Source organism: Schistocerca piceifrons, chromosome 3 (assembly GCF_021461385.2).
Source record: "Schistocerca piceifrons isolate TAMUIC-IGC-003096 chromosome 3, iqSchPice1.1, whole genome shotgun sequence".
Lineage (NCBI taxonomy): Eukaryota > Metazoa > Arthropoda > Insecta > Orthoptera > Acrididae > Schistocerca > Schistocerca piceifrons.
The window spans coordinates 948837658-948981836 of NC_060140.1; the positions used below are offsets into that span (position 1 = coordinate 948837658).

Below are 144179 nucleotides of genomic sequence, written 5' to 3' on the forward strand. Positions count from 1 at the left end.
GATGTAAAATTTAAACGTGTTTTCCGTGTTGATTATAGCAAAACTCATGTGGGTATCGTGATGTGACGAGTAGTATTTGTACGTCGATTGTAAACTTAACCTGTTCTTTTCAGGAACGTGATATATTGTGTAGTACTATATCGCCCACTGTAACTTCAGCTGTTCTCTTCATACACTTTGGCCACAGTATCCTCGTTCACAATTAACAGTTTCCAAATTCCATCACATATTTACGTGAAAAAGACATATTTTTGAGAAGTTCTGGGATGCTTGCAAAGATTTTCCTAATTTACGAGTGTGCTGCTTAACCTGTTCCATAATGAATCGGTGTCTGTGATTTAGAGTTACTGCAAATAAGTAACAAATGGTCTCACATTGTTCTCTATTTTAATAGGAGTGTATATTGCCCGCATTTATCGTACATTGCTGCCGTATTATCTCAGCGGCCATAACGCAAAAAACGTTGAAGAGAAACAATAAAACTTGTACCAATTTTTCAGTTGTTGAATAGAAACAATAAAACTTGTACCATTTCAGTTGTGGAAGATATCTCGTTTTTGGCTATAAATCACTTTAGTTCCAAAACGCCACTGGGAAAACTTGTAGCATATCAGACGCACAAATTAAAAGAGAATCGGCAATCCTAGCATAAAGTTATTTGTTTATTATTCTGCAAAACACTGCACCAGGCATAAGTTATTTGTTTACTGTTCCTTAAGATATTGCAGCAGGTATAATACAGCCTCACTGTGTTTGCTGAGTTGACGGCTGGAAATCGCCCTCACTAACTGCCAGGTGTTCACAGGCTACTTTGGATGGGTGTGTTGGGAGGGCTGCCAAGAGTTGTGTATCAGAAACACCAAAGGTATCTGAAGTACCTCTGCTGTGCATATTGTCTCTCCTGGTGTAAATACAGCACGCATCACTAAGCGGCTCTGCGAATTGAGTCTTATGATATACTTATAAGCAGTTGGTAGTCCTTAAACAATTCGGAATTTCTCTCCCACTCTTCACCCAGTTTGATGTTTTATCCATTGCGTCTTCAATTACTTGACTCTGTTACTTGCTTAGATTAGGAACGTTTTAGGTCAGAGGTCCTCCACCTCGCTTAAGGTTGTGACAAGAGAGGCGGCCCTGTACTCCAAAAATATAAAAGAATTTCTTTTCAGAAAAGAGGTCAGCCACTTCTCACGAAACTCTAAGTTGTTTATATATTGCTGACTTCTTGGAGTACGAGGTTTTGGCCCAAAACAAACCTCCTGTGAAGCCTGCTTGAACCCGATACCATGATACCTCTTCTTGTAAGAATTACTACGCTCTCCAAGCGATCTTTCCGACACGAACTTCAAGCCGGATGCCTGCTTGTTCAACTGGGATTGTTTCAAGTAATCTTGTACTGGGTCTATTATCCATAAGCCGTTCAAGTAGCTTGTAGGTCACACTTAGCAGGGCCATTCTTCGATAACTCTTAGGGTTATCAGCTGATTTGCCAGGTTTTAGGTACTATTGAGGTTATCTTCGAGCATTTAGATTCTTGCGGTATGTTATAAAATCAAAGCATAGAAAGCAAAAGACCACAGAGCAGTAAGTTGATGCAGTCTTTCTCCAGTATAGTTAGTGAAGCACCTATCGCTTATGTGTGGGTTTATGTTTTTATTGTACTGTAATGCTCGTTACTACGCTTTTGTTCATGTTTTTGCAGCCCACTTAAAATCAGTTCACATCATATCTTTGTGTACTCTAAGGCTGGCAGATTTACTGCATATTGTTCGTCAAGTTATACGCCATCAGCGCATACTACCACTTGCGGCGTGGCGGGGTCGGTCGTCTGCGTTTTTGTTAACGCTATCGCTCAGTCCAGCTACCTCGATAGGATTCTCGCCGATGTCCCTTCACTTCTAACATTCTGCGTGGTGTCTGTTTGTTTTATATCGTGTCTCCCTACCACTTTCGCGCAACGACGCTCTGAGCGTGTTTTTTAGGGAATTGACTAGTTTGAACCTGGGACCTGTTGCTGGTAGGGAGACGCCAGACCACACATGACATGTAGAATTCAGAAGAGTTCAGTGAGACTAGCGATGATATAACCAAATACTTAATGATTTCAGCGTCAGCTCCACTGCACTCCCTGTAAAAGAATCTTAATACTAACTAAATGTAGTGGAAGGGGTTCAAGGTTATTTTTAGTTAGCTGGTAAAATAACGTCGAAAAAGCAGTTAAGTTTACCATTGGAAATTTTATTCTACTCACAAAACATTGTTTATAAATTGCACTATTGATAAAAGGAAATGTTTTAATACAGGATGGTAAAAACCAACTGCGTTCAACAAAAATGTGAACGAATATTCCCTGAATGGGTTTCCAAGTTCTACAATGGATCGAAGGATGACCTATGCCATATCACATCTATAATCTAGGTTTAAATTAAGTTTCACAAAAGAGAAAACTATCAAAATGGTCTACAGTGACCCTCAATTATCTTTAATTACTTATCTAACTTGTCGTAAATTACAGTGGCTGATGTGGCTTCTCAATAACTATATAACAGAAAAATCATCGCGTTTCAGATTTTTACTTCAAGTGGCAAATGTTAACACCATGAGCTTTAATTGACGATCGACACTAGTATTACGCAAAAAGGGGGGGGTGTAGCAGATGAGACTTCTGCAGTTCTGAGTGAAGCTTTATGCGCTGTTATGCGGCATCGCATGCGTTCATTACCTTGTCGGTGTTCGTCAGGGGGCGGTGGGCAGCACAGCTCCGCTCAGCTCGCCGTCTCGGAAGCAACTCTCCCCTAACTTCTCCTTACTACAATTTACCGAAATTGGTTTAAAAAAACTACCTGGCTGTGTTTTCATCTGACCAATCAGGGTCTCAATGTTAACCTTAAACTCCGCCTACAAAAATTCTGTCTATCCAATGAGAAATGTTATACTTTTCCTGGTGGAGCAATGTTTTCAAAGTTTGCAACATAACAGAGACGCGAAAAAGTCTCACGCTAAAACTTGCAGCGGGTGTGGTCCTCTAGTGTTATCGTAAGATCTATACTGTTCTTCTGGAGGGCTCTATCTTTTAACATGGGCTGGGGGGTGGTCCTAGTGTAACAGAGACGCGAAAAAGTCTCACACTAGAACTTGCGGCTGGGGGGTGGCCCTTTTTGTGTTATCGTAAGATCTATACTGTTCTTCTGGAGGGCTCTATCTTTTAACATGGGCTGGGGGGTGGTCCTGACGTAACAAAGACGCGAAAAAGTCTCACGCCAAAACTTGCAGCTGGGGTGGTCCTAGTGGTTAGCTGGCGACGTGGGTGTCCAGTTTGTCCCTTATCGTAGGGCCTTCTAGCTTAACACGGTTCTGCTCTCGGCTTCTGCTCTCGTTTCTCCCCTCGGAACTGTGTCTGTCTCACGGTGGGAATGTATGACATGCATTTAGGCATCTTGTGTTAGTCTGTGGTATTCCATTTGCTCACTCGTAACTCGTATTACTTTGGTTAATTTAATGACACGATTTATTCGGAGCTATGTGACATACTACTGGATTTGCTTATCATGTCAGGGTTTTCATGGAAGGTGTTGGATTCGCCTGGCATCTTACACAATCTGTGGTAGCAGACGCGTGCTAGGCAGTGTAAAGCAGCCATGATGAAACCACCACCTAATACGTACCACACAGAGGCCTCGTAACTCTAGCTGAAAGTCAGTTCCTGAAAGGCCATGATTAAAAAATCGGACGTTCGGGATCTTCAGTCTACTTGCAGAAAAGCGTTTAAAATTAGATTAGCTCTGCTTTTTATTCATATTGAAACACATGAAATGGCTATCAAGTCCATATTTAATATGGTAAAACGTTATCATTCAAAGTTCACTGTCTTTATAACAAATATTCACTCGGAAAACAGCCAGAATTTAGTAAGTCCCACCCGACTAATTATCAGGTTCTATCAGTCACAGACCCACCACTATCGCGAGTTAAACATTCGGTCGTTTCAGTGCTCTTCTTCGTAAGAGGCGTTCGCTAAAATATTCCGTACAGAGTACGAAACACGCCACGCGAAGTTGTTACTACGACCAGAAAGTTCACACGCTCATATCTCTCAAAGTATTTGATTTAGAAACACCAAACCTTCATCATATTGTTCGTAGTTCCAGTCGTGTCGATCACGATATGTTTGAACCGAAATTAGATCACTATTTCCTCATATTACAGAGTATTTTTATGGAGCGATCTGACATCGTGTTATCCATAGACCGTCTAGCAAGCGACTCACTCTCGAGGTACTCTCCTCTCTGCACACTCCTCTTTTCGCGTGGGAACGGCGTGATTCTGATCGGTTGTTGATCTAAATAACCAATCAGAACGTTCCTTCCAGATCATTATCGTGTCAAATCTTGCCTTATCCCATCACTAATTCGATAGTAATTAATGTCAGCAAAACTTCAAATTCTTGTATTTTGTTTAATCAAAATAAACGAAGTGCGAAATATTCTTCAAATTGATAAATAAACTTATTAGGCCTCTAACTTAACAAATCTGTATTTGCAATTCGAGTGTTAGCAGACATAGGCGACATAACAATTAAAAAGCTTGCATACTTTGCCTACTTTCATTCCATAATGTCATATGGTATAATATTTTGGGGTAACTCTTCAAGTCTAACAAAAGTTTTCAGAGTCCAAAAGCGTGTAATACGTATTATTTGTGGAGTAAATTCACGGACGTCCTGTAGAAACCTCTTCAAAGAACTGTGTATACCAACTACTGCCTCTCAGTATATTTACTCCTTAATGAAATTTGTCCTAAATAACATATCTCTTTTTGCAACAAACAGCTCAGTTCATACATACAATACCAGGAACAAAAATGATCTGCACAAGGACTTAAAAGCACTCACTTTAATTCAAAAAGGGTTCCACTACTCAGGAACACTCATCTTCAATAATTTACCAGCAAACATAAAAAATTTAGTTACAAATAAAGATCAGTTTAAAAGGAGCGTGAAAGACTTACTAGTGACCAACTCCTTCTACTCCATTGACGAATTTTTTAATAGAAATGATGTACTCATAATATTAGTATCGTTATTTCAGCTTAAAAATGATGTATATACTCATACTATTTGTATTGTTATTTCAGCTTAAAAAAAAATTGACTTGTTCCACATCCACGAGGATCTCCTCAGCACGGATCTACGGAACGAAAAACTAATCTAATCTAATCTGGCTACTTCTATACAAAAGCAAGCACACACCGACATACACCACCTGAATCGTGGTTGCAACATAACTTTCCCACGGTTCGTTATTACAAGGTTTTATGTAAAATGAAATATTAAATTTTAATGCATGTCCCACATACACTCTCTCAATCATTCTCACGCATTCACACGGCAAAATATAATCAAATAATAAGTTTGACCGATTTTTATATTACGTAATGCACAGTGACTAAAGTTTTTTTTTAAAAAAATCCTAATTAATTGATTTTTATGCACTGCTAACTTTGGAATGGCTTCAAATGATAATGAAAGTCAATCTGTTATTGTTCCTAACTTGGTTTTAAAAAATAAGTGTAGGTTTTAGGACTCTTAGGTAATTCTCTTTTTCTTCAGAACTATAATAAATAAAAATCTGAAATTTTGACAGCATCATTCTATTAACAAAAGGCTGTGTACTAAATTCGAACAACTTCGGATAGTAACTAATATGGATTATTTAGATTCGTAGAGGGTATGAATCTTCATATCGACTGAATGTTACGCTATGCAGTTCCTACGTCAGGCGGCGTCAGCTGTACTGTGAGCAAAGAAAAAAAAAAGGAACCATAGCCATCCTGCAGCTACCGTACTACACGACTGCGTGCTTTACTGCAACGAACGTCATCTCGTAGAAACTTGCTGAGTTACGCACTACCGCATTCTTTGGAGCTGTCATTATCGACGGTGACTGTACATTGTCCGCCAGACACCCACGGAAGTTAACGTATGTACTTTCACTTAAGGGGTCAGCAGGTTCCTTGAACAAAATATACATTGGTAAATGCTCGAGCTATTCAAACTCAATATTGGCCTCCAAATTCCTGTTCACATACAACGTAGCACAATCGCTACACTTGTAACCACTTTCGTGTTGTCAACACATGTCTCCTTCCAAGGCTGGTTGATTTAGCACTATTAACCAAAAAGAATCGCTAAAATGCTCACTTAAAGAAGAAGCAGCAGAGGAAAATAATAGTTCCACACTAAGCCAGGTACAGACACATTAAATTGTGAACTGTCTCTGCGTCGTGAGTCTACGAACATGTGGAACAATGCGTATGTGTACGACTGGAAGCTCAAACTGGGGAAAGTTGGATCAAGGCAGACAATGATGACGGAGCCCGCTGTTAATGGTTGCTGTGTATCTGAGGAAGGGATGGACAGTTCGCTATTCGAAACGGAAAACGCTCTACGTTAAACATCGTGAGATCACTGATCTGAGTAATAGGCCCAGTTGTAAAGTTCCTTAACCCAAATGTTGTGTGCCCTTGTGCGTTGATCTTAGTAAAATGAGTTCTCTCTTTGAGACGCTATTGCAGCAATACGTTTTATAAACCAGTATCATGTGGGAAGACAGGCATTGCCCAAAACGACAGCTGTTTCAGCAAATAAAGCTATTGATTCTTCAGCTATCGACGACCTCAAAAAAATTACATTATTCCAGTGAAAAAAATCCATAGTTACTTGCATATCGTGGTATGTAAGAAAGATTGGAATATTAAAAACATGGAAACATACTGCCCTCTTTGCATGTTATCATTTTCTAACATCTAGTTTTGATGGTTCAAATCGTTTACGAAATACGATGGATGTTACGAACATTTTATTCTGTCTTTATCATTTGCTTGTGTAATCAGTTCTCACTGTGCTACCTATAAACCATTTTCTGAAGACTGTAAATAGATATAGCTCCTTTTCCAAATTTAAAGAATTATTCAATATCTTAGCTACATTTTGCAAGGAGCGGTGTATGATCACTGTGCACCAAAACCAAACTCATAGCGAGCAGCTCAATTTTATAGGCAATTCATCACGAAGCACCATGGAGCCATCACCAGCTTGCACAGTGTCTTATTCACAACTCGGTTCATGGCTTCTTGTGGTCTGTGGCACTCTCGAAACCTACCACCTCAAATCTGGACTCATCTGACCAGACCATGGTTTTCCAGTCGTCCAGGGTCCAAACGATATTTCGCCGCACTGTACTAACAGGTACGTTCGCCGTACGTACCACATTCACTTCTGCGGTACTTTCACGGAATGTTCGTTGCCTGTTAGCACTGACAATGCTACGCAAACGCCACTGCTCTGGGTCTTTAAGTTAAGGCCGCCGGCCACTGCATTGTACGTGGTGAGAGGTAATCCACAGATATACAGAAAACAGGGGAAACGCAGTGCAAATGTGGAATATGTGGGTGGAGGCGACTAGATGCAGTCGAGTACAGTGCTCTACTACGCGTCCCGATCCCAAATATGGTGGATTTGCGCTAGGTGTTGGCAGCTGTACTACGAGGATCACTCCAAAAGATGCACACTATTTTTTTTAAATCCATCTTTTATTCTACATGTTTGAAAGTTTTACAGTGTGTAGATACATCCTTTAGGAACCATATTTTCATTTCTCCACATAATTTCCATCCCTCTCAACTGCCTTACGCCATCTTGGAACCAGCGCCTGTATACCCGCACGGTAATATTCTGGAGCAACCTGTTGGAGCCACTGTTTGGCAGCGTGCACAAGGGAGTCATCATCTTCAAACCTCGTTCCACGAAGAGAGTCTTTCAGTTTCTGGAAGAGATGATAGTCGGATGGAGCCAGGTCAGGACTGTAAGGCGGGTGTTTCAGTGTTGTCCATCCGAGTTTTGTGATCGCTTCCATGGTTTTTTGACTGATATGTGGCCGTGCATTGTCGTGCAACAGCAAAACATCCTGCTTTTGCCGATGTGGTCGAACACGACTCAGTCGAGCTTGATGATTCTTCAGTGTCGTCACATATGCATAAGAATTTATGGTGGTTCCACTTGGCATGATGTCCACAAGCAAGAGTCCTTCGGAATCGAAAAACACCGTAGCCCTAACTTTTACAGCAGAAGTTGCGGTTTTGAATTTTTTTTTTTTTCCTTGGGTGAATTTGCATGATGCCACTCCATTGATTGCCTCTCCGTCTCTGGTAAAAAATGATGGAGCCATGTTTCGTCACCCCTCACAATTCGTCCAAGAAATTCGTCTCCACCATTCTCGTACTGTTCCAAAAGTTCGCTGCATACCATTTTTCTTGTTTCTTTGTGAGCTACTGTCAACATCCTGGGAATTCACCTGGCACAAACCTTTCTTAACGCCAACACTTTCAGTATTCTGCAAACACTTCCTTCCCCTATCCCAACGTAGCGTGACAATTCGTTCACTGTGATGCGTCTGTCAGCAGTCACCAATTCGTTAACTCTCTGTGTGCAGTACGAGGCCTGCCGCTGTGAGGACAATTCCCAACATTGCCGTGGCGGCTTTCATCACGTAACCTGCTTGCCCACCGACTAACTGTACTACGATCGACAGCAGCATCTCCATACACCTTTTTTAACCTCTTGTGGATGTTTCCCACTGTCTCGTTTTCACACTACAGGAATTCTATGACAGCACGTTGTTTCTGACGAACGTCAAGTGTAGCAGCCATCTTTAAGACATGCTGTGACGGCGCCACTCACGGGAACAGGTTGAACTAAGTTTGAAAACATGCGGGAAGGATGTGTCTACACACTGTAAAACTTTCACACATGCGGAATGAAAACTGTATTTTTACAAAAATAGTGTGCATTTACAAGCAGCTTTAGAACACGGAACGAGAAGTTATGTCATGAGAGCGTGGGTAGATGTGACATAAAAAAATCGATAGAATTGCGAAAAATGATGGAAAATACGTATAAATTGAGGGAAAATAAGCTGAAATGCGGGGAAATAGAGAAAGTAATTGCGTGTCTGCTAGTTGACGCAGAACAATTCTTGTTAAAGGGGACAAGTATGCGACAACAATAGGAATCCGAGAAAACGTCGATATGGAAGCGAAAGGAACCAGGGAAACAGTTACTTTTTTCCACCGAGGCAGCATTCTACTGTATGTCTATTGAGGTAACAGTGATACACGCGAGTTGCTTCTGTATTTGACGCTTTTAAGGAAAACAGAAACCGTTTGCCTCTAAACTGACATACATCTTCGTTAAAGGATAACAGAGAGTGGACGGGGTGATCGATAGAGATGGAGCTGTAACGAGGTACGATTTAATGGGAGACTGATGGTGCATTGTAGAGGGAGAGGGATATGTTGGCGCAGGCCATTTGGCCATTTATTCCCCAGTTCTGTCAGGATGTATCAGTCGCGTGGCACAGCCTGCATTCGAATCGAATACAACCACGTGTTCTATATTTGACTTAGGGCAACGTCTACTTGCGATCGTTAACAGCAAACCTCTCCGTCATCAGTGGGCTTCCATCTCATGTGTGATGAAACGTGACCATCCTGTTTCGACACATTCCTCTAAACGAACGAAGATTTATGCGATGTACTCCATTCCCTTGTCGCATCTTGGGTATAAAATCGGGACTTTAGTTTTACAACTAAGATGATTCTAAGTTAGCGATAGGTGTTCGTGAGACACTGCAATCCGCATGTAGACATCTGCTTGACAGATGTCCTGTTTACAGAGTTAGTGGAGGCATGATGCGTAATTTCACATGTCGGGCGCCGCTGCTATGCGTTTATCTATTTCCTTGTAAGAGGTATTCTCCATTACTAACATCATTTTATATAGGACTGATGCGAGCATAGTATAATTTCTGAACATTGATCGGATATGAACAGTGGACGCTATACATCTCTGGAGAGCTACATTTTGCATGTATCACACCCAGCCACTGTTTTAAGGAAGTAGTTTTTTCGTTTTACAGTTTGTTACCATAGTTTATCTTAGAGGAACCTGCAAGAAGGATGTATGTCATGCGCTTGAGATATATTTCTTACACTGGAATATTAACAGCGCTATACAGTACATGTTTGTGTTGCGTCATGTGCAAAGGAAATGACTATGTCCAGTCGCAAGGAAGGTATGGATTTCACATGGAATACTGTGATAGCAAAGGGGAGAGTATGTCAAGTCATTGGACCTGTACAGATATTTCTATTTCCAGAGCCACAGCCATCAGCAGGGAATATTTCCGATACTTCACTCATTGTTGAATGTCATACAACTGAGGTGACAATAGCAACATTCAATTGTAAGTACAGCGATCAAATATATAAGCGACCAATTTCCTAGGACGATGATTCTGCCTATGCATGCTTAGCGTGCAGCGCCGGTGGCATGTGGTGGTAATGATTAATGTTTCCCATTAACAGCAGGAGCTGCCGAAATAGAAAGGCCTATTGGGATGCAGGAACGTAGTTGAATGAACCGATTCGTCCTCTAGACGACCAAATAGCGAACTAATACTTACTATGTGTTGGGCAACTTTCGTAATTGCATGGCAATTTTAGAAGATTCGATATGGACATGTGTTTGCGATGGACCATTATTCTCTCCCATGTAAATTGTCTGAGTGACTGCTTCTTCACATTTCCCATCTTTATTTGGTTGAGAGAAGATCGATTGTGTTGTGTGTTGAGTGCATCTAGCAGGAGAAAGACGGGTGGAGGACACGTTTGCTGGTTCTCTAGACATGAGAAACACCTTAGTTGATTTTGTAAATTACAGTGATGATTTGGAATCTGTTAAATCACCGACATCGGTATTCACGAGTGAAAATATCAGTTTCGTCATTTGGTTCCGAGTTTTCACGTAAAGGTCTTAACAGACGGGATAAGTTTCTAGTTACTCAATGGCTCACAATGATTTCTTACTCAGGGGAAAATTGTGTGACCTGGGTGGTGGAAGCTATGCATGGAATGCACTGACACAAACCCCGACTTGGCAGTTTGAATATATAAAAGGTGCCATTGTGTGTTGGCTGGATTTACAAGTATCGAAAGTACAAAAAGTTTTCGTGTAAGTGGTGAAATCGATAAACTGAAAAGACTCTAGGGCTTTTTAAAATTATAATTACATCCTTTACTCATCGACAAGTATGTGATGGCAGGAAGCTTTTTGCAGTGTGAAAACGACACCCAGCTGGTGCAAGTGTGGACGTATCATTATTTTTCTATACACCTATAACTGATAATCAAAAATGTTATGCTGCTGCTTGAACATAAAGAGAGTGTGGCTTATGTTCCAACATATCACCAGATGTTTGTGGGACGTAATCAAACTACTATCTATGTAAAAGAAAATTTTGTATGTCTAGTCGTAAGGGAAGGACGCATTCAACATGGTGAATTGTGATTTCAATGCACTGAGGAGTACATCCGAACGTAAGTGGTGATAGATTCATTCCGTAAACAGCTGCACAATATAGCAATGCAAGTGTTCAACTGGATCTGCTATAGTGTACAAACAGGACACGTAATATGGTTGTGACAATACATCCCCTCATCTGCATCCTTAAGCATACCCTCGCATTTTCATCGTTGTTCTATCGATAGTGATGTTGAATTCAGTACACCAACCCACAATGGTGGTGTCTTTCCAAGCATTACGCCTGCAGGTGCGGTATTCATTACCGCATAGTGCCGGATGTCTGTCCTTCATAACAGTTGTTTGAGAGAATCTTGGCAGGATGCAGCTGCTTCCAGAAGCACTGATTCAAAGACTTTGTCACATACTTTCCTAGGACTGACGGGAATAGAGACATATAGCCGGTGTGAGTGTAGGCATACCATAACTTTTTCGGGTGCTGTACAGATATAAATGGTAACTGCACTGTTTGTGTATAATGTGTACATATTGCAGTGTAATGTTCTGTGGCTTATGTTGGACATGACCAGAGAAAATAAGTGGTGTCCTATCATGAGGGACCATAGATTCAGCACATCCATAGCTGCAAGGTTATGAGAGATTTTTATGTGGAAAATTATGTGCCCTATAGATACTCAGATTCGTTCCAGTACCACAGCCATCAAGAGGAGACATTGCCGGTACATCTATCGGTGTCAGACTGTAGCAGCAATCGTAATATTTAATTGTAGTTACACTGGTAAATATGTTCCTGGTTCCCAATATTCTTGTGAGTCTTGTATGTATTTGATGATCTGTAGACAACTTTTGTGACGTTTAACTGTCAGTGCAATATGGCGATGTGTACAAAATAGTTTTTTGACACTGAAAGTCTTGTCTGCAGGAAACAATGGTGGGCAGTGCTCCCACACTGGCAGGAGCAGCGGTTTGATGGATAAATTCAGCGATAGATGGGCTGTCCCATAAGGATTGCAAGGAAAAATACACCCTGTGCTATTCTGAGAAGCACTGCAACATCTCTCTCGACACTGAACCCGCACCGCAGCTATGTGTCATCACGGCGGCAATGGTGCCTAGGTGAACACGTATTTTGACAGGTATTTCTCGGGTGTCATGCATGAAAGAGATGCGGCCTTCTCGTGCTTGAGGGACCCGAATGGACACCTGTGCGTGGCTTGGCAGCTGATTGCTGTATCGTCACTTCGTGGGGGCTGCTGGTGCACCCTGACCTTGGCGTCGCCGTCGGGCTGTGGGGTGTGTTTTTTATTAGAGATCTTTTCTTTAAACTATATTCCATCGATTTCACAGACTAATAGGATGCCACGAATTAAAAAAACTACCCCATACATGTGAAGAATATCGATTTAATTAATTTGCATAAATTTTTATATCAACGTAGTATTAGCAGTACAATAGTGAAGGGGAGGATGTGTGTGAGTGGGCGACATGGAGCAGAACAGCAGGTTAAGTGCAGAACACTACATTAATTTGAATAAGTTTTATGTAAAATGCAGTACAATAGTTTAAGGGGGTTGGTGACAAAGAAGAATGCGCCATAAATGGGGTTCAAAACCATCTGAAATTCGAAAAGTGTATCAGAAAATGGTGGGAGGACATGAATAATTACTTAATTTGGTATCAAGGGCGGTACAAGAGTTTAAGGAAATGAGGGTGATATGGAAAACCACTAAACATAACAATAGGTTAAGTGCTGACAAAGGTTAAGGCACCTAGAGTACAGTGCTGAACATTAGGTTATGCAACATGTTTGCCCCATGTAATTGCTTCTTACAAGACCTACATGTTACCAAACACAAGAGAATGATGAGCAAGAGAAATCCATCCCCCACAAACTGAATGCTTTGTAAATAAATAATATATCCTTTAATTTCCTGTTATGAGATACTTCCTCTCCACCAATTTCCATATATTCCATACACAGCAATCTATTTCTGGACAAATTCTTTAACTAAATAAATTAACTACATTCCATACACTGCCATAAATAATTAAATAATATTCTATACATTTTCTAAAGTGTTTAAACAATATTCCACACACTGCAACACATTCCCTCAAAATGACCGATCAACTTAGTCTCTTTTCCTGCCGATTTCTGGGAGAGATGTTGGGAGGGGAGGGAGCTTACCAGAGGGGGAGAAGTTAATTAATAGATTAGTTTAATTAAGTAGTCAGTCAAATTGATAAGAGTGAGAGGCGCTATCCAATAACTCAGACCTGAAAGTGTACCTGTAGCAGCGAGGGTGAGGTTTCCTGAGGAGGGACGGGAGTTAGAGGGGGCAGGGAAGCAATAGGTTAAGTTCCTGTCAATCAAAATGAATGATCCTTTAAGTAGAACAATAGGTTAAGTACCTGTCACTCAAAGGAGAACGATAGGTTTGCCCCTGAGTGCATAACTGCCTCTCAGGTAGGCAACCCGCGCTAACAAAATGTGCTGATGGCTGCTTTGCTCTACTACTCAAATGTACTGTTCACTAATGAGGTTTCACTTCAACATGCTATAAGTTACTACAGCATTAGGAGACTATTGTAAATGGTGAAGGAGAATTTATTATTGATGACTGAAGTCTCTGTTATATGTATCTGTTGTGTTCATTAAAGTTACAGAAAAATGCTATGAACTTATGCATCAACCTAATAGCTGCTTGCATGAGGGCCAGAGGTGGACCAACGTGATATTGAAGCATCCAGTTTCTCATGACCTGTTTGCTTGCAGTCAGCACATGTACACCATACCTATTAATTTCCATCCCATTGGGTTATTTCTCCGTGGTGCATCATTTCTTCATTTTCTTTTCTTTTTTTCGTCCTAGAGTGTATTGCTGCACAGTCGTTGTTATTCTCGAAATAGTAACGACATAACACTGAACTCACAGAGCATATACGCTACTGGATGTACTAGTAATATCTCAAACACCCAATACCGACACAAGTTAATCACATGCACATAGGAATTGAATTCAACAAACAAAGAAACCACGAATTGTAAGAGAAAACAGCAATAAAATGGACTGAGCGATTATACACAAAAACAAAAAACTTAAATAAATAAACTGATTGAAATATTTCGGAATAAATTAGGGTCAATGAGACTGGTAACTTTTGCTGCTGTGGTAATTGGAACCAGGACCAGATAGCTCTACAGACACAAAAAACTATTGCCCACATGCTCTACCAGCAGACTATGGCACTCGCTGCCTGATGCTGCAGGTAAATAAGTTTTGTAGGCACAAACAAAAAACAAATGTCTGCCTGTCTTGCTGGGGACTCATTACCGTTCCCTGTCAGTGAGGTTGATAGTAACACCGCTGCTTCGTTATTCATTTTCAGGAGAAGGCTGGAATCCCAGAATGCAATTCAAAAACAAAGGCTTCTCCAGCATTCGAGGAGGTCCTGGACGCCATTGGGTCCCGGGGGAAGTTCCAGACGAGGCTGAACATCGTCTTCGTTTGCTTTGCCTCATGCTTCGACCTGATGAGCGTCAACATGTTCTACCTGGCTATGCAGACTCCTGATCACTGGTGCTACGTCCCTGGCAGGGAGCTTTCCAACCTTTCAGTTGAGCAGTGGAAGAACCTCACCATACCGAGGTTTGTAGTGGTAAATATTTTAGCTTTCATCGATCGAATGTTACGTCGGTTCTTGTTAGAATCTTTAATACTTTATGGATGAAAACACACGCGATACTTGTGTAATATTATATAGTATTTATTATTTATTTCACAAATCGTTTTTTGCCTTTTATGAAATCATCAGGTACAAAGGTATGTGGTGCAGTGAAGTTTTATTGGACATTTTAAACTAGAATATCTGCAGAGTATCTCAATTTCCAGAGATGAAAAATGTTAACGTTAAGTTTAAGAGTAAAACAAGAGGGACGGTTTCAGTGTAAATGCGGTATAAGATTATTTAACTGAGATAAAATAAAGGAAGGAAGACGAACATTTTTCAAGTAAATTAAATTAATGAACATATGTCCATCACACCAAGCTTAGTACTGAATGACCAGGTGCAGCTCCCTTACTCGCCACTACTAACTGCAGATGTTCCTCATAACCCCATCCAGGCCACGTGGTAAATTCCTCCCCTTACTCACGCACCCCATTTTCCTCTATTCCAGTTACTATAATTTCTTATGTTGTGTGAAAAAATACATTGTGTAATCACACATGACTGGCTCACCTGCTTAATTTCTCTAATACAACATATCTGTTTGTAATGTAGGAGCTATAAAGACAAAATTATTTTTTTCAGCCACATCTTTGGAATATGTAAACAAATTTTACTCTTGAATTTATTTTCTTCTATGAACAACTGTTGTAATTTGTATATAGCTAATGTGTAACATGTTTTACCTTGGTTAAATGGTCGTACATAGCATTTACACTGAAATAATCCCTGATGTTTTATTCCTAAACCTAACTTCGGATACGGAGATAATCTGTAGATGCACCAGTTTAAAGTATTTGATGCAACAAAATTTCACTGTATCACATACTTTAACTTTGTACCTGATGCTCACGTAACAGCCAAAAACCGGTTTGAGAAATAAGTAATGAATGTTGTAGGAGTTACGGTTGAATGACACACTGTAAAAGGAAGGTTTGGATACAGATCTTTCGCCTAGTTCTTCACACAACAGTGTAGTGTGTAAAATGAAAACAGCAGACAGAAAGTGGGAACATTAATCTCCAAATTTAAAAATAAGTTCAGCCGTAAGGATACTTCTAATGTAACATTGTCTGACCATCGTACGCACAAAAATAAGCACTACCAGTACTGAAAAGGAGTTTAGGCCATTCATTACGAAGACTGCTCCAGAAAAATTTCTATTACAAACAACTTTATGCGGAGGGTAACTATAGCTCAGACTCGTTGTATAATAACAATACTCAACACTCAATAACAATTCAAATTATCACAAAAATTATAACAATTAAGAAGTCAAGAATGGTGGGGTATTTCCAAAAACCACAGATCTGTATCAAGGTGATTTATTCTTACCCTTTCAAAATTTCGCTCAGTGATTTGTATTCTTCCCAGATGAACTTGAAATGCGTCTACACTGACGTGAAACCGGTAGCTGCGAATAAAGCACTTTTCATACTGCTATGCGGCTTCTGGAAACACCTCATCGTTCTTGACTTTTTAATTGTTATAATTTTTTTGATACCTAATTCGAATGGTTATTGAATGTTGACTGTTGTTATTGTTATTCACAAATTCCTATTAGCTTTTATACCGAATACGCTGTGCAAAGTGCTCCTTTTTAAACCTTATCTTTACCAAGAATCTCTCAGTTAGAAAACAGCTGCGCAGAATCTATATCTCCATTCATACTCTGCAAACCACTGTGAAGCGCACGGTTGTACAACATGTTAAGATGTTTTCGTTTTCCCCTCACGGGAAAGTGATTGCCTAGTTGTCTCTCTGCTCGCTGTAACTAGTCTTCTTTTGTCTTCGAAGTACAACATATATAGGAGGTATGGTACATTCCTTGGTTTGTCGGTTAATAATAGTTCTTGAAACATAGTAAATAGGATGTAGAGGTATAGTTGGGTTTTATCTTGAAGCATTTTGTAAGCAGCCTGTGACGGGGTTCGGGGATGGGTTGCGTGCGAGGGTTGGTGGAGTTAAACAAACACAGACAATCCTCATACGACTATACACCACGTTACGTAGCACATGCACATGGCCACAATATTCTATGACTGAGCGCCTAGACCTCACGTACCTATCTCCTGTCTGCGCTTGTTCTCTTTTTGTTCCAACCACCAGCTAAAGATTAATCTGAATTGTTTATTTACTAATTAGCTGCAGGTTGGGGGAGCATACACGCGGCTAGAACCACAAACATCTGGTAAAGACTCACATTTGTTCCACCAGTGCAACGTGGGCTGCACTGATCACACAAATGGTGCAAATAAGTGCGTGCATGACACCTGGCATTTTTCAGAGAGTAATTTCTAGGGTTCTGTTGGTCACAGAGACAAGGGGTCAAGTGTTCTGGATAACCTTAGGCCTAGAGACCATTTGCATACTTTCGGAATAACGGGCATGCTGTCACTTCTTGTTTTTATTTCCGGTTTGGCCATTTGAGGACAACGTTAATTCGCGTCAGTTTCTTTTCTTCTGGGCTTTCTCATTGTCCAATACTCTTTCATTCTCGTGCTTTGAAACCTTCTTCGCTCTTCTGACTTTGCTGTGGGTCTAGTTCCGTCTTCGAAACCTGCGGAAGCCTAGATTTTTTATTTAAAAATTACTCTTTTGTATTACCTGTTTCCTGTATTCCTATTTCTTCTAGACGCCTTTGCACCTCTTGGACCCAGTGTACTTCGGTTGTCTTGCCCACCAGAAACAGTATTATTTGCTGTGTTAACCTCCCATCGTCCATTCTGAGGATGTGTCCAAAGATCAGACTCCTCCTTTCGCTGCTGATGTCCGAGATTCTCTCTACCTTGGTGTATAGTTCTTGGTTCTCTCGTCTTCTAAATTGACTACCTTGTGTTCTTCGAGGTCGCACTGTCCTCCTGAGAATTTTTCGTTCCACGCGTTCTAGTCTCTTACGTACTCCTGTTCTTACTAGGTTAAGAATTTCTGCTGCATGTAAGACTATTCTACAGTACAGAGTCAAAATTTAAACAATACACATTTCCTCCAGCCCAGGAAAACTGAACATATCGGTTGGTTCTTATGCATTAGGTGTGGTCTAGGGTGGACCTTAAGAGGCTTAGAAAGCACCATTTGTTCATGGGCAGTTCCTGAGAAAATCTAAAAGAAAAAAAATATCATTTTTGGGTGTCAAAAGCACCAATTGTGGCGATATCGACTTCCATAATTTCTATTAACGGCAAATAGTCGAATTTTTATCATATGTTTTTAAGATGATGTTATTCAGGAACCTTGCAGTTTTCTTCAGTATCACAACCATTAGCAAGATCCAGAGATTCAAAGTTACCGTACTTGCGCTTGTAAAATATGGAGGTAATGTCTCTTGTGAGGCATAAATGTAGCTTTAACTCACGTAGTTAACACATGGAAAAAAACTCTAGGATCACCACAAGGGTTCTGAGGTCACAAAACAATGTTTTTAGCCAGCATTTTTCCGCCAACAAAACTTTGTGACGCCTTGTCTCAGGGAAAACAACACTTCACGCCTGTACAAATACGCCCAAAGTGTTACTGCAATGACAAAAATTGGCTGAAAAGAAAACCCCGAAACATTGCAAGTAAAATATTTCTAATAACATTTTTTCTATTTTAAGATACCATGAGCCAGACATTTCGGTGATCTGCTATAAATGCGCAAAGAATCCAAGAAAAATGTCAAACTATTTTGTGTTAAACTTATATCATGCTTTCTCATTGTCTATATGTGTCAAAGTATCTAAATTTGTCGAATTACACACATCAAAAAAAGTTTTCATCACCTCGGTTCCCAGAGTTCCACAATCTGTACAGAAAATTGGAATAGAGGTCAACATAAACATCATGTCCGCCCTTTTTATTGCTCATTGAAACCACACATTGCATGTTGTACTGCCATACAGCGAGACCTTCAGAGGTGGTTGTCCAGATTGCTGTACACACAGATACCTCTAATACCCGGTATTGAACATGGTGGCATTGCTCTCAGGGTTCCCCCGAGCCATAATTCGTAGGTAGTGGTCATCGACTGCTGTAGTAGCCCTTGGGCGGCCTGAGCGAGGCATGTCATCGACAGTTCCTGCCTCTCTGTATCTCCCCCATGACCGAACAACATCGCTTTGGTTCACTCCGAGATGCCTGGACACTTCCATTGTTAAGAGCCCTCCCTGGCACAAAGTAACAATGCGGACGCGATCGAATCGCCTTATTGACCGTCTAGCCATGGTTGAACTATATGCAACACGAGCCCGGTACCTCCTTCCTGGTGGAATGTCTGGAACTGATCGGCTGTTGGACCCCCTGCGCCTAATAGGCGCTGCTGATGCGTGCTTGTTTACATCTTTGGACGGGTTTAGTGGAATCTCTGAACAGTCAAAGGGACTGTGTCTGTGATACAATCTCCACAGTCAACGTCTATCTTCAGGAGTTCTGGGAACCAGGGTGACGCAAAGCTTTTTGTTGTGTGTATATCAATGAACTGTCAAAGGTTCACTGACCTCTGGAACTGGTTTTATATAACCAGCATACCTTGCTCTCACAGGGAATAGAAGGGTGCTAGAGGAGAAATACTCCTGTCGGAGCACAAACGAGGCGGCTATGTTCCTCTTTAAAAGACTTTGACAGAAGATGTGCGATACCAGTCATCTCAAACGTCATTCCGCCATCAAAAATTTTGGCATGCTGACATATTCGCGCTTTTTTCTGCTGAAACAGAGTATCAGGCAAACAGTGACGGTGGGAGAGAGACGAGGCAGTGTCGGTGAGAGAGAAAGAGAGAGGAGCCAGTGACGGTGGGAAAGAGAAAGTGATAGTGTAAGAGAAAGAGAGGTGGACGAAGACAATAACAGTGGCATCAAAAGAGAGAGGAGAGAGGCAGTGTCAGTAAAAACAGAGAGCGATTGGATAGAGATAGAAGCAGTGGGAGAAGAAGAGAAAGAAGACACTGGAAATGAAAAATACAGATGAGCGGAGACCATACATAGGCGTGGGGATGTGAACACTTTCAGACCAGCGGACTTTTAACACGCATGTACGGGCGACGGCGCATTTTGGACCGAAATTTTAAACACGTTAGTATAGGGTTTCGTTAGACCCCTGAAATTATTGAGCTGTCGGAGTATGGCGGGGACAGTTGCAGGGAGAAAGAAAGAAAAATGGATACAGTCTAACTGATGATGATGATGATGATGATGAAGATGATGATGATTTTTGGTTTGTGGAGCGCTCAACTGTGCGGTTATCAGCGCCTGTACAAATTCCCAATCTTTACTCAGTCCAATCTCGCCACTTGTATGAATGATGATGAAATGATGAGGACTACGCAAACACCCAGTCCCTGGGCGGAGAAAATCCCCAACTCTTCCGGGAATCTAACCTGGGACCCCGTGATCTAGCAGTGCTAGCCACTAGACCATGGGCTGCGTATAGTGTAACTGAGCGAGGAGACAGTGGCAGCAGGGTATACTGTAAACCAATGGCTGAAAAGGGAGACAATGTGAGAGACGTATGTAGACTGTGGCAGTGAGAGGGAGATGCTAAGTATGAAGGCTTAACTTTAAAGACAGACTGTGTAAGACGATTTAGAACGCTCTGTGTTAAAAGAGCGCGAAAACGTCCACATGCGTGGAAAACGGAATGAGGATTGAGGTAACTGGTTTCCCACATTTCTGTCAGAGTGTTTTAAAGAGGATCGTATTCGTCTTTTCTTGTGCTCCGACAGGAGCGTTTACATAATTAATATTTCTGCCACACGGTGTACTTGCAGTACAGTATACCCTATAGTTGTACTGCACAGCCTCTCTATTCGACTACTAGTTCCGTAAACAAGCAAAATCGCTGTCGACACATTTCTCGCCATTAATGTTAATTCATCCAAAGTGTTCAGCTAATGTTTTTTACGAGTTCACACACAACCGTTTCGCGGCGTGGCTGGCTGTTGATCTATCGATGCGATATGCGAACGAAAGTGTCCACTCGTAAACTTCAGTTACACAGATGACAAGTTCCCCTCAATCGGAATAATCATCGAATCATGATCAAGTGCATGCTTGCTGATTCCGTAACAGTGGCGACGCGGCTGGCTGTTACCTTGACGATGTGGCACAGGACTGTGCAACTCGCGCCTTTCATAATACTTCGCTGGTACTGTTGAAAAAACTGTAAAACACACGGCCTTTACGGTGAAAGCCTTGACCATATCTCACCAAAGTGCTGGAATTTCCGTTTTCGCACGCCACGACTCCGGCACTATGTGTAGCGTCCGCCGTTAAGGCACTAACTAGAGCACTGTATAGTATAAACTAAACAATCCACCATTTTGAATACCACGTTGAAGGTACTCGTTTAAAACTCTAATCTTAAATTCATCAAATGTACATTCCTTGCGCAGATAATATTACAGCGTAGTAAATGTATTCGCTCAGATTTGACTTTAAGAGGCAAGCAAATTAAAGTAGGTGATTAGACGAGTATTTCGAGATATGATACGTTCACTTACGTTCCACGCAAATCATACTACATATTTACCAAATACTGTTGAAATACGTCTCCAGTATCGTATTTTCTGGTTTATATGTGGTATATCCACGTAAGTTTACGCTAAGTAAGAGTTGCATTCGTAAACAGTTACGGAATAACGTTAAAATGGAACACAACAGTCATAAAAACTGCGGATAAATTCTAGTGTCTGATTCCACTCGTCAGCTATGAGCAATGACGTCATACCAGAGGCAAGGATGCTAGACAAAGGCAATATTTGAAAGCAGCGGATGATATTCCTAAACAAAGGAGTGTAGCATACGATGAAATTAGTCACAGTTCACGCTGTCATTTAGTTATTCGCGAATTACATTGAAACGAACTGGAGATAATAGAGGTAAATAAGAGCAAAACCAAAGAGAAATATTTATGCTTGAAATAAATTACCGTCGTAATTTATGCGAGAAAGAAAAACACAGAGAACCTTTAAATAAAATTCATTAAGCATAGCGCGTGATGAAGTCGTAAAATTATAAAATGGCGTTAATTTATAACAATAATTATTGAATCAAAGGGGACTACCACTGGCAAGTGGGGGTTTTGGGCGGGGAGAAAGTAAAATGTAATACGGCTACGGGAAAATGAAGTAAATAATAACATCTGTGAAACAGTAGCACACTGGCACACTGGCACAATAATCCTAAAACAAAAGACAGTACACAAATAACAAAATTCACAAAACGTAAGAAGTATTGGAATCGATAACTAGAACTGACCCATATACATTAATTCTAGTTTCCAATTCCAATATTAGTTACTTTTTCGCAGGAGTTCAGAGAGCAATTACAAATACAGAGATACTATTACATTTCAGTACACACACCCGCTGCAAAAACGATCTAAATAATCAACAGTGCAATAGCTGGAATCAGTAACTGGAACTGAGCTCTTATATAGTATAATTATAGTCACCGATTCCAGTATTTGTCAGTTTTCCCAGTAGTTTAGAGAGCAATTACAAACATAGAAATCCTATTACATTTCAGTGTACGCACCTGCTGGAAAAACGATCTAAATAACGAACCATGGAAATATTGGAATCGATAACTAGAATTGACCTATACAGGAGGTCAGTTCTTGTTACCGATTCCAACCATTCGATGGTTCATAATTTTGGGCACGTTTGCAGTAAGTGCGTGAACTCGGTTTTGTAGGATTTGTAGAGAGCTCTTATTGATCTCTGGACTGCGGTGAAAAAGTAAAAAATAGTGAAGAGAGTAGTACCGAATGTAAGGAACATGTAGCACTGTAATACAAACACTTGTTGCAAAAATGGCCTAAATAACAAACCGTGGATTCTTTGGAATCGGGAACTAGAAATGAGCGATATAGCTTAATTCTAGTTACCGGTTCCAACATTTGTTACTTTTTTAAGTTTCCATTACTTGTGTACTGGCGTTTCTTTTAGGATTTCTGTGTCGGTTTCTCCACATTTCAGGCTCCTGTTCTTTTTTTTATTTTTCATATACGTTATTATTTATTTCATGTTTCCCGTTGTTGTGTTACATTTTAATGTCTTCCAACCCCTAAACCCCCACTTTCCCGCAGTAGTCTTGTTAATTCCATAATTATTTGATAATAAATTAACGCTATTTCGCAATATCACGACTTCAGAAAGTGATATACTGTAATGGATTTACAGGTTCTCTGTACTTTACTTTTCTCACTCACATAAATTACAATAATAATTTATTTCAGACAAGTGTGCTCCTCTTGTTCTATTCTTATTCGCTTTCATTACCTTCACAGCTTTTCGACATAATTCATGGCTGAGTAATTAGTCATGTCAACTGTGATTGTAATTTTATCGTATGCTACATTCGTTTGTTTACGAATATGATAGTTGCTTTCAAAGATTGCCCCCGTGTAGAGTCTTTGTCTTAGGCATGACGTCATTGCTCAAGGCCGACGGGTGACATCAGACATTAGAATTAATCCAAAATTTCATGTCAGCACAAGAGGAAATTGCATGAGTACCCAAAGTATATTACTGATGCGAATTGTATTGAGTATTTCAAAAGCTTTCAAAGAAATCTGTCAGAAATTACTTAAAAAGTAAAAAAAAAACTGCAAATATTTTGTTATTACCAACAAGCTGCGATAAAGCATTATTAATTTACTCTTTCTATAAAATTAACAGCTCCTTAGGATGAACTGTGGTTTTATACAGTTGTAAATAAAATCAAGAAAAGTAGCTTACTTTAAACTTACAATATTACGTCATGTTATGTAAACATAATCTGCAGCAAGATAACTAAACACACATCTTACAAATATAATTTCATGACCACCGGTCTGTAGCACATCTATTTTTAAAACAAAGAAAAAAGCATTTTACTTACATTATACAAGTAGCCGCTCGATTTTGTTGTTCAATCTTTACGCCTTGAATTGACAAGCCACCTTTTACGCCGATCTATATCTGAAGGAAACCGATAAAACTTATAGCGACCATTTCTGCTATTATTTGAGCAATTTGGAGATGCACACTCAGCTGTTTGACGCTGTGGAACAATAAAATTAAGCAGTGTTCGTTGATTCACTTTCCTACGCCACGCGAAGCACACAACACTGTCTTCGGATTGGGATTCAAAATAGCGAATTGTTCAGCTCTGTATATCCAGTGCTTTATCTCTAACAATGACGTCACTCTCCGCGCTGGCGCCGGCCGCGGTAGTTTGGCGGTTCTAGGCGCTCAGTCCGGAAACGCGCGACCGCTACGGTCGCAGGTCGCAGGTTCGAATCCTGCCTCGGACATGAGTGTGTGTGATGTCCTTAGCTTAGTTAGGTTTAAGTAGTTCTAAGTTCTAGCAGACTGATGACCTCAGAAGTTAAGTCCCATAGTGCTCAGAGACATTTGAACCATTTCTCGGCGCTGGCAAGTGAGTCGACAATCTATACTGCGATGGGGCGGGCAACGATATTACAGTCTGTCAGTTCAGGTTTTTCAGCATCTCAATGACGATGTCGGATGACCCATTGGTCAAACAAACCTGTGACCATTTGCGCTGCCCTATTTCCTTACATTTGATAACACCTGTAGTCATATTTCGTATAGGTCCTACTCAGTTGAACAATATTCTGGACGTACGAATGTTTTGTAAGCAGTCTCATTTGTATCCCCGTTGAATCTTCCCAGTATCATACGAATGAACCAATGTACACCACCTGCTTCACATACGACTGAGGTTTTGATGTCATTCCATTTGTATTTATTTGTACTGTAGTCGTAGGATTGGACTATTTGCGTTTTGTGAAAAGCAAAAATTTACATTTCTTTACCTTTAAAGGAAGTTGTTAGCCCTTGCACGGCCTTGAAATCTTATCAAGCTCTGACTAGGGATAGTGGTTATCGAAATAACCGGTTTTCGATTATTTCGGTTTTTTCCACGCAGTTTAACCTATTAAAACCGCTGAAAATAACCGGCTTCTGAAATAACCGATTTTCGGTATTTTATTCCTATTGTTTCCTGTAATAAATGTAGATATCGAACTAAGGTTAGATGGGTAGATCACATAACTAATGAGGAGGTACTGAATAGGATTGGGGAGAAGAGGAGTTTCTGGCACAACCTGACTAGAAGAAGGGATCGGTTGGTAGGACATGTTTTGAGGCATCAAGGGATCACCAATTTAGTATTGGAGGGCAGCGTGGAGGGTAAAATTCATAGATGGGGACCAAGAGATGAATACACTAAGCAGATTCAGAGGGATGTAGGTTGCAGTAGGTACTGGGAGATGAAGAAGCTTGCACAGGATAGAGTAGCATGGAGTGCTGCATCAAACCAGTCTCAGGACTGAAGACCACAACAACAACAACATCGAACTAAGATTGAGAAATTTTGACGTTTTCCAAAATAACCAATATTCCAAACCAGTGCAAATTGTGCGAATAAAAATTACTCCATTTTTAAAAATGTTTATTTAAAAACAAAAAATTTTAGCACTGCTTCTATGGCTAACAGATATTTCGATTTTTTTACTCGGTTATTAGTGAAAAATAAAAAACGCCTGTTATAACAGAGACCAAAGAAATACCAAAAAATACTGGTTATCCAAAACTAAAATACCGGGATCGGTTTTAACTGGTCTGTTTGTCCCATACCTAGCTCTGACTGTTCGTGCAGTTTTTTTCATTACAGATAAACGAATCACTTACAAAAGATGTGAAGTTACTATTTATATTGTCTTCCAGGTCGCGAATATATTGTGCAAATGGCAGCAGATAATTCAGAGGGTGTGGAGTTAAATGGATATATTAAGATATTAGGGTATGCAGATGATCTAAACATCATTAGCGATAGGAAAGAATCTGTAACAGCAAATGCGAATGCATTAATCAAGGCTAGTGAAGATGTAGGTCTAAGGATAAGTTAAGACAAAACTAAATACCTGGTTACTATTAGAATGCCAACAGCAGTAGATCATGAAATGTTAAGAGTTGGAGACATGCAGTTTGAAAAAGAGAACACATTTAAGTATCTAGGCGTGGACATTACTTCGAGAAATGAGATTGAATCAGAAATGAAGAAGAGATTACGAGCTGGAAATGCGTGCTACTTCTCACTGAATAGATTACTTTCATCACGGATATTGTCTAGGAATTTAAAGATTAGTATATACAAAACTATTATTCCACCAGTTATGCTGTATGGGTGTGAGACTTGATCTCTCACTGTGCAAAATGAAAAGCCGTCTCGAGTATTTGAAAACAAAATTTTGAGGAAAATAGACCAGCGAATGAATTTCTGTGCTGTACGTGGAGGTACAGGCTTGTTCGGATGGAAAAGCGATGTCAAAGGTTTGTGGTCTGTGATGATGGTAAAGTGACGACCATACAAGAAATCATGAAACTTAGTAACACCAAATACGAGAGCCAATGCTTCTTTCTCGATCTGTGAATAATTTCTTTGCGCAGACGAGAGCAATTTGGACGCAAAGGCAATAGGGCGATCGTGCGATCCATCTTTGTGCGCAAGCACAGCACCGATCCCGAATTCCGATGCATCTACCATCAACAAAAGGGGTTTCTGGGGATAGAATGGCGTAAGGCAAGTATTGGGAAGCAACGCCGATTTCAACTGGCGAAAGGCGCGTTCGCATTCCGTCGTCCAGACCAACGGAACACCTTTACGGCGTAAGCGATGAAGCGGAGCTTAAATGGAAGGGGCGTGGCGCACTATTTATGGGGGTAATTGATTTTTCCCAGCACACTCTGCAGCTGCTTCAAATTCTGCGGCGAAGGCAAGTCTTGTATGGCACGGAGGTGCTCGGGACTGGGATGTATGCCTTGGGCATTGAGTACATGGCCCAGGTAGGGTAAGTCACGAGCAAAAAACACACATTTGTCCTCCCGCAAGCGAAGACCATTTTGTCGCAAGACCTGAAATAATGTTCTAAGATTGGCTAAATGTTCTTCTTCCGTCTTTCCGGAGATCACAATATCGTCCAGATAGTTAGCCGCAGTAGGGACCGACGCACAAACAGTTTGTAGATATTACTGAAACAATGGCAGTCGTTTGAATCGATACAAACCAAGATGCGTGTTAATCACCAAAACGCGCTGGGATTCTTCGTCCACCGGTATTTGCAAGTACGCATCTGCTAGGTCCAAGTTCGAAAAGTATTTACCCGGGCACAGTTTGTCAAAAAGATCGTCCGGGCGGGGTAAAGGAAAAGTTGCAGCCACTAGTTGTGGATTCACTGTGGCCTTGAAGTCCACACAAAGTCTCAATTTTCCGGAAGGTTTTGGCAAAATTACTAAGGGTGATGCCCAGAGAGAAGCCTGCACACGTTCAATCGCACCTTGCGATTCCAAATCGTGTAATGTTTTTGTGACCTCATTACGCAATGCGTGGGGAACATTGCGCGCTCGGAAAAATTTTGGTTGCGCGTTTACTTTCAGTTCCAAAAGTGCTTTAGAGTTCTTAGCGCAACCTAGGCCCGATGCAAAAATGTCTGAAAATTCTTCACATAGACGAGAAACACTGTCTGAAGGCACAGTCTGGTGCACTGATAGGACCTGACTGACTATAGACAAGTTAAACAACTGAAATAAATCTAAACCAAACAAGTTCACCGCAGAAGAAGAACGAAGGACGTACAATGACACAAGTTTTGTGTGTCCTTTGTATGTTCCAAGAAGGCTGCACTGTCCTAACACAGGGATTGCTTGTCCTGAATAACTACTTAACTTAACATTTGCAGCACGCAACAGAGGGGTGCCCAGCTGTTTGTACGTGTCTTGATTGATCAAGGAAACTGCAGCTCCGGTATCGAGCTGGAATGGTATCATGTTGCCATTAATGTCCAAGTCTACAAAAAGTTCATTGTCCTGCTGACGACAAGAGCGACTGTCTCGTGCAACGTGAACTGACACTGGTACAGAATCACTTGCGACTTGACGGGATTTCCGGCGATGTCGACGCACACTATTTGTGGGACGAACACAGTCACTGTTAGAGAGAGGAGCACTGGGCGGAGTGGAATGAACTACATGAATTTCCATGGGCGAAGGTTCACGAGCCTGAGCATTCTTGGTTCGATTCCGATTCCGGCGCGAAGCAAAGGGCCTGGAATGGTTGTGAGTGTCCGATCTGAGCTTTTTCTGGCAAACACACTGAACATGTCCTTGTTTATTACAGAAAAAGCAAATAGCTTGGCGTGACGGGCAATTCTCACGCAAATGTCTAGTAGCACACTGCGGGCATGATTTCACTGCATTTGCTTGCCGGCACGGGGCATGTGGCGGATAGCTTGGTGGCAGCTGCGCGGATGGGCGCGAGGGCTGTTTACTGTTTCGTGTAGCTCGCCGGGCGGGCCGGTTAATGTGACACACGGCTGGCGAAGTTGCAAATGATTCCTGAGCAAAGTCAAGTGTGTCCTGCCAATCCAATATGTCCATCACTTGTTGAAGGGAGGGATTGACTAGTTTCAAAATCTGTTCCTGTATACGAACATCAGAAACGTTCTGTGCAATTGCATCACGTACCATTGTATCTGAATAAGGGAGTCCACATTCACACTCAAAAGCACAATCCCTAGTAAGGCCTTGCAAGGTTGCAACCCACTCCCGATTAGTCTGACCAGCCGTACGTTTTGTACGAAAGAACGTATACCGTTTGGCAACTACATTGACTGATTCTTTGAAATATGCATCTAATGCAGACAAAATTTCTTCGTAGGACAGCGTTGCCACGTCGCGTCGGGGAAATAATTTCACTATCACACGGTAGGTGGACACTCCGACACAAGAAAGCAAAAAAGGTTGCAGCTCATTACCTTGAATTCTGTAGGCGGCGAGATGGAATCCAAATTGGCGTGACCACTCCATCCAGCTTTCCAGTGCCGCATCAAAAGGACGAATAGGTGGCGCAACTGCGTGTTGTGGCTGCGGGAGTGGGGGAGCGGCGGCGGCCGCATCGTGATGCATTGCACGTTGACCCTGGACGAGCTGTCCAAGGGCATCCAGTAAGGCCTGCGTCTGCTGATTCTGTAAATGATAAAATTCGGACAGTACATCTGGAGATTGTGGCGAAGCCATGACACAAGTAAATCATGAATATCAATACGAACGCAAAATTCTAGTCGCCATATGTTGTGGATTGGCAGGAGCCAATCCACGGGGTTTGGAGGGAGCCGAAAGGCACGCGTTTAAGCTCACGCAGAATGGCGTGAGGTCTGGAACAGGACAAGGTCTTTATAGTAGCAAAAATAGTACGTAGCTTCTGGAATACTTAACTTTAATCCATAATTGGTGAACATCGGTCTGTCGGTACATGCATCACAAGCAAATAGCAAATGATAAGGGCGCCTTGCTAGGTCGTAGCAAATGACGTAGCTGAAGGCTATGCTAACTATCGTCTCGGCAAATGAGAGCGTAATTTGTCAATATGATTCTCCATCCAAGACAACATCCAGAGACCCGACTATCAAGAAATCCTCAATGCTGTCACCCATTTCGTCTGATATTCTATTTCATTTTTGGTGTACTTGCTTGAGTAGGCTTTGACGTGATACTGAGTCAGATTCTTGGAGGAAACAAAGAATTACAGACCAACATTACTGAAGTCCGTCTGTCCCGTAGCCCAGAGCTCATTATGAGCAGAAAAATTGTGATTGTCCTGGAGAAACAGAAAACAGAAGCTTACCTCCACACTCAATTCTTATGATAATGAGGGAGTGATGGGAGCAAGTCAGACATCATTTTCACACGAAAACACCGTGCGGAGTCGAAAAGGAAGATTACGATTTTACATCATGACGGAAAAAGCTCATCAGAGCTACTCAGTTGGAGGAATAAACGATTTAATTAAACCAGGGTCCGATTGAGGTGGTGCAGTGATGAGACACAGCACTCGTACAAAGGGCGTCCAAAACGTTTTGCACAGTTGTCTCTAATTTCTTTAATTTTTTGCATGAGGAGAGTGAAATTTTTTGTGAACATACTTGGAACATTTAGCTATACATTGAGCCTACTCAAGGTAGACTCCACCAGCTGTGACGCATCTGGCCCAACGTTCTTTCCATGATGTAAATACACGTTGGTAAAATTCTGGGGATTGACTTTTACACCATCGTTTGACTCAGGAAATAAGATCTTTCTCACTATCAAATGTTTTACCACTCAGGTGGGCCTTCAGACGACCAAAGAGGTAAAAATCATAAGGAGACAAGTCCAGACTCTAGGGGGGATGAGGAACAATTTTCCAACCCATTTCCATGATTTTCTCCTGCGTCATAAGGGCTGTATGGGGGTGTGGCATTGTCATGGTGAAGTCTGACGAGCTGACCCTGAAGCTGTGGTCTGTGGGTCTTGATGGCACGTCGCAGCTTGTCCAATGACAAACAGTAACGGTCCCAGTTAATTGTGGAGCCAGATTCCAAAAAGCCAATGAAAATGACGCCACAGTGATCCCAGAAGAAGGAGGCCATCACCTTTCGGCCTGCTGTTCGTGAAAGTCTTGGTTTCTTCTTCTGAGGGGAACCCAGATGACGCCACTCCATGGATTTGGTTTTGCTCTCAGGTTCGGACAGGAACAACCATATTTCATCCTGGGTAACACTGTTTCCACTCTTCAGTGAAGGTCTTCATGAGACCCTTGCACACATTTTTCCTCATTTCTCTTGTCAGTAATCTAGGCACCCAACGTGCACATATTTTTCTGTACCTTAGTGACTGTGATACCACACTACCCAATGACAAACGAGTCATTTCAGCAAGCTGTCGTGTCGTCACACATCTGTCCTTTTGGATGATTTGATCAATGGTCTCCTTATTCACATCACACATTGCCGTCGATGGTCTAACGGATTTTGGATTGTCCAGTAGCGAGAAATCACCTTCTTTACACCTCTGCAACCACCGCTGGATACTGCTGCGATCCACTGTATCCTCCCCATAAACATTGAACAGCTTCCTGTGAACCGATGTGGCAGAGTCATCGTCCTTCTTGAAGAGGAACTCCATCACCGACCGTTGTCGCAACCTCACACCTGACATCTACTCCACGGTCCGTTATGGCTCACCTGTAAATAAAAGAAAATGCTTTTATACACAAACTTACAGCTAGATGTTCCAAGCATGTTCACAAAAATGTCATTCTTCTCCTGCAAAAAATAAAAAAATTAGAGACGACTGCGCAATACGTTTTGAACGCCTTTCGTATTTGGGAAGACTGACCTCCGCCCAGTAATACAAATTCAGGTTACCTGTGATTTCCCTAATTCACCCAAGACAAAATTTGGGATCGTTCGTTTGGATGGCTAAGCCTGATTTTCCTTTTCTTCCATAATACGATTAATCACTACGTCTCTATCGACCTCGTCGTCGACAAAAAGTGAAACCATCTGAACTTCTTCCAAGACCCGGATAGCTGGATGGGAATTTGAACCTTCGCCATGTCATGCAACTGTTGTTCTTGTTCTTGTGGTCTTCAATCCAACGACCCATGTGATGCCGCCCCCCCCCCCTCCCCCCATCCTACTCTATCCTGAGCAAGCCTCTTCGTCGCCGAGTAACTGCTGCAACTCACATCCTTCTAATTCTGCTTACTGTATTCATCTCTGGGTCTCTCTTTACGGTTTTTATCCCGGACGCTTCCCTCCAGTACTAAATTGGTGATCACTTAATGCATCAGAAAGTGTCCTACCAACCGATCCCTACTTCTAGTCAGGTTATACAATACATTTCTGTTCTCCCCAATTCTATTCAGTACCTCCTCATTAGTTACTTGATCTACCAACCTAATCTTCAGCATTCTTCTGTAGCACCACATCTCCAAAGCTTCTACTCTCCTCTTGTCTAAACTATTTATCGTCTGTTTCGCTTCCATACATGGCTACACTCTATACAAATACTTTCAGAAAGGACTTCCTGACACTTAAATCTGCACTCGATGTTAACAAATTTCTCTTTTCCAGAAACGATTTTCTTGCCATTGCCAGTCTACATTTTATATCCCTCATACTTCGACCATCATCAGTTACTTTGCTCCCCAAATATCAAAACTCCTTTACTACTTTAAGTGTCTCATTTCCTAATCTAATTCCTTCAGCATCACCTGATGTAATTCGACTACATTTCCTTATCCTCGTTTTGCTTTTGTTGATGTTCATCTTATACCGTTCTTTCAAGACACTGTCTATTCCGTTCTACTGCTCTTCAAAGCCCTTAGCTGTCTCTGACAGAATTACAATGTCATCGGCAAACCTCAAAGATTTATTTCTTCTCCCTGGACTTTAATGCCTACTCCAAATTTTTCTTTTGTTTCTTTTAGTGCTTGCTCAATATACAGATTGAATAACATCGGGGGTAGGCTACAATTCCGTCTCAGTCCCTTCTCAACCACTGCTTCCCTTTCGTGCCCCTCGACTGTTACAACTGCTGTCTGATTTCTGTACAAATTGTAAATATCTTTTCGCACCCTGTATTTTACCCTGCCATCTTTAGAATTTGAAATAGAGTACTCCAGTCAGCATTGCCAAAAGCTTTATCTAAGTCTACAAATGCTATAAACGTAGGTTTATCTTTCTTTAACTTAGCTTCTATGAGAAGTCGAATGCAACTACAAAACGCTAAACGTTCCACTACCTCGAGCAGTGTTTGGTCGGGAACCACTTCATGAGGGAACAAACAATTACAAAATTTCAAGAAGTACGCTCTTAGAAATTTTCCTTTTTTTATCTTGCTTTTGACACAACAACTTCAGACGCGCACCAGTCGGTCAAGTTGATAAGAAGGAAGATATCGCTAAGTGGCATTGTTGACGTAAGGATTCCGCGAGTGGCCTCAGAAAATTTCGAGAAAACCTATTATTCAAGCCCCCAGTAGAATCCAAGGCTAAACACAATATAGATATGAAAGCAAAATGGACTGTGACGTCCCTTATCAATAAATGTCGAATAGTAGTTGTTCATCGTATATGACGTTATTTGAAGAAGGACACTTTTCAGAAAGAATCAGGGGAGCTTCAGCAAGAAACATTCAGCTGAAAGTAGCTCACCTTTGAATGGCTGTGAAACTAATGACACAGCTGATTTTATTCACACAGATTTCCGAAAGGAGTTCGGAACCGGACCATATGGTCGACTATGAACCAAAATATAACCTTAAGGAGTATCCTCACAAAGATGCGACTGGTCGAAGAATTTTTAATTAATAGAAGTCAATACGTTGTATTGGACCGTGAAAGTTTAACAGAAAGTAAAGTGGTATTAGGTGTCCATAAGGAAGCGTAAGAAAACCATTAATACTATCTAAGGCATGTTACTTGACTTTCGGAAGCCTTTCGATACAGACATCTAACGAACAAAATACGAGTGTGCGGAATGTCACGGTAGCGCCACCTACCACGAATAGACAACAATGGTTGATTAAAATGTGCATACTTTTTGGCGTGTAATCTGAATTTCTTTGTCATCAGTCTTCTGACTGGTCTGATAGGGCCCACCATTAATTCCTCTTCTTAGCCAACTTCTTCATCTCAGAGTAGCAGCTGCAAGCTACGGCCTCCATTATTTAGTGGATGTATTCCAATCTCTGGCTTCCTCTACTACAGCTCCCTCTGCCAATATGGAAATCACTACCTGATGTCTTAACAGATGTCCTATTATCCTGTCTCTTTTCCTTCTCAGTGTTTTCCACATATTCCCTTCCTCTCCAATTCTGCGCAGATCGTCTTCATTACTTACCTTATCAGTCCACCTAATTTTCAACATTCGTCCATAGCACCACATCTGAAATGCTTCGGTTCTCTTCTGTTCTTTGTTCCACTACGATACAATGCTGTACTCCGGACGTACATTCTCGCAAATTTCTTTCTCAAATTAAGGCCTACGTTTGATACTAGTAGTCTCCTCTTGGTCAGGAATCTCCTTTTTGCCAGTGCTAGTCTGTTTCTGATGTTCTCCTTGCTCCATCCGTCATTGGTTATTTTGCTGCCTAGGTAGTTTAATTCCTTAACTTCATCTACTTCATGATCATCAATCCTGATGTTAAGTTTCTCGTTGTTCTCATTTCTGCTACTTCTCATTACTTTCGTCTTTCTTCAGTTTACTCTCAATCCATATTCAGCACTCATTGCATTCAAAAGATCATATAATTCTTCTTTACAGTCACTGAGGATAGTAATGTCATCATAGACATCCTTTCACGTTCAATTTTTAATTCCACTCCTGGATCTTTCTTTATTTTCATCATTGTTTCTTCGATGTACAGGTTGAACAGTGGGGGCGAAAGACTACATCCCTGTCTTACACCTTTTTAATACCAGCATTTAGGTCTTGGTCGTCCACTCGTGTTATTCCCTCTTGAGTATTGTCCATACCTACCTCTCCCTACAGCTTACCCCTATTTTCCTCAGAATTTCGAACGTTTTGCACCATTTTACATTACTGAACGTTTTTTCCAGATCAACAAATCCGAAGAACGTGTCTTGATTATTCTTTAGTCTTACTTCCATTATCAACCGCAACGTCAGAATTGGCTCTCTGGTTTCTTTAGCTTCCCTTAACTCAAACTGATCGTCATGCAACACATCTTCAGTTTTCTTTTCCATTCTTTTGTATATTATTCTTGCCAGTAACTTGGGTTCATGAGATGTTGAGCTGATTGGACGATAATTCTCGCACTTCTCAGCTCGTGAAGTTTTCGTAGTAGTATGGATGATATTTTTCCGAAAGTCAGGTGGTATGTCGCCAGTCTCATACATTCTACACACCAACGTGAACAGTCGTTTTGTTGCCACTTTCCGCGAAGATTTTAGAAATTCTGATGGAATGTTATCTATCCCTTCTGCCTTATTTGATCTTAAGTCCTCCAAACATCTCTTAATTTCTGATTCTAATGTTGGATGCCCTACCTCTTCTAAATGGACTCCTGTTACTTCTTCTATCAGATCAGACAAATCTTCCCTCTCACAGAGGCCTTCAATGTACTCTTTCCACCTATCCGGGCTTTCCTCTGCATTTAACCGCGGAATTCCCGTTGCACTCTTAATGTTACCACCCTCGTTTTTAATTTCACCAAAGGTTGTTTTGACTTTCCTGCGCTGAGTCAGTCCTTCCGACAATCATTTCTTTTTCGATCTCTTCACATTTTTCATGCATCCATTTCATCTTCACTTCCCTGCACTTCCTATTTATTTCATTCCTCAGCGACTTGTATTTCTGTATTCTTGAATTTCCCTTAACATTTTTGTACTTCCTTCTTTCACCGTTCAACTGAAGTATTTCTTCTGTTACATTTGGTTTCTTTGCATTACCTTTTTTGTAGCTATGGTTTTTTCTTTTCAGCTTCTGTGATTGCCAATTTTAGAGATGTCCATTCCTCTTCAACAGTACTGCCTACTGAGCTATTCCTTATTGTTGTATCTATCGCCTTAGAGAACTTCAAGCGTATCTCGTCATTCCTTAGTACTTCCGTATCCCACTTCTTTGCGTGTTGATTCTTCCTGACCAATCTCGTAAACTTCAGGCTACTCTTCATCACTACTACATCGTGATCTGAGTCTATATCTGTTCCTCACAATCCAGTATCTGATTTCGGAATCTCTGTCTGACCACGATGCAAACCAACTGAAATCTCCCCGTATTACCCAGCCTTTCCCAAATATACCACCTCCTCTCGTGATTCTTCAACAGAGTATTCGCTATCAGTAGCAGACATCTATGACAGAACTCAATTAGTCTTTCTCCTCTCTCATTCCTTGTCCCAAACCCATATTCTCCTGTAACCTTTTCTTCTACTCCTTTCCCTGCAACTGTATTCCAGTCCCCCATGACTATTAGATTTTCATCTCCCTTTACGCACTGTATTACCCTTTCAATATCCACATATACTTCCTACATCTCCACCTTCAACTTGCGACGTCGGTATGTGTACTTGAACTACGGTTGTTGGTGTTGGTTTACTGTCGATTCTGATAAGAACAACCCTATCACCGAACTGTTCACAGTAAAACGCTCTCTGCCCTACCTTCCTATTCATAACGAAACCTATTCCCGTTAAACCATTTTCTGCTGCTACATATTACCCTATACTCATCTGACCAGAAATCCTGGTGTTCTTTCCATTTCACTTCACTGACCCCTCCTAGATCTAGATTGAGCCTTTGCAATTTCCTTTTCAAATTTTCTAGCTTCCCTATCACGTCCAAACTTCTGAAAATCCACGCACTGACTAGTAGAACGTTATCCTTTCGTCAGTTATTGAATCTTTTTCTCACGGTCACCTCTCTCTTGGCAGTCCCCTCCGAGAGACCCTAATGGGGGACTATTCCGGAATCTTTTGCCACTGGAGAGATCACCATGACCCTTTTTAATTACAGGCCACATGTCCTCTGGATACACGTCATGTGTCTGTAATGCAGTGGTTTCCATCGCCTTTCTCATCCTCATGCAGTTGATCACTGCTGATTCTTCCTCCTTTAGGGGAAGTTTCTTATCCCAATGCCAGGAGGATGCCCTGAACCTCTGTCCGTTCCTCCGGCTCAGTTGACAAGGCCGTTGGGAGAAGGAGGGTGACTTCTTATGCCGTAAGTCTTCAGTCGCCAATGCTGATTATTAATCAAAATTTAAACGGTGGAGAGTTTCGCATAAGGGACCGAGGACGTTGTGGTTACTAATCTAAGACGCTACTCCTACACCATGGGAACACCACATAATAATCCACATATCTAATAAAAATGGGGATATCCGATCTGAAAATACAAAGTTGATCCCATCCATATATGAAGTGTGGTTAGGAGGTGGCCAGTTGTAGCACAGCCTTACCAATGTTTACTTTTCAACAAGAACATTTTTTTCGTACGATGCGTCGTTTCCGGGATACAAACCACCTGTATAGAAATGACCTAATCGATAACATCAGAAGTCCATGAGGCTTTTCGAGAATGATGCTGTTGTGTACAGGAAGGACAAAACGTTAGAAAATTGGAGCGAAATGCAGGAAGACCTCTAGAGGATCAACGTTTGGTGGAGAGATTGGTGGTTTACCATGAAGGTAAATAAATATAACGTATTGTGCATAAATAGTTAGAAAGGTAAATTACTGTATTATTACACGGTTGCAGAATAATCACTGGAAGCAGTTACGTTAGTAAAATATCTAGGAATTACGAGTACGGAGCGATTTAAAGCGGAGCGACAATAGAAAACTAATCGCAGATAAGGGAAACTACAGCGAGATTCATTGAAAAGGAACCTAGGATGTACAGCCACCCCCTAAACTGATAACTTACAAAACCCTCGTTCCTCCAATATTTGAATATTGGTCATAAGTCTGCGACCTGCACCAGATATGATGGATACAAAAAACAGAGTAGACCCAAGAAGAGCATGGAACGCCGGAAGTGCATATCTTCCTATTTCCATCTATTGTACTATAATTTTTTTCCTTATTTAGTTATCTGAAGATATGAAATTTCGGTGTCTTTATATATTGTAATTGTTTTACAATTTTTGTATATATATATATATATATATATATATATATATATATATATATATATATATATATATGCATTTATGTCGATGTATAATTGGTTTGTTTTGCAAATATTATTTGTATCTTTACGCTGGGTCTTGCCTAGGGAAAACTATGCTATCGAACGATAACATCGATAGATCGTGTAGAGAACCAAAGTGTTTAGGATCTTGGGTAGTGTTAACTCTGCCGCGTGGAACGCAGGCAGAGCAGTCTGGCTGGAGTAGGGCGGTGGAGCAGATGTGTTGTGTGACGCTCCCGCGAGTTGCCGCGCTTTCGGGGTTTGGCAGCATGTAATTGCGATCGACTTGATATGACAGTTTCTGACACGGTGTCGCGGACGGGAAACACTAGCATGCACACATCAAGAGCCCGTTTCACATGGTGACTGTGTCGAGAACACGGCGCGCCAACATCCAGCTTCTGCAACAGCTACGGCCGACAATAAGTGATTGTCATCACCTCCTCGATCGACGACTTCAAACCTTCAATCAACCAACAAGAAAGAGTGAAAGCACGTAAAGTTGTAGAACTGTATGGCAGACCTCAGCTTTTCAAACTATTCCATTAGCATCACTAAAATACAGCAACTTAGCATGAACCTTTGTTGCTCATTGTCCCAATTGCATTACCAAGCAGGGTCCCTTCCTTTTCCTAAATGAACTCGAGTCTCGTTGAAATTCAAACGCCAGCAGTAAAGTAATATCATTCGATTACACTGCTTCAATTTCAAAGTTCAGTTAAGGTATTCATAGCTATATTTAGATTACACAAGCACAAATTAAGAGTGCGAGTTTTGTTACCATATTTTAGCTTACCTGTGACTGCAGCTCAGCTTGGTACGTAGTAAATTTTACTGTTGTTAATTGTTCAGAATCTTTTAATTCAAGTTCAAAATTAAATCTCTTATTTTTAAATTGCGTAGATTCAAATAGCTTTTGAAATGATTGTTGAGGTAGCCCAAGACTAACCCTATATTATTGAATTTCGATATGCTTCAGAAATAAAGTTGACTATTAATTTCAGTCACTAAATTAACTTTCAATTTTCCGGTTTTATTAATTCTTTTGCTAAATTAAGTCACAGTGTAGCGAAATTTATTACTTCTGACAAACATTCAGTTTTCACACTACACGTGTCAACCTTCAGTTGCCACTCTTTTAGTGCTTATTATATGTGCAATAACCTTTCTTTTTCAGTTATTATAGTAGTTGTCCATAGGACTGGCGACAGTAATTTTCCCCATATCTCAAATATCTAATTAACGCCAGTTAATTGTTAATGTAACGACTGCACATTTACTTTCTTTATTAACTTCACCCCTTTTCAAAATTAATTTCCACTAGTTTCATTTGCATTTTTCCTTTCATTTAGATGTAACCCTTTCCTCCCTCTTTACCGACAGATTAACTTCGGTGACGATTGCTTTTTCCAAATTTCCATTAGGTACACGCGGTTTAATTTTGACTGTCATTAAGGTCGATAAGTAGGGGGAGGTTACAAGCAGCACATTTCGTTATAAATTCAGTAACGCAAAAGCATCATGGAGATGCTAAGCCAACTCCAGCAGCAGCTTCGACTAATAGAATTAGTGCTGAAAGTTGCGTTAGAATTAGTAGAGGGTCGGGTAAACGTGCAACCTCCTAGGTTTTAGGCTCAATAATGTGCCTTAGAGATGGTTACACAGTGCTTCGTTTACGTCCCTTTGGCCAACTTGGCTGTAGAGTCCTTAGATTTTACTGACTTATCTAGAAGGTGATGCTAATTACAGTATACGGCAACATCTGCAAATAAAATTAGTAATTTAGGTAGTTAAGTAACTGGAGATGACAAGTAGTTATTGAAATTTAACACAGTTTATTTTAACAAATCAAGTAGAATTCATTTGCAAATGGCGGTCTTACAGTACAAGAAATAAGACAGAAAGAGTTTTAACAAGAACAGTCCGTCAGTAAGAGTCACGTATGTGTGCAGTGAAGCTAGCAGCACATCTTATCTGAACAAAGAAAACTACCATACCAAGGAAACATTACACTTGGACGCTCAGTTTCGAAGTCCAGAAGCGTCATAACTTCAGAAAAATCGGAAATTAAAGGCCCTCACTTAATTCTGCACTCACAGAAAATCGGTAATAAAACGGTCAAACAATATCTATTTAATTTCTCTTTAGCGCCGCTAGTTAGCAACAAATTGCTTCAAAAAGAGTTTTGTTTAGAGCAACAATCGCGACTCTGCAAAGTGTAATGGTTCAGGTCGCTTCAGTGTCTTGACACCTATGTAGAGTTTTCGCAGTCTGACTACACGCATCACCCGTCAATGATGAATTAACTTAAGAGTTCAACACATGGCATAAAACTTGGTCTTTCACACACGGAGCGGCCGATACGTCGCACAAAAGCTGTCTCCAGCACTGCCTATTCCGAACTCATTACCCAGGCCGGGACCACAAGTGATGCACAAAAGACCCTGCGCCACTGACGCGTCTCCATTACAGAGTGTGCTGACGTCATGCTTCTCTGTTCCTTACAACGAAAATTGCTTTTATGGCGATCATTCAATAGTGGCAAATAAAACATGTGGTTGTTTGCCGCCTTGTTACTGCGAAATTCGTATTGAAACCTTTTGCAACACTGGTTTACACAATGAAAACATGTGTTTAAAATTAACGTAAAAGTTAAGGGGACAGTTAATCCGAAACACCCCAATCATTATAGGCTATTCCTTCTGTAATTGTTCTTGGCAGTCTGCAAGTACACTGCTGTCACATTCTGACATCACCCTGATGTGCGTGCAGCCCGCATCTCTGTAATATGAGAAATAAGAAACCTCCAAGTTTTAATACATCAACAAGTCTCGACTTGTCTGGGACCTTAATGTAAGGAGATTCACACAACTCAGCCCAGCCCCGCCCCCTTACATAATCATGTTGTCACTACCGATTATACCATTTAGATTCAGAACAAGTCTTGACTCGTCTCAGATCTTGCTGACTAAGAATACATACACGTATAGCAAAGAGGGCCAGAGGGTGACGAAGGGGTGGAGTAGAGGGGCAGCGAGTTTCAAGACCCATATCCCTCCGGTTCCTGAATCACGGTTGTCGTTGTTGTGGTCTTCAGTCCTGAGACTGGTTTGATGCAGCTCTCCATGCTACTCTATCCTGTGCAAGCTTCTTCATCTCCCAGTACCTACTGCAGCCTACATCCTTCTGAATCTGCTTAGTGTATTCATCTCTTGGTCTCCCTCTACGATTTTTATCCTCCACCCTGCCCTCTATTACTAAATTGGTGACCCCTTGATGCCTCAGAACATGTTCTACCAACCGATCCCTTCTTCTAGTCAAGTTGTGCCACAAACTCGTCTTCTCCCCAATTCCATTCAATACCTCCTCATTAGTTATGTGATCTACCCATCTTATCTTCAGCATTCTTCTGTTGCTACAGAAGAATGCTGAAGATAAGATGGGTAGATCACATAACTTTTCGAAAGCTTCTATTCTCTTCTTCTCTAAACTATTTATCATCCCCGTTTCACTTCCATACATGGCTACACTCCATTCAAATACTTTAAGAAACGACTTTCTGACATTTAAATCTATACTCAGTGTTAACAAATTTCTCTTCTTCAGAAACACTTTCCTTGGCATTGCCAGTCTACATTTTATATCTTCTCTACTTCGACCATCATCAGTTATTTTGCTCCCAAAATAGCAAAACTCCTTTACTACTTTAAGTGTCTCATTTCCTAATCTAATTCCCTCAGCATCACCCGATTTAATTTGACTACATTCCATTATCCTCGTTTTGCTTTTGTTGATGTTCATCTTATATCCTCCTTTCAAGACACTGTCCATTCCATTCAACTGCTCTTCAAAGTCCTTAGCTATCTCTGACAGAATTACAATGTCATCGGCAAACCTCAAAGTTTTTATTTCTTCTCCATGGATTTTAATACCTACCCCAAACTTTTCTATTGTTTCCTTTACTGCTTGCTCAATATACAAATTGAATAGCATCGGGGAGAGGCTACAACCCTGTCTCACTCCCTTCCGAACCACTGCTTCCCTTTCATACCTCTCGACTCTTATAATTGCCATCTGCTTTCTGTACAAATTGTAAATAGCCTTTCGCTCCCTGTATTTTACCCCTGCCACCTTCAGAATTTTAAAGAGAGTATTCCAGTCAACATTGTCAAAAGCTTTCTCTAAGTCTACAAATGCTAGAAACGTAGGTTTGCCTTTCCTTAATCTTTCTTCTAAGATAAGTCGTAGGGTCAGTATTGCCTCACGTGTTCCAACATTTCTACGGAATCCAAACTGATCTTCCCCGAGGTCGGCTTCTACCAGTTTTTCCATTCGTCTCTAAAGAATTCGCGTTAGTATTTTGCAGTTGTGACTTATTAAACTGATCGTTCGTTAATTTTCACATCTGTCAACACCTGCTTTCTTTGGGATTGGAATTATTATATTCTTCTTGAAGTCTGAGGGTATTTCGCCTGTTCATACATCTTGCTCACCAGATGGTAGAGTTTTGTCAGGACTGGCTCTCCCAAGGCGGCTTCCTCATTCATTTCTTAGTGCCAATCCACATTCTCCTACTACGTTTCCTTCTCTTCCTTTTGCTACTGTCGAATTCCAGTCACCCATGACTATTAAATTTTCGTCTCACATCACTACCTGAATAATTTCTTATATCTCATCATACGTTTCATCAATTTCTTCATCATCTGCAGAGCTAATTGGCATATAAACTTGTACTACTGTAGTAGGCATGGGCTTCGTGTCTATCTTGGCCCCAATAATGCGTTCACTATGCTGTTTGTAGTAGCTTATCCGCACTCCTATTTTTTTATTCATTATTAAACCTACTCCTGCATTACCCCTATTTGATTTTGTATTTATAACCCTGTATTCACCTGACCAAAAGTCTTGTTTCTCCTGCCATCGAACTTCACTAATTCCCACTATATCTAACTTTAACCTATCCATTTCCCTTTTTAAATTTTCTAATCTACCTGCCCGATTAAGGGATCTGACATTCCACACTCCAATCTGTAGAACGCCATAACGACGTCCTCCTGAGTAGTCCCCACCCGGAGATCCGAATGGGGGACTATTTTACCTCCGGAATATTTTACCCAAGAGGACGCCATCATCATTTAATCATACAGTAAAGCTGAATGCCCTCGGTAAAAATTACGGCTGTATTTTCCCCATGCTTTCAGCCGTTCGCAGTACCACATCACCAAGGCCGTTTTGGTTAGTGTTACAGGGCCAGATCAGTCAGTCATCCAGACTGTTGCCCTAGCAACTACTGAACCACTTCAGGAACCACAAGTTTGTCTGGCCTCTCAACAGATACCCCTCCGTTGTGGTTGCACCTACGGTACGGCTATCTGTGTCATTGAGGCACACAAGCCTCCCCACCAACGGCAAGGTCCATGGGTCATGGGGGGGGGGGGGGCGGAATCACGGTATGCAGAGGTATTAGATGTGAACAACAGGATTGTTTGTTGAAGGGGGCCTGAATGCTCGCCAGTCTGTACCATAAATAGTAAGTCATGTCGTCACAATACGAGAGAAGGAAAGTTGCTACTCACCATATAGAGGAGATGCTGAGTCGCGATAGGCACAACAAAAAGATTCACACAACCATAGCTTTTGGCCATTAAGGCCTTTGTGAGCAGTAGACACACATGCACACACGTACACACACAGTCACGCAAGAGCAGCTTGCACACCCGTCCCGTCTGCAGTCTCAGAGAGCAGAAACTAAACTTGGCAGTGTAGTTTCAGCTCTCTGAGATTGCAGACGTGTGTGCAAGTTGCGCGTGCGTGAGAGTGTGTGTGTGCGTGTGTGTATGTGTGTATCTACTGCTCACAAAGGCCTTAATGGCCGAAAGCTATGACTGTATAAATCATTTTATTGTGCCTATCGCGACTCAGCATCTCCTCTATATGGTGAGTAGCAACTTTCGTTCTCTCGTATTGTTACATTCCATCCTGGATTTTCCATTGTCTGAAATCATGTTGTCATAATTTTAATGATCAGGGTCCCAATGTTTCAGGACAATACGAGACCCCACATTGCAGTTCCCACCATAAACACTTTGAGAAATGTACGAATGTCTGAATGGTTTGACCAGTCCTCTGATTTGTCAGCTACAGGGAACGTCTCAAACACGACGAGATGACGTATACTTCCTACGGGCTTCTAGCCAGCAACTTATGTGACTGACCCACCATGTGTTTCAGGCATGGCAAGAGGTTCCCCAAGGCCATATTAGGAGGCTGTTTGCTTCCACAACACGATAAACACAAGTGTGTCTTGGGGCCCATGGGTGTCACACCTCATACTGATGTTGTTATGTTACTTAAAACCCGTCTTGATTGCAAATTTTTTATTATTTATTTATTCATATGACCGGTTTCGGTTCATTCAGAACCATCTTCAGATCTGATATTTCAGTTACAGGAGTAACCCGTCCAAATCCAACAACTTTCACATGCTATGTCACATTGAATTTTATGTGACGTAGCATGTGAAAGTTGCTGGATTTGGACGGGTTACTCCTGTAACTGAGATATCAGATCTGAAGATGGTTCTGAATGAACCGAAACCGGTCATATGAATAAATAAATCATAAAAAAATTTGCAATCAAGACGGATTTTAAGTAACATTATAAAATCACTGATTGCTGTTATCCCATAAGACATTACGTCTGTTTTTGCAAACTGATGTTGTTAATTTACACCATTTCCGGAAGGAATAAAAGTTTAATCATTTAAAAACTCGTCATGTGATGAACATCTCTACAGTCTCATATAAATCTGAATGGTGCTTCAGCATGTAACATTTCCCTTCTAGGACAGTATATGAAATACTTTTTTTTTCTCGGTAATGCCTATTGGAACTTTTCTCAGACATCTGTCAGCATACTGAGTCAGAAATTTCATGTCGTCCAGTAGATACGTACATCGGTGCAGAAGAAACGATGCTGCTCCTACTGCTAAGGAACTATTCGTCGTGGCGTGTTCGTCCATTATTATATTTCGGCTTGTGGTTAGGTGCTTGCGCTGCAACAAATTTGAACTTGCTCCATCAACTCAATCACAATGGAAAGGCCATTTACTGCAGGCATGTTCTTAAGCTCCCCTGAAAAATATCGTCTACGAGGGCTGACAAAAAAAAAAAAGAATCAAGGCTAATATTAAGACTTTGTGTACTTAGAAAATACGTTCAGTTGCTTGTGGCTATCCAAACTAGTACCCATCTCCACACACATACATTGACATTTTCGCATGTGCCACTCTTCAAAACATTTGTGCATTTCACAGCGTATAGAGACAATTAAAGGTCACAAAACAGTCGCGTGTTAATATGACACGACAAAAAGTTCTTCAGTAATATCAAGAATCTCTCTACTTGTCTGGATGTAATTATTTCGGATATTTAGTTTTCCACTGTTTTCGCGTCACATGAGTACGCAGTGAGCTCCTCTTTTATGCCCTACCGCTATTTCCTCCTTGTTACAGGGAAGGAGCCTCGTTCAGCAAGTGCCTGATGTACAACCAGAGCGATGTGACCGACTCCGGCGGCAGCAGGGAACCTGTGAAGTGCCAGCACGGCTGGGAGTACGACGACACGTGGTTCTCCCTGACGGTGACGTCACAGATGAACTGGGTCTGCGACAACCGGCAGGCCGTCAATGACGTCTTGTTCTACTCACAGGTTATTGGAGTGGCGCTGGGGTTACTGTTTGGCTACATAGGCGACATGTGCGTAGCTATTTTTTTATTACTGGTTTCACCCATCATGAATCACTTAATAATTTTGATTAATTCACGAAAAGACAAACTAATTATTTTTAGTAAATAAGAAGTTGAGCTATTTTTAGAAGTTTTGATTGGTTTTTCAATAACGACAAATACGTGGTACATTCTTCACAATTTGCTACCGTTTCAATCACTATAATAAGAGTACATTGTCATTATCGTCGACGTGTTCCTATATGTCACAGGCACTACATTGCATTTCCACATTGTGTCTTTTTCTGCTGGCACTGTGGTGAAGTCAGTCACTTGTTAATGCACGATGGATTTTTTTCAGTAGTACTAGACATTTATGTTAATAAATAAAGAAAAGCAAAAGATAATCTTATTCGTACATAGAAGCCAAAGTTACTTAAGGGTTTAGTTGCATAACGATTTTACAGCGCTTTCTTGTGTCCACACACACACACACACACACACACACACACACAGCTATCGTTCACACTTTTCAATAATAATACCAAGTTGAGCTCAAGAAGCTGAAAGTAGATTAATATTACACATCATTGACCTAAGATTTAAGATATTCCAGTACCATGTATTGCATTGTGACAGTATGTTACAGAATCAATTTTTTACTATTAATTTACAGGACATATATACAGGCATTTCGGTTGCACAAAATTTTGTCAACTGACCATGGTTTCGATTGCAGTAGGGTAATCTCCATCAGAATAGAAAGTTACATGGAATACATGTAATCACACCATGGTTTAAAACGTCTGAGCAAAAGTGCTCTCGCCAAACAGAAACCATGGTGTGATTGCATGTATTCCATGTAACTTTTTTTTCTGATGAAAAATCGAAATCGTGGTCAGTTGACAAAATTTTGTGCAATCGTAGTGGGTGTATATACGTCCTGTAATTAAATAGCTTATAGTTGCTGGATCACAGCCAACCAAATGTTTTGCTATTAGTTTTTTCTACCAATCCATACTCTGTTCTATAAGGAAACATAATATATAGAATAATTATGTAAGACGTATTTGTAAATTTATGGTTTTAGTTGTCCACTTATTTGCCTTGGGCTGTTTATAACATATTTATTCCCAGGTTGAAAGGGTTATTTTGAGTTTTCGATTCATTTTTTCCTGCTATATGTAAATAAAGTTTGTTCGTGTTCTGTAATCATAACCAGAACTTTAAGGCAGTACTAACTAACGATTTCTTAATGTGGATAAAAATTTGTTTGATGTGCTCCATTAGTTCTTAGAAACTAAATCCTTAAAAAGATTTTTATGGTAAAACCAGCTACTGTTTTTGCTTTTACTCTGATGTCCCTTGGATTGATGGAGTTTAAGAGACCAAACTACGAGGTTATCAGTCGCTCCATCGTATGTGTGTCAAGCCGGGAGGTTCCTCAGAGAGGAAGGACACAGAAGACAAATCCTGATGAACCCACTGTAACTGAGGATCAATAAAATTTAGAGATACAAGCAAGTAGAAGTGAGTGAAGTGTAGGTAGGAGAAAGTGGGTGTATTGCTGCGCCCAGGCAGCAGTTGGAGCCCCCCAAAACATGTTATGTAATATGAGACGCACCCTCTGCATGCGATTGGCTTTTACTCTCACTCTATTATCACAACAGAAACTGGCAACACAGACAAGTTTATAAAACCTCAGGAAAGACAGCAGCGACGACGAGATAGTAAACCAACGACATACGAGTAAAAGAGTAAGAACTTGAAATGTGGGAAGGCCAAAAGCCAGGTTGGACCTCCGACAAAGGGCAGCCACGTACCCCCTGGGTCCGAGCAGGCTACGGGGAATCCCTCCAACCCCTCAAGAGACTGCCGAGGCCATTATGCCCTCCCTCACAGAGACGAGTAGAAACCACCTTCACTGCTAAAATTTAAAACCAGATCAGCAACTCTGACGCCATCCGGTAGCACCAGAGGCAGTGTATCTACAACTTTGGGGTTTCACTGTGTCTGTGTCTGTGTGTGTGTGGGGGGGGGGGGCAGATTAGGGCATTCCAGTAGGATGTAGGCACTCAGCACCCATCAGATTGGCACCACACTGACAGTGGGGTGGATCCTCACGCCATTGGCTGTGGCCTTGGGTGAGCCAAGCGTAGCCAATGTGAAGCTCACAGAGAATGGCAGATTCTACGTGAGAAGCACGAAGGGAAGACTGCCACATGGCCGTGGTCGCCTTTATTTCTCGCAGTCTTTTAGAAGAAAGCAGGGCGCACTAATCAGTGTTCAACTGGTGGTGGGGAGTCGAGCACAGCCCCAGTTCCGGCACCCTCAACTCCAAAGTCGTCATCCTGATAGCTAAATAAGCCAACAGATCAGCATGTTCGTTCACTGGGATCCCCGATGTGACCTGGGATCCAGTCAAAGACGGTCGATCGTCCGTCTTGATTAAGGTCAGAAAGGGGATAGGAACAATCACGATCAATGGGTGTCGAGGTCAGCACTGGTCGATAGCCTGATGACAAGGTTCTAGAGGCTTCAAATATTGCAATTACTAGCATATTTGTTGTTCATTTCACTTCAGGTAATAATTTTAAACATTTAAATTTTAGTTGTTACACAGTCCATGAAATTATCACCTAATTTTAATTTAACGGCGTTAATACGCTATTAATACTCTCTTTCAAATTCTGAAGGTGGCAGGGGTAAAATACAGGGAGCGAAATGCTATTTACAATTTGTACAGAAACCAGATGGCAGTTATAAGAGTCGAGGGGCATGAAAGGGAAGCAGTGGTTGGGAAAGGAGTGAGACAGGGTTGTAGCCTCTCTCCGATGTTATTCAATCTGTATATTGAGCAAGCAGTAAAGGAAACAAAAGAAAAATTCGGAGTAGGTATTAAAATTCATGGAGAAGAAGTAAAAACTTTGAGGTTCGCCGATGACATTGTAATTCTGTCAGAGACAGCGAAGGACTTGGAAGAGCTGTTGAACGGAATGGACAGTGTCTTGAAAGGAGGATATAAGATGAACATCAACAAAAGCAAAACGAGGATAATGGAATGTAGTCAAATTAAATCGGGTGATGCTGAGGGAATTAGATTAGGAAATGAGACACTTAAAGTAGTAAAGGAGTTTTGCGATTTAGGGAGTAAAGTAACTGATGATGGTCGAAGTAGAGAGGATATAAAATGTAGACTGGCAATGGCAAGGAAATCGTTACTGAAGAAGAAAAATTTGTTAACATCGAGTATAGATTTAAGTGTCAGGAAGTCGTTTCTGAAAGTATTTGTATGGAGTGTAGCCATGTATGGAAGTGAAACATGGACGATAACTAGTTTGGACAAGAAGAGAATAGAAGCTTTCGAAATGTGGTGCTACAGAAGAATGCTGAAGATAAGGTGGGTGGATCACGTAACTAATGAGGAGGTATTGAATAGGATTGGGGAGAAGAGAAGTTTGTGGCACAACTTGAGTAGAAGAAGGGATCGGTTGGTAGGACATATTTTGAGGCATCAAGGAATCACAAATTTAGCATTGGAGGGCAGCGTGGAGGGTAAAAATCGTAGAGGGAGACCAAGAGATGAATAAACTAAGCAGATTCAGAAGGCTGTAGGTTGCAGTAGGTACTGGGAGATGAAGAAGCTTGCACAGGATAGAGTAGCATGGAGAGCTGCATCAAACCAGTCTCAGGACTGAAGACCACAACAACAACAATACGCAATTAATATACACTTGTGAGGTTCGGTCGCTCAGTGGTTGAGAGCCATACTACCGACCCAAAGCGCATGGGTTTAGCACCTGGTCAGTCCCACAATATTTATCTGATACTTTTCAATTTTGGGAGTGATTTGCATTTACAAAATACGCATATTTGCTCCGTGGTTCGAGGGTTCACATTGAGCTGTAGATACCACTGTAGCTTACTGGGTAAGTCAGGTGTATGGCCGGGGGAAGCTAACAGGATATGTGCATGTGGGTGTGCCACATATATGCGCCCATGATTCGCTCGCTGTCACTGCATTCGACAGATATATCTATCTACGACATTCCGTGGCTTTTACCTAATGGATTAACGGGAATGATGAGTTTCATGCCGATAATTATAAGCTGAGGTGATAAAAGTTATGGGATAGCCCCTAAAAACAATTCGGACATCCTTTTGCCCCGTGTAGTGGAGTATCTCGACACGGCATGGATTCAACAAGTTTTTGGAAGTCTCCTGGAGCTGCACTGCCTCTACAGACATCCATAACTGCCAAAGCGTTGCCGGTGAAGCATTCTGTGCACGCAGTGACCTCTCGACTAAGCCCCATAAATGTTCGATAGGATTCATGTCGAGCGACCTGGCTGTCCATATCATTCACTCGAATTGTCCAGAATGTTCTGCAAAGCAATCTCGAACTATTGTGGCCCACTGACATGGCTCATTGTCATCTATAAAAATTCCATCTTTGTGTCCAAGTAGCCGAACATAACCATTCCTAGTGAGTGTTCGGTTCAGTTGGATCAGCAGATCCTGTCTGTTCCATGCAGACACAGCGCACACCATTATGGAGCCACGAGTAGCTTGTTGACAACTGCGTCCACGGCCTCATGGGGTCTGCGTCCCATTCAAACCCTGCCATCAGCTCTTACCAAGTGAAATCCGGACTGTTTTCTGCAGTCGTCTACGGTCCGACCAATGTTTTCGAAGGCCCTGCTGCCATAGCCCAGTAACGCCATATTTCGCCGCACTGCCCTGACGGTTACGTTCGTCGTACATCCGACATTGATTTCTGCCGTCATTTGACACAGTGTTGCTTGTCTGTCAGCACTGACAACTCTACGCAAACACCGCTGCTCTCGGTTGTTAAGTGAAGACCGTCGAGCACTGCACTGTCCTTGGTGAGAGGTAACGCCTGAGATTTGGTATTCTAGGCACACTTTTGGCATTATGGAGCTCGGAATATTGAATTTCCTAGCGATTTCCGAAGTGATAAATCTCATGGATCTAGGCAGAACCACCATGCCGCGTTCAAATTCTGTTAATTCCCGTTGTACGGTTATAATCCGTTCGGAAACCTTTTCACGTGGATCACCCGAGTGCAAATGACAGCTCCGGCGAAGTACTGACCTCTCTTACGTTGTGTACGCCATATTATTTCCATATCTACATCTGCATATCGCTATCCCAATACTTTTGTCATCTCAGTCCATCGCTATTGGTTAATGACAAAAGATAAAGAAGAAGGAGAAGTAGAGATAACCCATCACGGGTTGAACCTACAGTGATGAGCCAACAGTTACGACCACCACCCACCACGAGATTGAATGCTGCCTTGAGGCGATGCCGACACTAGAAGCTGTAACGAGAGCACAAAGGAACTTCAGAAAATAAATTACGCATGTCGCCTCACAATAAGTCCATTGTGCAACAAGAGTGTCACATAGTCGGTAGAGCTGCGAGTTATAGCCGCGTGGTCTTAGGCGCTTTGACACGGTTCGCGCGTCTTCCCCCATCGGAGGTTCGAGTCCTCTCTCGGGCATGGATGTGTGTGTTTATCACCGTATAAGTGTATATGTATGTGTGTGGGTGTGGGGGCGCTTTATCACTGGATAATTACATATTTTTATTTTTATAATTATGTTTTATGATTTTGGTTGGGGTAGCTTTAAATATTGTGGGCTAGCATGAGACTTTTTGTTAACTTACACCGCGATAACACTCGTACGGACAACAGCTGCACCGAAGTACGTACGATATAATATTTTTTAAACACAACGCGCAATTCACCGCCTTCTAATAAATAGTTTGCGTGAGCGTTGTTATTTAGAAAAGAAAATTTGCGTATTCTTACGCAAACTGTAATTATTAACATGGGTCTCAGGGGCTACTGGTTATTTATGCAACAAACTACACAAAGATTAACTGCGATATTGCGGAATGTAATGATTTTCAATATTTCTTGTTCATTATTTGCAAGGCGAAACTGGAGAGAATCTGATCTGTCGTTAGGCGGCCAAAATGAAACATACTGAACTCATTCAGTGCTGTGAACTTTAGTAAATGAAATCTATCACTACTGTCTTTAACTTTGAAATTAATGAAACATCAAAATTGAGAAGTCGCTCGCATTTACATTCAATAACGTGAATCGTCAGCGTAATGGCCGACTAAATCCTGCTAGGGGAGATGAGCTCTCTGCACTACCAAGTTCTGTAAAAATGTCGTTAATTATAATTAATGGTTGCGCCCTTGAGAGGTTACAACTAAGTCCATAATACACTCTTTCAAAAATACAGATAAAACTTACGTTAATTGTCAAACAGCACTACAATGGCGGTCTACCGCTAGACGAAACAAAACAGGAGAGCTGGTTCAATCAAAGCATTGTATCTGATCTTCATGGCCTATATTGCACAGAGATTATACTAAAAAACTGTGTTTTGTTAATTACATAGATATTTGTGTTTTGATAATTATAACTTGCGTTCTTTACTATTTGTTATACATCGCGCAGACGTACTTAAGGCCCGTCCGCACGCAACGATCTGTCCGTGCAAATGTCTGTGCACATCACATGTGCGCAGACAGATCGTTGCGTGCGGACAGGAGATTTGCACCGACATGAGGTGTGTGCAAACCTGGAAGCTGGAGTTGGAGGCTTGATGCGAAACCTCTCAAATCTGTGGCTTCAAACCACATCTGCGCAGACAAGTTGGAGTGTGTGGACAGGAGATCGCCACAAATCTGGCGGGAAACAGCTGCTTTTTCAGTCTAGTGTTTGTCTTTGTGCGCACGGAGCATTAAAATGGCTGACGCTCGTCAGTGTTCTAGACAGTTTATCAGTGAATTCATTGAACTTTATAGAAATGACTCATGTTTGTGGAAGATTAAAAGTAAAGAGTACAGTAACAGGAACAAAAAGGCAGCAGCATACAATGCAACTGAGAAACGCTAATAATAAAAATCTTTGTGGACTGTTTACTGTAAATAATTATCGGAAGTTCAAAAATTTCGAAGATCTGGTGTTGGACTGGATGAAATATACCAGCCAAGTTTGTGGTATTTTGTGATTCAAACACGTCTAAAACAGCAAAAATATTGTGATTCTTCACCAGCAGAAATATTATTTGTAACTTGACAGAATTTATGTACTTGACTTGCCTTCATGAACTCATCCTTCAGGACAGCGTAAATAGCTTCACTTGTGTTGGATATAATTTCACTCAATGCTTGTTTAGAAATTTCAGTTGAAAATTAAAGTCCTTATAGCTCCTTCCTGTTGCCAGGAATCTTAATGTCACCGTCAGCCGTTCATGGAGAGAAATTGTTCTTCTCATTCAAGTATTATTTCGTATAACATGAGAGATTACGACCGTTAAGAGACAATTATAAGTTTCGGCATCCATCTGTAAATAATTACGCCAGTCGTTAGGGTGGCCCTGCAACTCTCACAGTAAATGTAAGTGCGAAAAATGCTTTCGCTTTAGCAGCCATTATGTATACCATTTTGACCACTCTCTCTGTTTCCTGCGTTTTGTCTGAATGTTTTTTGCAACACAAGTTGCGAACACAGACCACAACAGAATTTCTTCAATTCCTACATCTCAAAATAAATTAATTAAACTTCTGACGTTTTCGCCGAGCGTAGTCGCTTGCCACTGATATTTCTTTTCTACACCGACAGATGGCAGGCAAGTAGTAGATTGGAGTTTGTGTCGTGTGAACACAACAGATTTGCAGCGATCTTTTGCATGTACAGACATCCTTGCCACGCACAGTCGCTGATGTATGCGCTCCAAAGGGATATCAAGACACTATTAAATAGCTGGTCATAATGCTTTGGTCCATCAGTACAATTACAGGTGTAAGCTCCACTGGGTATTCTGTGTATTTTCGTTGAAATGAAATGAAATGTGCGTGTAGCACTGTTGGCCAGAAGTCCCATTCTGGGAAGGTATGGCCACCAGATGCAAGTATTTGTCTTTATTCGACGCCACTTCCGCGTCTTCCGCATCGATGATGATGAAATAATTTTGAGGGCAACCCACGAGCACCCAGTGTCCAGTGGAGAAAATCACCGACCCGGCCAGGAATCGAATACAGAGCCTCTTGATCGAGAGTCAGCATTGCGAAGCACGAGACCATGAGCTGCTGACTGTATTGTTGGACACGGGCAGCGAAGAAACGGAATAGAGTGACGAATTTTTTCATCAACAATGTCTACTTTATGAAACGGGTCGCGTGCCTCATCCACTGAAACCATTTCAGCTCTTCTTCATTCTTCACAAACATGTTTCGCCTCGTGCATGGCGTTTTGTAACTACATGTAACACATTCAGCACTGATAACTCTGCTCTTCGACTGCGTAGATGAACTGGCGATTATATTGTAAATTTAAAGAATAATTACACATTAATGAAGCATCTCAGAGGCACATATATATATACATCATTTTAAACCCGATACATTACAGTTTAGGAAATACGCTTGGTTTTATATACAGGGTGCCCCATTTATCTTGACCACCCTAAATGACTGTTTGTCCAGATGCAAACTACAAAATGTTTCAAGCAAATGTTCTTTAGCCGCCAGGGAGACATCAGTCAGCATGATTGCCTTTGTTGTAGCTTGGTTTTTTACTGAGATATGAACAGCGATATGACTTTTTTAAATAGCACCCTGTATTTTGTATTCGGTAATTCAATTCTCCTCCTAAAAACGTATTCAAAAATGTATCACAGTGTACCATTCACTGAAACACAACGTTATTAGTTACATAACACAACACTGACTTTGAGCCTGGGGTCACAAACTCGTCCACTTGCTAGAATTGTCAGAAAACAAGGGAAAACCAAGTAAAAACATAACACAAAATTAACTTTGACTCTCCTGTACCATTGCCCAGGAGTAGAACATTCAAAGGTGCTCAAAGTGGTGACCCTGGACACTGATGCACTGGTGCACTCGTTGAATGAAAGAATTATTTACTGCTTCTAGTGTTGCCAGCTGAAGAGAATTACAAGCAAGCATGATGCATTCCTGCATGTCCTCTGAAGTTGTTGGAATATCGCGATAGACAACGTCTTAAATGCATCCCCAAAGAAAAAAGTCCAGAGGATTTAAATCAGGAGACCTAGCAGACCAAGCAACTGTTCCTCCTCGACCAATCCATCTGGCAGGATACCTTCGGTTCAGAACACGACGTGCACGCAAGGCATTATGTTCATCTGAGGAAGCTGGCACACACTGTGCCGTTCAGACTACCATTGATGAAATAAGGGCCAATAACTGTAGTACCGAGCATCCCACACCAGACGTTAACTCACCATCGATGCTGATGTTCCACCTGTCTAAGCCATCGTGGGTTGTCGCTGGACCAATAACGCATGTCTCTTGTGTTTGCCTGTCCTTTGTTTGAGAAGGAACATTGATCGGTAAATAGAACATTGGGGAAGAAGTTGGGGTTGGCCAGGATTTGCTGCTGTGCCCACTGACAGAACTGTACGCGATTCTGGAAATCATTCCCATGCAATTCTTGATGTAGGTGGGCATGGTAAGGATGGAATCGGTGACGTGTAAGAATACGATGTACACTGTTTTTAGGAATGCCAATCTCGTGTTCAAGCTGTCGTGTACTCAAATGTGGATTCATAGCTACGGAAGTGAGAACAGTAACTTCGGCAGCTTCATCTGTGCGAGTGCTACAACGATTGCGTTGTCGTGGGTTGAAACTTCCCATTTCTACATCTACATCTACATCTACATCTACATCTACATCTACATCCATACTCCGCAAGCCACCTGACGGTGTGTGGCGGAGGGTACCCTGAGTACCTCTATCGGTTCTCCCTTCTATTCCAGTCTCGTATCGTTCGTGGAAAGAAGGATTGTCGGTATGCTTCTGTGTGGGCTCTAATCTCTCTGATTTTATCCTCATGGTCTCTTCGCGAGATATATATAGGAGGGAGCAATATACTGCTTGAATCTTCGGTGAAGGTATGTTCTCGAAACTTTAACAAAAGCCCGTACCGAGCTACTGAGTGTCTCTCCTGCAGAGTCTTCCACTGGAGTTTATCTATCATCTCCGTAACGCTTTCGCGATTACTAAATGATCCTGTAACGAAGCGCGCTGCTCTCCGTTGGATCTTCTCTATCTCTTCTATCAACCGTATCTGGTACGGATCCCACACTGCTGAGCAGTATTCAAGCAGTGGGCGAACAAGCGTACTGTAACCTACTTCCTTTGTTTTCGGATTGCATTTCCTTAGGATTCTTCCAATGAATCTCAGTCTGGCATCTGCCTTACCGACGATCAACTTTATATGATCATTCCATTTTAAATCACTCCTAATGCGTACTCCCAACTAATTTATGGAATTAACTGCTTCCAGTTGCTGACCTGCTATTTCGTAGCTAAATGATAAGGGATCTATCTTTCTATGTATTCGCAGCACATTACACTTGTCTACATTGAGATTCAATTGCCATTCCCTGCACCATGCATCAATTCGCTGCAGATCCTCCTGCATTTCAGTACAATTTTCCATTGTTACAACCTCTCTATACACCACAGCGTCATCTGCAAAAAGGCTCAGTGAACTTCCGATGTCATTCACAAGGTCTTTTATGTATATTGTGAATAGCAACGGTCCTATGACACTACCCTGCGGCACACCTGAAATCACTCTTACTTCGGAAGACTTCTCTCCATTGAGAATGACATGCTGCGTTCTGTTATCTAGGAACTCTTCAATCCAATCACACAATTGGTCTGATAGTCCATATGCTCTTACTTTGTTCATTAAACGACTGTGGGGAACTGTATCGAACGCCTTGCGGAAGTCAAGAAACACAGCACGTACCTGTGAACCCGTGTCAATGGCCCTCTGAGTCTCGTGGACGAATAGCGCTAGCTAGGTTTCACACGACCGTCTTTTTCGAAACCCATGCTGATTCCTACAGAGTAGATTTCTAGTCTCCAGAAAAGTCATTATACTCGAACATAATACGTGTTCCAAAATTCTGCAACTGATCGACGTTAGAGATATAGGTCTATAGTTCTGCGCATTTGTTCGACGTCTATTCTTGAAAACGGGGATGACCTGTGCCCTTTTCCAATCCTTTGGAACGCTACGCTCTTCTAGAGACCTACGGTACACCGCTGCAAGAAGGGGGGCAAGTTCCTTCGAGTACTCTGTGTAAAATCGAACTGGTATCCCATCAGGTCCAGCGGCCTGCGTTGCAACAAGACGAGAAAACATCCACCGTGAAGGTGTTTTCTTGTCAGGATATCGCTCTGTACAGTTCAATGCCTGCGTAGCATTTGGCCTACCTTCTACAACAACAAAAAAGAAACATCTGTCGATGCAGTTTGTAGGAAGGACAGCCTTTACTGTATGCCTACTCTACACAACAGTATTTAAAAGGACTACACTACTGTACTAAATGTACCCGTACATACGAAAACAGTATTGCAATTACTGTTCTGCTAACTTACATTCCCCACAGATGAGCAGCATTTCTGCCTTCTCTTCGTTGGTGTACATTCTACTTACAGTACTCTCCAACCGACGATGGTTGACGGAATGATGGGTGTGCATTCTACTTATGTTTACATTTGTCCTGTATCAACGTCAGCACGTGGATGTGTTCCATTAGCTTGAGTACCTGTACTAAGCGCTGGCAGCTTCAACGCCAATGTTGTATTACGTAATTAATAACGCTGTGTTTCAGTGAATGGTACACTGTGATACATTTTTGAATACGTCTTTAGGAGGAGAATTGAATTACCGAATAAAAAATACAGGGTGCCATTCAAAAAAGTCATACTGCTGTTCACATGTTTGTAAAAAACAAAGCTATAACGAAGGCAATCGTGCTGACTGATGTCCCCCCTGACGGCTAAAGCCATTTGCTTGAAACATTTTGTAATTTTCATCTGCGCAAACAGTTATTTAGGGTGGCCAAGATAAATGGCACACCCTATATATATATATATATATATATATATATATATATATATATATATATGTGTGTGTGTGTGTGTGTGTGTGTGTGTGTGTGTGTTCGCATTAGTACTGATATATTAGGGTTTCCAAGAACACGAAAAAATTCCCCCTCTTCACTCGAAAAAGTTTCACATTAGTTCACAAATAAAAAGAAAAATATAACTTCACAACTGCATATTTACACTGTACGACAAAAAATTATCTCTTGTAATTCATATGTAATTTACACACGTGGTGGTACATGAAGTTAGACACTGCAGTGTTTGTACCACTATCTGGTTTCTTTCGTTATCCACTTGCCAGTCTCTCTCTTTCCTTTGTCAAAGGAAACTTTACTGATGCGCGTGGCGTTTCCTTTGTTGTTCTGGAAAATGACGACCAAAATTTCTATCTACACTGGTGGCTGGTGTTGCTTCCAATGATGTATGCTAACTTCGTTTTACAAATTCCACTAGAGATATCTTCTGCTCGGTAACATCCTTGTACAAAATAAAACCAATCATTCACAGCAGACATTAAGAGAAAGTGAAAGAAAAGCTTTTTTGCCACTTCATTGTTTTTCTTGCGAATGGGCAGTAGATGTGAAGCTGAATGACACAGTCTACACTAGTCTTGTCCACGTTAGATTACGATAATGTTTGGCTCTATTGTTCTTGTAAAATATTCTTTTGAACATACAGAATCTCTTTGGTGGTTGCCTGATGTTTTGCAGAGAGTCAACACGTTATTTAGCCATTTGAGTCTGGAATATATGCTTGTTTTATTTTTTAAAAAAGGAAAAAAACTAACTTACTTTGCTTTGAAGCTCCCTGGCAGGCCCTTTCTGTTCTTCACGAGAGTTCCCACAGGTAGTGTCTTCTGATGTTCCTACAATGTGCAGTGCGGCCGAGCGGTTCTAGGCGCTTCAGTCTGGAACCGCGCGACCGCTTCGGTCGCAGGTTCGAATCCTGCCTCAGGCATGGATGTGTGTGATGTCCTTAGGTTTAAGTAGTTCTAAGTTCTACGGGACTGATGACCTTAGATGTTAAGTCCCATAGTGCTCAGAGCCATTTGAACCATTTGAACCCACATTGTTTTCAGTAAAGGCACACCTGTAAATCGATTCCTGCTGCATCTAGCGGATAAATTATGAACTGTTACGGCTATCCTACAGTCGAAAGTTGCGTAGTACGTGGGGAAACACATTTCAGAGAATGGAAAAGCTGTGCCCGTGCGGGATAAGGACGCCGTCTACACAGCCAACACACGGGCGCCCATATGGCGTACAGGCATGGTGTCGATACGGTTAACGGTCACTTGTAAACCATCTAAGGTCACGGTTACTCCATTTTCTGCTCTTTTCTGTCCCAAGCACAAGGTTCATCAACAAATAAAAGCAATATTTTTGTTAATAAGTGTCAGCACATGATCGGCCAGCCGGAGTGACCGTGGGGTTCTAAGCCCTACAGTCCGGAACCGCGCGACTGCTACGGTCGCAGGTTCGAATCCTGCCTCGGGCATGGATGTGTGTGATGTCCTTCAGTTAGTTAGGTTTAATTAGTTCTAAGTTCTAGGCGTCTGATGACCTCGGACGTTAAGTCACATAGTGCTCAGAGCCATTTTGAACCTGCACATGATCATAGGACTTTATCTGCTTGCTGGATTGCCCAGCACCTCGACACGCAGGCTGAGCTGACTCTTGCCGACGACAGGTACGGCCGACGCCCCCAGCAGCTGCTGTGCCTGTCAGCCCACGTGGTCAGCAGGGTGCTGGTCGTCCTCGCTCCACACGTGCTGCCCCTCTTCATCCTGGCAGAATCCCTCGTGTCAGCTGCGGCTGGGCCTTTGACAGAATCTGTCTTGTCTGTTGGTAAGTGCTAGAAAGATAGATTCAACTTTCACAACAATCTCAGCAATAAGCCAATGCAGTGAAATATTAAACCAGAATTGTAATATGTGAGGTCCGCCAGTTATGCAAAACACCGTTTTTTCTCAGTAGCCAAACATGTTTCTGCACCACTGTGCCATCATCAGTGGGTTTCCGCTTTATTTATTCTGCAATGTGAACACGTGTACTAAATGATTACAAAATTATGTGGATATTTAGTTCAAACAATAGTTCATTTCTGTTTGTTAATACCTTGGTGTGCGTGATTTTTCAGGACCACTTGTGTATTATTTATTGCTTGTCATCTGCAACCAAACGATGTTGATGAGAAATTTCGTTTGGTTGCAGATGACAAGCTACCTGTAATAAATAATACACAAGTGGTCCTGAAAAATTACGCACACCAAGTGTAAAGGTGATTAGATTAGGAAATGAGACACTTAAAGTAGTAAATGAGATTTGCTATTTGGGGAGCAAAATAACTGATGATGGTCGAAGTAGAGAGGATATGAAATGTAGATTGGCGATGGAAAGGAAAGCCTTTTTGAAGGAGAGAAACTTGTTAACCTCGAGTATAGATTTAAGTATCAGTAAGTCGTTTCTGAAAGAATTTCTATGGAGTGTAGCTGTGCATGGAATTGAAACATGGACGATCACTAGTTTAGACAAGAAGAGAATTGAAGCTTTCAAAATAATATGCTGCATAAGGAAGCTGAAGATTAGGTGGGTAGATCGTGTAACTAATGAGGAGGTACTGAATAGAATTGGGGAGAAGAGCAATTTGTGGTACAACTTGACTAGAATAAGGGATCGGTTAATAGGACATGTTCTGATGCATCAAGGGATCACCAATTTAGTACTGGAAGGCAGCGTGGAGGCTAAAAATTGTAGAGGGAGACCAAGAGATGAATACACTAAGCAGATTCAGAAGGATCTAGCTTGAAGAAGTTACTTGGAGATTAAGAAGCTTGCGCAGGATAGAGTAGCGTGGAGTGCTGCATCAAACCAGTCTCTGGACTGATGACAACATCAACAACAACACCATTCGTACTACAATGGAGTAGAAAAAGTGGCTTGGTTTAGCAAACACTGCTCGTTTACAGTTTTAGGCTTTCATTAAAAGTTATTTATTGTGGAAGTATACACAGTGCTATGGTGTCTGTCCTGCAAGTGCACTATAGAATATCCTCCGAAACATTTTTGAAGTGAAGTCTGTGTTATTTGATACGTAATACTGAAAGCATTTGAGGATGCTTCCTCGTGTTTCAGGTTTGGAGCTAACTGATATCAAGCACCGCACTGCAGTCAACCGCTATGGGTGCTGCAGCATGGCCGTTGGAATGATGCTTGCTGGTCTGGTGTCTTGGGGGCTGCCCAATTGGAACTATTCCCTCTCGTTTGCTGCCCTCAGTTGTTTTATACTATTCTTCTTCTTCAGGTAATATACACAAAATAAACGATACATGGGGATGTGTAAAGATGCAATGAATATTAAAATTTTATGATTTTGAGATGAATGAACAAAGGACGACGAAAATGTACAACTTGTGTTTAGTCAGCGTGTCTTGTGCAAGAACAGAAGTTCACCACAGATTATTTTTGAGCGAGAAGCATGTACAGTAGAAAGGCGTGATGCGAAGCACATAGCGAGCTACGTAGAGCTTTCGAGTGTCTCATCTCACTGACCAGTCGAGTGGTCCGTTGTTGTGTGTGTGTGTGTGTGTGTGTGTTGTGGGACATTGCTCGCAATTAATCAAGTGCAGGGGCTGAAGATCTGTTGGTGTTCGGTACTCCCAAACTGCTCCTACGTACGTCATCAGCCTTATAATGAGAGTTATATACACGTACTAGCCATGCTGCCATTCAGTGTACTTTGGCAGCTGAGCATTGGGTAGGAGGAATTAGAAAAGTGTGACTTAAACTCTGGTTTCAATTTCCTCCAGTCCAACTTAACGCCAATGTAGCTAATTCTCACAGAAAAATGTTTGTCCAATGTGATTTATCTACACTGTTTGTGCTTATATATATATATATATATATATATATATATATGTGTGTGTGTGTGTGTGTGCGTGCATGTGGGAGGGGAGGGGGAGCGGTCTGCTTGTAAACAGAATTAACTTCCACTTACTAAACTCACCATTTCTCCAACCAATGCCTGAGAGTTTTCAATCCTGTCTGTAAGCTGAAATGATGTTTGGTCATTTCCAGTACTGTGCCAGGGTAGGTTTGTCATTGGTGTGGATGGCTGCTATCAGATTGTCGTGGAGGCTTAACGCGTGGAACTCCAGTATATTGCCATTAGGTGCTCCCTCCTGTTTACCATGTAGTGTTGATTGTTTACCCCGAATCTCTTGAAGCCCCTGTGAGTGAGTGACACATATGACCCTGTGCGGAATTCTAGCGAGTTTGCAAATGAAGCTGTTATGGCTAATACGTTCGGCGGTCAAGGAAAACAGTGCCTCTGGTTCTTTATTATTATTGTCGCGTGTTGTGCGGAGAAATTGTGTTGTGGCGAGGTGATTCTGGAATTGGAGTTTGTCTGGGCTCAGGTTACTGATGCAGTGCCAGTGAGAAGGTTCTGAATTATTTACTCAACAACACCACTGAAAGAGCTCAGCAGGATGATGAGCCTGTAACTTTATGGAATGGAGTCGTCTTTCCCTGACTTACTGAATATCAGGACGTTGCCCAGTTTCCAACGTGCAAGGAAATACCAATGTTTGAGGATAGCATTCTTGATGTTTGTAAAATATTATAATGATGTACTTACGAGCTGGGTTTGAATTCCATATAGACCAATTTCTTTCCTAGGATGTATTACTTGATAGTTACCATGATACGCCTCGTTTTAAGATACCGTATGTTGGCGATCCTCGAACATTATATTTCTTGCACATATATTTGGCTACAGTATGCATAATCTTTCTTTGTTAGCAGATACTTACCGTGAATAATTTTTATTACAATTACGATACTTCTACAATTTGTACGACGACGTAATAAAAAAGGCATTAGAGCAGTGTTTCCTTTTCGGTACTACAGCGTTGTATTTTATAATTAATCCCAGAGATGTTATTCAACTTCAAGAAATGTATTAAATTGATAATTTGCAGTCTTTGATTTAGTCTGCTCTGATGTACAACCGTTTCCGTTCTTTAAATAAAATTTGTACTGTTTGAAACTTTTTCAATATTTTATGCTTCAGGTACTTCCACAATATGCAGACGATTAGCCCTAGCTCATGCTCTTTGGGCGTTATGTATCTCTTAACTTATAAAAACACTCTTATTTCAATTTTTCCGTTTTACTTCTCTGAAAGACTAAAACTGGATGTTTGGTGAAATACGTTGTTCGTATAATTTAACTTCTTCACGTTTGCAAGATAAAATATTTATTTTTAGATTTTGCAGTATTATAAACTCAGTAACAACGTTCTACATCTACATCTACATCTACATTTATACTCCGCAAGCCACCCAACGGTGTGTGGCGGAGGGCACTTTACGTGCCACTGTCATTACCTCCCTTTCCTGCTCCAGTCGCGTATGGTTCGCGGGAAGAACGACTGTCTGAAAGCCTCCGTGCGCGCTCTAATCTCTCTAATTTACTCAATATACAGACTGAATAACATCGGGGAGAGGCTACAACCCTGTCTCACTCCTTTCCCAACCACTGCTTCCCTTTCATGCCCCTCGACTCATATAACTGCCCTCTGGTTTCTGTACAGATTGTAAATAGCCTTTCGCTCCCTGTATTTTACCCCTGCCACCTTCAGATTTTGAAAGAGAGTATTCCAGTTAACATTGTCAAAAGCTTTCTCTAAGTCTACAAATGCCAGAAACGTAGGTTTGCCTTTTCTTAATCTTTCTTCTAAGATAAGTCGTAAGGTTAGTATTGCCTCACGTTGTAAGTAGGCTGTTTATGTTTTCTTATTGGCAACGTTACGTAGCGCTCTGTATGAAAATCACTGTGGCTGGTGGGCATTGTTGAAATAGACGCTATTGTAGTGTTGGGCACTTGGCTGTTAACAGCGCGTAGCGTTGCGCAGTTGGAGGTGAGCTGCCAGCAGTGGTGGATGTGGGGAGAGAGATGGCGGAGTTCGGAAATTTGGTATGGTTTGCGGGAAGAACGACTGTCTGAAAGCCTCCGTGCGCGCTCTAATCTCTCCAGTTTCACATTCGTGATCTCCTCGGGAGGTATAAGTAGGGGGAAGCAATATATTCGATACCTCATCCAGAAACGCACCCTCTCGAAACCTGGCGAGCAAGCTACACCGCGATGCAGAGCGCCTCTCTTGCAGAGTCTGCCACTTGAGTTTATTAAACATCTCCGTAACGCTATCACGGTTACCAAATAACCCTGTGACGAAACGCGCCGCTCTTCTTTGGATCTTCTCTATCTCCTCCGTCAGACCGATCTGGTACGGATCCCACACTGATGAGCAATACTCAAGTATAGGTCGAACGAGTGTTTTGTAAGCCACCTCCTTTGTTGATGGATTACATTTTCTAAGCACTCTCCCAATGAATCTCAACCTGGTACTCGCCTTACCAACAATTAATTTTATATGATCATTCCACTTCAAATCGTTCCGCACGCATACTCCCAGATATTTTACAGAAGTAACTGCTACCAGTGTTTGTTCCGCTATCATATAGTCATACAATAAAGGATCCTTCTTTCTATGTATTCGCAATACATTACATTTGTCTATGTTAAGGGTCAGTTGCCACTCCCTGCACCAAGTGCCTATCCGCTGCAGATCTTCCTGCATTTCGCTACAATTTTCTAATGCTGCAACTTCTCTGTATACTACAGCATCATCCGCGAAAAGCCGCATGGAACTTCCGACACTATCTACTAGGTCATTTATATATATTGTGAAAAGCAATGGTCCCATAACACTCCCCTGTGGCACGCCAGAGGTTACTTTAACGTCTGTAGAAGTCTCTCCATTGATAACAACATGCTGTGTTCTGTTTGCTAAAAACTCTTCAATCCAGCCACACAGCTGGTCTGATATTCCGTAGGCTCTTACTTTGTTTATCAGGCGACAGTGCGGAACTGTATCGAACGCCTTCCGGAAGTCAAGAAAAATAGCATTTACCTGGGAGTCCGTATCTAATATTTTCTGGGTCTCATGAACAAATAAAGCGAGTTGGGTCTCACACGATCGCTGTTTCCGGAATCCATGTTGATTCCTACATAGTAGATTCTGGGTTTCCAAAAACGACATGATACTCGAGCGAAAAACATGTTCTAAAATTCTACAACAGATCGACGTCAGAGATATAGGTCTATAGGTTTGCGCATCTGCTCGACGACCCTTCTTGAAGACTGGGACTATCTGTGATCTTTTCCAATCATTTGGAACCCTCCGTTCCTCTAGAGACTTGCGGTACACGGCTGTTAAAGGGGTGCAAGTTCTTTCGCGTACTCTGTGTAGAATCGAATTGGTATCCCGTCAGGTCCAGTGGACTTTCCTCTATTGAGTGATTCCAGTTGCTTTTCTATTCATTGGACACTTATTTCGATGTCAGCCATTTTTTCGTTTGTGCGAGGATTTAGAGAAGGAACTGCAGTGCGGTCTTCCTCTGTGAAACAGCTTTGGAAAAAGGTGTTTAGTATTTCAGCTTTACGCGTGTCATCCTCTGTTTCAATGCCATCATCATCCCGTAGTGTCTGGATATGCTGTTTCGAGCCACTTACTGATTTAACGTAAGACCAGAACTTCCTAGGATTTTCTGTCAAGTCGGTACATAGAATTTTACTTTCGAATTCACTGAACGCTTCACGCATAGCCCTCCTTACGCTAACTTTGACATCGTTTAGCTTCTGTTTGTCTGAGAGGTTTTGGCTGCGTTTAAACTTTGAGTGAAGCTCTCTTTGCTTTCGCAGTAGTTTCCTAACTTTGTTGTTGTACCACGGTGGGTCTTTCCCGTCCCTCACAGTTTTACTCGGCACGTACCTGTCTAAAACGCATTTTACGATTGCCTTGAACTTTTTCCATAAACACTCAACATTGTCAGTGTCGGAACAGAAATTTTCGTTTTGATCTCTTGGGTAATCTGAAATCTGCCTTCTATTACTCTTGCTAAACAGATAAACCTTCCCCCCTTTTTTTATGTTCCTATTAACTTCCATATTCAGGGATGCTGCAACGGCCTTATGATCACTGATACCCTGTTCTGTACATACAGAGTCGAAAAGTTCGGGTCTGTTTGTTATCAGTAGGTCCAAGATGTTATCTCCACGAGTCGGTTCTCTGTTTAATTGCTCGAGGTAATTTTCGGATAGTGCATTCAGTATAATGTCACTCGATGCTCTGTCCCTACCACCCGTCCTAAACATCTGAGTGTCCCAGTCTATATCTGGTAAATTGAAATCTCCACCTAAGACTATAACATGCTGAGAAAATTTATGTGAAAGTATTCCAAATTTTCTCTCAGTTGTTCTGCCACTAATGCTGCTGAGTCGGGAGGTCGGTAAAAGGAGCCAATTATTAACCTAGTTCGGTTGTTGAGTGTAACCTCCACCCATAATAATTCACAGGAACTATCCACTTCTACTTCACTACAGGATAAACTACTACTAACAGCGACGAACACTCCACCACCGGTTGCATGCAATCTATCCTTTCTAAACACCGTCTGTACCTTTGTAAAAATTTCGGCAGAATTTATCTCTGGCTTAAGCCAGCTTTCTGTACCTATAACGATTTCAGCTTCGGTGCTTTCTATCAGCGCTTGAAGTTCTGGTACTTTACCAACGCAGCTTCGACAGTTGACAATTACAATACCGATTGCTGCTTGGTCCCCGCATGTCCTGACTTTGCCCCGCACCCGTTGAGGCTGTTGCCCTTTCTGTACTTGCCCAAGGCCATCTAACCTAAAAAACCGCCCAGCCCACGCCACACAACCCCTGCTACCCGTGTAGCCGCTTGTTACTTTCGTGATGCACGTTAAGCTTTTGGGACGAAATATAAACGGTAACTGAATACCGTAAAAGGTTATTGGATGAGGAATTCCGTTTTATGAAGACGCGTTTGGAGTTTAGTTTTACCGAGACATGTTTCAACATTTTTTGTGCTATCTTCAGTGGATTACTTTATCTTCTTTCTTACACGAAGCTATTGAATGTTAGTGCTGGTACACAATATACAACTTAGTATGGCGGCGAAAATACTGAACAAGTTCGAAAAATCGCAGAAAATTCCTGTGAAATGACAAAAATTGGTAGAAATCAGCATGTTACGATACCACAAACAAAGGGGACAAAAACATAAAAGCCATGACAAGTTGCAGATTGTGTAGCCGACTCACTGCTACCATCATTAACATTCAATAGCTTCATGCGAGAAAGGAAATAAAGTAATCCGCTGAAGATAGCACAAAAAGTGCTGAAACATGTCTGGGTAAAACAAAAGAGGAATTCGTCATCCAACTTTCTTAGCAAGCACGGGAATAAGAAGAACTGCAACACCAAAAGGTGATCGTACAAGTTCAATTCATACAACTTTTTCTTACCTTTCTTTTTACATTTACATTAATAGTGGTCGAAAATTGTGTTTTCTTCGGTAAAGGTGGCGGCTCTGGTCCCTGTCCATTCCGTATAAAACATAAAAATTTAACATTTTGTAATTATTTCACAAATTGTAATGGGTAAAAACCCTTTAATTGTAATTTGAAAGAAATATTTATCTTACAGACAGCAGCGTCACCGAAATGCAGTCGCACTATCTAGTCCATATGATTTCAAGTATCGTATGCCTGACGTAGGCGTGAGGCGCCTAGGCAACAAGTGTGAAAGTTGTGTTTGATGGGCTAAAACTACCCTGGAAGAATGTTCCGCCTGGTCCCGGAGGGTTGGGAATCTAGCGTCTCTTACTGGTTCACCGTCCCATCAGATTAAATGCAGTTTGGTGGGCGGTGTCCAACCCAGTGAGTGTCTGATTCGATTATGGGCCTCAGTGAGTATGTGTTTGTTCCACACGTCAATTCCGTCTGGGGCGTTTACCGATAAGGTTTCCAGTAGCAAAGGCATGCTGCGCTATGTTGAGTACTCTGCTTTTTATTGGCCCTGAGAGGTGCAGACTCCGATTTCTCGATTTCTCAAGTTCCGTTAGCTCTATTCCACTGTCTTGGTGGCCGTTTGTCGATCGGTTCTGTCAATCTGTCTATCGGTACAACAGACAAAACATCTGATTATCTTAAACTGTCTGCGACGTTCTGGTAGCATATCGATCACTACTGCGATGTGTGTGTTCTTCTGATTGCTGAACATGATAGCTTCGAACCTATTATTATGCACATTGAGGAAAATTGTAGCAATTATCACAAAATGGCTCTGAGCAGTATGGGACTCAACATCCGTGGTCATAAGTCCCCTAGAACTTAGAACTAATTAAACCTAACTAACCTAAGGACATCACACACATCCATGCCCGAGGCAGGATTCGAACCTGCGACCGTAGCAGTCGCGCGGTTCCTGACTGAGCGCCTAGAACCGCTCGGCGACATGGGCCGGCCACTAATTATCACACCAACAATCTGTCTATCATTACAGGACAAGAGTCACAGTTAACTTTAACAATTTTCATATGACATTTATAGATCATTTGTTAAATAATTCCTATTATAACTTAATGGGTTATTTAGACAACGTAGAACAATCGTTTGTAAAAATGTAACACATATTTATAATACAATACCCACTTCATTCTACAATATACTTTCTATAATACACATTCTTACTGGAAAATCTTACATGTAGATCTGTGTGGTAATAGTAATAATTTTTCTTCTTCCTCATAATGAGGGGGGATAACCAACTGGTTTTAACAACCGATTGTCTAGTCTACAATTTTTTGTTCAGTCGTTTTTTTCAGTCAAGTGAAACAACCAATAATTGAATGTAGTCTCTGCGACCATGTAAGCTGTATCAGTGTTGTCACTCAATCTCAATGTTTGAATTGTTTCACTTAATGTGAGACAGCTGACTGACAAGTCTCTGATGGTTACATCAGCCATATTAATGTTTTCACTCAGTCTCTGGGTTTGAGAGATTTCATGTGCATACTCTTTCAGTCTTTTCGGTTATACATGAATCACAACTAATTTTGCCAACTTCTTTAGAGAAAAGTAATGTAATTTATCTCAAGGAAAGCTGAGTAAAAAGTATATTTCTTAAAATGAAGCATTTTTAAAATTTAAGTATTCATTTACTTAAATATGCATTTTTCGTCCTTCTAGTATTAAATATGGATGTTTGGTGGGTTTTAATTGGTTAATGATTGGTGCTACAAGATAAATTTATGTTGAACTAAATAAACAATCACTTTTTTATTTAAATTTACTGAAACTCTATTTCCTCTGGTTTGCACCAATCAGCAATCATCCTATTTTGGTACACGCTGAGGTGACTTGAACATAAAACATATAATCTCAATTTCTGGAAGCTTTTTTTGCGAGAAATATTTGTTAATTTTCTTTGTATTTCTTTAATTAATATAGATTCATACTATAAATCATCTTTGCAGAGACTTTAAATCTCACTGAGTTTGCCTTGAGGATTATTTTCTAATCAGTCATAAGGTTTATTCCATCCTCACTTCACTGAGCATTTCGGAATTCTGAAACCAAACACAGAGTTCACTATTAAGAAAATGCCTCTTCATAAACATGGATGAAGAGCCAAACTAATAGTTAGTGAATGCACTCAAAAAAAATCAGATGTCGGGACGACAACAATGGTGACGACAAGTGATAACAGAGTTGAGTCAACAGTAAGGGTTAAATAGTGGCATAACAATGGAATGTTCACACTCAAAATGGAATGCATTGTTTTCCAACAACCAACTGAATAGATTCCTTTGATTCAGTTGTTCCCATCACTACTTCCTCATCTGAATATACATTTTATTGCTCAGGAATATCTACTCAGTTTTTCAGATTTACAAAGATTCAAAGATTGAAGTGTATAGGAATAACGAAAGTTGTAAGGTGAATTGGAATATATATATATATATATATATATATATATATATATATATATATATATAAAACATAGTGTGTGTGTCTCATAATGGAACATTCATTACCCTATTAAGCTTAATTTGTTTCGAGTATGAACATACTAAAATACTAAAGAATATTGTGCACTATCGATAAATTATTGTTAATCTTGAAATGTAACCATTTAAATGCCCGAATGTATAAGTAAAGTTTTCATTGTGTGTTTTCTTTGTATTAAGCTTACAGCTCCAATATTGTTGTAAAGCTGATAAGTGGACCAATATTCTACTACAACTACAACTACTACTGTGATTAGTACTTACAGGAGACTTGTATTTTTTTGGTGACAGTTGGTTCCCCGAGTCTCCACGCTGGCTGGCGTGCAGGGGTCGCGAGCAGGAGGCGCTGGCTGTTCTGCGTCGCATAGCAGCCACTAATGGCTCCACGGTGCCTCCGTTCGCCTTGCAGGTGATCCAGACCGTGGGCAAGAGCAAGACAGACAGGAGGGGCTTCCTTGGCATCTTCTCCAGCTGGAACGTCTTCAGGAACACAGTAATCCTCATTGTTGCCAGGTGACTTACCAAACAATTTTCCAACTCGTCATTGTTCTACTAGAACCCAGCAGCTTATGGGTGGTACACATTATCTGCAGCCTCTTCAAATTTCTAGTTCAAGGGGAAGGCGAAGGTGTCACGAAACTTGTGAAACCTTCCTAATTTCCTTCCAGTCTATTCGGGACCAAAAATGACCAAAATTATGTTTTGTCACCAGGTGACAACTTCTGACTGCAGTGCTGCATGTCTGATGTTTTCTCCAGTACTGTGGCGGTCGTGGAGTTACCAATGCACAAGCAATCTGCACTTTATTTATTGACTAATGCCTCCATACAGCAATACAGTTAGCAATGCCATGGTGCGGCCACTGTCACATGGGCAGTGTGTGGAGGTGGAACGCAGAAGCAGCACAACAGCAGCTGACAGCGCTGTATGTGATGTGTCAGCTTATAACGTATCTATACTTTACTGTACATGTAAGGTTTCTATCGTGTCCACCCATTCGTCTAATACAGGGTGCCTAAGAAGCTGTTTTCTCGGATACCTAGACATCAACTCAAGCAAATCTTATTAATGGAGTTTACTACAGTAAATTAAATTGACAGTACTTAACTTTGCCTTTGTCACAAATAGGTGTCGCAACCAATTGGCGACACATATATATATCGAAGGACATTGATTATTTGCAACTCCCAAGAAAGCAATTTGTGTAGATCACAAGTCACGGCTGATCGTTTGGATCACGGCCCGTCTTCTAGTGGGGCTGTGGCTATGCAGAGTGGCGCTTATACTCTCTTCATGTAGGGGCTGCTACTGTCACTGTGTCACCCTAGTGAGCGTGCTAATGGCTGATGTCGTCTCACAGTCCTCTCTGCTGTATCATTCTTGACCGACGTGCTGGTGCTTGATGTTACACCCGATCAGTTTTAATTCTGACATACGCATATAAGATTCCACTGTTGGTGGAAACGAGGTATCGAATCCGATGAGCAATGCTTAGCGATTGAGTACAGACAGGTAAAATCTGATTGCTATTGCAAGAGTGTTTATTACTATGTAAACAATGATCGAAATGTAAAAAAATGGTAATAAATTAAAATTTCTTTGTAGTTAGCCATAATTTTAAATCCTATAATATGGTCTGAATGAATTTAAACTGCAGAATAAAACGGTCGTCAGCTCCAAAAATGAGCAAAATTTTAGTACATGACTGTAACGTCATTGAAATCACCTGAATATTGTGTGTCAAAGACAAAACATCAACTTGACGAAATCCACCCATGCTAGCTGACATGTGAAAAACAAGTGTGACATGAACACAAAAGATGTCAATTTGGAATGCAATGGTGTTAGTTACCATAGTGGTCACCAATAACAATCAATGACCAGTAAAATTTTATGAAAACTGTGCTATGTTTGAAACATTCCCTTTTTGAACTCACTGTTATTGACTTGTGGATAATAGCCTAATTGTTTAGAATAATCTGACTGTGTGTAACTGATAAAGGCTGATCAGTTAATATTTGAATGGGAGTTGTTTCGTATCAAATCCAACAAAGTTAATTTGGATGACAGGTAGCAATAATCGGTACATACTTTGTTGTTAGGGTTCTACATTTACTGTCTAAACAGCACGAATGACGCAGTTACTCCCTTCATCTGACAAAATAATAATAGTTTACTCATCACAGGCCGCCTATTAATATCGTCACATGCCAATATGCTTTTTGTAGCACTGACTGTGCAATCCTCACTGCAATCCAAATCGTTGGTGCCCGGTGCGGTTATTTGCATAATCACGGTACACAAATAAACACTTAAACATACCAACACGTAACTCAGTTAATGCCATTTCCGTATTTGCTGGAGGTCACGCTCACGGCGTTGGGTGACACACACAGCCGTTAAACAATGGTAAATGCGGTCAGCCGTCCTGCCGAAATCAGCCCTGCTCGTTTCGCAGGCAACAACTTACTGTTTCAGAGTCTCAACACTGACTACTTTCTGGTGCATTCGGCTATCGACTATGGATAGTACCTACTGTTCTTCATACGTAAGGGGCAGTTGACCCCTTACATCCCCACCTCCCCCCCCCCAAATGCCAAATGGACCTCTTTGAAACTGGAGATAGAAAAGAACATAGACAGAGTTAACAGTGATAGAAAGTGAATTAATATATACATTCAAGAACAATGAAATTTACAAACTGAATGGTAAATCCTCTGACTCCGGTTGTAAACTGCCCCTACAAAACAGATTAGAGCTCAATTACAAACTATACAAATGACACAACTAAAAATTGTAATTTGTTGAAACAATACTATCACATATAGATGATAACAAAACGCCTCACTACCATAATTTATTAACTATACAACGCTGGATGTCTATTGAATCATATTGTAACAAAACTATTTTCATTTTGGTTCATCTCTGTGAAGTTTGCTGTGCAGAATACAACGGAAATCCTACTATATTAGCACCACACACCACAGGAAACAACTATCTCTAATTAGACTAATACCTACTTAATACAAATGCAGATAAATGACAATAATTTCATCTCTACTCACAAATGTATATATAAATCTATCGTTAGTGTGGTCATCACAGGATAAATCTCTAAAGAATTGTCTTTCTCATTTGTTACAAATTGTGTTTCCTGCTTTTGAGCGTCTGTTATTCCCACAGTTCATAGAATGCTCCGTATCTAGGTCATATTAATACACTCTACAATATTCTAAACACTAATACTTCTCACACTATAAAGGATAACTATGTCTCAGTTCTTACATGCAATTCATCCCTTAAATATGATTAAGTCTTTTGTCATCATGAAAACCCAAAATCCAGAATAGAAACAAATATAGTAAATAAAAGACAACAACTGACACTTGAACACCAGTTCTCAAGATCTTTATTCTCCAAACACACATAATAACCAAAATCATCCATACACACTTATGTTTGTGGCTGTCTAGGCCCTACTTCATCGTCCTGATTACTTCTCTCCTTCAGATTGCCTCAATCTTCACATGGATAGTAGCTCTTTATATTTTCAGTATGTTCCTTGCCATGCACTCCATCGAACACCACAATACTTTGGAGTTGGAATATGCTCAAGCATATTCCAACTCCAAAGTATTGTGGTGTTCGATCTTGATAATTTTATATGGTACCTCATATACATGGTTAAATTTATGTATTTCAGAATCTGTCTTCTTGGATTTAGCATGCACTTTCACCAACACTAGGTCTCCTACCCTGTAGATTACAGGTTTCGCCGATTTATCATGTCTTTCCTGCCTCCTTTTAACATTCTCTCTCATGGTTCATTTCTACTAGTTCAAGTTTCCTTTCCCAAATTTGGTTATCTTCTTGTGGATATTCCACCAACTCACGAAAAACACTCAGGTTCCTGATTAAGTAAGATTTCGCATGGTGCAAATCCTTTCGAATCATGTGTTAGGTGGTTCCAAATACACTCGAATTCTTCTAGGTATTACTTCCAAGTACCGTGTTTCTTGTCAAAATAGGTCAGAGACAAACGATTTAACTCCATCATCCGTTTGTATCTACAGATGGCGATCTGTTTTATTTGATGCCTATTCAACATTTACCTCCACTTCTTGGATCGGAATTGGGATCCATTATCACTTCGGATTCGTTTCAGTGTACATGCATTGCTAAAGCGATCTTTTTCAAACTTATAAATGATGACCTTGCTGGTTGCTTTCTTTAATGGATAAAACTTCAGAAATTTATATACTAATTTTTCTGCAACTAGAATTTGGGCGTAATTTTTTTTGCCACAGGCAAGGGACTGAACAGGTCCAATGCCACGATGTCTCTAATTGATTCTGGTATGACTGGATGCATGTAACCTTTATGTTGAACATTGGCAGCTTTAGTTTTCTGACAGGTGTCACAAGTGCTCAGCAACTTGTGTTTATGCGTATATGTTGAAGATGCTGTCCAATTTCCGTTTCTCAAGGCGTTTCTTAGGTCCATAATGGGCATTGCTATAGTGTGTGTGCCAGATTAACTAGTCTATTATATTCTCTGGTATACATAGTCTCCATCTCTCTTCATCCTCTATTTTTCTCTTGTACAGTATTCCCTGGTGGATATAACAGTATATCCTAATCTTTTCTTTACCAGCACATCTATACTTATTCTTGATTAATTTCATTTTGTCGTCCTGGTTTTGCTCCCTACGTGTGTTCCTCAAGAACCTCTTCACAAGATCTTCATGCTGTACACCCTTCATTAAATTTACCTGAACTTCTCCGTCTTCTGGTCCTCTCACACCAGTTCCCCAAGGATCGAGTGGCTGCCTTGATAATGCATCAGGTACGGTACATGACTTACCTGGCTGGCTTGTATATCACTTTGCATTCATGATCTTGCAATGCAATTTTATCAACCAGCTGTGTTTCAGTTTACTTGTGGTTAAGAATGTTAGGGCTTTGTGGACCGTGACCACCTTAATGGCATCCTGTTAGATAATAACGAAATCGCTTAAAAGCCCACACAATAGACAGTGCCCCTTCCTCCATAATGCTGTATCTCCTTTGCCATGCATTCAAGCTTCTGCTTTATAACCTTGCTCTCTCCTTCTTTCTCTATCTGGTAGTCTGCTCCTCCTGTAGTATCTTCTGCGACGGTATGGTATGGCTGTGTGCTTCGTGCGGCTGCCTCGAGTCGACTGTTGCCCACCAGCCTCGCTCAGCGGCTAAGTCCGCTTCAAGGTCACACGCCTTACATTGCAGCATAAGGCAAATTCACACAGCCATGAAATAAACCCAACCCACCTCCCCAGGGGTCGTAACCCCTGCAACCCACACAAGAGACAGATGCTTCAGTAGCTGAATTAGTGTTTTTAATTTTTTTTTTTAAATCTCACGGGATAGATAAGGACGGTTCTCTTTATTAGGAATGGTAATATACAGTAATGTCACCTTGTTGTACATACTGATAAACCATTTTCATTGTATACAAGAAATAGGAGACGTGTTAATGCCAATGAAAGAATTAATATTTGGGCGAAGATTGATGGTACTTTAGCAAATTATATTAAAGTACAAGGTGACATTACTGTATATTACCATTCCTAATAAAGAGAACCATCCTTATCTATCCCGTGAGATTTTTTTTTTTTAATTGAAAACACTAATTCAGCTACTGAAGCATCTGTCTCTTGTGTGGGTTGCAGGGGTTACGACCCCTGGGGAGGTGGGTGGGGTTTATTTCATGGCTGTGTGAATTTGCCTTATGCTGGAATGTAAGGCGTGTGACCTTTAAGCGGACTTAGCCGCTGAGCGAGGCTGCCTAGTCCATAATCTGAGCTACCCACTCCCAAATAAATGTCTCTAGAGAAATCAGAATGGCATAATATATCTGCATTACACAATGCTTCTTTAATCCTTTCAAATTATTCTTGACATTCATCATTCCAATGCCAGGTCATTTTGGCTTTAGTAAGTGTTCTCAAATGGTTCAAATGGCTCTGAGCACTATGGAACTCAACTTCTGAGGTCAATAGTCCCCTAGAACTTAGAACTAGTTAAACCTAACTAACCTAAGGACATCACACACTCCATGTCCAAGGCAGGATGTGCGGTCGCACGGCTCCAGACTGTAGCGCCTAGAACCGCTCGGCCACACCGGCCGGCAAGTGTTCTCAATTTTGGGGCAGTGAGTACAGGTTCTTTCAGGAATTTTCGATAGAGCTCACATACGCCGAAGAATGCTCTCAGTTGCCTTTTTTTAAGGTCTGGAAATTGCCTAATTGTCTCGAGTTTACTTGGATCAGGATAAATACCCTCTTCCGTAATTATGAAGCCAAGAATTTTATCTGGCATTTACCAAATTCTGTCTTACCTACGTTTGCTGTTACCCTAGCTTTCTCAAACGCCTGCAAGACTCCCTCAAGTGTCTCTATATGTTCTTCCCATGTCTCAGTTGCAATTAATATATCATCTACGTTAACAGTAAACTTCTTAAGTAATTCTTCACCCAAAATATTGTCCAATGCCCTAACAAATTCCAAGACCGATACATTAAGCCCAAATGACTTGGAATGCATACCTCAGAGAAAGACTGGATAGTGAAGGGGGAGGCGTGTTTATAGCGATAAGAAGTGCAATAGTATTAGAGGAAATTGACGGAGGTCTGAAATGTGAAATACTTTGGGGAAAGGTAACGGTTAAAGCAGGCTCAAACATGGCAATTCGATGTCTCTATAGGCCCTCTGGCTCAGCAGCTGTTGTGGCAGAACACCTGAAGGAAAATTTGGAAAATATTTCTAGTAGATTTCCCGACCATGTTATAGTTTTGTGTGGAGATTTTAATTTACCAGATATATACTAGGAGACTCAAACGTTTATAACAGGTGGCAGGGATAAAGAATTTTTTTAAGTGCATTATCTGAATACTACCTTGAGCAGTTAAACAGAGAACCGACTCGTGGCGATAACATATTAGACCTTCTGGTGACAAATAGATCCAAACTATTAGTAACAGTTAATGCAGAACAGGGAAACAGCGATCACATAGCGGTTTCAGCATCGGTGATTTCAGCCATAAATAGAACTATTAATAAAGGTAGGAAGATTTTTCTATTTAGCAAAAGTGACAAAAAGCAGATTTCAGAGTACTTGATGGCTCAACACAGAAGTTCTATCTCAAGTACAGATGTACAGATAGTGCTGAGGATCAGTGGACAAAGTTCAAAACCATCGTACAATATGTATTAGATGAGTATGTGCCAAGCAAGATCGTAAGAGATGGAAAAGAGTCACCATGGTACAACAACCGAGTTAGAAAACTGCTACGGCAGCAAAGGGAACTTCACAGACAAACGAAAATTACACGAAGCAAAACGTAGCGTGAGGAGGGTTATGCGAGAGGCGTTCAACGAATTCAAAAGTAAAGTTCTATGTACTGACTTGGCAGAAAATCCTACGAAATTTTGGTCTTACGTCAAAGCGGTAGGTGGATCAAAACAAAATGTCCAGACGCTCTGTGACCAAAATGGTACTGAAACAGAGGATGACAGACTAAAGGCCGAAATACGAAATGTCTTTTTCCAAAGCCGTTTCACAGAGGAAGACAGCACTGTAGTTCCTACTCTAGATCGTCATACAAATGACAGAATGGTAGATACCGAAATAGATGAAAGATGGATAGAAAAACAATTAAAATCGCTCAAAGAAGGAATGGACGCTGGACCTGATGGGATACCAGTTTGATTTTACTCAGAGTACGCGAAGGAACTTGCCCCCCTTCTTGCAGTGGTGTACCGTAGGTCTCTAGGAGAGCATAGCGTTCCAAAAGATTGGAAAAGGGCATAGGTCATCCCCGTTTTCAAGAAGGGACGTCGAACAGATGTGCAGAACTATAAACCTATACCTCTAACGTCGATTAGTTGTAGAATTTTGGAACACCTATTATGTTCGAGTATAATGACTTTTCTGGAGACTAGAAATCTACTCTGTAGGAATCAGCATGGGTTTTGAAAAAGACGATCGTGTGAAACTCAGCTCGCGCTATTCGTCCACGAGACTCAGACGGCCATAGACATGGGTTCCCAGGTAGATGCCGTGTTTCTTGACTTCTGCAAGGCGTTTGATACAGTTCCCCACAGTCATTTAATGAACAAAGAAAGAGCATATGGACTATCAGACCAATTATGCGATTGGATTGAAGAGTTCCTAGATAACAGGATGCAGCATGTCTTTCTCAGTGGAGAGAATTCTTCTGAAATAAGAGCGATTTCAAGTGCGCCAAAGGGGAATGTCGTAGGACTGTTGCTATTTACAACATATATAAGTTACCTTGTCAATAACATCAGAAGTTCACCAAGGCTTTTGCGGATGATGCTCTAGTATATTAAGAGGTTGTAACAATGAAAAATTGTGTTGAAATTCTGGAGGATCTGCAACAAACTGACGCATGGTGCAGGTAATGGCAATTGAATCTAAATGTAGACAAGTGTAATGTCCTGCAAATACATAGAAAGAAATATCCTTTATCATTTAGCTACAACATAGCAGATCAGCAACTGGAAGCAGTTAATTATATAAATTATCTGGGAGTAGGCATTAGGAGTGATTTAAAATGGAATGACCATTTAAAATTAATCGTCAGTAAAGTTGATGCCAGACTGAGATTCATTGGAAGAATCCTGAGGAAATGAAATCCGAAAACAAAGGAAGTAGGTTACAGTACACTTGTTCGCCCACTGGTTGGATACTGCTCACCGATGTGGGATCCATACCAGATAGGATTGATAGAAGAGATAGAGAAGATCCAAAGGAGAGCAGCACGCTTCGTTACAGGATCATTTAGTAATCGTGATAGCATTACGGAGATAATAGATAAATTCCAGTGGAAGACTCTGAAAGAGAGACGCTCAGTTGCTTGGTACAGGCTTTTGTTGAAGTTTCGAGAACATACCTTCACCGAGGAGTCAAGCAGTATACTGCTCCCTCCTGCGTATATCTCGCAAAGAGACCATGAGGATAAAATCAGAGCGATTAGAGCCCACACAGAGGCATACTGACAATCTTTCTATCCATGAACATTACGAGACGGGAATAGAAGGGAGAACCGATAGAGGTACTCAAGGTACCCTCCGCCACACAACGTCAGGTGGCTTGCGGAGTGTGGATGTAGATGTAGATGTAGATGGCAATACTCTAAAATGATAACTTCTGCCAGGTTACATGAAGGCAGTATACTGACATGACTCAGAGGTCAGAGGTATTTGCCAGTATCCTGTGCGCAAGTCAATGCTACTAAGCATCTTTGCACCCCGAAACCTTTGGATTAATTGTTCTATCGTTTTTGGCTTGTCTTGATCTGGTTCAATGATTTTATTTACTGTACATGCATCCAAAACTATTCCCACTTTCCCATGTTTCTTGTTTACGACAAATAATGGATTGTTGTATTGGTCTTGGTTCTCTCAATAACCCCAAGGTCAACGATTCTTTGTATTTCCTCTTCTACTGCTTGCCATTTAGCGTGAGGGATGGAGTATTGTTTTGAAAGGCTTGTGTTCCTTAATTTTCAATTTACATTCTACCTCTTTCATGATTCCTGGCTGCTGAGAGAAAACTTTGCTGTGCTTATGTGAGATCTCTGGTAACCTCTTCCGAATCTCTTCATCCAAATGTGTCATATATTCTAGTTTCTTGCCTATAGCATCTTCACTAGGTTGATCTGTTTGTGCTAATCCCTTGTAGAATATCAATACTTGCTCATCAACCGATTGTTCTTCTGTAGGCCCACCGCATAACACAAATTCACCTGTCAGAACTCTTCTGACTTCTAACTTTCTACCAAGGTCAGTTCTCTCATTTCTCCTGTCCTGTCCTTTTACACTCACTGTGCATTCATCGAAATTTATGATTGCTTCTACTTCATTTAGCCAGTAAATTCCCAAAATAACTGTATGGTATCACCAAAAATGTCGCTTTATATGCTTCTCCCTCTACTTAAAACCCAGTCATTGCTTATTCCTTAATGAGCTTACTTTTGGCACCTACAGCATTTGCAACTCGGACATCATTTATGTGAAAACTACGTAAGGTGGCGTTAGTATTCAGTATCTGGTCATATAGCTTTCGAAACATAGCATGCACTTCACTCCGAGTGTCAACTAAAGCATCAACATCTAGTCCACACATCTTTATCCTGACTACAATTGGACCTCATCAGGAGTGGAGTCTAGTTTACTTTTTCCTTTCTTCCTGATCTTATACCTCACTATTTATTCGCCTGCCACCTTCTCTTTCATATTCCCTTGTATTTTCATCTCTTCTGGAAAGGCCTTGGAACTGATGTCCATTTCCATGGGCCCTAATTCCATGATAGTCTCCTCTTCCTCAGTTGAATGATTGAATATTAAACTGATTCCATTGGTAATTGTCTTATTTTTGGCCCTGCTCACCTGCTTGATTATTCTCTTACCCACACGTGTGCTCCAGTATCTCCATCAGGGCTCCTCTATCTTTAAACTTCTGAACATTTTGACCAGTACTTCTTTAGAAATTGTCCTTTAAACTGCTCATAACTACAAACTTTATCTTTTTTCTTCACTCCATTCTATCTATTGCAAACCGAATTTTGTCTTTGTCTCGAAAATGTGTTGGAAAAATGTCTCTCAACAATTTCATAAAAATCTTCAGGTGCAGCACTCCCTTTGGCTTATATTTTTGTCCCACATGAACTTGTGGATGACGATTATCACCAAACATGGATGTTATCACTTTACCTTCTCCTATAGCTAGTGTTGCATAACCAATTTTTCTGTCAGTCTCCTCAGTTTTCGTTTCTAATTGTTGGATTTCGCTTTGTAAATGTTGTATGTCCTGTGCAATCCTCCTGTTATCTTCGCCCCTCTGCAATGTTATTGCGCTTTGTATATTTTGACCTAATTCAGTCTGTTTGTTGCCTACTCCCTAAATGCACTCCTGGAAATTGAAATAAGAACACCGTGAATTCATTGTCCCTGGAAGGGGAAACTTTATTGACACATTCCTGGGGTCAGATACATCACATGATCACACTGACAGAACCACAGGCACATAGACACAGGCAACAGAGCATGCACAATATCGGCACTAGTACAGTGTATATCCACCTTTCGCAGCAATGCAGGCTGCTATTCTCCCATGGAGACGATCGTAGAGATGCTGGATGTAGTCCTGTGGAACGGCTTGCCATGCCATTTCCCCCTGGCGCCTCAGTTGGACCAGCGTTCGTGCTGGACGTGCAGACCGCGTGAGACGACGCTTCATCCAGTCCCAAACATGCTCAATGGGGGACAGATCCGGAGATCTTGCTGGCCAGGGTAGTTGACTTACACCTTCTAGAGCACGTTGGGTGGCACGGGATACATGCGGACGTGCATTGTCCTGTTGGAACAGCAAGTTCCCTTGCCGGTCTAGGAATGGTAGAACGATGGGTTCGATGACGGTTTGGATGTACCGTGCACTATTCAGTGTCCCCTCGACGATCACCAGTGGTGTACGGCCAGTGTAGGAGATCGCTCCCCACACCATGATGCCGGGTGTTGGCCCTGTGTGCCTCGGTCGTATGCAGTCCTGATTGTGGCGCTCACCTGCACGGCGCCAAACACGCATACGACCATCATTGGCAACAAGGCAGAAGCGACTCTCATCGCTGAAGACGACACGTCTCAATTCGTCCCTCCATTCACGCCTGTCGCGACACCACTGGAGGCGGGCTGCACGATGTTGGGGCGTGAGCGGAAGACGGCCTAACGGTGTGCGGGACCGTAGCCCAGCTTCATGGAGACGGTTGCGAATGGTCCTCGCCGATACCCCAGGAGCAACAGTGTCCCTAATTTGCTGGGAAGTGGCGGTGCGGTCCCCTACGGCACTGCGTAGGATCCTACGGTCTTGGCGTGCATCCGTGCGTCGCTGCGGTCCGGTCCCAGGTCGACGGGCACGTGCACCTTCCGCCGACCACTGGCGACAACATCGATGTACTGTGGAGACCTCACGCCCCACGTGTTGAGCAATTCGGCGGTACGTCCACCCGGCCTCCCGCATGCCCACTATACGCGCTCGCTCAAAGTCCGTCAACTGCACATACGGTTCACGTCCACGCTGTCGCAGCATGCTACCAGTGTTAAAGACTGCGATGGAGCTCCGTATGCCACGGCAAACTGGCTGACACTGACGACGGCGGTGCACAAATGCTGCGCAGCTAGCGCCATTCGACGGCCAACACCGCAGTTCCTGGTGTGTCCGCTGTGCCGTGCGTGTGATCATTGCTTGTACAGCCCTCTCGCAGTGTCCGGAGCAGGTATGGTGGGTCTGACACACCGGTGTCAATGTGTTCTTTTTTTCCATTTCCAGGAGTGTAGGTACTTAACATTGCTGTTGCTTCTCCATTATCTCTTCGATCTTTCCCCCTAATTCTTCTTTAACTTCTTGAACCTCTTCATGGGCTTTCTCAGTTATCTCTTCTCCCATCTTCTTTGCATCTTTTTAGAGCAGGTTTATGCCCTGCTGGAATCTGCCTTCTCCCTCCTTGCAGTCTTTCCTCACCTATTCCTTATAATTCTGTAATTGTCTGTTAAAAATTTCATGCTCTTGTAGTGTCATCTCAATTTCCTCATTGACAATGTCAATCTTTTCTTGGGTTTTTCTATTGGTTCTCTCGATTTTCTGATTGGTGGCCCTGATTTCCTTATTACTGGCTTCAGTCTTTTCTTGGGTCATTTTACTGTGTTCCTTGGTTTCCTGCTTGGTATCCTCCATTTTCCAATTGGTGGCTTCAATCTTGGCATCAATTTTTTTCTAATATCGCCAGTAGCACATATTTCTGTCTGCCCACTACAATGTTTACTACAGGTTTAATTGGTATCTTGAGGTAATTGGTGGAATGAGATAATGGACTTTCTATTGATAGTCCACAGCCACTGATTCCTGAATCAACTCTATCCTCCTGTCCTATCTCCTTCTTCCCAGATTCTACCTCCAGAATCTCTTGCTTGATTTCAGTAGACATGTTTGGTTACATATATTACATACAGGCAACACTATAAATTAACCCTTGGGTAACCTAAGACTCTTGACCACCTGACAATTAAAACAAAATAATGACAGCAGTACTTCAACTAGCTCAAAACAGAAACAGTACCTGTTTGCACTGGATATATAAAAAGCTTCACCAACTTATCTGAATTAAACACCAATGGTAATATTCATCACCTCACACCAAAGCATCAAAAATCAAATAACACCACCAATTAACTTATGAAACCTGTAATCAACAATTAATGCTATAGCATAAGTCTTAAAATCTATTCGCAGCTGTCTTGCTGGTGAAAACATAAAAATATATGCATACATAGACAAACTACTGCCGAGCCAGAAAATACCGAAATGGAAGGAAAAATTACTATACAATTCTTGTAGCGTTACAAGATGTGATTATATGCTCTGCAGATAGCCTAATTAAATTATTATTGCGCCAGCAGGTTGTCTCGACTCAATGCATGATGCAAATACTTGCTGCGGAATTCAATATTCATTGCGTGCTCTGTTAACTGGTGGCTGGAATAACCGTTATCACAGTTCCAGTTATATTTTTAAAACTGTTATTGTAACAGTTATAAATAAGTTTCAAGTTATTTTTCACTACTGAATACTCCAATGGGGTTACAGTTAAATAATGACACAAGTGGAATCCATCAGTTTAGTTATCAGTATCACTGTGAGTAGAGCGAAATGGCAGGAATGTCGTACAAATTGTGCCATAACCTTAGCTAATTAACTGCGGGTAGATTTCACTTGATGTTCGAACGATTATTAGTGTTTCATATCATATGTATGTATGTATGTTATCACAGTAGCTATTATAAATATTATCCTCACAGCTGCAGCAGAAAATGCAGAACTTCGCCACAGCACTGTTTAAGTTAAATGTTAACAATGTGCATTTTTAAGTATGAAGTAATATGTAAGCTGAATAATGCAGGTTGAATTCAAAGCTTGTGCTGTTTACTTAATAGAATAAGTGTATGGCCTTGTAATAAAATACAAAAATATACATAATGTGATAGATTCGTTTACTCCTCTATGCTGTCCAAGTTTTAGTTGAGATTTGGAAAACTGCTCGATTTCTTCAGCTACAACATGTGTATGAAAAGTTTGACAGTGTTAAATTTCTGGGATTACAACTCAATAATTAATTCAGTTGGGAAGGGCATACCACAGAATTGCTGAAACGCCTAAACAAGTCTGTATTTGTAGTGAGAATGATGACAGATGTAGGAGACATAAATATAAAAATAAGAAAAGCTATATACTTTCATTCTATTATGTCATAAGGGATCATATTCTGGGGTAACTCAACAAATCGATCAAACTTTTTTAGCATGTTAAAATGTATAATAAAAATCATTTGTGGTATAAATTCAAGAACAACATGTAGAAACCTGTTTAAGGAACTTCGTATTCTAACCACTGCTTCCTAGTATATTTATTCCTTAATGAAATTTGTTGCAAGTATTTCGAACCAACAGCTGAATACATAATATCAGTACTAGGAATACAAACAATGATCTACATAAAGACCTAAAATCACTTACCTTGGTCCAAAAAGGGGTCCAATATTCAGGAACACACACTTTCAATAAATTGCTAGCAAGTCAGCAACCAATAAAAACTTGGTTTGTGATAAAGCACGGTTTACAGAGAGTTTGAAAGACTTTTTGATAGGCAACTCGTTCTACTCTATAGATGAATATCTTAACAGGGACTGTTAGACCAGTTTAAGCAAAAATTCTGCTATGTTTCAGTTTTGACAGCACTTGGTCACAGCAGTCAAGATCAGGTACCTGTATCTGATAAATTTATTAAACATGCATAACTATGTTTTATTCTGGCAGTGTATTAATCCTGTAAACATTAGCAACTCCAGTTTACTGTAATACATTCATGTATTTTGACAATCTCCTGACAAATGATGAGGATAATAAGTATTATATTCAAATGTTTTATGTTATACTTTGTCCTCTCCGATAGCCACCGGCTATTTCCATAGCAGTATGAAAGTATTTGTTCATTCCAGTAACCATCCTCTCTGCAAATATCACCGGGCTCTATGACCTCCAACTAGAGTCAGGAACACAGTTACTAACTTCCAGGTTACCTGTACTGGTAGCCGTTAACTTACAGAGAAGTAGAACTGTGAGCAAATAACAATAACTACCGGAGATAAATACTGACCTCATGGTTATTTCCATAGTCGCTCTAATTCCTTATGGTAGCTGTATTTGTACTACCTGCCCAAACTAAATTGACAAACAAGGCGGTGGCTCAAGGGAACTACCATACATGTCAATGCATGTACTGCAGCCCCTGTTAGCCACCACTCTTACATTAACTTCATTTAACAGTTTGTGCTGAAAGTAGTGATGGCGCACGAAATAGTACACGGTTCTATTAACAGATGGCGCACAGTCTCATAGTTATTTCCATGACCTAGAGAACACCCTCAAAATGGTCTATCCCTCTCCTTCGATGAGTTGACGCGCAAGCTTAGTAAGATCTTCGGGTCAACAGATGGCGCGAGGCACCATTGGCAGTTACTGAGATACCTGCCAGTATGAGGTGAGCGGTTATCGCAGTAACCGTTACTTCTCAGTAATCGGTTATTTCTATCAGTTAAGTTATTTTTTGCCACCTCTAGTCGCTGCCGCTGGTGTCAATGCCATTGGCTCGTTATATGCGGCGACTTGGCTGACGCGTCGCTGGCTGCCCACCGCCCGGTGCAAACTGTATAGACGTTGTCGTCGAAGTTCGCTGGTCGGTGGCCAGGTGGCACTGCGGTCAGGATACTTAGTAGCTTCTCCAAGAGATGCAACTTCGGCAGCGTGTTGGTAGCTGCTCGGTGTAGCATGTCTACGCCGTCGAAACTCTCACGTGGCTGTAACTGGTGCTGTGTCGAATTACTTCCTGACTGACGTTCTTTGACGCGGCTGCTGGGCTCCGTGCATTATTGCCTACGTATAAGATTATGGGTCCACATTAATTTTCGAGATTTTAAAACGGTTTACAGCCGGTTTCGTGCATAAAGACTGAGCACAATACTTCTTTGACACGTTTGTAATGAATACGCGATCAGTTACGTCGCGATGATTTCTCCCCGTGTCTCTCGTTAATATTAACCTCGCACTGTTTTACACACGAATTTCCGTGCTTGTACTCCACAGTAGAGTTTATTAACACTGTCCCTGTCGTCTGATACTGCCAATTGCTTTTAATTATTAGGTGTTAGAACGTTCTATTATCCTGCAATTACATCGTAATACAGTGTCCGAAGTTTTTTATGCATTTTCACAATGAAAACCATTACAAAGTACCGTTTATCGAAGATGGTTTTTCACGAAATTTTTCAATTGTTCATACATACGTAAATTAATGAGAAGTTTTCGTTACCATTTAAACTCTTGGTGATTTTCTTAATACTGCCAATGTTCTTTCACGATAAGCACACTTGAACCATTTGTTGTTATTCTCCTCCTCTTATCGCACTGCACACTGTCCTTTCATAGAATGCCACAATGAAACACTCCCTTTTAGAACTCATCGTTATTGACTTGTGGATAACAAGCCTAACAGTTTAGAATAGTTCGACCGTGTGCAGCTGATAAAAGCTGATCCGTTAATATTTGAACAGGAGTTGTTTCGTATCAAATCCAACAAAGTCAATTTGAATGTCAGGTAGCAATAATCGGTACATACTTTGTTGTTAGGGTTCTATATATATTGTCTAAACAGCACTAATGAGGAAGTTACTCTCTTCATCTGACAAAATAATAACGGTTAACTCATCAAAGGTCGCCTATTAATATCGTCACACACCAATATCCTCCATGTAGCACCATCTGCACAATCCTTACTGCAATTCAAATCGTTGGTGTCCGGCGCGGTTATCGCGTAATCACGGTACGCAAATGAACACTTAAACATACCGACAAGTCACTTAGTTAATGCCATTTCCGTATTTGCTGGAGGTCACGCCTACGGCGCTGGGTGACACACACAGCCGTTAAACAATGGTAAATGCGGTCACCCATCCTGCCGAAATCCGCCCTGCTCGTTTAGTAGTCAACAACTTACTTTTTCGGAGTCTCAGCACTGACTACTTTCTGGCTCACTCGGCTCTCGACTATCGATAGTACCTACTGCGAGCTGCGTGAGGCAAAGATATATTGTTCTCCATATGTAAGGGGCGGTTGACTCCTTAAATGTTGCGCAATTCACGAGAATACTGTCTGCCTGAAAATATCCTTCGTGTTAAAAACTGTTTATTATTCTTTACTTTTTACTCTACAGCTGACGGTTTATCAAATAGATGCAGTAAAAACTTTCATTCATCGCAACACCATACCTGTTTTTCACTAACAAGAGTTATTCTGACGTGCGCATAAAATATCACTTACAAAATATAACATAAAATTCTAAAACTACTTTCACTACATGAAATCCATCATATTATTATCATAGAAACTGTATTTCAATTAAAATCACTTTTAATTTCAACTGATTGTCTGCATTAGTAGTGCAATACTAATGAGCAATTGTCGCTACTACTGTATTTTGTTGCAATAATCTCTCGGTCGAATATAAACTGTAAATTTAATTACATTTGGCTTCTTTTGGCTATTTTATTTTCACTTATAACTTCCTTGGAATCGTGGTTAAGTGATAGAAAAAATCCTGTTAATGATTAATGACTAGTGTCAATGAAGTTTCTCTCGACAAGATCATTCTTTGACTAAACAAGGTATAATGTTCCAAGAAGTTGCTAAGATGCCAGCATGCCAATTACACAGCTACGAAACACTGCAGGATCTCACTTCTTTATGCGTTGCCTATGGTGCAAAGTAGTGCTTATTATGAGTTCCATGATCGACAACAGGATCTTTTTGATTAGTGTGCAGCTTGAATAAATCTGGCCCACACAATATTCTTCATTGCTTCGGAAATCTTCTTGTGACCATGTACTGCGCCCACATACATGCTCGACCACTTATAATTTGCCTGGCCACATATCACAACATTTTCGATGCAAAACACTCTGGCGTTTGCACTTCAACGAATACGTCCGTTCCTCCAGACAGATGCTTCGCAACTACTTCTCTGCCTTCACCACTGCGCACTCTTGCCAACGACGATATTGTTACTGTGCTTTACACAATAGAAGCTTCCCTGACATGCTCAGCGTATTTACTACAATGATTTGACACGAATAATTCTTACTTATCCTGTCAACAAAAAATAAAATTTTCATAAACACTAATAAATGAGAAAATTCATTAATACATGTATTTACAAAAATGGTTATGCAATCGAGAAAAACAGGTATGGTGTTGCGATGAATGAAAGTTTTTACTGCATCTATTTGATAAACCGTCAGCTGTAGAGTAAAAAGTAAAGAATAATAAACAGTTTTTAACACGAAGGATATTTTCAGGCAGACAGTATTCTCGTGAATTGCGCAACATTTAAGGAGTCAACCGCCCCTTACATATGGAGAACAATATATCTTTGCCTCACGCAGCTCGCAGTAGGTACTATCGATAGTCGAGAGCCGAGTGAGCCAGAAAGTAGTCAGTGCTGAGACTCCGAAAAAGTAAGTTGTTGACTACTAAACGAGCAGGGCGGATTTCGGCAGGATGGGTGAAAACACCTATCATTCTCCTATCTCATTTACACCAGTCTATTTCTCGATCTTAGTGCATACACTGAAGCACGTGTAGAAGGCGTGGGAGCGGCTTGCTTACCTTGTCACGTGACTTTTCCCTTCTTACTCCCCCCCCACCAGTTAGAGACCGACACCTGTACAGATGCTTTACAACTGCATCATTTTCAAATCTACTTGAAAATGTTCTGGATGCGAAGGCTACATTCGGTCATGAACTTAAGTAATGTATATATTAGGAAATAGACCGGTGTTAAATTAATAGAACTGACAATCCACGTTACTGTAGCTACTAAGAACATCAGATCACGAGGGCTTGATTGGAAAGAAGCTTCAGACTGGCCATCTATCTGTCATACACTTTACATGGATCTGATATCGAGGGTACCTAAAAACCAATGTACAAGTTTTATAAGTCTTTATGTTTGATGATGGTAAAATCGTATTTTTAAGTTCACTATTGGTACAGATATAGCTTGACGACAATTTTTAATCATACTTTACAATAAAGACTGTGTTGTGAGCCCATTTAAAGGAGTCTGTGCATGTTGATACTTGTTAGTGGATATGGAATAATGTGCGCATTTCTGGTCGTTACCAGGTCGGTATACCTGCTGACAATGTACTCACCGGTGATAGCGGTGAGCCGATTGAGCGCGAACCCTTTCCTGGGGATAGTGGCGCAGGGGGCGGCAACGTTCACTGCCTACTACCTGGTGAACTACTTTGGAGCGACGTTCGGTCGCCGTTGGCCCGGCGTGGCCAGTGCACTCTTGGCTGCAATGGTCTGCGTCCTCATCTTCTGCCTGCTGACTGGTGAGCTGCTACCATGTCTCTCTGCTGATATAGCCTCTATCTTATCTAAAAATTGGATGAAAATCGTAAGATAGATCAGTTGGATGTCAATAGTCAGAGAAGACTGCTGTGATAACCAAGTGGGCCAACTATGAGATCAGTACAGATGGAGCACAACCAGGAATGTTCGCTTCTCTGTTGCTCATAGACTGTGGCAATTAAGAACCACAGGTTAGATATTGACGAAATTCAATAATAAATAACCATGTACAGTAATGCGTGATGATGGTCGATATGCGCTGTTACAAATGCTAAGGTTTGGGGTGCCATCCCCATCGCAAATTTCGTAGGGTGGACGGGTTGTACTGCCGTTGATTCTCCTTGGCTTAATGGAATAGTAGACATTTGGCTTTCAGCAAGGGGTAAATTACTTAGTTACCCATTTACAGGAATAAGTCACTGCAGGTAATCGAACTGACCACGAATGGGATAGAAGATTTTATGGGGGGATACAATACAACAAACGAGAAAACAATATACTGCCATAACTCGACTCAACAAATACTCAAATATACTGATTAATACACTGTACAGCTATCAGTTACATAGCTAGTCCATAAATTTAATCAGCATGAGAATGGCAAAAATGCCAACGATATGATTCACGGTTATACAAACACAAATCTACTGAAATTTAATCTAAATCATGAAACAAGTAATCGCTAAGTGAATATTCAGCTGCTTCGTCAATGGGGGAGAACAAAAATAGGGCAAAAAAAACAGAAGTAAAGACATGCCAGTTATGGGTAAAAGACCGTTTGGTGGAGCTTAGTGGTTTACAACTTCTACTTGTTGTCTGTTGTTGGGCAACAGGTATTTTAGTACATGGAACGAGATCTATTCGAACTGATAGGGACAGGTTAACGGCTTCATTTATCATAATCTACCCTATAATTTCCTAGTCCAGTATCATGGGAACATGGAATTTGTGAGAGTAACTGTTGATGCAGGTAAAATATATAGCTGCCAAATCTAACCTGTTTTGAAAGTGGAGACCATCGGCAGTTCATAATTAAATACAAGCCCGGAAACATGGATTCAACCTAAAAATCCTTGCTGAGAAAATGTACGAAAACTTATAATTATAAGTTATTTTTGTTGTAAGCAGCTGATGATGTTTACTATGATTACACATGAAGTGGTTGTTTAAGAAACAGTAAGAAATTCAGTTACAAGACATGAACAAACTAACTTTACAAATTAAGCACTATTTTGGTAGTAACGAAGAGTGAATGACGACATATAATAAAATGAAGTTTTCTTGTAATATGCATCTGTTTGAAAATCTGGACTACCCCACTCAATTTACTATGACAGTCATCTTAGATGAATACTCAAAATTAATCAATTTTATCAGATAACATCTGAAAATTGGAACCCATTTTATTTGAGGGTTCAGTTTAATTAACAGAAATATGGTTCAAATGGCTCTGAGCATTATGGGACTTAACATCTATGGTTATCAGTCCCCTAGAACTTAGAACTACTTAAACCTAACTAACCTAAGGACATCAAGCAACACCCAGCCATCACGAGGCAGAGAAAATCCCTGACCCTCCGGGAATCGAACCCGGGAACCCGGGCGTGGGAAGCGAGAACGCTACCGCACGACCACGAGATGCGGGCTAACAGAAATACAAAGACTATTTACTGTCAGAAGGTGCAAAACATACGTTATATGTTATATCACAGTAAGTAATTAACTTTATAGTCACATTATTACTGTGTGTGCTGAAACGAAAAATTGTGATAACATATAACAGAACCACACAAAAAGATTACAAGGACTAAATGTTACTATTGATGCCTTTGTATCTTTTTTTTAATATTGAAAATTCTTTAGAATATGTGCAGAATTTATAGTATTGATAGATTATTCGATCATAGGTTTAATTATTCGCAATGTACCAAACACTTGTCAGATATGCATTTAAGGATAGTATCTTCCAGTCATTATTGTTAAATTGCATGATGTGTTGTGATACAAGTATAAGAAATTTATGGGTTGTATACTTATCAATTAATTGCCTAGTCCAATGAACACACTATTTATTTTAAGGTAATTATGGTACCTTTAAGTCCTTGTTACTCAGCGTTTGGAGCTTTTAAAAACATGAAGTAACTGTAGTTTCACTTAGCAAGAGCGAAAATGGTTGAAGTAAAAAAAGGAGAAGTAACATGGTGCACTAGCTTTGATTTAAGGTTTTAGCGTAAACTGTTCACACAGAAATATAATACTATGACTGTCAATAACCCAGATAGAATATAATGTAAATGTAAACAAAAATATTGAGCAATTTCGAACAAACTGGTTTAAGGAGAGGTGTATTATATCAAAAAAGGAATCCAACCATTTAAGAGAAAATGGAATCCTGGATTTGAAATTTGATTAACAAAACCATACTGATCAAATTTCAACTGTTACCATTAAATTATGAACGTATGTCTGAAAGCTGTATAAAAATGAAGTAAAGGGTCAAAAGGAGTTGCATATATCATGAATTACAGGATGGGTTTATTTATCAGCTGTTTCTTCACACCTATGTATGTGCATGTCAGGCTGGATTTACATGTCTACGTCAGAAGTACAGTAACACAAAAAGCTAAAACCGAAACTGCACCAACAAAGTTTGCAAAATTCACAGACAGATGGAGTACATAATCTATCTTCCACTCTGTTAGAGTAAGGTTGTGGTGTTTCTGTTAAATCGCTGGTCCAGGGAAGGATCAAAATGTTAATACGGTAGCACAATTTATTGCTGGCAAGTAAATGTATGTCTCTTCCTCAGAACTGAACATACAAAAATTCTCGTTTTGTGCAGCGCACGTCGCGGGTGCAGGCATCGTGATGGCGATGATGCTGATGCAGTTCAGCACCGTTGCCAACCTGGGCATGGTGAACCTGCAGAGCATCGAGGTGCACCCCACGTGTCTCCGCCAGATCGCAACGAGTGTCGAGTGGGCAGTTGCCGGGGTTGCCATGTCTTCCCTGCCCTACCTGGCTTTGATGGTACGTGAAATGTAAGACGTTGCACATCAGTAGGTGGAAAAATAAGCCTTACTGCTCGATTACAAGGTTGTTCATCCAAATTCAGTAGCAGACGCTGCAGGAGAGGTGTTTTGGACCATACAGAGGTACGTTAAAAATTTGAGAGCACATGATCGAAGAAGCGCCAAGTACAACAGTAGTTCCTTCGACACACACTATCTGAACTATCGGGACACCCCCCTGTAATGCGAAATTGATCCCTAGATGTCACGAGATGCAGACGCGCCATTATAAAACGAGGCGAGGAGTATTGTGTTGTCAGTAGAGAAACAGTGACAGCTGAATTTGACTTTCAGAAGAGTTCAGTGCTTCGATTGTGGACAGTCATTGGCTATTACCTGAGTAGCGTATCACCAGGGACATTTCAACTCCTCTAAAGCTGCCTACGTTGACTGTTGGTGATGTGATTGTGAAGTGGAAACGCGAAGGAACGATCACAGCTAAACCAAAATCAGACAGATCAGACATCATATACTGATGGACAGGGACCATCGAGCATTATGGAGTGTGGTCGAAAGAAATCGGTGGACGTACTGACTTGGGAGTAAAAAAGTGATTTCAGCAATTCAGCCAGCACATTGATGGTACATATGGAGTCAAAAGAATGGAATACAGTTATCGAACAGGTGTTCATAATCCATCCATTTATGTAATCAGTTCTAAGCGACACTTGACGTGGTGTAAGGAATGACGCCACTGGACACTGGATGACTGGGGACGTGTAATTTGGAGTGATGAATCACACTATACCCTGTGACTATCCGATGGGAGGGTTCAGGTTTGGCAAATGCCTCGAGAACATTATCTGCCATCAATGTCTAATGCCAACACTGAAGTATGGAGGAGGTGGTGCTACCACATGGTGGGGGGGGGGGGGGGTTCTGTGGTTATGGTGTGGTCCCCCTACTGCGTTTAAGGAAACGGTAAGGGCAAAAGGATATGAGCACACTTTACACCATTATATACGGTGTACAGTAGCGCAACAGTTCAGAAACAATGACTGGATCAACATGACAATTCAACTTGTCATAAACCAATGTCTGTGAAGCAATGGTTTGTAGACAGATTCATTCCTGAAATGGACTGGCCTGCCCAAAGTCCAGACCTGAATTCAACAGAACACTTTTGGAATCTGATAGTACTTCGACTTCTCTCCAGATCTTCTCTGGTTTCGGCTATTCAGGAAGGATTGGTTGCCATTCCTCCACATACGTTCAAACTACTCATTGAAAGTGTCCTCATTGGAAAGGGTGAAGGGAGGACACATCCATTATTAACTTCCACTTATAGGTGATGGAATACTTTTGGTAGGATAGTGTAAATCTCGTGAAAAAAAAGAACATTGCGGTAAAATCAGATATACTGTATTCAAGTTCATACCGAGATGTATCGGCAGTAATTCTGCCGGAGCGCCATTCTAAACTGTAGCAGGAGAGAGTGACACCACAATATCGTTTTGGGATGTTCATATAAATATAGACATAGCAGATTATTATCGCTTACATTCCCTTAACAAGAGGTAAACAATGGTCTCCATTGACAATGAACCTAATACAAAATGTGAAGAAATCATAACGACAGATCGAATATGTCTCAGAAATCACTTTGTTGTAAATTTTCAACCAGTATAATTACGAATTTGAGACAAAAACTGTAAAAGTTTAGATTATAGTTCCAATACGACGGATAAATTCCAAAAAAACAACTGTATTTTTCTCTTAGACGTATTTCTCTCTCGTTGATACTTTTCATAAACCAGCGTAAAAAATAAGGACCACATCTGACAAGGTAGAATTTAAACCTGTCATATTGCCCTGGATGGGATGGAAAATGAAACATTATTTACGATCCTCGGAGTATTCTATTTTCCTGGAGGTCAGAGAGTTGTTTGTACAGCGCCTGATAGTTCAGCTGTATTGAAATTCTGTACATTTGGGGAAATACTTGGTGGTCATAACTAAACTGGCAGTGTTCCTAGCACATCACAGGACGTTGAAACATCGTACGTATATCCATTAGCTGGCGCGCTCGCGGGGTGTGCTAAAAAAAAGTTTCACTTTCCGTCACAGGTGAAAATATAGAGCAGCCAGAATGTGATGTAGGTCCAGGGAAAGAAGGGTAAAATGTGCTTCGTCCATCCAAAGAATATTCCCCAGCCCCATGTCATCCAGTCCAGTGCGTGCCACAGAACGAAAGGCGAAGTCACGGCTTTGTAGCCTATCTTGGATCTTCATTTTGTGCACATTCTGAATCTCGTAGGGGTACCAGTGAAAATCTTTAGAACAACTGACCAGGGAAGAGAGAATTTCTGTGATAACTTGAGCAGTGGATGCAAATTTTAATGTGAGTGCTGCACTTCATCAACAACTGCCATGGGAATGGGCTGCTTCCCTTTCCCATCTGCACCACCATTGTTCACCTGTTTCTTCAGGTTAATTGATCGTATTCCTTAGCCCATTTACTATCATGGGGCCTCTTCGCAGTTGTTCCTGTCGGCGATATACCCACCCTGCAGCGATGTTGTTGCTGTCGTTGTGATAAAACAGCTTTGCCAGCAGTGTACGTCTTTTTCTCAACGGCCATTGCGTTTCATACACCCTTTACACCAACAGTAACTTCATAAAAGAAATTAAAACGTATCGCCTAGTGACATCCACCATACTGACGTCAAAACATCAGACATTTCTCATTCTGACTGCTTACAGTGCCATATTTTCAACTGGTAGCAGCAAGTACAACTAGGGGTATTAATTTTTTCAGCATGCTTTACAGGCTAAACGATTAATGGACGTACCTACGATGTTTCAGCGTCCAGCAACGTGTACAACCTGTACTGTAGCTCTTAAAACACCATCACTAAAACTACACCTACTGGGTATTTGTTTTAGCACCCTTATATGGAATGGCCAATAAATAATTTATAACTGCTTGTGGATTTGTTTAGTAATAATGGAAATAGGTCATTCTCTCGTTGACATCAAGATCTACGCAGCTGTGTGTAACATGCATATAATAATTTTTTCATAGTGTGGAGCCAGAGTCGTAATATATTTCTTTAAAGTCAGTACCGCCATTAGAATCTTGTTTATTTACAGTGTTACAGTTACACTTACACAATCATGATTTCGACTTCAAAGTGCTGTTATCAAGTGTTTTCTGAGAGCAGATTAGACAATAAGAGTGAAATATGTAACAAGTGATGTAACCATATAAGAATCCATATCTATAATGCTTACTTACAAGTCTTATAAATTGCCTAAGATGGCGTACTGACACATTAAAATACACTATTAGTCACATTGTTAAAGTTTCGATATTTCTGGCAGAGCCTACTGCTTTGTTTCATTTCTGAGTATACCATCTTGACTGAATGACAGTTGGCTAAGTGTCAAATTGTCTTGGTCAAAGAAATTCCTGTTACAAGCAGGTGATTTTTTTTCTTTTGATCTTTGGACTCAGTATCTAGTAAGGTAGGAAAGGTTAGGAGCAATTTATTGTCTTTGGTAGTTATTACATCTTTGCAGCACCTGTTTATCTTAGTATACAATGAAGTTGCCTGCTCATAAACAAAAACAGTAACAAACCTCTCGATAATATTCGCTGCATCCATAAATATAACAGTCAAGCTAATCATTGTCATTGTTTAAAGTACATTTTAGTAGGTAAATATACAGCTTTGTATATGAAATTAACACATGGCCAACTGTAAGTTGTGTAATTTTGCCTCAATTCAGAATTAATACAATACAGTGCAATTACTTACTCTACTCACTCATTAATTAACCAGTGAGTTTTGAAGCAATATTTATGATGTACATATTATCAGACATGTAAATCCTGTTATATGTGGTAGAACATTACTTAGGAATAAGTGCAAATAATAGAGGTATGTGAAACAGGACCTGTACATAAAAGTATTTCAGCAAATAAAAGAATCAAACGATTTCATGCTAAACAACACATTTAATTTCAACATAATATAAAGAGTAGGGATATCCTAGTATTTGTTAATAGTTGATGAGATGCAATTACCAATGTGAGTGCACCATGGTATTGATACATATGGCTGCAATCTTGGTGATATAAATCTTATTTAAATGTTATAGTAGTGACGTCTTACTTATATGATGTATAGATGACATAGTAATGTTAACAACTTAATCAGTTACCACATATGAAAGCCCCAAGTGGATCAACTCCTATTTCTTAACAACAAAGATAAATGTAACATTATTGATCATAGTTACTTCTTAGAGAGGTAATAAATAATTGAGAAGAAATACAAGGTCAAGAGAACTATGAATCATTCATTGAAGACTGTAGGCATATGGAGTGGGAGTATAAGGAGGGGTGTAGAAGGATGGATTGGGCGCTACCAAATGACTAATGAAATGAAGGAGAAGCTATTATACGGAGGGGGAAGGGTAGCTAATAAAAGAATAAGAATAAAAATGTGAAGTGAATTTTTTTTAAATTTAAATACACTTATAGTAAATAGCCATTTTTAAATGTTAAATCTAGGATCAAATATAGCGTATGTTAGGACATTGTGTGGGAATGATGTGTCCAAAGTGAAGGTACATTTAAGTGTGTATCAGTACATTCTCTGTGTGGATTCATAAATGCTAGTGTTTTATGTGATAAATAGTGGTGATACTAAAATTTATTCCACAAATTTAATAAGATAAAAGGTTTTATTGAGACTTTCTCAGTCTGTTCTTTGGTTAATTATAGAAGTTCAGGGTGAGGTATGAAGAGAGATACTGACTCCTCGTAAAAGTAGTATGTCTCAGAGGGAGGAAAGGGTTAGTCAATCAGTGCTTAGCAATAATCGCTGAGGGAGGTGATGGGCATGATAACAATACATTCAGGGAAGGGGGGAGGGGAGGGGGATGCTGAAGAAGAGAGGAATTATGCATAACAATGTGAATAAAACCCTAATAAATTAGAGAATACGAAGGAGACAATGTTATAAAAAGCAAAAGGGGAGAAAAGACATAAATATCCCACATTGTGAACTATCAAAGGAATAGTCCACAAATATATTCATCTCAAAATATAAATTTGGTGGCCAGGGTACATATATCCAATTATAATATAATATATTTTATTTATTAACAGATATCTCACAGGAAATGTCTATCATTATTCCTTGATTAAAGATCACCCTCCCCCCCAACTCCCACACTCCTTTTAAAATACTCCCTTTTCGTCACTTACTTAGATGTCTACATATTATTATGTGTTATTATTTTTATTTTTGAGTATTTTTTCACTTCACATTTTTATTCTTATTCCTTTATTAGTTACCCTTCCCCCTCGGCCCCCCCAACATTTGTCTTTGTTGTTAAGAAATAGAAGTTAACCCACTTGGGGCTTTCATATGTGGTTGCTGATTAAGTTGTTAACATTACTACGTCATCTTTACATCATATAGTTAAGACGTCACTACTATAACATGTAAATAAGATTCATAGCATCAAGATTGCATCCATATGTATCAATACCATGGTGCACTCACATTTGTAATTGCATCTCATCAACCATTAACAAATACTAGGATATCCCTACTCTTTAAATTATGTTAAATTTAGATGTACTGTTTAGCATCAAATCGTTTGATTCTTTTATTTGCTGAAATACTTTTATGTACAGGTCCTGTTTCACATACCTCTATTATTTGCACTTATTCCTAAGTAATGTTCTACCACATATAACAGGATTTACATGTCTGATAATATGTACATCATAAATATTGCTTCAAAACTCACTGGTTAATTAATGAGTGAGTAGAGTAAGTAATTGCACTGTGTTGTATTAATTCTGAATTGGGGCAAAATTACACAACTTACAGTTGGCCATGTGTTAATTTCATATACAATGCTGTATATTTACCCATTAAAATGTACTTTAAACAACGTCAATGATTAGCTGGACTGTTATATTTATGGATGCAAAGAATATTATCGAGAGGTTTGTTACTGTTTACGTTTATGAGCAGGCAACTTCATTGTATACTAAGATAAACAGGTACTGCAATGATGTAACAACTACCAAAGATAATAAATTGGTGCTAACCTTTCCTTCCGTACCAGACACTGAGTCCAAAGATTAAAACAAAAAAAGTCACCTGCTTGTAACAGGAATTTCTTTGACCAAGACAATTTGACACTTAGCCAACTGTCATTCAGTCAAGAGGGTATACTCAGTAATTAAACAAAGCAGTAGGCTCTGTCAGAAATACAGAATCTTAGACAATTTATCTAATAGTGTATTTTAATATGGCAGTATGCCATCTTAGGAGATTTTTAAGACTTGTAAGTAAGCATTATAAATGTGGATTCTTATATGGTTACATCACTTGTTATGTATTTCACTGTTAATGTTTAATCTGCTTTCAGGAAGCACTTGATAATAGCACTTTGAAGCCGAAATCATGATTGTGTAAGTGTAACTGTAACACTGTAAATAAACAAGAGTCTAATAGAGGTACTGACTTTGTTGTTATATGCATGTATTGCATATCTTTATCATTTTTCATTTATTGCAATTTATAGCACGAATGTTAATATCTTTTTAATAATAATTTTATGAATGTGGTAATAATTATAGTGAACTCGTCTCACTACCGTGAATTCGACGCTGTCTAGATTTTTCTTATCATGTCCTGGAGTGGTTTCCCAAGGACAGGCCATGACGTAGGGATCACGTATTTACTTGAAACTTTCTACAGCTGCAGTAGGCCATTTAAACAACATATGTGCAAGGAGTAATGTGCACTATTCTGGAAATTGCGAGTATATCGCAAGAGAAGTTTTAGGCCTCCGTGTGCCTGTGCGAAAATGCTGGTGGAAAGACCTAATTGTGGGCAAATGGTACAGCCGGAGTTGTAGCCCAGCGTGTTTGGACAGAGGGTTAGCTGCCCTCTGTAATGAAAAAGAAAAAAAACCAAGTGAATGGACCAACGACGAACTTGAGCGAGTATCACGGGACGTTCGCGTCGAACTAATCCAACGATCAAAATGAGCTAAAAAAATAAAAGTTGTTAGATCTCGCACTTAGGAAGAAGGACGTGTGCGGGGCGACGGTTCGAATCCAGCTACAGTGACTGCTAGTTCTTAATCTATATTTTTCCCATCACCTGTGACATTATTTAATTTATATGACATTTGAGAGCTAATACGATGAAAAAGATAATCCAACGTGCATTTTCGTGAAGTTGTTGTGAATTTCATATGTTATTTGACTGTTTACTATTTGTAACTAAATTTTCAAGGACGGGCGACAGGCTTGGAAAGACCAGACTAAACTCGATAGTGCGACTGACTTTATTCACAGTCACTAACATAGTAAGTCACAATGTGTCAGAATACAAGAGTAATGTACAATTACCTGTCGGATGTGCACTCGACCTCACATGTTGCAGGATGGTGTTTGTCACACAAACGTAGAAAACAAATTGAAATGGTATCTACTGGTTCGAAATAATGCAGTTTTCCAGCATTTACAGGGAATATTAAGAGTTTCTAAGGAGAAACATAACTCGTTGACATTTTGAAAAATTTCTCTTTCTTCCAACAGTTTGGATGAAAACTACGCGTAACGCGAAATTTTGGGAAATTTATGGGCGCTGACAATTGGTGATGTAAGATGGAATCTAATTAAAGATATTAAGTAGTCAAATGACATGAAATGCACTAAAACGCCATGTAAATACACAAGTTTTTATTATTATATTACCTCTCAAATGTCATCTAAGTTAAATAATATGAGAAGTAATGAAAAAATAGATTAACGAATACGTTTGAGCAGGAGTCGAAACGTCGCCTCATACATGTTCGTCTTATGAAGCTCGAACGCTAATCACTTGACTACCACGGATTCGAATGGTCAGCACCTTCGTACAGGTACATCAGTTACATAATCGATGCGTAAAAAATCTCTTGCGATTTTCACGGAATTGCCACAGTAGCACATCATACTAATTTCACATTTTGTTGTTTTAATGGCCTAATAAGGTTTAGCAAATTTGAAGTAAATCTGTGGTCCCAACTTCATGGCCTCTGCTCGTTAGTATTTTCAGTGAGTATTTTCAGTTTCAGTTTTAACGTAGTCAGTTCGTGGGTCATTTTGCCTGACTTCACTAAGGACGTGGCGGCGCACCCTTCCCTACCACTTCGGATTTTCCAAGACGCTGGACCACTGCAGCCGGCCAAGCGATCCCACACGTCCGTCCACAGCTCTCTACAATAGCCTGTGTACTCTGCCCAGCGCCAGCTCCGACTTCCTGGCCCAGCAACTTCACGGCAACTTGCCAGCTATACACTACTCAACCAGATAACCTACTCTGAAATATTGTGCTTAGCGGACTCGCCTTTCATGTCACAGTACGACGAAAGTTGCTGTAGTTGACAGAGGACAGTTCTGCCTTTAGTTCTCTGAAGCTGAATGCTATTCAATTTCGAAGCTTTTCCATCTATTCTTTGGGTCTACTGTGGCACTCAGCATGCTGTGCAAAAGTTAAGGCCGAAAATGTTTTTCCTGTGATTAATGTCTCGGGACACACCTAACCTCCTAGTCCAAGTATCACTCTTGAAATCTCCTTCTGTCGTAAGATGCGTAACTCAGCACCCACCTAAGCGAATTACACTGCTGGCCATTAAAATTGCTTCACAAGAAGAAATGCAGATGATAAACGGGTATTCATTGGACAAATGTATTATACTAGAACTGAAATGTGATTACATTTTCACGCAATTTGGGTGAGAAATCAGTACCCAGAACAACCACCTCTGGCCGTAATAACGGCCTTCATACGCCTGGACATTGAGTCAAACAGAGCTTGGATGGCGTGTACAGGTACAGCTGCCCGTGCAGCTTCAACACGGTACCACAGTTCATCAAGAGTAGTGACTGCCGTATTGTGACGAGCCAGTTGCTCGGACACCATTGACCAGACGTTTTCAATTGGTGAGAATGTGTTGTCCAGGGCGCAGTCGAACATTATTTTGTATCCAGAAAGGCCCGTACAGGACCTGCAACATGCGGTCGTGCATTTTCCTGCTGAAATGTGCGGTTTTGCAGGGATCGAATGAAGAGTAGAGCCACGGGTCGTAACACATCTGAAATGTGACGCCCACTGTTCAAAGTGCCGTCAGTGCGAACAAGAGGTGACCGAGACCTGTAACCAATGGCACCCCATACCATCACGTCGAGTAATACGCCAGTATGGCGATGACGAATACACGCTTCCAATGTGCGTTCACCTCGATGTCGCCAAATACGGATGCGACCATCACGATGCTGTAAACAGAACCTGGGTTCATCCGAAAAAATGACGTTTTGCCATTCGTGCACCCAGGTTCGTCGCTGAGTACACCATCGCAGGCGCTCCAGTCTGTGATGCAGCGTCAAGGGTAACCGCAGCCACGGTCTCCGAGCTGATGCTGCTGCAAACGTCGTCGAACTGTTCGTGCAGGTGGTTGTTGTCTTGCAAACGTCCCCATCTGTTGAGTCAGGGGTCGAGACGTGGCTGCACGATCCGTTACAGCCATGAGGATAAGATGCCTGTCATCACGACTGCTAGTGATACGAGGCCGTTGGGATCCAGCACGGCGTTCCGTATTACCCTCCTGAACCCACCGATTCCATATTCTGCTAACAGTCGTTGGACCTCGACCAACGCGAGCAGCAGTGTCGCGATACGATAAACAGCAATCGCGATAGGCTACAATCCGACCTTTACCAAAGTCGGAAACGTGATGGTACGCATTTCTCCTCCTTACACGAGGCATCACAACAATGTTTCACCAGGCAACGCCGGTCAACTGCTGTTTGTGTATGAGAAATCGATTGGAAACTTTCCTCACGTCAGCACGTTGTATGTGTCACCACCGGCGCCAACCTTGTGTGAACGCTCTGAAAAGCTAATCATTTGCATATCACATCGTGTTCTTCCTGTCGGTTAAATTTCGCGTCTGTAGCACGTCATCTTCGTGGTATAGGAATTTTAAAGGCCAGTAGTGTATATCTCAAAAACTTGCTGTATAAGAGTGATTAGTTTAAAATCTGGTACACGAGTACTAAGACTGAAATGTTGCACAGCATTCGTAGTGATATGTGAGATTACAGTTGGCGCATGGTCATTCAGCTTGCCACATTATCTTTCAAGAATATTTCTGGTAACCAGTCAAAAGCTAGCTTATAAGCAACATCATATAAACTTACCCTCACTCCACTTTGGCATAAACAATCAAGAGCAATTTACAGGCCTATACCTTTGACGTCACTGTCTAACAGCATTATTGACCATGTTTCACACTCGCGTATTTTGAAGTTTACGGAGAGGAATAATTTGTTTATAAATGAAAGTGGATTCCTTAAGCGTGTATCTTGCAGAACGCAGCTCGTTCTGTTCTCGCATGAAATCCAGAGCGTGGCAAGCTGAGAATTACAGCTAGACTGCGAGAATCTCTCTCCCGCATGCTGCGCTGTTGTACTTTACGACAATGCTGTTTCATTCACAGAGCGACCAAATTATTCATTCACTTGTCGATGTTAGTTTCTTGTAGTAGTATAGGTGTAAATGTTTTAATGCGATTTCCAAATAAATATGCCAGGTGACGGCAATAAACGTGAAGTTCTTCGTAGATTAGATTAGATTAATACTTGTTCCATAGATCATGAATACGACACTTCGTAATGATGTGGAACGTGTCATGTTAATAAAAGATGTCTGTACAAGATATTACATTACACAAGATATTGCATTACACTAATGTTTAAGTTGGTTTTTTTCTCTTAATTTATATCTAAAAATTCAGCCAATGAGTAGAAGGAGTTGTCATCTAGAAATTCTTTTAATTTATTTTTAAATGTTAGTTGGCTATCTGTCAGGCTTTTGATGCTGTTTGGTAGGTGGCCAAAGACTTTTGTGGCAGCATAATTTACCCTTTTCCGTGCCAAAGTCAGATTTAACCCTGCATAGTGAAGATCATCGTTTCTCCTGGTGATATAGCTATGCACACTGCTATTACTTTTGAACTGGGTTGGATTATTAACAACAAATTTCATAAGTGAATATATATCTAGCGAGGTTACTGTGAGGATCCCTAGATCCTTAAATAGATGTCTGCAGGATGACCGTGGGTGGGCTCCAGCAATTATTCTGATTACACGTTTTTGAGCAATGAATACTTTTCTACTCAGCGATGAATTACCCCAGAATATGATACCATACGAAAGCAGTGAATGAAAGTAGGCATAGTACGCTAATTTACTGAGATTCTTATCACCAAAATTTGCAATAACCCTAATAGCATACGTAGCTGAACTCAGACATTTCAGTAGACCATCAATGTGTTGCTTCCAGTTTAACCTCTCATCAATGGACACACCTAAAAATTTTGAAAATTCTACCTTAGCTACAGACTTCTGTTCAAAGTCTATATTTATTACTGGAGTTGTGCCATTTACTGTACGGAACTGTATATACTGTGTTTCATCAAAATTTAAAGAGAGTCCGTTTGCTGAGAACCACTTAATAATTTTGTGAAAAACATCATTTACAATTACATCACTTAGTTCTTGGTTTTTGGATGTTATTGCTATACTTGTATCATCAGCAAAAAGAACTAACTTTGCATCTTCATCAATGTGGAATGGTAAGTCATTAATGTATATCAAGAACAGTAAAGGACCTAAGACCGAACCCTGTGGGACCCTGTACTTGATAGCCCCCAGTTTGAGGAATCAGCTCTTGTTTTCACATTACATGAACCACTTATTTCAACTTTCTCCATTCTTCCAGTTAAGTATGAATTAAATCATTTGTGCACTGCCCCACTCAAACCATAATGATTTAGCTTATCTCAAAGAATTCCATGACTTACACAATCAAAGGCCTTTGAGAGATCACAACAAAAAAACCAATGGGTGATGTCTGGTTATTCAGAGCATTTAATATTGGATCAGTGAAAGCGTGTATAGCGTTTTCTGAAAATCAAACTGACATTTTGTTAGTACTTTATTTTTACAAATGTGGGAGGCTACTCTTGAATACATAACTTTCTCAAAAACTTTTGGTAGAGCTGTCAGAAGAGAGATTGGGTGGTAGGTGTTGACATCTGACGTATCCCCCTTTTTATGCAATGGTTTTACAATGGCATATTTCAGTCTATCGGGGAAAACCCCCTCCTCCAAAGAGCTATTACATATGTGGCTGAGAATCCTACTTATCTGTGGGGAACAAGCTTTAAGTACCTTGCTGGAAATGCCATCAATTCCGTAAGCGCTTTTACTTTTCAGTGAGTTTATTATTTTACTGATTTCAGAGGGAGAGGTTGGTGGAATTACATTTGTTTTAAACTGCACAGGTATGGCCCCTTCTATTAGTAGCCTTGATTCTTCTTTCTCCACAACATTTAAAAAATGATTATTGAAAATATTTTCAATTTCTGATTGTTTGTTAGTACACTTGTCATTCAGTTTTATGGCACTAAAGTCTTCCTATGCTCTTGGTTGCCGTGTTTCTCTTTCAATAATATTCCAAATTGTTTTAATTTTATTATCAGAGTTACTGATCTCAGACATGATACACATTCTTCTGGACTTTTTAATAACTTTTGTTAGTACCGCACAATAGTTTTTATAATATTGAACAATTTCGGGGTCAGCACTCCCTCTTGCTGTTAGATACAGATCTCTTTTACAGTTGCAAGATATTCTTATTCCTTTAGTTAGCCAAGGTTTTTTATATGTTTTCTTGGAATTATGTTTAACTATTTTCTTGGGAAAACAATTTTCAAATACCCTTAAAAAATGTATCGTGAAATAAGTTATATTTCAAGTTTTCATCGGGTTCCTTACACGCTTCATCCCAGTCTAGCTGCTGTAGGCTTTCCCTAAAGTTTGCAATATTTATATTGTTAATTGAATGCACTGGCGAGTAGGTTTATCTACCGCATGTACAACTTTTTCGAACGGGATCTGAGAGAGGGACTCGAATTTTTTACTTTTGAAAACACAATAATGAACTGCAGAAACATGTGTCGGCTAGAGAACTGTACAGAGAATAGTAAACGAAAGGGTCAAAGCTGTAGAAATCTTGGTTTCTTGCAGCCTGGAAACCATCGAAATCTAAAGAAACCTGTGACACGGAGTGGTGGCTCTGAAATGTTTACAAGTAGTGAATACTCGAAATCAGAAAAACTTGTCACGATTATGACTGAGGAAATTGGCTTCAAAGGTAGCGCTTGGTCAACGCAAAGAATTTTAAAAGACATTGGTTTCAAATATAGTAAGAAGAGAGTTTTTGATTGAAAGAAGTGACATAGGTGCAGCACGATGTCTTATAAAGATGCATGATACAAGAGAAGTGTATTATCCTGCTGAAACATTGGTGAATCAGAATTGTTCCATGAATACCTGCTGGAAAATGAGCGGTGGTACTGGCGGTTTTAAAGTTCCCGTAGGAAACGGTTCTCTGATAATTATTTTCTTTTCCTGGTTTTGTTGTTGATAGTAAACTTATAATTGGGTGTAAGAACAACAGCAGTGACTACTATTAGGAAAGAACGTTGTCAGTTTCAAAGTGGTTCACTGGACAATTCTTGTCATACGTTGCTTCGAAGTCGGTCATTGTAATTACCATGCCTGTTATCATTCAGCTGTTAAAAAACACCAAGTACAAACACCAGGAAAACGGATATTGTGCTCTGGCTTAAAAATAAAAGTTCCGCGCGCAGTATAAGTCAGACTCGCGACGAACTTCTGCTGCTCGTTATCTTATAGAAGTCACGCGACAGAACGTAGAAATTTGACTCTGTTGTACGTGAATGTGGTTTCAGGGGTTTCTTATTCAATAGCCTCTGCATACCTTACTTTATAGATGAGGCATGGTTGCATCTTCCAGGCTACATCAACACGCGTTAACTGGTGTTAACCCCCATATCATCCATGAAACACCACTGCATGATGACAAGGTCAGTGTGTGGTGCTCGGTGTCAGCTTCCAGGAGTGATGGCCCCATTTTCTTTGATATGACAGAAGACTCCACAGTTTATATGGACATCTTCAGTACATTTGTGGAGCAGCTGGGTGACATCGAAGTTACATAAAAGCTTAGTTACAGGATGGAGCAACGTGCCGCACGCCCAGCGCTTCCATGTAACTTGTAACAAGTGTCTATGATGGCCGAACAACCGCCCCGCCCCCCACTCTCTCTCCCGTGCTTGTGGCGGTATCTTAAAAGCTGAGTGTACAGCCACAGACCACGCACAACAGCAGAACTTCGTCAGGCCAAGACACATGAAATAAACAACACTGATGAGAATACACTTGACTCAATGCCACGGAATACGGCGAAAAGAGTGCACTTGTACATCTATGCTGGTGAAGGACACTTCCAGCATTTGCTGTGAGGAGTTTGTGTGAATGTATGTATGTGATCTCTCAATGGTATTTATCATCTCCTAAAACTGCAAATGTGTCCCATTATTGGTTCAGATGTCTTTAAAGTAGCTCATGTTTATATGGACCGAACTGCATGTCGATGTAGGTGCGAAGGTGTAGCAAGATGGCAAATTAAAGAGTATACAAATGTTGAAGTCGAGTTTTCAGATAGTATAGGATCTGATTAGGTGTTTATTGTATGTTAGGAGAGGTGCGAATTTGATGAGGGGGTAAACGATCCACATGAGGGAAACTAAACAGATGTTGAAAGGGAGAACAGAGTGCATGACGCTCAAGGATTTAGAGGGAGTAGTAAAACGTTGGTGGACGGTACATCCATGCAACACTGGCATTGCAGACTGTAGGTCAAATCATGGTCAGATCATGGTCATGGTCAGGCCTTGAACTTTATCTGACAGCTTCGTGGTGAATGTGGAAAATACGAGGGCAGTTCAATAAGTAATGCAACACATTTTTTTTTCTCGGCCAATTTTGGTTGAAAAAACCGGAAATTTCTTGTGGAATATTTTCAAACATTCCCGCTTCGTCTCGTATAGTTTCATTGACTTCCGACACGTGGCAGCGCTGTACGGAGCTGTTAAAATGGCGTCTGTAACGGATGTGCGTTGCAAACAACGGGCAGTGATCGAGTTTCTTTTGGCGGAAAACCAGGGCATCTCAGATATTCATAGGCGCTTGCAGAATGTCTACGGTGATCTGGCAGTGGACAAAAGCGCGGTGAGTCGTTGGGCAAAGCGTGTGTCATCACCGCTGCAAGGTCAAGCAAGACTGTCCGATCTCCCGCGTGAGGGCCGGCCGTGCACAGCTGTGACTCCTGCAATGGCGGAGCGTGCGAACACACTCGTTCGAGATGATCGACGGATCACCATCAAACAACTCAGTGCTCAACTTGACATCTCTGTTGGTAGTGCTGCCACAATTGTTCACCAGTTGGGATATTCAAAGGTTTGTTCCCGCTGGGTCCCTCGTTGTCTAACCGAACACCATAAAGAGCAAAGGAGAACCATCTGTGCGGAATTGCTTGCTCGTCATGTGGCTGAGTGTGACAATTTCTTGTCAAAGATTGTTACAGGCGATGAAACATGGGTTCATCACTTCGAACCTGAAACAAAACGGCAATCAATGGAGTGGTGCCACACCCACTCCCCTACCAAGAAAAAGTTTAAAGCCATACCCTCAGCCGGTAAAGTCATGGTTACAGTCTTCTGGGACGCTGAAGGGACTATTCTGTTCGATGTCCTTCCCCATGGTCAAACGATCAACTCTGAAGTGTATTGTGCTACTCTTCAGAAATTGAAGAAACGACTTCAGCGTGTTCGTAGGCACAAAAATCTGAACGAACTTCTCCTTCTTCATGACAAAGCAAAACCTCACACAAGTCTTCGCACCCGAGAGGAGCTCACAAAACTTCAGTGGACTGTTCTTCCTCATGCACCCTACAGCCCTGATCTCGCACCGTCGGATTTCCATATGTTTGGCCCGATGAAGGACGCAATCCGTGGGAGGCACTACGGGGATGATGAAGAAGTTATTGATGCAGTACGACGTTGGCTCCGACATCGACCAGTGGAATGGTACCGTGCAGGCATACAGGCCCTCATTTCAAGGTGGCGTAAGGCCGTAGCATTGAATGAAGATTGCGTTGAAAAATAGTGTTGGGGAATAACCTGGTGTATTTCAATGCTGAATAAAACAACCCCTGTTTCAGAAAAAAAAATGTGTTGCATTACTTATTGAACTGCCCTCGTAGATTTGAACTTTTGCTTCAGTTAGAAACTGGCGAGCCTCAAGCAGTTGCAGGTGTAGACAGGGCACAACAAACTTTCAGCAGCAAATTGAAAAGTAAAAAAGTAGGGCAAGCAGTAAAGGGAAAGAAAGTGTTGTTGTTAGGTAGTTCCCATGGAAGAGGTGTTGGCCAACTTTTGCAGGATGAAGTAGGATCAGAATACCAGGTCACCAATTTTTTTTTAACCTAGTACTGGCCTGGAGCACGTGACAGAGGATTTAGGATCACTTTGCAAAGAGTTCACTAAGAAAGACACTGTGGTTATTGTGGTTTGGGCAGGTAATAGTATTGACAGAGATCCTGGGTACAGTATAGAGTGTGACCTGGCAAAGACTGCATCAGCATCAAAGCATACTAGTGTTGAGTTTGTATCTGTTCTTGGGCGCTATGACCGACCTCGTTTGAACTCTTCTGTCAAGAGAGTTAATTAGGAGTTGAAACAGTTGCTTATGTCTGGTGCAGGGTCACACATTGGTGTGGTTCCTGTTGTTCTATCAGTAGGTGGGATTATACTAGGCATGGCCTTCACCTCAACAGGAAGGGGAAGGGTAAACCGGCTGGGGAAATAGCAGGAAAGTTAAAGAGGCGAGGCACTGTCATGAGTGATAAAATACCAGTGGTTACAAGGTTCAGAAAAGACCCTTTTTTAGGGTAGTGTCCAAATTTTAAGAGAGGTTAGGACTGAGACAAACCAGTTTGAGAAAGAAACCAAAAAACATAATTCTAGCTTATTACATCAGCATAAACAGCCATTGGTTGAGAATTTTCAGCAGTCAGCAGATATTTTAACTCTATCCAATTTTAACTCAGTCAATGTGAAGTGGCAGCTATCTTTATTGCATCAAAATATTCGAGGACTAAGAAATACAATTAATGAATTAATTATCTGCATAGATGAATTAGAGTCTTCAAACCCAGCTGACATAATCTGCCTCTCTGAACATTCTGTGACCACTGGTATAGAACTTTTAAGTGTTACAGGGTTTAGGTTAGCATCTAACTTTTGTAGATCAGAAATGGAGAAAGGAGAAGTTGCAACATTCATCAGGAACTGTCATAGATTTAAGAACATAGACATTTATAAATTTTGCCTAGAACAGCATATGGAAGTATTTGCAACAGAAGTAGAATTTCACAAAAAATCCTTCATAATATTAAGTGTATGTCGAGCACCTGCAGGTAACTTTAATCTGTTCGTAAACCACCTTGAAGCTGTACTGGCCCATTTAACACTCAAAAACAAAGAAATAGTGGTTGCTGGTGATTTCAATGTAGATTTCCTTAAAGACTCTTATTTGAGTTAGTAACACTATCATTCAACTTAATTTCCACTGTAAAGTTTCCCACTAGGGTAGCCAATTTCTCACAAACAGCCATTGATAATATCGTTATAGAAAAGTCCAATGAACAAAATTATATTACAAAACCAATAATCAATGGCCTCTCAGATCATGGCATGCAGTTCCTTCTGTTAAATGTTAATACTGAACAGGATATAAAATCTGTTAAATCTGATCTCAAGATGGTAATCAATAAGCCAAAAATTGATTATTTTAGGACACTCCTCAGAGACATTCACTGGACTGATGTTTACAGTGCTCATGGCATGAATGAAAGATATAACACTTTTGCTAATCAAGTGCTTACCTTATTCGAACACTGTTTTCCCCAAAAACTTGCCAAGGTTAGAGCAAAGTCTATAAAGAAGCCACAGATTACTCAAGGAATAGAGGTATCTTGTGAAACAAAAAGAAAACTGTATCTGTCAATCTGAAACAGTTCCGATATTGATGCTATAGCACATTCCAAGAAATACTGCAAAATATTAAAGACCGTAATATGGACATCAAAGCAAATATATCACAAGGAAAAGATAGTCATATCAGATAACAAAATAAAGACAATATGGGATATAGTGAAGGAGGAGACCGATAGAACCAGACATGAAGAGGGACAAATAGCATTAAAAGTAATTGATACATTGGTGACAGATGTGTATAGTGTCGCAGAACGTTTTAACAAACATTTCATATCTGTTACTGAAAAGATGGGGTTGTCAGGTTCTGTAGATGCTGCTGTGGAATACCTCAGATGAGACATTTCAAGTAACTTCCATAATATGAATTTGACCTTCACTACCCCAGCAGAAATAATATCCATCATAAAATCTCTAAAATCAAAAATATCTAGTGGGTATGATGAAATATCAGCAAAGCTAATTAAAGAATATGATTCTGAGTTAAATAACATATTAAGCTATCTGTGTAACCAGTCGTTTATCAGTGGAATAATTCCTGAACGCTTAAAATATGATGAAGTTAAGTCACTGTTTAAGAAGGGAGATAAAGAAATAGCATCAAATTTCCGTCGAATTTCACTTTTGCCAGCATTTTCAAAAATTTTAGGAAAAGTAATGTACAATCGGCTTTATAACCACCTTGTCTCAAATAACATACTGTCAAAGTCACAGTTCGAATTTCTAAAGGGTTCTGATACTGAGAAGGCTATCTACACTTACAGAGAAAATGTGCTAAATTCATTAGATAAAAAATTGCAGGCAACTGGTATATTTTGTGATTAAGTAAATTAGAATATTACTGTGTAACAGGAAATGCTGCAAAATGACTCAAATCTTATATCTCTGGCAAGAAACAAAGCGTGTTATTAGGAAAGAGACGTGTATCAAGCTATCAGGCATCATCCAACTGGGAACTAATTATATGTGGGGTCCCACAAGGTTCCATTTTAGGGCCCTTACTTTTTCTTGTGTATATCAACAACCTTTCATCAGTAACATTACCAGAAGCCAAGTTCGTTTTGTTTGGCGATGATACAAACATTGCAATAAATATCATATCAAGTGTAGTCTCAGAAAGATCGGCTAATAAAATATTTGTGGACGTTAATCACTGGTTCCTAGCCAATTCTTTGACACTAAACTTTGAAAAACTCACTACACGCAGTTCAGAACTCGTAAAGGGTGTCCCACGAGTATATGCCTAACATATGATGACAAGCAGATAGAAGAAGTGGACAGTGTTAAATTCTTGGGATTACAGCTTGGTAATAAATTCAACTGGGAAAAGCACACCACAGAACTGCTGAAGCGTCTTAACAAATCTCTATTTGCAATGCGAATTGTGTCAGACATAGGTGATATAAAAATGAAAAAGCTGGCATACTATGCTTACTTTCATTCCATAATGTCATATGGGATTATGTTTTGGGGTAATTCACCAAGCCAAGCTAAAGTTTTCCTGGCACAAAAACGTGCAGTAAGAGTTATATGTGGTGTGAACTCAAGAACATCCTGCAGAAGCCTGTTTACGGAACTAGGGATACTAACTACTGCTTCCCAATATATTTATCACTTTTTCAAAGCAACAGGTCAATTCATAGAATCAATACTAGAAATGAGAATAATCTTCACAAGGATTTAAAGTCACTTAGTCTTGTACAAAAAGGTGTGCATTATTCAGGAACACACATTTACAATAACTTGCCAGTAGCCATCAAAAGCTTAACAACCAATGAAATTCAATTTCAGAGAAGCCTAAAGGATTTATTGGTGGCCAACTCCTACTACTCCATTGATGAATTTCTCGGTAGAACCAACTGATTTGTGTGCATGTATATATTATATATAAGTACAATATAACTTGTGCACAATTTCAGTGCACTAATGTGTTCATTGTAAATAGGAGTGTATGTATGTGTGTGTGTGTGTGTGTGTGTGTGTGTGTGCTTGTGTGTAAGTACAATCTAACTTCCGCACCATTTCAGTGCAGTAATGTGTTCATTGTAAATAAGTATTATAGTAGTTGTATTATACATTTATTACCTTATAAATAAATAAAAAGCCTTTTTTTATATTGCGTTCAGTGCATTAGTATTTGTAAAATGATTCTTTCATATATTACTCATTAAAAAATGATGATCATTCCACTTGGGGCCTGTGGAATGGTACATTAGTTTATTTGTCTGAGTTGTTAATATTTGTGATGTATTGTTGTTTTTCTGACATGTTCTGCATCCGGGAGGACCTCCTCACAGTGGATCAATTGGAATGAAAGTAAATTTAATCTAATCGAATGTGGGGGATAGTGCAGGGGTGCAATCACTTTTTTGCTCAGTTAATAGGTTTTGTAATTACAGTCTGGTGCGATCTTTCTGTTGGATGGTTAGCAAGGAGGCTTTAGACTCGTAATAATTCACGTGGAAACATATCTGTGATTGGCGTCTTTCATTCTCACTACTTACAAAAATCTTTTCTTTGCACAGGACGACAAGCGACTTCCCTTCGCCATCCTCGCAGCCCTGAACTTGGTGGTGGCGTTTTCCGTGTCGTTCCTGCCGGAATCTGCGCTGCAGCGATTGCCGGAGACGTTAAGGGACGGTGCCGTCTTTGGCAGAGGACAGCGCTACTGGAGCTGGAAACCCAAACCGACACCAGAGTACGCCAAGGGATAAAGGAGTTCCAGAAGTTCCTTTTAGTTTAGAAGGAACGATAATGCGATGCTGGCAACCTTCGACTTCTGTTTACTGACGGTGCACATGACTTGCTCGGCCTGCTATGAACAAATAACAGTGCACTTCGAGCCCTATTTCTAATCTGTAAACAGTAACACGAAAATTAAGCCTGACCTGGATTAGATTATAATTTATGGCCGTTATATTTAGTAAATGCTACATGCCAAAATAAACTGACATGGAAACCGCAGCTACTGCGCTATCCAAAAAAGAAAAAAAACCCTCATAATGGTCTAAAACTGCATATTGCACTCCTAACATAGCCTTAGTCTGACGAGTAATCCTCTTACGCTAACGTCGCCTGCATTCATACCAGTTTCCCCTCGCATTTTTAATTTTAACACTAACTCCAAAAATACTCTAATGCTATGCAACCCGCCTCGCCCTCTGTACCCGTCCACTACACCCTCCCCCCCCCCCCTGCGCCCCCACCCCCCTCCCCGCCTGTTACACTTACATGCTCTGCACATTCTATTCCAACAAAACTTAATCACCTCCCACAACGTGCTCAGGAAATCTCGCCCAGAGATCTACCCATCCTTCCAGCTTTTAACAGAATCCTCTTCAAATGGTCCAAATGGCTCTGAGCACTATGGAACTTAACTTCTGAGGTCATCAGTCCCCTAGAACTTACAACTAGTTAAACCTAACTACCCTAAGGACATCACACACATCCATGCCCGAGGCAGGATTCGAATCTGCGACCGTAGCGGTCGCGCGGTTCCAGACTGTAGCGCCTAGAACCGCTCGACCACACAGAATCCTCTTCTTGCTCTCGATGTCAGCGGTGGAATTCGTAGCTCCTCGCCACTTCTATGGGACCTCTTCCCCACCTCTTCACTCCCGCATTGTTTCGGGAACAGTCTTCCCCTCGCCTACTGTTTCTGTACCTGTAGTGAAATGAAGTCTTCCGTTCAAAACATTTTTTTTAAATTTAAAAAAAAAAACAATATTTTATTTACAATTCGAAATGTAAAATAGCTTGTTTTAATAATTTAAAAAAGACGCACATGTTTCGTATTTTTAAATTTTTGTAAACTGTTTATATCTTTTATGACTGCTGTTCCTGAAGAACAGGGATGTAACGCATAGAGTCCTGACGGACGATGGCTGCAAATAATAATAAAAAGGACAAAAAATTGTCCAATACTGTAATAAAGTTCCGCGATTATTGATGTGATGTGCATGTCATTACCATTATTTGCTCATTGTCAGCGCATATCAGCGCTTTTTCCTTCCTTTATTTTGAAACAGGTTGAACCGTGATTTATTTTCAAAGAATATTCTTAAAAACTTATTTTATTTACTAGCGATTCATAAAGAACATTAACATATTTAATCACACTATATAAGCATGGAAGTAATTGACAGGGAGAAACTGAAGAAATCATAACCAAATTCCTGTTAACAAATGGGAATTTTATTTACTTTAATAGTGCCTAAAAGCATTTTTTTTTTAAAGAAACAGATTTAAAATTATAATCAGAAAGCACCCTCTAAATATCAAAGTTACAATTTAGTCAGAGGCAGAAAGAAGCAAGTTTTGACTGTATGAGCTCACGGTCACAGAACCTTGCCACTCCCTTTTGTCACGGCCATAGTCACGACCGCTCACAACAGCCTCTGTTTACACTGGTGTAAATCTGCAACACACCAGATAACTTTAACAATTTACACAAGCACACAAACTATGGACCTCCCGTAGGAGGGATGGAAATTGTACAGAACACTAACAATTAAAATATTAACCTCGCCACGTGAAAGTGCAACTTGATTATAAAATCTAAGAAAAGTCTTACGGTGAAAGGGTGGCAACTTTATGCACTAAAATGATAATTTAAATAAAAGCTCATTAAATGCAATCTTATATAAAATTCTACAAGGTTGGCCAAACAATAGTTAAGATGCTCTAAAGTAAACAGATACCGCTTCTCAAGATCATAGGCAATAATATCAAAGTTTCCAAAGATTAAAACATATTTCAGGTATTAGGCCGTTACACTCCAAGCGATAAATTCGTTAACATACCAAATCCGACAAACATGACAGAGGTAGCTACTAACGTACGGTAGATTGATAGGGAGATTACCGAACAACCCGAACCGCAGGTTGCTCTAACCTACCCCTACTCCACAAGGGAAAATGGACCACCCAATTTATAATCACCTTCCCGCGGGTGGGCAACCGGAGAAGAATGGTGGGACGACCACAAAGCAAAACGGCTGGTGACCTCACAAAGAAAACAAGTATAATTTAACAAGTAAATGAAACAACATATCACCAATCACTTAACTTCTGATAAACTCCCATTTCTCGAGAAGACCTGGCGCAGCACCCCCAAATCGCTCTCCGGAACCGTCCGCTGCCAGCCACTTCAACGGACGCAGGAAGGCGCGCCGATCTCCCGTCTCACGGCGTCGCAGCTCGCACCGGCCAGACTGATGTCTTGGGTTGACTCCTGTTGCTCTCGTGTCGACCGCGCAGCCACTGCCCCTCGCTACACGCCGCGGCCCACTGGACTCACGTGGCGACCTCACATGCGCCGACGCTCAAGACGGACAAGTCATCTTGTGTCTTAGTGCGCGACCGACCAACCGATCGATCCAACCGCCAATGACCATTGCCCGAGCAAACTCGAGCAGACTGACGGCCTAAAGCGCAGACTCAGATGCAGGAACGAAGCCCCGACCGGGCTACCACACGCTGAGTTCCCTCAGTGCCTTGCAAATGCGGACGAGAGACAGACTAGCAAGCTGGGGACGAGAGACTGACCCACTGGCGAGCTCATAGCGCCCCTTGAATGCACGTGAACAGGCAATCTTTCCCCTTTCCCACCAGAGGGAGACACTAAAGCTGCGACTGCCACAGCGGCGCCACCGCCAGAAACGGAGGGCGACTGCTTCACACTACGCGCTGCGGCGCACTCTTCAAAACAGCAATTTTTACCACGGCTCACAGGTCTCCATTCCCTTCGTTATGTACAGTTGCATTCAACTGCAGCTCTTCTTTGTGGCATGCTGGTTTATACTTTCTTCTGAAGACGACGCTACGAAGCACTGGGATCAGTGAGCATGCCTCCATGCATGAATCAAGCTTTCATTGTCAGTGTTGTGCCATGTGTTTCACACCTATCGATTCACTGATTGAGGGACTGAGAGCCATAAGGGCCCAAAGCACGGGAACAAAGTTTTGAGAAAAACAGTTGTTTGCTGAAACGAAATTTTTAGACAAACCTCCAGTTTCACAGGTCTGAAGTGCATTTTAACCATGTCCTAACTTCCTAAGCTACCTATGAAAGCATAACGTACCCACTATGTTATGGAATGTTAATTAATATTTAGGATTATATTTCTTATTAACGGTAATTCACAAAATATCCATGTGTAGGCTAGTGACAATAGCGTCTTTTCACAGTTGTAAAGTTTGTAACTTATGTGAAACTGGAATCAGAACGTAAGAGATACCAAACACATAATTTAGTCATATTAGAACACTTCATAGTACTCATTGTACTGTTGTACTGTACATTGTACATTGTACATTGTACAATTGTACAATACATACTGTACATTGTACATTGTACTGTACATAGTACTGTTGAGAATGGTCTTTCTGATCATGGTGCAGAGCTAGTTACAATATATGACATAGCTCCATTCAGCAATACTAAACAGTCCTCCAAAGTAGTACGTTCAGTCAACAATTTAACAATAGCAAATTTCAGGGAAAGCCTACAGCAGTTAGACTGGGATGAGGTGTACCGTGAACCTGATGCCAATTTAAAATATAATTTATTTCATGACATTTTTGTAAATGCATTTGAAAACTGCTTCCCCAAGAAAATAGTTAAATATACTCGTAAGAAACCTTGTAACAAACCATGGCTTACTAAGGGTATAAAAATATCTTGTAACCGGAAAAGGGAAATGTATCTGACAGCAAGAAAGAGTAGTGACCCAGAAACTATCAAAAATTATAAAAACTACTGTGTTATATTAAGAAAAGTTATTAAAAAATCCAGGAGTATGTGTATCATGTCTGAAATCAGCAACTCTGATAATAAAATTAAAAAAATTTGGAATATTATTAAAAGAGAAACAGGTCAACCAAGAGCACAAGAAGACAGTATTACCATCAAATTGAATGAAAACTTTACAAACAAAAAGTCAGAAGTTGATAATATTTTTAATAGTCATTTTCTAAATGATGTGGGTATAGTAGGATCCAGGTGTTCATTAGAAGATGCTAGGCTGTTGATGGAAGAGGCCATACCTATGCAGTTTGATACAATTGAAATCTCACCCACTTCTCCCTCTGAAATTAGGAAAATAATAAACTTGCTTAAAAGCAAAAACTCACATGGAATTGATGGCATTTCCAGCAAAATACTAAAAGCTTGTTCTCAACAGATAAGTAAGATTCTCAGCCACCTGTGTAATAGCTCTCTGGAACAAGGCATTTTCCCTGATAGACTGAAATATGCTATTGTTATACCTTTGCATAGAAAGGGGGATAGATCTGATATCAACAATTACCGTCCAATCTCCCTTCTAACAGCTTTATCCAAACATTTTGAGAAAGTAATGTATTCAAGAGTAGCTTCACATATCTGTAAAAATGAAGTACTAACAAAATGTCAGTTTGGTTTCCAGAAAGGTTTTTCAACAGAAAATGCCATATATGCTTTCACCAATCAAATTTTGAGTGATCTGAATAACCGAACACCACCCATTGGGATTTTTTGTGATCTCTCAAAGGCTTTTGATTGTGTAAATCATGAAATTCTGCTAGACAATCTCAAATATTGTGGCATGGGTGGGACAGTGCACAAATGGTTCAATTCGTACTTGACTGGACGAGTGCAGAAAGTTGAAATAAGCAGTTCTCATAATATGCAAAGATCAGCACATTCCTCAAACTGGGGAACTATCAAGAATGAGGTTCCAGAAGGGTCAGTCTTGGGTCCTTTGTTGTTCTTAATATATATTAATGACTTGCCATTCTATATTCATGAAGAGGCAAAGTTAGTTCTCTTTGCTGATGATACAAGTATAGTAATCACACCTGACAAACAAGAATTAACTGATGAAATTGTCAATACTGTCTTTCAGAAAATTACTAAGAGGTTCCTTGGAAACGGACTCTCACTGAATTTTGATAAGACACAGTACATACAGTTCCGTACAGTGAATGATATGACGCCATTAATAAATATAGACCTTAATCAGAAGCATATAGCTAAGGTAGAATATTCCAAATGTTTAGGTTTGTCCATCGATGAGAGATTAAATTGGAAGAAACACATTGATGATCTGCTGAAACGTTTGAGCTCAGCTACTTATGCAATAAGGGTCATTGCAAATTTTGGTGATAAACATCTTAGTAAATTAGCTTACTACACCTATTTTCACTCATTGCTTTCATATGGTATCATATTTTGGGGTAATTCATCACTGAGGAATAAAGTATTTATAGCACAAAAGCGTGTAATCAGAATAATAACTGGAGTCCACCCAAGATCATCCTGCAGACATTTATTTAAGGATCTAGGGATATTCACAGCAGCTTCTCAGTATATATACTCTCTTATGAAATTTGTTATTAACAACCAAACCCAATTCCAAAGTAATAGCAGTGTGCATAACTACAATACTAGGAGAAAGGACGATCTTCACTATTCAAGATTAAATCTAACTTTGGCACAGAAAGGGGTGAATTATACTGGCACTAAAGTCTTTGGTCACTTACCAAATAGTATCAAAAGTCTGACAGATAACCAACAAGTATTTAAGAAGAAATTAAAAGAATTTCTGAATGACAACTCCTTCTACTCCATAGAGGAATTTTTAGATATAAATTAAGAAAAAAAAGAAAAAAAACAAAAATATTAAAAAAAAAAATAAAAAATAAAATAAAAAATAAAGAAAAACAAAAAAACACAAAAAATAAAGTTGTTATATTAACTTAAGTATGTTGTTAAATTAACCTAATTATGTCATGTATTGGAAAATTCGACTCGTTCCACATCATTACGAAATATGGTATTCATGATCCATGGAACTAGTATTAATTTAATCTAATCTAATCTAATCTAATCATTAGCATTATTTTCATTAAACAGTTTCTGTGGCTTAAGGTTCAGCTGAAACTACCGATACATTGCTACTACGTACATGACATAGTCACTGAATTATTTTGTCAAGCCCAGGAGACACTTGAACAACGCATAGCAACAAAATAATGCTTTGTTGTATGGGCTCACCTGGAAATGAATATCCGAGAAATCAGTGAGACAGCTTTTTGTGAATGTTCGTGTATACGGTGTAGGGCTGCTTTATTTATTTATTTATTTTTTTTTTTTTTTTTTTGAGTCATCAGTCTGACTGCTTTGATGCGACCCGCCACTAATTCCTCTCCTGTGCCAACCTCTTCACCCCAGAGTAGCACTTGCAACCTACATCCTCAATTATTTGCTGGACGTTTTCCAATCTCTGCCTTCCTCTGCACTTTTTACCCTCTACAACTCTCTCTGATACAATGGCAGTTATTTTCTTGATGTTCCACCATCCGGTCCCATCTTCTTGTCAGTGTTTTCCATATATTCCTTTCCTCGTATATATATTACCATATCAGTCCACCTAATTTTCAACTTACTCATTTAGCACCACACCTCAAATACTTCGTTTCTCTTCTGTCCCACGTTTCCCTTAGTCCATATTTCACTACCATACAACGCTGTGCTCGAAACGCACATTCTCAGAAATTTATTCCTCAAATTAAGGCCTATGTTTGATAGTCGTAGATTTCTGTTGGCCAAGAACGTCCTTTCTCCCAGTTTTACGTCCTCTTCGTTCCATCCATCATTGGTTATTTTTTTTTGCCTAGATAGCAGAATTCCTTACCTTCATCTACTTCGTGATGCCCAATTCTTATGTTAAGTTTATCGCTGTTCTGATTTCTGCTACTTCTCATTACTTTCGTCTTTCTTCGACTCTTGAACTTTTCGTTTACTTCCATCATTGCTTCTTCGATGTATAAATTCAACAGAAAGAGCAATATAGGCCTACTACATTCCTGTCTTACACCCTTTTCTTCAAAGCACTTCTTTCTTGTCTCCTATTGTTCCCTCTTGGCTCTTGTACATATTGTATATTACGCGTCTTGCCCTATAACTAAATCCTATTTTATTCATTATTTCGAACATCTTGCACCATTTGACTCTGTCGACCGCTTTTTCCAGGTCGACAAATCCTGTGAACTTGTCTTGATTACCCTTTAATCTTGCTTTCATTATCAACCACAACGTCAGGATTGTCTTTCTGGTGCCTTTACGTTTCCTAAAGCCATACTGATTGTCATCGAAAACATCCTCAATTTTCTTCTTCATTTTTCTGCATATTCTTGTTAACAACTTGGATGCGTGAGTTGTTAAGCTGATTGTGGGATAATTCTAGCACTTGTCAGCTTTTGCAACCGTCGGTACGGTGTGGATGTTGTTTTTCCGCAAGTCAGATGGCACATCGCCAGATTCGTATTTTACACACCAACGTTAATAGTCTTTTTGTTGCCACTTACCTCAATGATTTTAGAAATTCTGGTGGAATGACATCTGCATCCCCTGCAGAATCCGAGGCAAATTGTGTGCCAGACGAAGAGGTCTTGATTGTCAAACACATAAATTCCTCCAAGATCGACTGCTACAGAGCTTCGATTATGGAGAATGAAAGCAGCCCAACACTGCCCCAATCAAGAATGCAAAAAACGAACTATAAATCACCATCGACTATTAATCGAAACCACCAAAGAGCTATAAGCTGGCGCAGGCAGATGGGACTGCTTCCCACTCACCCCACACACACAGACGATATCCCATCTCTTCAAGGTATGCACGCATTACATGACAGTTATATAAATACCATGGACTTCATCGACGACATGGTACTTAATGGAGCTATACATTATAACATAGCCAAACAACTTAAAAAACAGATGCAATACTGGGTCAGCTACCAGCAATCACTGCAGGCAAGAATTGACGAGCTGGAATTTGAAGTGCTATACAATCCACACAGCAACACCGATCGAATACAAAACAATAGCACACAAACAAACACGAACACAGACAAGTCTGTAAACCTAAACAAACACACGGAAAACGAACAAATGGACAATACACAGAAATCTCACGCAACACCTGATTATGCCAAAGCTAGCAGCGAAGAAAGAGTAAATGACAACACACCAAAAAGGTATAATACAAAAAGATGTATAGGACATATAAAACCAGTGAATTTTGTATCTGGAGGGATAATTAACCCTGCAGATCATACACAACAACGCATAACACTTCAACAACATAATGAAACACAACAGATGACCGGATGTAACGAGACATATAAGAAAAAGGTAGTAGTCCTTGACACAAACCTACTTACGGGTAATCACGATAGTGACGATGAGTGTACAGATAGTGATAGCAAAAAGAAAGGTGACGACAGTGCAATAGGTAGTGTAAACATAAGAAAAAGTAAAGGTGAAAGAAGAAGAGCCGCAGGTAACAGCTCATCAGCCTCACCACCATTGAAGACGGAACAAGACACCACACCGGTGACATCTGCACTTCGAGATAAATATAGCGGAATCATCCCATATGTAGAAAAAGAGCAGAAGAGAAAAGTCGGCCAAACACCATGGCATGCTGACTACAACAATGTAGAACTAAACTTAAGACTAAGTAGGCTAGAATATAAGGATACTTTCATCACAGCACAAAGACTGCTAAGAAGACTACTTCACCCATTAGGCAGCTATGTATGCTTCCCGACCACTGAACAATCTGACAGAATGACTTTAAAGACCGCAAACATACCTACAGACCCAGCAGAGCTAGAAAAATTAGTCATACTAGCGTGTAGTCGGAGGGGGGAAACATATAACCCACACCAAGTGTACAAGGACCAAGTGAGGGCACATGGCAGAACTGACTTTGACTACTCGCAAACAGGACACAAATTCTCCCTTCATGTGAAACACCCATGAAAATAATACAACTTAATGCTAATAGAAGCACACTCGTTAGTGCAGAACTGCCGCGAGTAGCTCTGGACTTGCAGGCGGATATTCTTTGCCTGCAAGAACCTTATGTGACAACCCAGGGAAACTTAACTAACCTACCCTGGGACGCTGTCACAATCTCAGACAGACGAAACTACAAGGCTGCCATAGTTGTCCTCAACAAAACTTTAAATATCACTAAGATTACGCAGCTATGTAACAGTCATCTGGCCACGGCAGAAATAACTAAGGGTCGAGACACATGGGTGGTCTCATCACTATACGCACAGTACAGTGACGACATAGAGCCATACCTACATATGATACAAGACATTGCTGAATACTCTAGAAATAAGAACCTAATTATATGTGCAGATATCAACGCTAAATCCACACTATGGCACTCGGACAGAACGGACGACAGAGGACGGAAAGTCAACGACGTCATACAGGAGACACAACTACATATTATAAATGAAGACGGACCTACACCTACATACAGAGGTCCAGGCGGATCTGCCACCAAAATCGATATTACTCTGGCGAATGACAGAACATTAGGACGACTGCAAAGATGGACCATACACGACTCTCTGACCACAAGTGATCACAACATAATAGAAATAAGTCTCACAACAAACAATTATCGCACCACACACAATACAACACACTTCAACTTTAAAAGAGCGAATTGGGACAGACTACAACAAATTGTTCAAAATGAGAATATATACAACATACAGGGAAGCGTGGACTACAGAGCACACAAATTGACACAAATCATCCAAACAGCACAAGAAACAGCAATACCTACGCACACACACAGCAAACAACGGGAAACACCATGGTCAGACGAATTAACCAGACTCAAACGTGACATGACAAGGAAACGAAAACTATACCAGAGGACATGGATACAAAGAGACAAACTACTGAGACTAGCTGCATATAGGGAAGCCAAAGAACTCTTCAAAAAGACATTATTTCAGACCAGGAAACAACATTGGGAGAGCTACTTGACCACACACACACAACAGAATATCTGGGGGGAACAATACAAGTTCCTGACAGAAAAAATAAAGACCCCATTGGCATTAAGCACGCTACGGCAGGAAGACGGCACAATGACAGTGGGATGGAGAAACACAGCACAATATCTGCTGAACAAACTCCTCCCGGAAGATGCCACAGACTCAGACACACAGGAACAGATCACACTCAGACAAGAACTTCATGAACAGTATAACACCGACGCCGTCACCTGTCCCTTTGCGCACGAGGAAGTTGCGGTAGCGATAAGAGAGCTAAAGAATAAAAAAGCACCTGGACCCGACAGGATCCATGCAGAAGTGCTTAAGAGGCTAGCACCACAGATCACCCCATACTTAACAGAACTACTAAACGACGCCTTAAGGCTAGGCCGTGTACCGACAGTCTGGAAAACCTCAAATGCAGTCATCATACGAAAATCATCAGACAGAGACCAATCAGATCCGAAATCCTACAGACCAATATGCCTCATAAACACCATGGCAAAAATCCAAGAGAGGCTACTGTGTGACCGCTTGCAGGCTCACAGAACCCTACTTGGAATGAATCCCCACCAGTTTGGATTTCGGAAAGGGAAAAGCATCGATGATGCAATAAACAGAGCTTTAGAAATCACACAAAACACAGATAAAACATACTCTTTGGCAATCATGATAGACATCGCAGGAGCATTTGACAACCTGTGGTGGCCAGCACTGTTTCTGAGGTTACGCCAGATGGAAGTACCCGCAGCCCTATACAACAGTCTTTTAGACTACTGCAGAGACAGAATAGTGGAATGGCGCGTGGGCAACCGGAAGGTAATAAGGAAAATTACCAAGGGATGTCCGCAGGGATCGATCTGTGGACCCATCTTCTGGGACATAATTTTTGAACCTCTCCTGCAACTGCTGGAGGAGGATATGAGGACAGACGGTGCTGTCGCCTATGCAGATGACCTACTGGTGGTCATCTCAGCAAATACAAGAGCCCAGCTAGAGGAGAAGGCGAGTGGCACACTGCAGACAATAACACAATGGTGCAACGCAAACAAACTCAAGATAGCGGGCAACAAAACAACATACACACTGCTCAAAGGGCAACTCAGACGCAATCCATCTATTAAAATACAGAACAACAACATAAAGAGAATGACGGTAACCCGCTACTTGGGCGTATACATAGATGAGAAGCTGAACTTCCATGAACATATCAGAATAACAACAAACAAGGCAGAAAAATTACTACATAAACTGGCAAGGATTAATTCAGGACAATACAGACTTCCTCTGTCAGTCACACGAACTTACCACTGCGCACTCTTCGAATCAGTGCTAAGCTTTGCGGCCAGTACATGGGCGCACAGACTCAACCTCGTCACAAACAGAACAGCGGTTAGGCGAGGGCAGAGAAGCGTCCTTCTGCGACTATCGGGAGCCTTCGGCACTACATCAGTTGAAGCACTGTGTGTCGTGCTAGGAATTTTCCCGATAGATATCACAATCAAATATCGGGCCGCTCTGTACTGGTTAAAGATGGGTAGACTAGACCAGGTCAACATATTGACTGGTTCCCCGCTGAACAATAAGCGGGACCTCAAAAAATGGAAAATCGACACATGGCAACAGGAATGGGGCACAAGTGATAAGGGACGGAGAGTCTATACATTTTTTCCGAACATAACGGAAAGATTAAGAATGAAACATGCCGATCCTAGCCGCGGCATGGTGCATTTCTTGACTGGCCACGGACCTTATCCCACGCACTTAAATCGCGTGAGTCTTAGAGACACATCAACGTGTACATGTGGAGGTATGGGAACCCCCGAACACACAATCCTATTCTGCGGGAAATACGGACAGCACAGGAACACACCTGGGATACAACACTTACAGACAGAGGAACACATATACGACGCGATCAGAACACCTGAACTTTGGGACATACTGAACGCACTAACAGACAAAATTTCTGACGAATGCCACAAAGAATACAGGAACAGAAGACCACACAGACAATAAACCTATATGCAGCACCCAGACAGACACCATAGTGTGGAAGAACTAAACTAAGTCTCAATATAAAACAACTGACATGCAATAGACTTACATAAGTAGACCTAAAACTGACAATAGATTAATGTATAAAATTAGACACAAACAGTGTCGGCGCACCGTCGCAATTGCCATCAGCTACCACGGCACTCTAAACCTGTATACAAGTAACCAGACAGAACATAAATAGAGATATCAAACGCCACAACTAGAATAGAATAGAACTTCCTAGGCTAACGTTAGGGGACTGAGGATCAGAGGCTTGAAGATAAATCCCAAGACGCTCATCCTCAGTCCCCTACGGTGGTGGGACTATCATCTCTTCCTTTCCTATCGTCTTTTCTCCTCTTCAGACTAAACTATTCCTTGTATTTCCTTCTTCCAATTCAAAATTAATTTTTGTAAAATTTTTGTTAAATCGGTTTTGGGAAAGCTGCCAAAGTAAAAAAAAAAAAAAAAAAAAAAAAAAAAAAAAAAAAAAAAAAAAAAAAAAAAAGCACAGACCCGCCTCCACGTGGCGGGACACGGGCAACGGTGCGACCGGATGCGGGAACTGGTGTGAGTTTCATCAACTACATCACAGTCCGCACACCGGTCGTAGCGGCCAAGTGGTCAAAATAGACCCACCTTAAGCACTTAGGTGGTGGGTCGTAAAATCAGGGCGGCAAGTGAAAAAAAAAAAAAAAAAAAAAAAAAAATGTTATATATCTCTTCTGCTTTATTTAATTTTAAGTATTCCAAAGCCCTTTAAATTCTGCTTCTAATATTGGAAGTCTGATGTCTTCTATAACGACTGCTATTTCTTTTTCTATCACGCCATCAAACAAGTTTTCCCCCTCATAGAGATCTTCAGTGTTCTCTTTCCACCTGTCAGCTCTCTTCTGTACATTTAACACCGGATTTTCCGTTGCACTCATAATGTTGCTATCCTTGCTTTTATTTTCCCGAAGGTTCTTTTCACTTTTCCATATGCTGAGCCATTCCTTCCGACAATCATTTCATTTTCGGTTTCTTCGCATTTTTCTGCAGTCAGTTCACCTTATATTCCTTGCACTTCCTATTTATTTCATTCGTGAGTGGGTTGTATTTGCCGGCCGGTGTGGCCGAGCGGTTCTAGGCGCTTCAGTCTGGAACCGCGCGTCCACTATGGTCGCAGGTTCGAATCCTGCCTCTGGCATGGATGTGTATGATGTCATTGGGTTAGTTAGGTTTAATTAGTTCTAAGTTCTAGGCGACTGATGACCTGAGATGTTAAGTCCCATAGTGCTCAGAGCCATTTGAACCATTTTTTGGCTTGTATTTCTGTGTTCCTGAATATCTCTGAGTATTTTTGTATGTTCTTCTTTCATCAATCAACTGAAGTATTTCTTCTGCTATCCATGGTTTCTTCGGTGTCACCTAATTTGTACCTATGTGTTTCTTTCCAACTTTTGTGATTGCCCTTTTTAAAGTTGTCCATTGCTCTTCAACTAAACCCCCTACTGAGCTATCCCTTGTTTGATTAGCAGCACATTCAGCTACACAGGAAATCGCTGAATATTCTCCTCTAAAATTTCCGGACGGTAGCAACCTTTAGCATAAATTTCAAAGCAATGCTGAATGCGACTTAGAGCATAACAGTGACAATTGCGAAACACACATAGAGAGCTTGACGTTACACTTCACAGACACGCACAATTGTGTCACCCCTTCATAGGACAATTATAGTTAGCAAAACATTCCATAGTTCGTAAAATGCTTATGGCATACGGCTCCACAATGTAGTGTGTTGTGTAAGTTCTAGTATCCAGTGGCCAGTATTCCAGTAGCAAACTGCCTATTGGCTTCTGTCTCGGGTTCTTCGGCCGACGTTCATCTAATGATTTTTCTGACGTTTCGCCAGCACGAGTGGCTGGCATTGTCAAAGCTTCACCCTCCATTGCCGGTGGTGAACTGGAGGCGAGCTCGCGGCCGCAGACTATATGTACCTGGCGCGCCAACGTCCGAGGGCTGCTCCGCGGTCATTTCCGGTGCGGTTCTCCTCTTGCTACCTGCGACGGTCGTTCACTGCAGTACGGGAAGCCAGGATCCGTTTACCTTAAGGCTTTCCTCTTTCTTGTTGAAGCTGTTCGCGTGTTTTTGTATTTCTACAGCTTCTCTGAACAAGCGCGTGTGATAGTGCTTCTCTACAGCCAGAACGTCCGTGTCGGCGAATTTTATTACGTGGTCGGTGTCACTCAGTGCGTGCTCTGCCTCGGCCGATTTCTCCACCTGTCCCAACCTGCAATGTCGCTTATGCTCTTTGATCCTGGTGTCAATTGATAGTCCAGTCATTCCGACATAAACTTTTCCGCATGTGCATGGTATGCGGTATATTCCCGACATTGCAAGTGGGTCCCTTTTCTCCTTTGCCGATCTAAGACACTCTTTGATCGTCCTTGTCGGTGTGAAAATCGTCTTCACGCCATGTTTGCGCAATATACGACCGATTCTGTCCGTCACTCTGGGAATGTGTGGCAGAAAGGCCGTACCCGACATTTCTTTTTCTGGTTCCTTACTTCGCCGAGTGTTTGGCTCTGTTACACTTCTAATACAATTTGTGGAGTACCCATTGTTCCTCAGAACACTTTCCAGGCGTTGCAATTCTCGTCTGAGGTGCTGCGGCCCACGAGCGTATTAATCGTGCCTCTTTTCTGGCTCGGGTGGTGGTTTGGTAGTTTGTACAGATATCGGTCCTTGTGTGTTGGTTTTCTATACACGCTGTGTCTCAGGTTTTCGCCATCCCTTGTCACCAGCACATCTAGAAGTTATCTTGTCCCTTTCTACTTCCATGGTAGATTTTATGTTGGCATGGAGGCTGTTCAAGTGTCTTAGGAAGTCACTGAGCTGTTCTTCACCATGGCTCCACACCACGAATGTCAATTGGAGAGGATACAAATGTTATGTACAGCTATATAGCTGAAGTACAGAATGGGATACTATTAGCATCGAAGGCGGAAAAAAAACTGTACCCCATAGTGAAGTACGGGATACACATTGTACATATGTCATCTTATTGCCTCTTCGCGTAATTCAACTGTGGTACAGGTCGCAAATGCAACGTACGTCCATTTCCACGTTTTCGTTAGCAGTGTACAAATATAGCAGTCAACGGAAGTGTGGGGTACAAATATTATGTACGTAGCTCGTTCTGCCATCGGCAGAATTAATATCCACGTAACAACAGACTGTTAGTGATGGCGGAGGCGAAATAAATAACACATGTAAAATTTGTGTCCCGTGCTTCAAAATGGTTCAAATGGCTCTGAGCACTATGGGACTTAACTGCTGTGGTCATCAGTCCCCTAGAACTTAGAACTACTTAAACCTAACTAACCTAAGGACATCACACACATCCATGCCCGAGGCAGGATTCGAACCTGAGACCGTAGCAGTCGCGCGGTTCCGGACTGAGCATCCCGTGCTTCATTTAGGGTTTAGTGAAGCAGGGGATACATAGTTAAACTGAACAACAGGACACTAATGCTAGTTAAAACGAAGAAATCAACTTGTATCCCTTACTGTACTTAAGCAATACACTTCTAATGAGGTTCGAGTTACAACTCATATATATGTGACGTCATGTATTCTACGCTGCCAATATTTTCCATCCATTTTTTCCCTTTCATTTTCCAGAGAAATAATACGATACAAACACGCGATATCCTTAACGTGAAAATAGTACTGGCCTTTCTATATGTCAACCATATTGTTCGTCTGTCGTATTCCTTTGTTTCTGAAGATTCTTGTCAGTTCTTTCAACTGTGTAACAAATGCTCGCTGGCCAATTCTGACGTCACTGGTCAAAGCCGAGAGGTTGTATCCCCTGCTTCACTAGACCCGAAAGAACAATAAAATCTGAGTCAAAAGATAGATCTTACGCGTCGCTTAACTCATTAAACGGACAATACAATGTGTATTAATGCAAGTTGATTGACTCTTTAAACATTTTAAGTGTCTAAGTGAGCACATGAATAATGGACAGTGAAAAGTGACTAGTTTAAACCAGTATTACGGCGTATTAATAAAACATTTACTCCGACATAAGTTACCTCTGAAGTTACGCCGGACTGTTGCTAATATCTGGTAGCAACGGCACAGTAGGCAGAAAAGTTTCATCCTCACTATGCACAAGGTGCATTCAAGTTCTAAGGCCTCCGACTTTTTTTCTAATTAACTACTAACACGAAATCGATGAAACTGGCGTTACTTCTCGACGTAATCGCCCTGCAGACGTACACATTTTTCACAACGCTGATGCCATGATTCTATGGCAGCGGCGAAGGCTTCTTTAGGAGTCTGTTTTGACCATTGGAAAATCGCTGAGGCAATAGCAGCACGGCTGGTGAATGTGCGGCCACGGAGAGTGTCTTTCATTGTTGGAAAAAGCCAAAAGTGACTAGGAGCCAGGTCAGGTGAGTAGGGAACATGAGGAATCACTTCAAAGCTGTTATCACGAAGAAACTGTTGCGTAACGTTAGCACGATGTGCGGGTGCGTTGTCATGGTGAAACAGCACATGCGCAGCCCTTCCCGGACGTTTTTGTTGCAGTGCAGGAAGGAATTTGTCCTTCAAAACATTTTCGTAGTTTTTGGAACGCAATGGGTGAGGATTACACCCTCGCTGTCCCAGAACATGGACAGCATCATTTTTTCAGCACTGGCGGTTACCCGAAATTTTTTTGGTGGCGGTGAATCTGTGTGCTTCCATTGAGCTGACTGGCGCTTTGTTTCTGGATTGAAAAATGGCACCCACGTCTCATCCATTGTCACAACCGACGAAAAGAATGTCCCATTCGTGCTGTCGTTGCGTGTCAACATTGCTTGGCAACATGCCACACGGGCAGCCGTGTGGTCGTCCGTCAGCATTCGTGGCACCCACCTGGATGACACTTTTCGCATTTTCAGGTCGTCATGCAGGATTGTGTGCACAGAGCCCACAGAAATGCCAACTCTGGAGGCGACTGTTCAACAGTCATTCAGCGATCCGCCAAAACAATTCTCTCCACTTTGTCGATCATGTCATCAGACCGGCTTGTGTGAACCCGAGGTTGTTTCGGTTTGTTGTCACACGACATTCTGCCTTCATTAAACTGTCGCACCCATGAATGCACTTTTGACACATCCATAACTCCATCACCACATGCCTCCTTCAACTGTCGATGAATTTCAATTGGTTTCACACCACGCAAATTCAGAAAACGAATGATTGCACACTGTTCAAGTAAGGAAAACGTCGCCATTTTAAGTTTTTAAAACAGTTCTCATTCTCGCCGCTGGCGGTAAAATTCCGTCTGCCGTACAGTGCTGCCATCTCTGGGACGTATTGACAATGAACACGGCCTCATTTTAAAACAATGCGCATGTTTCTATCGCTTTCCAGTCTGGAGAAAAAAAATCGGAGGCCTTAGAACTTGAATGCACCTCGTATGATGTGAAAAACGACCGTAATGATGAAATCGAGAATCAAGATTTTATTTCATGACGGAACTAACCGAGCATAAAAATAAAAATAAACGATTGCAGTTTACCAGTTCGCACAAGCTGAGAAGACTGCTGCGGACAGATAACAGAATATTTCTAAGCCACGTGAGGAGATGTGTTCGTACGTGAGTTACAGGTGCTGTTCCCGTCGGTAGCGGCGAGTGAAGGAGGAGGGAAGGCACGTCACAGACTGTAATTGCCTGTCGTCCTATACGACAGGAGTGAACTGTCGTTTGCAGTCCCCACTCTCTTCCGGTGTGTGTGTGACAGCGCGCCATTACTGGCATCGGCCAGTCGGGGCCGAAACCAGTGGCCGTCCTATGAATGAGCGCAGACTAGCCTTTTCGAATTCCCGATCTCTAGTGAAAATTTGACGTAGCCGACCAGGCCAACGAAAATACAAAAAGAGTCCGCTTTGAGTAGTTGAAATGTGCAACGGCTATGTTTTGTGCCAAATTGCCGCCGTGACGTCACGTGGGAGCACACCTCAGACGCGTATCGTAAAGGTAAGACGCTGTACAGTCGCGCATAAATGCGTCGGAGGAAGACACCACTTCCCAAAGTCGCTATTGTCCGGAAAATTTCACGCCTCGCCGACAAAGACGAAACAACGCCCCTTGGCGCTTCAAACCCCCGGTTCTGGGACACTTCGAAATTAACTGACAAAGAAATAATGTGCAAACAATACTGTCGCTACATCGCGTAACTTTTATTGTTGTGATGTCCACCTCCGTAGCGCAGAGGCAGCATTACCGCCTACCACGCAGGGGGCTCGGGTTCGATTCCCGGCAGCGGATGTTGTGTGTACTTGTTCATGATTTTCATCATCATTGACTCCCAAGTCGCCGATGTGGCGTCACCTAAAGAGGACTTGCAATACGGCTGCCGAACTCCCCCGAATGGGGCCTCCCGGCCAACAATGCCATACGATCATTTCCATTGTTGTGATTTTCAGTCCGAAGACTGTTTTGATGCAACTCTCTATCCAACTTCATCCCGTGTAGAGATGGGCAAACTGAAACACATAACTGTTTCGTAACAAATAAAACAGTACGATGTAATGTTTTGATACGCTGTTTCGAAACAGTGAAACACTTAATGTTTTGTAATCTAATAAACCTACACATTTCATCATCCTCGTTTTGATTTTGTTGATGTTCATCTTATAATCCCTTTTCAAGACAATGGCCATTCCGGTCAACTGCTCTTCCAAGTCCTTAGCTGTCTCAGACAGTATTACAATGTCATCTGCAAACCTCAAAGTTTTTATTTTATTTATTTTTCTTACACGAGGGTGCTGTGTACTGGTTAGATAGCAATTACTTCTGTACCAGCTGATATCTGCTTGTTCCCACATTAAAATGACTGGCGGAAATTGATGGTGGAGACTTATTTGCATCAAACGGGTCAGCCAGAAATTGGTGGACACGTTTCATCACGGGATACAAAAAGGGCAAGCATTTTGATATGTCTACCTTATTAATTTCTCTGTTTTATTACCTGTTGCCCATATTAACTGGCTTGGCATAGGGGTATTGATCACGAAAATGTAGAGAATAATATTATTCACTTCCTTTCAAGAGGCTTACTACCTTCACAAACAGTCCTTTTTGTGGCAAAACAAATAAACAGTCAAGAAAAGAAGAAAGATATGTAAGAGGGATTCATCACAACTCATACGCATTTTACGGCGGTTAATGTTTCCAGTGATACGTCGCCAATAGAGTAATTGGACAGTAGTGGATTTATTTGCATTTTATGCACAATATATCTGTTTTAGGTTCATGGTCAACTGCTGGACCCTGCACCAATCTTTCATTCTCTTCAGTCTTCCCAGTAATTCGCAAATTTTCAGGTGTTTGGTACCTTTAAACGGTCGTGTCAGACTTTCTTGGGGTACTCCTGAAATTACCTTCATAGCTATTTGATTCGTTCCGCTAAGAAGGGCGTGCTGACTTCTATCTGAAAGGAAAGTCCTGAGTCGAGCCACAAATCTGATCCGATGCTGGGTAAGCTCGTATTTTGCTCTCTAACCGACAGAGAGTAACTCTCTCGAAAACCTTCCTGAAGTCAAGGGACGCGGTATCAACCTGGGCGCCTATGTCTACGCGCTCTGGATCTTACGGACCTAGAAAATGAGCTGAGATCGCAAAATATTTGTTTCCGCCCTTAATGATTTTTATAGATTTTGTCCCTTCAAAAACAGCATAATATGTCAGTTTTGAACATATTCCATAATTCCACAACAAACTGACATCAGCCGTATAGGCTTGTTTATTATGTGCATCTGTCCTACGATCCTTCTTGAAAATGGGAATGGTCTTCGCTTTTTTCCAGTCTCTAGGTTCTCTTCGTTGCCCCAGCGAAATACGACAAACTACTGCTACAAGAAATGCAAGTTCTTTCTCATAGTCTCTGTGGAACCTGACAGGTATTTCGTCTAGTACAGATGCTTTTCCACTATAAAGGGACTGTAGTTGCTTTCTTATTTAAATATCTGCCACTTCGGCGCCAAAAAGCAGTTGCGAAAAACCGAAATTAGTATTGCGGCCTTTCCTCTGTCATCTTCCGTTTCAGTGCCAGCGATGCAAATACATAGGTACTTTGGACGCATAAGACCAAAGATTCTTACAGGTTTTAGTCAGGCTGATCGGAAAATTTTCTCTTTAAATTTCATTGAAGTTTCTCTCACTGCTCTCCTTACGCTCATTTTCCCTTCGCTCTGCTTTTGTTTGTCTGCTAGGCTTCGACTTTTCTTAAACATATAATGAAGCTTCCTTTGATTTCTAGCAGCTTACACGGCAATTCAATCACAGTGTCTTTCTTATCCCGCAAAACCTTGCTCGGAACGTAATTGTCTAAGGCGTATTGACGATGTCTTTGAATTTTATCCATTTGTGTCCATATCTGCGTCCTCAGGATTGAATATCTGACTCTGACTCTTCAGATACTCTACTGCTTCTATTCTGCCATTCTTGGTGTTGTTGTGGTCTTCAGTCCTGAGACTCGTTTGATTCAGCTCTCCATGCTACCCTATCCTGTGCAAGTTTCTTCATCTCCCAGTACTTACTGCAACCTACATCCCTCTGAATCTGCTTAGTGTATTCATCTCTTGGTCTCCTTCTACGATTTTTACCCTCCACGCTGCGCTCCAATGCTAAATTTGAGATCTCTTGTTCCCTAGAACATGTACTACCAACCGGTCCCTTCTTCTTGTCAAGTTGTACCACAAACTCCTCATCTCCCTAATTCTATTCAATGCCTCCTCATTAGTTAAGTGAACTACCCATCTAATTTTCAGCATTTTTCTGTAGCACCACATATCGAAAGCTTCTATTCCCTTCTTGTCCAAACTATTTATCGTACATGTTTCACTTCCATACATGCCTACACTCCATACAAATACTTTCAGAAACGACTTCCTGACACTTACATCTTTACTCGATGTTAACAAATTTCTCTTCTTCATAAACACTTTCCTTGCCCTTCCCAGTCTATATTTTATATCTTCTCTTCTCTACTTCGACCATCATCAGTTATTTTGCTCCCCAAATAGCAAAACTCCTATACTGCTTTAAGTATCTCATTTCCTAATCTAATTCCCTCAGCATCACCCGACTTAATTCGACTACATTCCATTATCCTCGTTTTGCTTTTGCTGATGTTCATCTTATACCCTCCTTTCAAGACACTGTCCATTCCGTTCAACTGCTCTTCCAAGTCTTTTGCTGTCTCGGACAGAATTACAATGTCATCGGCGAACATCAAGGTTTTTATTTCTTCTCCATGGATTTTAATACCTTCTCCAAATTTTTCTTTTGTTTCCTTTACTGCTTGCTCAATATACAGATTGAATAACATCGGGGAGAGGCTACAACCCTGTCTCACTCCTTTCCCAACCACTGCTTTCCTTTCATGTCCCTCGACTCTCATAACTGCCATCTGGTTTCTGTACAAATTGTAAATAGCCTTTCGCTCTCCCTGTTTTACCCACGCCACCTTCCGAATTTGAAAGATAGTATTCCAGTCAACATCGTCAAAAGCTTTCTCTAAGTCTACAAATGCTAGAATGGTAGGTTTGCCTTTCCTTAATCTAGCTTCTAAGATACGTCGTAGGGTCAGTATTGCCTCACGTATTCCAACATTTCTACGGAATCCAAACTGATCTTCCCCAAGGTCGGCTTCTACCAGATTTTCCATTCGTCTGTAAAGAATTCGCGTTAGTATTTCGCAGCTGTAACTTATTAAACTGACAGTTCGGTAATTTTCACATCTGTCAACACCTGCTTTCTTTGGGATTGGAATTATTATATTCTTCTTGAAGTCTGAGGGTATTTCGCCTGTCTCATACATCTTGCTCACCAGATGGTAGAGTTTTGTCATGACTGGCTGTCCCAAGGCCGTCAGTAGTTCCAATGGAATGTTGTCTACTCCTGGGGCCTTGTTTCGACTCAAGTCTTTCAGTGCTCTGTCAAACTCTTCACACAGTACCATATCTCCCTTTTCATCTTCATGTACATCCTCTTCCATTTCCATAATAGTGTCCTCAAGTACATTGTCCTTGTATAGATCCTCTATACACTCCTTCCACCTTTGTGCGTTCCCTTCTTTGCTTAGAACTGGGTTTCCATCTGGTCTCTTGATATTCATAGAAGTGGTTCTCTTTTCTCCGAAGGTCTGTTTAATTTTCCTGTAGGCAGTAACTATCTTACCCCTCGTCAGATAATCCTCTACATCCTTACATTTGTCCTCTAGCCATCCCTGCTTAGCCACTTTGCACTTCCTGTCGATCTCATTTTTGAGACGTTTGTATTCCTTTTTGCCTGCTTCATTTACTGCGTTTTTATATTTTCTCCTTTCATCAATTAAATTCCATATTTCGTCTGTTACCCAAGGATTTCTACTAGCCCTCGCCTTTTTACCTACTTGATCCTCTGCTGCCTTCACTAATCCATCCCTCAGAGCTAACCATTCTTCCTCTACTGTATTTCTTTCCTCTGTTCCTGTCAATCGTTCTCTAATACTCTCTCTGAAACTCTCTACAACCTCTGGTTTAGTCAGTTTATCCAGGTCACATCTCCTTAAATTCACACATTTTTGCAGTTTCTTCAGTTTTAATCTACAGTTCATAACCAATAGATTGTGGTCAGAGTCCACATCTGCCCCTGGAAATGTCCTACAATTTAAAACCTGGTTCCTAAATCTCTGTCTTACCATTATATAATCTATCTGATACCTTCTAGTATCTCCAGGATTCTTCGATGTATACAACCTTCTTTTATGATTCCTGAACCAAGTGTTAACTACGATTAATTTATGCTCTCTGCAAAATTCTACCAGACGGCTTCCTCTTTCATTTCTTACCCCCAATCCATATTCACCTACTATGTTTCCTTCTCTCCCTTTTCCTACTCTCGAATTCCAGTCACCCATGACTATTAAATTTTCGTCTCCCTTCACTACCTGAATAATTTCTTTTATCTCATCATACATTTCATCAATTTCTTCATCATCTGCAGAGCTAGTTGGCATATAAACTTGTACTACTGTATTAGGCGTGGGATTCGTGTCTATCTTGGCCACAATAATGTCATTCTTACTAAGCAAAAATATTTTCCTCCTATTCTTAACATTCCTTGTAACACCCATGGTCATTGATGAGTTAACTGATAAAAAAGTTTTAAGGCTCTTTTTTGCTATCGTTGCTAGGAGATTAGGACGTTATCCTCACGATTTGGTTCTCTACCTACACTGCTCAAAAATTTAGAGGCACTTTTTAACACTTGCATTATTTCTTCAGGAACGTTTGGAGTGAAACAGATTTTTGTTCTGGAAAAAGAAACCTTATTTAAGGGAAATGTACTGGGTCATGTTATGCCCACTGCAGTTTTAATGGTTCCCCGCATCATGCTGCAACAAGACACTGGGAGAGCGCACTTAGCAGCAGGCACCATGGGAACCGTACAGCACCACACACGTTGGTGCTACGACCAGGAATTTAACACAGTATCGTAAATCAAAGTCGAAACACCTTCACTTAAGTCCCATAAGGCAAAGAAAGAAACATTTACTAAATCTAGTGGGCCCTCCATATGCCCGTATTACTACCTCACATGTTCGAGGCATGCTCCTGACAAATGTGGGAAAATTTTCTTGTGGAATTTTTTCCCTTGATCAGCAACAAATTATGCTGGACAAGTAGTGAGTGTTGTGACGAATACAGGGATCAACGACCACAAGGCAGTTGCTGCTACGCTGAATACCGTAACACGTACAACCATCAAAAGGAAACGCAAAGTATATCTATTTCAAAAAGCTGATAAAAATGCTCTCAACGCCTTTTTAAGAAACAGTCTTCACACCTTCCGATCTGATCATGAAAGTGTAGAAAAGTTGTGGAAAGTTTTCAAAGAGTAACAGCAATTGAGAGATATATACCACATAAATTAATAAGTGATGGCACTGATCCCACATGGTAGACAAAACGGGTCAGATCGTTGTTGCAGAAGCAACGAAAAAAGCATGTCAAATTCAAAAGAACCCTAAATCCCCAAGATTGGCAAAGTTTTATAGAAGTTCGAAATATAGCGCGTACTTCAGTGCGAGATGCTTTTAATAATTTCGACAACGAAATTCTGTCTCGAAATCTGGCAGAAAACCCAAAGAGATTATGGTCATACAAAAAGCACAACAGTGGCAAGAGGCAATCAATACCTTCACTGCGCGATAACAGCGGTGAAGTCACTGATGACAGTTATTAAACACGGTTTTCCGAAACTCCTTCACCAAAGAAGACGAAGTAAATATTCCTGAATTCGAATCAAGAACAACTGCTAAGATGATAAACATTGAAGTAGATATCCTCGGTGTAACAAAGCAGCTTGAATCACTTAATAAAGGCAAAACCTCCGGTGCAGATTGAATACCAGTCAGGTTCCTCTCAGAGTATGCTGATAAAATAGCTCCATACTTAGCAATTATATACAACCACTCGCTCACATAAAGATACATACCTAAAGACCGGAAAATTGCTCAAGTCACACCAATACCCAAAAAGGGAAGTAGGAGTAATCCGCTGAATTACAGACCTATATCACTAACGTCGATTTGCAGTAGGGTTTTAGAACATATACATTATGAAGTAGCTCCAAAAAAAACGATTTATTGACATTGGTCAGAACGGATTCAGAAAATATCGTTGTTGTGAAACACAACTAGCTCTTTATACTCATGAAGTAATATGTGCTATGTCAAATTGATTCCATATTTTTAGATTTCCAGAAGGCTTATGACACCGTTCCTCAAAGTGTCTTCTAACCAAACTGCGTGCCTACGGAGTATCGCGTCAGTTGTGCGACTGGATTCGTGATTTCCTGTCAGAAAGTTCACAATTAGTAGTAATAGACGGAAAGTCACACAGTGAAACAGAAGTAATATCCGGCGTTCGCCAAGGAAGTGTTATAGGCCCTCTATTGTTCCTGATCTATATTAACGACATTGGAGACAATCTGAGTAGCCGTCTTAGATTGTTTGCAGATGATGCTGTCATTTACCGGCTTGTAAAGTCATTAGATGATCAAAACGACTTGCAAAATGATTTAGATAAGATATCTGTACGGTGCGAAAAGTGGCAATTGACCCTGAATAAAGAAAAGTGCGAAGTTATTCACATGAGTACTAAAAGAAATCAGCTAAATTTCGATTACGCGATGAGTCACACAAATCTGAGGGCTGTAAATTCAACTAAATGCTTAGGGATTACAGTTACAAATAACCTAAACTGAAACGATCACATAGATAATATTGTGGGTAGAGCAAACCAAAGACTGCGATTCATTGGCAGAACACTTAAAAGATGCAACAGGTCTACTAAAGAGACTGTTTAAACCAGGCTTGTGCGCCCTATTCTGGAGTACTGCTGTGCGGTGTGGGATCCGCATCAGGTGGGACTGACGGATGACATCGAAAAACTACAAAGAAGGGCAGCTCGTTTTGTATTATCGCGAAATAGGGGAGATAGTGTCACAGACATGATACGTGAATTGGAGTGGCATCATTAAAACAAAGGCGTTTTTCGTTGCGACGGGATCTTCTCATGAAATTTCAATTACCAGATTTCTCCTCCGATTGCGAAAACATTCTATTGGCACCCACCTACATAGGGAAAAATGATCATCACGATAAAATAAGAGAAATCAGGGCTCGCACGGAAAAATTTAAGTGCTCGTTTTTCCCGCGTGCCGATCGAGAGTGGAACGGTAGAGAGACAGCATGAGGGTGGTTCGTTGAACCCTCTGCCAGGCACTTTACTGTGAATAGCAGAGAAATCACGTAGATGCAGATGTAGATGTAGAAGGACATCTGTAAGTTGTTCAAGAGTCTGAGATGCTACAGGACGGGTCAGAAGTTGTCTGACCAGTGTAGCGCATACACGCTCAAGGGTTTGAGGTCAGGACTCAGGATGTTTCAATCGCGAGGTCCTGTAATGTTCCCGTGCTGGCCGCTGCTCAAAGCGCTGTCGCATTGTCTCGTTACAGAATAAAATGGGGACCCATTAAAATACAATGGGCATAGCAAGATCCAGTACAATGTCGTCGATGTACCTCTGAGCACCAAGTCGACTTCTGAGTGTCCAAAGGTCTGACTGGTCATCAACTGCGATGCGACCGCACGCCATGACAGCCGTAGCGAAATCTGTACGTTGCCTGGACCGCTGCTTCATTACAACATTCACCACGGAGACGACATACACTTTGCACCTTGTTAGACGAAAGTGGGACTCGTCTACAAACAAAACACTGCGGCAGTGCTGCAGCTGCCAGCACCTATGTTCCTCGGCACATCGAAGTCGATCTCTCATGTGTCGAGCAGTTAATCGAGCAGTGTGCGATTTGCAGGGGGGGATGGGGGGGATTTCCCCCCTCTGCATCAGACCATCCCATCCTGTGGCTGTAGTTTATGCATCCCAACCTCGGATTTTTATTTCCCACGCACTGGAGTAAAACTTGACATATAATTTAAATTTGTGGTGCCGAACACTGAAAGTTTTTAATACGGACTTACTATTAATATGTTTGCTTATTAATTTTGAAAAAGTGTTATGTAGTAGTTAAGCATTTCAAAACATTTAGAACATTCTCATGTTGTCATTGTTGCTTTCGTCTAAGGTGCGTCATCCGTTTACTTGCGTGCTTGCGAGGGAAGTAGTGTGGCAGTCATACCGCAGCAGTCGTACCGCAGAGTTGGGTGAGCTGGGGGCTGAAAGTCGCACCCCGGGCCCTGACACAGGGTTATGACCGGCCCGGTACCTGCGCGAACATTTACCACCTTTTCGCAACGGTATGGCGCGGACTAACACGCCTGGGACGAAAGCACACGTTACTAAATAACGCACCATCGTCTGCTTCTAGTTGCTACGATACTATTTCGTGGACCTTCTTTAAATACTCTTCTCTTCCACCATCCTTTTCTTTTCCTTTGGCTTTCATTTCCGTTGTTAGCTGCATGTGCAAGTACCAAGTAGGCCGCCGACGCGATACTTTATCATCCTTTATATTGCAAGGCCGACACACGTGTGGCACAAATTCTGTTGCTTTGGTATAAATTAACCTGCCGCATGCAACATACGCCGCAAGATGTTGCCTGTTGTAGCATGCTTCAAGACGACGCACGCCACATTTCCGTAGCCTGCCACAGTGTTGCAAGACGCCGCCCCAGCGTAAACGAGGGTTTAGAGCCAGGTCTGTATTGTATGGCGGATGGGATGTGCTGCGTACGAAACTAAAACCTGCAATCAGATCCAAACATCGTGGAAAACTGTGAATAGGTGTCATCCTGCAGCAAGATAACGCTCGCCCATATTCTGCTAAACGGACAGCCGACGCAATAAAGGAGTTGAGATTCGAGGTGCTGGAACAACCATCATACAGTCCAGACCTGGCTCCAAATGATTTTCACATGTTTGGACCCTTAACGGAAGCACCACAGGGGAGAAGATTTGAAAGTGATGAAGACGTCATTGCTGCGGTGCAAAATTGGTTACAGGTGCAACCGAAAAACGTATTTTCTGAAGAAATAGAAAAAAAACTCGTAAAACGTCGGGAAAACTGCATTGAAGTCCAGGGAGGTTACATAGGAAAATAACGCATGTTTCAGTTTTCTATCATCAGAATATGTACAGCTTTTCACAAATGTGCCTTTACTTTTTGAATTCCCGTCGTATACCTGTATGTAGATGATTTTGTAAATAAGCTGTACCTATAATGTACTTTTAAAGATATAACAAAGGATGGCTTTTCTGATAGTGCACACGCGTGAATAGTGAGTTTCGGCATTAACATCTATTTATAAATAACTGTTTAACCATGGGTAACGCCATGGTCCAAGCTAGTAACATATGTAATTATACTAACCCCCTAAGACATCCCCCCCACTGGTAAATGCACAAATTGCACACTGTAATCGAGGGACGTGATGAGGTGTTCCTTGTCTTCCACCGGCGTCTCGGAGTCTGTTCCCTATTGTTTGGTCTCTGACACTGTAACCAGTTGCTGCCCTTAGACCATATCGCAGGTCCCAGGCAGACGAAAAGCGCTGACGGATATAACAACACACATCGGTCGTCTCTGGCCGATGTTCGGCCTTGCGCTAGCTTTCTTGCGTATGCAATTGTTTCACGAGATAGTTTTTAAACCCTCCGAACAACATTAAGCTCTGTAGACACTACATGGATGATCGAACCATCCTGTAGTCATGCCAGTGGCCGGACACGTTCTGCATCAGGCAGACGCCTCATCTTGATTAATGAGACGTGCACAAAGAGTAAAGAGACGCACACGTTCCTTACACTCGCTATGCTCGTCCAGTTCACTCTTAGACATAGCACGATGCACCTGAATACCACCACTAAGCCACTTCTTTCAAACGTGTCGTGGGGAACTGTCCTCATTCTTAAAGTATGTTGCAAGAATAAGAACAATAGTGTACACACTGGCGGAAAAAAATGGCAACACCAAAAAATAATTAATGGGACTGATCGCACAAGACATTACCGATGCACAGAAACAGGTAGAATTATTACAAGAACAGGCAGCTAAAATAGGATTACAAATTTCATTTGAAAAAACAAAATTTATGACTGACATCAAAGATGCACCTTCTGATCTCAAAATTGGTAATAACTACATCTCTCGAGTAAAAGAATTTAAATATTTAGGTGAATGGATTGCAGAAAATTGTAATGAAAAGAAATCTGTCAGATCAAGAGTGCAGAAAATGGAGACGGCGTTTCAGTTAACAAGAAACATTTACAACAAAAAGAGTCTCTCGTGGAACTGCAAAATACGACACTATACAACAGTAATTAAACCCGAAGCTCTCTACGCATCTGAGACACTAAACCTTAAACACAGAACACTAAAAGAGGAATTAGAAGTGAAAGAACGTAAGATAATGAGGAAAATCCTAGGACCAAGAACTAAAGATGGGGTACATTATCCAAAACGCAATGCAAAAATATATAAAAATATCTCCAAAATAACAGACACAATGCGCATGAGAAGAATCCAGTTCATGGGGCACTTAGAAAGAATGGACTCAATTAGGTTAACGCACAAAATCCATACATTTTTAAAGATCAAAACTACAAGACCGAACTGGTACAAACAGACGGAAAAAGACCTGAGAGAATTAGGGTCTCCAAATCTACATGATAGAAATGAAATCAGAAAAATCACAAACACACGGGGTTTTGAGGAAGAAGAGAAAAAAAAAAAAAAAACTAACCGACATACATGGTCTACGCAACGAAAGCTAGCCCACTCGTTGTTTATGAAGGAATACTGGACGAAAAGGAAGGCCAACAAATGTTGATTACGCGTGGTCCTAAGTGATCCATCCGCGAAGAAAAAGAAGAAGAAATTAATATAGAATAATGGATGAGCCATGTGCAGCTTGCGATGGCGCCGTTGGTAGATTAGCATCGTGTAATAGGGAAAGTGGTGTCTCGTTTTCTTCTTGTGTTATGGTGCCACTATGTTTGCTAGAGTTGCCTGTCCACGAGCGGCAGCAGCAGCGTTATCTATATCTAGTGCAGTGATACTATCTTTGGAAGGACGCGAAGTGTTTTCTGGGATGGGTGTGTTGGCAGTTTGGTTGAGACGGAGCAGCAGTGGGGTCCGGCAGCGCGAGGACATGCCTGGACTGCTGGCGACACCCAGGCACTGCCAGATCGAGGGGCTGCAGTTGTGAGGGCGACAACCTCGTTCTCCACCGGACCCAGGAGGTTTGAGTTAAGTGAGCATTAATCCAGTAGTGAAACCTCCACTATTTTGAGATCACGCCATTTGTTCGCGCATTGCTGCTCGCAGGGTCGCTGAGACGAAGAGCACCGAGTGGAGTTGGCGAAATTAATTACCCGCCCTCCACCTTTCATTATTAATCATTGAATTCCTTATGTTTATTGATGAAGTTCAACCAGCGGTATTTTTCTGCCTAGTGGCCGCTAACGCCCCAGTCACCTGCCCTGGAGGTTAGAGTATTTTTGCGGCAGTGTACCTTTCCTCGCCTTGACCCTGCTGTCCAGTAAGTTGTGTAGTTCGACAGCCTCCTCGATTGTGGTTCGGATATCTCTTTCTTTTGGACTGCTTTGGTCGTAGTAGATCCTTCTGCTTCTGGTTGTTCTAAACAGCGGATTGAGAAGACACAGTGTCGTCCGTCGGTTCCGCCTTGCCTGGGTTATTCCATCGTTGTGTTGGTTATCAGACGTTAGGTAGATGTTGCAAGAGTGTTGGCCGGCGTTTAATCTGTCATTAGCTTGAGTTGCCATCCAGTTAAGTGAATACAACTCTTGGCTGCCTGTCTCATCATTTACGAAGTTGAGCGACTTGATCCTTGGGACACTGTCTGAGGCCCACTTCTCTCTTGATTTGGTCAGATTCACAGCCTTCTGCAGTGAATACACTTTGCCTTAAGAATTTTTAATTAGATATTGCCTCTTAATATGATTGTCCTTTCTTATAACATTTTAGTAAGAATTTTGCTATCTAGGCCTTCAGCTGTCAAATTGTTTTTGAGTAATTACTGTTGGGGCCTTCAGCCGCCAAATGGTTTGGATTTCTTGTCAACAAGGCCTTCAGCCATGAATGCAGTTTGTATTTTTAATTAGGTATTGTCTCTTAATATAGTTGTCCTTTCTTTGTAATACACTCCTGGAAATGGAAAAAAGAACACATTGACACCGGTGTGTCAGACCCACCATACTTGCTCCGGACACTGCGAGAGGGCTGTACAAGCAATGATCACACGCACGGCACAGCGGACACACCAGGAACCGCGGTATTGGCCGTCGAATGGCGCTAGCTGCGCAGCATTTGTGCACCGCCGCCGTCAGTGTCAGCCAGTTTGCCGTGGCATACGGAGCTCCATCGCAGTCTTTAACACTGGTAGCATGCCGCGACAGCGTGGACGTGAACCTCATGTGCAGTTGACGGACTTTGAGCGAGGGCGTATAGTGGGCATGCGGGAGGCCGGGTGGACGTACCGCTGAATTGCTCAACACGTGGGGTGTGAGGTCTCCACAGTACATCGATGTTGTCGCCAGTGGTCGGCGGAAGGTGCACGTGCCCGTCGACCTGGGACCGGACCGCAGCGACGCACGGATGCACGCCAAGACCGTAGGATCCTACGCAGTGCCGTAGGGGACCGCACCGCCACTTCCCAGCAAATTAGGGACACTGTTGCTCCTGGGGTATCGGCGAGGACCATTCGCAACCGTCTCCATGAAGCTGGGCTACGGTCCCGCACACC

The 144179-nt window shown here is 41.1% G+C and overlaps 1 protein-coding gene across 1 annotated transcript; it reads left to right on the forward strand.

The window, feature by feature from the left end:
* Window positions 1-6296: 6296 nt before the first annotated feature.
* On the forward strand, window positions 6297-90035 carry LOC124789260 (carcinine transporter-like). The gene is made up of 8 exons (XM_047256557.1): window positions 6297-6395; window positions 14768-15027; window positions 45143-45389; window positions 59002-59200; window positions 60488-60656; window positions 69585-69806; window positions 88645-88859; window positions 90007-90035. The coding sequence occupies exons 1-8, from the start codon at window positions 6297-6299 to the stop codon at window positions 90033-90035; spliced, it is 1440 nt and encodes a 479-aa protein (XP_047112513.1).
* Window positions 90036-144179: the final 54144 nt, after the last annotated feature.

Bases quoted from the DNA above. Each gene is read 5' to 3' on its own strand.
- LOC124789260 (XM_047256557.1), top strand. From the start codon at position 6,297: ATGTGGAACAATGCGTATGTGTACGACTGGAAGCTCAAACTGGGGAAA. The intron at 59,201-60,487 runs GTAAGTGCTAGA...CTCGTGTTTCAG, and splicing joins AGAATCTGTCTTGTCTGTTG to GTTTGGAGCTAACTGATATC. The intron at 69,807-88,644 runs GTGACTTACCAA...GGTCGTTACCAG, and splicing joins GTAATCCTCATTGTTGCCAG to GTCGGTATACCTGCTGACAA.